Source organism: Fundulus heteroclitus, chromosome 22 (assembly GCF_011125445.2).
Source record: "Fundulus heteroclitus isolate FHET01 chromosome 22, MU-UCD_Fhet_4.1, whole genome shotgun sequence".
NCBI classification, from domain to species: Eukaryota; Metazoa; Chordata; class Actinopteri; order Cyprinodontiformes; family Fundulidae; genus Fundulus; species Fundulus heteroclitus.
Genome location: NC_046382.1, coordinates 25,624,937 through 25,753,751, shown reverse-complemented (window position 1 = coordinate 25,753,751; position 128,815 = coordinate 25,624,937). Strand labels below are relative to the sequence as shown.

The window sequence follows — 128,815 nt, the reverse complement described above, 5'->3', positions numbered from 1 at the left end:
TAGTAATTAGTCTGCCTTTTAAAATTCTTGTAATGTATTCTATTTCTAAGTCTTGTTTAAAACATTTCCACTTTCTACTCAGTGCAGTTTCGAAATGTCAAGGGAACATTGAGCAATTAGAAAAAGAGGAACTTCTATTTTCCAGAAATACACTGTGTCTGACTCAGGAGAGCGGTTAGGATTCACACACCCTTAGCTAAATTTAAACAGTCATACCCTTTAGTTAGAAAATACTAATGTTTATTTGCTATTTCTTAAAATATTTCTTAATTCTTAAAAAGTGACATTTAATAAATGAAAGTAACAAAAAATAAACTTTCAAGATAAATATAGGCTTACATAACATACATTTTAAAAACATTTAAACTTAATGTTGCTAATTAAGTCTTACAAAGTTACTTTAGATGCAAAAGTGGCTACAACAGCATATTATTTACTGGAAGATGAACACATTTGACACTCACTGCCTTTTTTTTTCTAGTCTTACTGTGACCACAGTAAAATATACTGCTGAAACATTAAAACTGTCTAGCCGTATCTTTAAACGTTAGACCAAAAAAGCTCTCAGACACCCAACAAGCTCCAGCTTTAAATAATATATCAGACAACAGGAAGCTGGTTGACCATCATTATCATACCCGACGTTCACATTTCCTGCTTCTGAGTTTTAGCGTTTGTGGGTTTTTAAAGAAACACACACACACACACACACACAGAGTGAGAGAGGGAGCTAGCGAGAGAGCGAGAAAGAGAGAAAGAGAGAGAGAGAGAGGGCGTAGGTTAAATGAATGTGAAATGCTTTTGACAGTCACAAAAAAGTGATACGTTGCAGCAGACAACAGCAGATAGCCCAGTAATGGAGCCACAAGAGATCAGAGAGGGATACCTTGTGAAAAAGGTAAGAATATCTTTATAAAAGTACACTTCACCTCCTACTATGTTGTTCTACTCAGTCTACCAATTACATACATTTTATAAAGAATTTATCTTACCCATATCAGCTCTGCTGATACTGAAGATAGAAACGTTACATTTTGTCCCATGAAAAATGTTCATTTAAATGTGTAGCCTTGAACTAAATATTTCTCTTTATTGTGCCACAGAGGGGAAATCTGTCTCTGTGTTTAACCCATCCTGTTGTGCTAACTGCCACTCAGTGTTAACAGTGTGCTGCTAACACTGAGTGGCGCATGGGGTGCAATTTGTGGTCAAGGGCCTTGCTCAGGGAGCCAGAGTGACAGACTGAGTTGCGAACCAGCGACCTTTGTTGGCTTGGAATGCTGGGCGTTTGCATCTTGTAGCCACTCCAAGACGCAAATGCCCGAGTCGCTAACCTCTCAGCCACCACTACCTCATGAAGTACACACCTCATAAGCATTGTCCTTTTAGACAAAGAAAGGACATGTCATTGGTTTTATAAATGTAACACTACTGTTTGATTTCATATTAAGATATGATCACTGCAATTCTGGAAAAACAAACAACCGATAAACTGAGATGCTTGGTGTGAGAACATATGCAGTACAGTGAACTCAACATACTAAATGTTGCAATTTCACTGGCATAGTTCAGACCAAGATATAAATAGAGGAACAGATGTCACAAAGGTGCAGAAAAACACAAAGAATGCACACTTCTGTTCTGCAGTCGAAACAGAAATCTAAGTTAATACTTAGCATTGAAAGTAACAAATTAAATGCCCTTTCCATGTTTGGAAGTTCTCTCTGGATGACACAATGTAGAATAAACCCACAAACTTCCTACCATTCAATTCAAACATTGCAATAATACATATAGCTTTTTTCCACTGGCACATAAAAAAAGAAAAAACTAACACCACCTACGCACACAACGTTTTTGTCTCCTTTGAGTAATGTGTGATTTTTGCTCTCTACACACCTTAAATGTCGACCAGAGGTGCAGTTGTACTTGTTTGAGCTCAGTTTCCCCTTTTGTTTGCATGATGTCAGACTAGTCTTAGTTCCCTCTTTGTACTATCCATTGTTTCTTTCATTTGTTGCATCTGGTTTTAAAGTCCTTTAAAGCTCGGTCAGTTAAAGTATTTTTTGCTCATTTCTGTCTTAAATGTAATTGCATTGTTTCTGGTTTAAAATAAAAATCATACAGATTAGGAAACCACTCCCTTCGTGACAAAATGTTATGAAACATAGACCTATCATGCAGGCAGATGATAAAAGAATGATCCCTTACCCTGTCATAGAGAATAATGCAGGTTTTAAACACAGCAGCGTATTAGGGTGTTAAAAAGTTTAGGTTGGTCAGTTAAACCAGCATGCATGTCTTTGAAGTGCAGGAGAAAGCCAAAGAACTATAGATGGACTGAATTTATGTAGCACTTTTCTAACCATACTAATCACTCTGAGTGCTTCACACCAAAGCCACACTCACCCAGTCATACTCACTAGCATGCACATTCATATGCAGACATGCAGAGCGGTAGGCAACTTTGGGTTTAGTGCCTGGCCCAGTGGCACATCGACTAGTGACAGGGGGTAGCTTGTATCGAACCGACGACTATGCCCACTCAGTGACAGTTGCGCCACTGTTTCCTGTGGGGAACAGGAAGATCCCACATATACAAATGGAGAACATGTAAATTACATGTAGACATGTTTACCACAGTTAAACATTTTCATTCAAATATATCAATGCTTCCAGACATCATTGTCACAGCAAATGTTTTATTTTTAGGAAGCTAACTTCAACAAATTATTTTTAACTTTATGCTTTCTTAAGAGAAAAAAAGATGACTCACCAGAAAAAAATATCTGTGGTTTAACTCAAGCCCGTGTTTGTTCTGCACCACGAGTACAGGGGAAAAGAATGCTACACACCTCAAATGATAAGTCTGAAATGATTAGACTCCAAAAACATGAAATGAAACAGAACACTACTAATAAAACATGGAGATTGACACATGCACTGTCCAATCTTAAAATATTTCCTTGCCATTCTCTATAAAAAGAGGCTATTTTTGTTTGTTTTATATTGACATAGCCTTAGTGTGTCTCATCTAAGTTTATGCCCTCTAGTGCAAAAGGAAAGAATTCTGGCAAAAGCAAAAAAGTATGATGCATGAACTTTTGTGAGTCGATGAGCAGAAAAGCAAGCAAGAATCCCAACGACAACAAAGTTATGCAAAAATAGGCATTAAAGCGTTCACTTAATATCCAACACACCTCACGAATGCTACATCTTCAGTCAGTGCTTCTGCCCTTTTTCTCAAAACTACTTGCTATATTAACGATCCTCAGGGTACAGTGCTGAACTCCTGGAGTGCAGTGTGGGTGGTGCTGTCAGAAGACGGTTTGGATTACTATAAAAAGAAAACGGATCGCTCACCGAAAGGGATGATCCCACTGAAAGGAGCAACGCTCATCAGCCCCTGTCAGGATTTTAACAAGAGAATGGTAAGAAAATATCAGGTACAACTGTCAGCTATAATTTAAAACAAGCACTGCAGGAAAAGACCTGTGAACATCGAAACTTTAGCTAACTCAACCTGCTTGATTTAGCTGGTATTCAAGATAACTACGGAAAAGAAACAAGATCACTTCTTTCAAGCCTCATATGTGGAGGAGAGAGAACTTTGGGTCAAAGACATCAAGAGAACCCTATCCTGCTTGAAAGATGGGAAAAAGTTTGCCAGGAAGTCCACCAGACGTTCCATTCGCCTTCCAGAAACAGTCAACCTTGCGTAAGTCAAATTAAATCCTGTATTTTTCCAAATAATATGTTAAAATAATACAATAAGTGGAACTAACACTGGAAAAAAAAGACTTGCTAACTTCCCTAGGCAAACTTGAGAACATTACAGACCTGAGTTACTAGCTTGATAAGCTGCCACAACCACTAATTTAATAATATTTCTTGTACTTTAATGTGGTAGAAAGTAGAGTATTAATGTGAAGAGGGAGGAAAGTGGATGCTTTTCGAAGATTTATGCAAATGAAAATCTGACAAATGTTGCGTGCATTATTGAGCTTCTTCCACTCAGAAGGAGCAAAGAGGCCGATTGTAACGTTGAACAAGCTGCATAGATCGATCACTCAGGTTGGAGAATCTGTTGACAGGACAGCTATTAGATGTGCTCTCCACAAATCTAGTTTTTCTGGGAGAGTGGCAAGAGGAAAGCCCCTTTTGACAGAAATTCACAAGTCCTGTTTGCAGTTTGTCACAAGCCATGTAGGATACACAGTAATCATGCAGAAGAAGCTCCTGTCTACTTGAAAAGTATACAGTAAGTTTGACAGCAGACGAATATGCCCTGTCACCCTGAACACGCCATTCTTAAAACAATCCATGTTGGCAGCATGATATTAAGGGGATCAATACAGAGTAACCCTAGAATATGCTTGTGTAGATTCGCCAAATACAATATTAAGTGATTAAATTAAAGGGATATGGCCTCAGGTTTATTTTATTTTTTTTAAGGGCAGCCTTGTCTCATCTGCCCGGGCAATTTTAGAGCCGTTCACTACTTACGGTGTGACTAAATTGATACATTGATATCTTTAGGTGAGATGTTTGAATGGTAAAGTGACGATGACCTCACAAATAAACCAAATTAAGCCCGAGGCTACTAATTCGTGTGAACTAACGGCACAGTAAGTGACCGTAACAGACTTTTTTTTGTATGTGTTCTGACTACAATTTATAGCCTAATACCACAAAACCATGGTCAGAACTGAGGAGACCTTTTGCATGAGAGGTGAAACAAGACAAGTCTACTTTTGTTTCATTTCACTTAGAGTAATGCAGAAGAGAATTTGTCACTGACTGCAAAAAATCTTAAGAGTGGGGAAGAGGGTCGCCCTCTAGCATGAGAATGAACTTTAACTTTAACACACGGTGGTATGGTTTATATCAAAGCATGTGTCACAGGCACATCTAACTGAGCTTTTAACAGTTTTAGATGGGAAAAAAGGGGAAAACTAGATTACAAACCATATAAAAAAATGCACACCACACTTTTTAGACTTTTCTTTGGGATGAGAAAAAAACACTATGCATGCCTTTTCTTTTACCACCCAAGTATGCACTACTTTGGTGTTGGTCTGCTACATAACATCTCAATAAAACACATTAAGGTTGTGGCTGAACATGATAAGAAGAGAGAGAAAAGTTCAACAGGTTTGAATAACTTGTCAAGGCACTGTTAGAACGCCATTTGCTCTCTTTAAATATCACGCACACAATTTTGACTCATCAAAATGTCCGCAGCCTGATTGGCGTAGCAGCACTGTTTAATCATTTGATGCTTAAAACTTTAAGATTATGAGGATAAATGGACATACTAACTGTGGTTACATTGTGTTTTCTCAGTGAGCTGTATGCGCTGATGAAAGACCAGGACGATGGAGTGAAGGAGCTAAAACTTGAACAAGACAATCGAATTTTCAACCACTGCTTCTCTGGTATTGCAGTCTAAGTTTTATGGATGTTACCACAGATGTGGAGGAAGAGTTCTTTCTGTTCTTAACCTTCAAATGTCCTCACCCCTTTTCACTGCTTCTCCATTTTTTGCGCAGGTGTCACAGTGGTAGAGTGGCTGATTTCGAAAGGGAAGGCGAGAAATAGGCCTGAGGCACTCATGTTAGCAGCGGGGCTTCTGAATGAGGGCTTTCTCCAGCCTGCAGACGACCTGTCAAAAGAGGGAGCAGAGGGCGGGGAGCAAACAACCTTCTTAGATCAGACAAAAGCTCTGTACTACTTTGTGAGTTCAGCTCGAGAAAAGTTACTAACAAAAACGTCTCTTTATTTCAGAAAAAAAAGAAAAAACGACAGAAAAACTGTTAATGCATAGACTGCCTCTTGAAAGTATCCACAGACCTTAAAGCTTTACATGTCATGATTTTACAACCATACACCTCAATGATTTAATGACTCAATGATTTTTTTGTGGTTGATGAATACACAAAGTAGCACATTATATTGGAATTGAAAGAAAGGGATACATGGTTTTCAAAATGTGTTACCAAATATTTCAAAAACAGTGGCATGCCTTTGTTTTCATCGCCTTTTCTCTGAAAGCCCTACAGAAAACCAAATAAAAACAACTGCCTTCATGGGTCACCGGCAGTGCCTCGATAAATTATTTACACCTCTTGGCTTTTTACCTATTTTGTTATTATTCCCACCTGTAAATTAAACTCTTTCAAGTTCTTATTGTATGCGATGTTCTGCACAAAATAGTTAAAAAGTTAGTGAAGTGAAATAAAGAAAAAAAATACATTAAAAAGAATAAAAAATTTAAAAACTGAAAATTGGTTTTCTACTTAAGTATCCATCCCCTTTGCTGTGAAGCCCCTAAAAAGTTCTGATGCAAACAATTACTTTTAAATGTCACATAATTAGGGAAACAAAGTCTACCTGTGTGCAATCTAAGTGTTCCATAAGCCGTACACCCCATAGACCTGGGCTTTACTGAATAGTGGCCAGAAAAAAAGCCATTACCTCATAAATTATTATCCTATAAGCTTTTAACATCTCATGGTTTGATGTCCAATCCATCTTCTGTAAATGAAAAGAATATGGCACAACTGCATGTAAGACATGACCGCCCACCTAAAGTAACAGCCTGGCAAAGAGAGCGATAGTCACAAGAAACAAGAGGCCAAAGGACAACTCTAGAAGAGATGCAGGGGGAAATAATCTGTAAACAGGGACAACTCTCTGTCAGGTATTCTGCAAATCTGTTGGGGAAACAGCAAACATGTAAAAGAAGGTGCTCTATTCAGATGAGGCCAGAATTTGACCTTTAGGCCTAGCTGCATACTGCTATGCGTGAAGAAAACCATCACTGCACATCACACCAAAAACAGCAGACGTTTCTTATCCAGGGGAAGAGGAAGTTGGTCAGAGTTGATAGGAGGGTGGATCTCGCTAAATGCAAGGCGATATTGTAAGAAAGAAATGCAGCAGACCTGAGATTAAGGTGGACGTTCACTTTTCAGAAGGATAAGAAGCCTAAAATTACAGTCTGAGGTACTACGGAATAGTTTAGATCACATGGTGCAGACCAAAACCCGAATACACCAAAATCTGTGGTCAGACTAAAAAATCTATGTTCATAGTTGTAATTGTACGGACTGACAGTCTGTCACATTAGATAATGATGATATAGCATTTAAGTATTGGGTTATAACCTGAAAATATGTGAATTAAGTTAAAGGGGTATGAATACTTTTGTCAATTACCGCCCATATTGTGTGTAAAATGTATGTGCATCGTTGTGCTTTCAGGCAGATAGCGGGTTCTTTTGTGAAGGCTACTCCAGTGATGAAGATGTTCTTCTGAAGGATGAATTCAGGGGAAACATAATAAAACAAGGCTGCTTGCTCAAACAGGTGAACTATAGTTGTCAACATTCAAACATCCAAAGCCAGTTACTAGAAGAGGAACTTATCTTGACACTCATATATCTCCGGGTTAGGTTTAGCCTCCTGATGTCGTCATATGTTGTTAACTTTATGGTATCTGATCACATGTTCTTTTATCACAGGGCCATAGAAGAAAAAACTGGAAGGTGCGAAAGTTCATACTTCGGGATGACCCTGCTTATATGCACTATTATGACCCTGCAAAGGTAAATATCCTGACTCAAGCTATGGTGTGCAAATTCAAATTTAAGAGAAAAAATAAACAATTGTTTCTCCTTTCTCACTCTCAGGGCGATGACCCTCTGGGCTCAGTACATCTCCGAGGGGCTGTGGTTACAGCCGTAGAGTATGTGCCTGATGGTGGGTGATGTTGCTTTTGGACAGGATGCAAATATTCCTTCTTCACTGAGACAAGAAAAAACAAACAAACTCAAGTGTACTGTCAGTACAGTTTCTTTTACAGTGAGCCCTTTTAACTCCTCTTCTATCCTTTCCTGGTTTCAGCCAAAAAGTACGACGTTGATGGCAACCTCTTTGAGATCATCACCGCAGATGAGATTCACTATTTCCTGCAAGCTGCAACAGCTGAAGAAAGAAAGGAATGGATCAAAGCAATACAGACGGTGTCAAAGAGCGGAAAATAACATCTGTGAAGCAATAGGGGAATATCTAAAAGCCTAAGCTGTATCAAAACTTCTGTAACATCAAACTTTTCTGCTATGGGTTCTTTCATTGTGGAAATCCTAGTAAATTTCACTTTCATACACACATTATGTTTATGCATTATATGCAAAATGAATTACAATGTATCTAAGAGGGGAAAAAGTGTTAATGCCAGATGAATACATTTGAAAGGCACTGTGTTATTTAGAATTATAAGTTCAATTGATACATGTATTTGTTTTTCATTGTTTGGATTAATAGTTGCTCTTTATCCTTTACGTAAATATACATATTTAAATAAGCTGGGTTGCATAACAGTAAGACATCTCTTTTATTTAAAAGTAGTGTAAAACAAAAACAAAAATGCCTCAAGGCAAAAATCTATATTAATTTACATTAATTTAATTTCCTCCTTGTTTAGTCTTCTTCTATACATTTGAGATAGTTGCTGTCACACAAATGCTCAGTTAGCGGGTGTGAACAAAGCGCGAGTTGCATTCTGTCTTCACCGTTGCACAACCACTTAGTAGCGTACACACCTGCTGTATATGTGTGAGAGTTTTTCAGCTACAAAACTAATTGCATAGAAAAAGCATGACAGAGATGAACACTTGTTACAATGACGATTTAAGGGCAGAGTATTAGTTTCAGGACACTGCTTGTAGTTCAACTAGTTAGAGTCCTCATTTTATGTCAAAGTAGGTAGGATATATAAATATAAAATAAGTCCTACAAAGAAAATGTATTAGACTCTTCGTTTATCATTTGAACAATTGTCAGACATCTGGGATTTACTCTGTTTAAAAACTAATTGTTTGCTTTTTTATACTATTCTGTTGCAAGTGAGAAACTAAATGCTTTTGTGAATACATGAATAAAGGACCAGGGTTTAGTCAAACAAAACCCCATATATGAGTTCAGTTCGCTGGGATCAAATTCTTTTGCTGGTGGTAACTTTAACCACAATAACATCTTTGATAAAGAATCCATTGTAGTTCAGGAAGGCATGTCGAATCACTTGAATAACGTCACTTTGACACCTAACACCCACTTATTTCTCAGAAAGCAGTTTCAGCTTTGTGTCAAAATACTGCAGAGTGTTAAAGCGTGGAGTGCAGGCTCTACAGCACATTGCGGCGATAAAGTGCACACCGACACACATGTTGATCTGTCATATAACTAGAATCCTGGCATTGAAAGGTTTTTAAAGACTTTTGCAATGTTTGGCAGTACAGTAAATATGGATGTGTCTTTGTAAACATCCTGGTGGTTGCAATGATAACCAGTGATGGTACTGATTTTATTGCTCATTAGTATTCATTAGTTCTGCATGCAGATCATTACAGTAGAAACAAAACAAAGCAAATTTTGTGACACGCCAATCTTTTACATGTTATTGATTCTATTTTTAACGGTTTTGTTTATTTATCAGGGACAAATTTAGAGACAACTGTTTGATTTGCAAAATAAGAAGTGGAATTCGTGCATACATGATTCTAGCTATGATTTAAAACTTATGTCTCTGGCAAGGTTTTCACTGATTAAAACACAAACATAACCTTGGATAAGGTGCAGTTTATTCCAAAATGTCACAGTGAACAGAAAATGAAATGACTAAAACAAGAAAGAAAATGAATAACTAAAATGACGATACAACTACATGCTTTCAAAAGTTTTAAATGGCCTTGAAAACCTTGAATTGAGAAACTGTTTTTATTTCTGGCAGTGAAGGCTTCCACAGTTGTTGAGTTCTTACTGAGAACAGATTCTGTGCTTTGGTAACCTGTTTCCTCTTAATGTTGTTTCTGTTTTAAGGTTATAAGATAAGATAAGATAAGATGATCTTTATTGATCTCACATTGGAGAAATTCACTTGTCACATCGGCTCAATAGTCAGTCAATAGTCAGGAGTAGGAAAGGGTGCATCCATTATATACAGTGGATCAAAAAGAAAATGAGAAAAACATAAGAATATAAAAAAAGAATACAAAAGAAGTCGGAGTAGGCAGATGATGTCATGTGTACTTCCCGGTTATACACATTTACTGACATATCGATCGGTCGGTCTGCTAGCTGACAGATTAGTTTAGGTGTGAGATGTGTGAGGTGTGAGATGACTTAAGGTCCTTAAAAGCAAGTTTGATAAACTTCCAAAAACGTTGAAGTTTAGTATTTTAGACTTTTGATACATTCAATTCCAAGGGCAGATTGAAGTTTAAGCAAACTGCTTGGGGCCCCCTGCTGGTTCTGAGGACCCAGGAGAACTGCAATCCAGACAGCTGACAAGTTAACACATGCACCAGTTATTGGAAAGACATGTGTAACTTGAAAGTTAGCTTTACAATATCTTAATTTATGGCTAGTTAAGTAACATCTTTACATATCTAAGCTTTTAAAACATTCATGCTTATCTTATCTTATCTTAATACAAAATCAAAAGATGCAAAAATAAAAAAAACAATCAAGCATGGCCAATACTCCAATGGTGCTGGACTGGCTTTGTCTAAGGACATAAAGACCAGTACCTAGTGTTTGAGCCAGTACCTGTGCTAGTGATAAAATATTCCATGCATAAATTGCTGCATTTTCTTCAGAGGTCAGAATCATAAAAAACTGACAAACAAAAAAAATGTTTATTATACATTTTTATCAAACTATGACAAAGTATGTCAAATAAGCATGTGAATCTAAAATACCACCTAAAGGGAAAACTCTAAACACATGTAGTTATTTTATATAATTGCATAATGTTTTTGATCAAAATTTATCGATTTTTACTTTACTTTTATTTAAATTAAGAACACCGAGTTTATTTTGGTCTTGTTCAGGGTCAGATGTTTATTTTGGGGACAACATTACGTTCACTTTATGATTCAAACACCAGAGGGCGCTGCGTACCTACCCATCACTTTTGCTCCAAGTCTTAACCAAATGCATAATTGCGGTCTTCTCTGTTGTTATTTAGAGCAAGTGACTTATAAAAAGCGAGATAAAAACTTTATTTTCTTAAACATTTGATCAAAAATATGAAACATATTCTATTTTTGTTTTATAATTGGCACGTTGTCATTTGGTTGCACATTTTCTTTAATGAAACACAAGAGGTAGCCTATTCTTTTTTTAAGAATAGTTAAAGGTCAAAAATAAATACACACCAATGCATTGCTGAGTTTTGAGCATATGAGACATTGGACTACAACCTCTATGAAGTCATAAATTACTTTTGAAGACCTGGGGAATTATCACCTTATTATTCAGGAACCTGTAAAAATGTTGACAAAATAAGATAAGATTAGATGAGATAAGATAAGAAATGTGTGGCAAAGACACAGACAGTACAGCAGCATCTCAGAGTAGGTAAAACGTGTGCAAGTGTACCAGCTCTGCAACAGCTCCATGCATAGGGTGAGAGACACTGTCCATCAATTATTTTTGTTTTTCTTACAGTCCTTTTGTCTACCACTACATGCACTTGGTCCATGGGGTATCCCAATACAGAGCTGACCCTCTTAATGAGTTCATCCCCTTGCACTCTAAAATACCTTAGCCTCCCCAGCAGGTAGAGTCTGCTCTGAACGTTCCAGTAAAGAGCATCATTTTTGTGACTTCAGTCCAGTTTATTGTTAAGGTGAACACCCAGGTACTTATGAGACCACATCAGTTCTCTGGATGTTCACCTGTGTCATTGAGGTAAGACTGCGCCTCCGAATAATCACCACCAGCTCCTTTGTTTTCCTGCATTTACCATGAGATGGGTTCTGTTGGTACCAATCTACAAGACCCTCTATCCACCATCTGTATTCTGACTCATGTATGATGAGACCTACAATAGCAGAGTCATCAGAGATCTTCTGAATGTGGCAACCTGGTGAGCTGGCAAACTGGAGACATCTGTGGTGTAGAAGGTGAAAAGAAACGGTGCCAGCACAGTTCTCTATGGTGCTCATGTACTGCAGGTCAGCTTGTCAGAAATACAGCCCCACATCCTGGCATATTGCAGTCAATCAGTGAGGCAATCCACTATCTACCTGGACAGGTGGCGGTTCACTCCTGACTGCTCCAGCTTCACCTTCAGGAGTTGTGGCTGGATGGTGCTGAAAGCACTAAATGAATCAAAGAACATGATCCTCAGGATTCTCCATGTGGGCCAGAACTCTGCAGCAGGTAGATGCATCATCCACCCCGATGCCAGAGTGGTAGGCAAACCTCACCAGGGGGCGATGGTGGTTGAAGATCAGCCTCTCGAAGGTCTTCATTAGGTGTGACATTAGTGCTACTGCCCTGTAGCTGCTGAGGTCTTTGTAGAGTGCGGTCTTAGGCATTGGTATCGCACAGGAGATTTTCCACAGTTGTGATACGCTCCCCCGCTTCAGACTGATGTAGAAGATGTGCCCCATGTTGCCACACAGCTCATCACATTGTCTTCCACCTGAATGCAGCTGGACAGGGAAAGAAAGCTACATGTTTTGCTGATGTGCAGACAATGTTTTCTGACAAATGACTCTGAAACAGAACATTTGCTGTTTTTTGTACAGCAATGATGCTATAAAAAAAGTAAAGAAATATGTTACATAGCACTTGAAACACATGCACAGATAGACACAAATCAATACTGAGATCATTCTACGGTTCCACTTGTCAGTCTCCAATAATAGGGAAGCAGCGGGTGTGTTCGGAAATCAAACCACAGGATGAACACAGAGAAGCATTTTCTACTCACACTACAAAACAGATTTCTAGGGAGAGTGGTAGCCTAGTAGTTAGAACAGCATGTTTGCATTCTGAGAAGGCTGCAAGTACCGAGTTTGAAGACTGCAGTCTCCCACTATAGGTCCCTGAGCAAGACTCTTAGCCCCAAATTATATTAGAATGTACAACTGCAATGACAAAGATTATTTTCCTTCTTAAAACATCAAAATGCTGTTTAACCAGCATGGACTTTTGACCCAGGAACCCATGAACTTATTCACTGAATGGACAAGCAACAATGTCCAAAAAAAAAAAAAAAATAATAATAATAATAATAATAATAATAAACTGGGTAATCAAAGGGATCGTTTGGATTTTAAAGTAAGGCTTTGATAATGATTATCAGTGAAAGCTCCCTTTCATTTTGTGGATCCCAGAGTGTATTTATTTTAGATAAAAATATGTCTAAGCCATGTCTAAATGGTTCAGAGACATCTAGGTTATTTGGTAGAGACACAGTTTAAATGTGTAATTATTTTTTTTCAATTTCTACAACTGATTTTTAGATATTTATTAGAGGTCTAAACATGAACTTGTTTTAGTTGAAATTAACTGGTATAAAAACATCAGTGATAGCAGCAAGTCTTGATCTCGAGTAACTCAACTCAATGTAAACAAATCCCTTGGAAAAAATCCAGGCACTGAATTTGGGATTAGTCATTTATTTATTTTTGCTGTGAAAACATTATTAATAATAAATGTATAGACATACATATTTTATACAAATTAACTATCATTCCGGCTCAAAGATACTCTCTCAGCACTGCGTCATATCTGTGTTAGAGCAACTTAGTCACAAGGGATGCTCCCCCTGTGTGGGATTGAAGCTGGAAATTATAATTCAAACTGAAACAAGTGACAATTTTGATTGAAGGGAAACAAACTTAACTTTGTCTCTGATGAGTCAGAGAACTGCACTGTATACTCTCAGCTAAACAGCTCAGTTTACAATGTAAGGTGTTTCTATACTATCATCTTATTGACTATTATATTCTCTATTCTCTCAATTTTTTGGTTTAAAATTGGCAAACTGTTGTCACAGCTGACAGAACGGCAGACCAGGAGTACCTACTATGAAGAGAAAAAAAGACAGTGAACATAAAGTTTTAACATTGAAATAACAGAAAACAATGCAAATTGGAGAACAGTAGAACTCAACAGAGAGAAATAGATTTTGATTTCCTCCAGCACCCTAAGCCTATAGCAGCATAATTACAGAGATAGGTCAGAATAACCTAAGCCACTCGGACTATAAGCTTTGTCAAAAAGGAAGTTTTAAGCCTATTCTTAAAAGTAGACAGGGTGTCTGCCTCAAAACCAAAACTGAGAGTTGGTTCGAGAGGAGCCTGATTACTAAAATATCTGCCTTCCATTCTACTTTTAGAGACTCTAGGAACCACCAGCAGACCTGCAGTCTGAGAGTGAAGTGCTCTGTTAGGAACATGTGAGGTAATCAGATCTCTGACATATGATAGAGCATGGTTATTAAGGGCTTTAAATGTGAGAAGGAGAATTTTAAATTATATTCTTGACATAACATGAAGCTAAAATTGGAAAAAATATGATCACTTTTTTATTTTCATCAGAACTCTTGCTGCAGAATTTTGGATCAGTTGAAGACTTTAAACTGCATTTTGTGGACTTCCTGATAGTAAATGATTACAATAGTCCAGCCTTGAAGTAACAAATGCATGAACTAGTTTTTCAGCATCACCCCTGGACAAAATATTTCTAATTTTGGTGATATTCCTGAGGTGAAAAAAGGAAACTCTGGAAACCTGTTTAATATTGGATTTAAATTACATGTCTTGGTCAAAGAGAACACCAAGGTTTTTTATTTTATTTATTTATTTTTACTTTATTTCCAGAGGCCAATATAATGGCATCCTTATTAAGTGATTTACTAAGAAGTTATTTTTCTTGAGGATTCTGGTCCAAAGACGACAACTTCTGTCTTATCAGAATTTAAAAGCGGAACATTTAAAGTCATCCAGGTTTTGATGTCGTCAAGACATGCCAGTAGTCAAAGTAATTGATTGGATTCATCAGGATTTGTGAATAAATATAGTTGAGTGTCATCAGCATAACAGGGGAAATTAATCCTGTGTTGTCTGATAATTTCACCAATCAGAAGCATATAGTAAAGGGAATTGGCCCAGGGACTGAACCCAGTGGTACTCCACAACTGACTCTGGTGTTTGAAGAATATTTATTAACATGAACAAACTGGGATATGCCAGACAGATAATATTTAAACCAGCCTGATGCTTTTCCATTAATCCATACAGTAAATTCAAGTCTTTCAAGGGAGAATATTGTGATCAACTGTATCAAATGCAGCGATGAGATCTAACAGGACAAGTATATACACAAGTCCATTATCTGAGGCCATGAGAATATCATTAGTGACCTTCACCAGAGCTGTTTCAGTGCTGTGATGAGCTCTGAAGCCTGACTGAAACTCTTCAAATAGGTCATTACTTTGTAAATATTCACATACTTGATTAGCAACTACTTTCTTGGGTTTTTTAGATAAAAAAGAAGATTAGATATAGGTATGTAATTTATTATGTCATCTTGATCAAGAGAGGGTTTCTTAAGTAAAGGTTTAATAACAGCTACTTTAAAGGCCTTTGGTACATGTCCATTTACTAAGGATAGATTAATCATGTCTAAAATTTGGGCATTCATCAAAGGGAATACTTGCTTAAATAACTTGGCTGGGATTGGGTCTAACATACAAGTTGAAGGTTTAGATGAAGCAAAACTTTTAGATAACTCAGAAAGCTCTACTGTGATTTCATATGTTTAAAAAGTAACAGTGATATCTATAGGATAAAAGGCCACAGCATATTAGTGAATACAACGGTACGGTTAGGTTTGATTGAGCTGTAGTGATCGACCTGATCAGAAAATCAAGGAGAAGTGGGTCTGGCAGAGCTGGCTCTCTCCATTTTGGTGCACTGGGGGAAATTAAGGTTTGATGCATGAACTACAGTTGATATGGAAAAAAAAGAAGAAGAAAAAAAAACATATGTCTGTTTGGGCAAAGAGGATGCAAAGCATTGTTATAATATGGTATAAAAAGTTCTTTATGAGTTTTCTAAATCAAAAAATCTCAGCACTGAGAAAATACACCCAGCAACCATTCAGAAGGTAAGCTCATTTAAGGCTGTTTTAACACCAGTTCAAAACCGTTTCAGGTGGGAAACACAAACAGTGAAACAGCTCAGTCAGAAGGCACAATTCATACGCTACATTTAGCTTGTAACAACAACAACAACAGATTTTGGCTGTTGTGATTATTATGTTATTAAGCTCCACTGTACCTAAAAAAAACATTACAAAAAGGTTTTCAATCATCACAAAAATGTTCCTCTTTGGTGCATTTGATCAACAGCAGTGGAAACTCCATCAGAATGAGGAACAACAGTGGCAGGAGGGGCATTTTTATAAAACAGAGCATGGAAAAAGGGAGCCATTCATGCCTGCATGATCCTACAATCATTAATTCCATTGTTTTTTGTTTGTTTGCTTTTTTCATGTTGTTGCAGCAGTGCCCAGTTCAGTAGCTGGAGTCCCTACAAAACTGCCTATGTGGTCTGTACCATGCCCTGATTTTAATAGTGGAATGAACTTTGTGATTGTGTTGGTGTTCAGTTGCACAACAACACTGATTATGGAATTATTATTATTATTATTATTATTATTATTATTATTATTATTATTATTATTATTATTGTGAAATGACCTCACTTAACATCATTTAAAAAAATTCAAGCTAATTTAGGTAATAATTAGTCCAGCGGTGATTCTCAAATCTTAGTATTTAGTTGATGACTGATGCTATGCAGGAAATAATCACGATTCATTTGAGTAACTTCTCTTGGTAAATAATTTTTCCCTCTTGACATTAAATTAGGAGGTAGAATAATTCTCAAGTGTGTCATTAAAATATTGTTCATCAACTCAATATTCCCTTTTCCCACTTGTCAGTATTATTTCAGCAATGTCAACGAGTCTATTTTGTTAAGGCTGGACTTTTCTTCATATTTGATTCATCAAGTGGGAAATCTTTTCTCACAGTTATTTTTCTTTTATATTCAACAAATTCACCTTCAGTCTGAAAGGCTAAAGTGTGTGTGTACTGCTCAACAAAAATAAAAGGAACACTTAAACAACACAAGGTAACTCCAAATCAATCACACTTCTGTGAAATCAAACTGTCCACTTAGGAAGCAACTCTGATTGACAATCAGTTTCACCTGCTGTTGTGCAAATGGAATAGACAACAGGTGGAAACTAGAGGCAAATAGCAAGACCTCCCAACAAAGGAGTGGTTCTGAAGGTGGTGACCACAGACCACTTCACAGTTTCTATGCTTTCTGGATGATGTTTTGGTCACTTTTGAATGCTGGCGGTACTTTCACTCTAGTGGTAGCATGAAACGAAGCCACACAATTGGCTCAGGTAGTGCAGCTCATCCAGTGTCTATCAGCGTAGTGCCCAGAGCATGAAGGCGCTACCAGGAGACAGGCCAGTACATCAGGAGAGGTGGAGGAGGCCGTAGGAGGGCAACAACCCTGCAGCAGGTCCGCTAACTCTGCCTTGGTGCAAGGAGGAACAGGGGGAGCACTGCCAGAGCCCTGCAGAATGACCTCCAGCAAACCACGAATGTGCATGTGTCTGCTCAAACGATCAGAAACAAACTCCATGAGGTTGGTATGAGGGCCCAATGTCCACAGGTGGAGGTTATGCTTACAGCCCAACACCGTGGGATGTTTGGCATTTGCCAGAGAACACCAAGATTGTCAAATTTGCCACTGGTGCCCTGTGCTCTTCACAGATTAAAGCAGGTTCACACTGAGTACATGTGACAGACATGACATAGTCTGGGGAGGCTGTGGAGAACATTCTGCTGTCTGCAACATCCTCCAGCATGACCGGTTGGCAGTGGGTCAGTAATGGTGTGGGGTGGCATTTCTTTAGGGGCCGCACAGCCCTCCATGTGCTCACCAGAGGTAGTCTGACTGCCATTGGGTACAGAGATGAGATCCTCAGACCATATGCTGGTGCGGTTGGCCCTGGGTTCTTCCTAATGCAAGACAATGCTAGACCTCATGTGGCTGGAGTGTGTCAGCAGTTCCTGCCAGACGAAGGCATTGATGCAATGGACTGGCCCGCCCGTTCCCCAGACCTGAATCCAATTGAGCACATTTGGAAAATAATGTCTTGCTCCATCCACCAACGCACCACAGCCTGCCCAAGAGTTGGTGGATGCACTACTCCAGGTCTGGGAGGAGATCCCTCAAGAGACCATCTGCTACCTCATCAGGAGCATGCCCAGCTGTTGTAAGGAGATCATACAGGCACGTAGAGGCCACACACACTACTGAGCCTCATTCTGATTTGTTTTAAGGACATTACATCAAAGCTGGATCCGCCTGGAGTGTATATTTATTTTTGAGTGTGGCTCCAAATCCGGACCTCTATGGGTTAATACATTTGATTTCCATTGATCTTTTTTGTGTGATTTTGTTGTCAGCACATTCAACTATGTAAAGAACAAAGTATTTATTAATAATATTTCAGTCATCCAGATCTAGAATGTGTTATTTTAGTGTTCCCTTTATTTTATTGAGCAATATATATATATATATATATATATATATATATATATATATATATATATATATATATATATATATATATATATACACACACACACACACAAACATTTTGCGTTTACAAGCTTGTTTTCGAACAGCACCAGAAAGACAGCCACTTCATACACATAATGAGAAAATCCATTTTAGAGGCAAAGGTGACAGATTTGCTGAGACAGAACAGTACCAGTTATGCTTTTCAAACACTTCAAACATTAAGCCTCTTTTGGAACAAGGCAGAGGCATTTCACAGATTTAATGGCCTTACATCCTTAATAAATTGGATGATGTGACTTTTCTATTGTTCAGTATAGAATGGCAAACAGGAACCGGTGATGATTTTCACATTGTGTTTGCGTTTTAATCATCTTTTTTTTGTTTTGTTTTATATTACAGCTGCCCACATTGTGGCCAGGCAAATGTAGTCATATATTTTGTGTACCTTATTGCAGTCATGTAATTCAACAGTCTCCAAAGGCTTTAACAAGGCCTTTGAAACAACAGTTAGTCTGTCTCTTATTTGTGAATTATTGCTAGTTCTAATCTTTAATTTATGTATCATGAACATATATAATAGAATAATCTCTCAGGATGGCATGAACTGCCTTTGACAAATTACATGGATAAATGAACTTCTTTCAAGTCCTAATTCATTAACCTGTGATGTAAGGAACACAACAGTCTTGCATTTTTCTACATTTATTCACCCTTTGTACATTTTTTTCCTGAAAAATCTGGTTTTCATGCGCAAAGCAATTAACTATAAGAATAATACAAATATAAACATATAGTTTATCAAAATACTTTAAAATGATTATTTGATATCAAGTATTCCTAACAAGTTTATATTTGCCTTCTATACTATGAATGTGAATGAGTGGGATGATTTTTAAAAGGTTTACTTTGAGGTGACCCGCGGAACGAACAGTGGGATTTTTAAACACAATCGTTTGAGAATAAGACGCTCTGGAGGTTGCAGGACTTTCTGGTATTAAGTAATTTGGAAGGTCTATAGAGATGGTTGATCTTCATTACAAATTTTAGAATTTTCAGAAAAATCAACAGGTCCAATAAGTTTGACATGCCTAATACTTACTTTATTTATATACTAATCAGATATAACATTAAGCATCCACTGAAGCTTATAATTCAAAGTTGCAAGTTTGACATTGGAACACAAACTGTGTGAAGGTCTCAATTTAAGTATATATTTAACCTTTTCATAGCTAAATTGTTTTGACACGTCCAAAAAAATCTGTAGCAGCCAGGCTTATCTGTTGATTGATTTACTTAACTAACAGTTTCAATTGCATAGTAGGGTAATGCAAGAGCATTATTAACCAATGGCATTTTGCCATACTCTGGTGTTAGAATGAAAAAGAGATAATGCGAGTATTGTCAAAAATGGTTAAAAAAAAACAGGAGAAATTGTAATTTGGTTTTTCACTTCATTCCTTCATAAATTGGTACAGGGTACAGGGAAAAGTTGATTCTCACCAAGTAAAACAATAATCTATATAGTTTACTTAAACATGACAGCCATAATAAAGTAAAGAATCTTGGCTCATTACAATGACTTTTTACACAGTGAGGTATTGCTTTGATCTTTCATTATTTCCGGAAGGTTTCCCTGATGTGAATTAGACAGCTCTCTCTGCATGCCATAAGTAATTCATCCACTATATCACTGCAGTCTCTTCACGTTTGCCAATGAGCTTTCAGGCCGAAGCAGTAATTGAAAGACGTGATTGACAAAGATTCAAATCCCGCTGCTATCTTAGGTGGTGAGATTGTTATTGATGGCCTTGGCAGGGTGTTGCTATGTGATGAGAATGTTTTGTGTTGTTTACTCAACCTCCCACCCTCTGGTGCTCCAGAGTTGCTCAAATCTGAGCACTGACAGGCTGTCATCAGTAGTTTAGGCCACATTTAGGACTAAAGACATAGTTGCATAGACAGTTCCTGTTTGAGTTTGTGCCTTGCAGAGCTAAATACATAAATAGTACATTGATCTGTCTGGTGTGATGGTAAACTTCAACTGACATAAATACGCTGTATTTATACTAATATTTTATTATGCTGATAGGCTGCAGGCTAATTCATTTTTGGACACCAGAACACGTTGAATACTGCCAATAATATTATTAGACAGATGTCAGGGGTAATATTTCTATTTTACAGCAGTGAGTAGTTGCCCAACAAGGCTTTCTGACCCATTCACTTATAATTTCTCTACTTTCTTTGAAACAAATAATGAGAACATAAATTACTTTATTAATTAAAAATCGATAAACACATTCCTTATCAATAAACATACCCTAACCTTTACCACAGCCAAAGCCCAGTTTATAGTAATATATTAGTCTCTTGTCAATGAACACAAATGCCTAAATCTGGAAATACTTTTCTTATTCTGTTAGATGTTGTTAAACTATGTTAGACTGATTAGAAATAATCCCTCGACCACCCTTTTTTAATCTATTATGAACGTATCTCTGGAAGTATGATGTTGCTGTTTCTGAAGAAGTGACTCTGTTGCAGGACTGTTGACAATAGGATATTGTTGTTACAATATTAATTGAGCAACTGTAGACATATTTTGCAACTACTGGGGCTATTTTGTAAATGAGAGTAATCATGCCTTTGCTCTTGGATTAAGCTTTGACTCCTCACAATTTTAATTCTGAAGACCAGACCTAATTTGCTGAAATCAACAGATGCATTTTTTTGACATGTGTATACTTGTATTCAAGTCAGTCCCTTCGATTTAACACAAAGTGCCTTAAAGCAACATCTTTACATGTCTCAACATCCTGACAGTGATGCCACTGTTAATAAATTATGTTACTACTAATACTACTCCACTTAGTGTTATCAATACTGTTATTATTATTGTTATAAGGAGAGCAGCACCTGCCACATTTCCCAATTGCCTAAATAATTGAATTAAATTCAGTTTAAAAATACTTTAATGACAAAGGGAAATTACATGTTGCTGTAACTTTATTTATATTATATATTTATATTATAGAGGTTTCTTCAACAGGTTGTTGTACATGCTGATGGCTGTGGGCAGGAAAATATTCTCCTGTAGCCGTCTGTCCTACAGCAGATCTGGAGAAGCATCTGACTGAAAACACTCTGTTGTTGTACAACAGTCTGACAAAAAGGATGCTCAATGTTGCCCATAATGTTCCTCTTTTTATGAAAAATCCTTATTTCTAAAAACATCTCCAGGGGTTCAAGAGGAGTCCCCAAAACAGAGCAGGTCATCTTAATTAGCTTGTTATGCTTCTTTAAGTTAGCTGTTCTGATGCTGCTACCCCAACAGATGATGGCAGAAGAGATCACACTCTCTAAAGCAGACTTATGGAAGATCTGCAGCATCTTGCTCCAAACTTTGAAGGACCTAAACATTCTCAGGACGTACATTCTGCTATTTCCCTTTTTTTAGACAGCTTCAAAGTCCACACCAGTCTTTAGTTCAGAGAAACAATGAGGTATTTATACTCCTGAAATCTACAATCTTCCTTGTTTTATTCACATTGAAGATGAAATGATAGCTTCCACACAAAGCAGCCCACCAGCTCCCTGGACTCAATTTCTTGTCCATCCATGATACACCTGACTGCAGAATCATCTGAGTATGTGTGCAGATGACAGGACTCTGTCTTATACTGGAAGTCTGAGATGTGAAGAGTGTCAAGGAATGGTGAGAGTACAGCCTCCTGTTGTGCTCCTATTCTGCTGACTATCTGGTTAGACATACAACCCTTCATTCTAAAAAAAAAACGTTCTGTTTTTGGAATGGAGATGAATTTTTTTTAATACTCCAGAAAATGTATCTTCTCTGCTCTAGAGTTCCCTGGCAGAATGCTTTACACCACTGCTTCCGACACTTGGCATTGCACATTGGTGATGTATGGCTTGAGTGCAGTTGCTCTACCATGTAAATCCATTCTCCATTAAGGTCTCTACGGAATGTACTTTAACTATTCTGAAGGCTGAGTGAAGTTTGGAGGTCTGTAGCTATAGACTCGTCAGAAGGTTGGTGACCTCTGTCCGCCATGTGCCTCAGCATCTGCTGCTCCCTTTGTTAGTTTACATGGCCTATGTCGCTGGGTCTCTGTAATTCCTAATCCCTTCAATTTTTTAGAAAACCACTGAAAGTTGACAGTGAAATATTTATGAGCTAGGAAATTTTAAGACTGACATTCTATCACATTACCATGCTGGAATTCACTCCTAAGACCTGACCCATTTGTTTGTAGAAACAGTCTGCATGCCTAGATCCTTGATTTTATACACCAGTGGTCATTGAAGTCATTGCAACAAGTGATTTCCATTATTTGCATGGGTGAGCGAATACTTTGGGCAATGTATTGTGTCTGCCTTTCATTTCAGTCCCCAAGGAAGACAAAAGACCACTGCAAGGAATGCTCTGGAATGTCTTCCTGAGCATTTGACCATCTACAATACTCAGTTTGATACTAAGATAAGACAGGCTGCCATGGATTTTTCTGGCATTTTAAAGATTGTGTGTGGAGACACACACTACTCCAAAAAAAAGCACCAAAAATAACACATACTTTGAAAACATGACAAGACTTACATGTATAAATATGCCAGCATACATGCCAGGATAGGAAACAGTGTAACAGTAGACTGGACTAGTGTAATAAAGGACAACAGACAAATGGGTATGTCTTTATTTAAACTCTTAAATGAACGTTATTGATCAAATAGGAGAGCACAATGTGACCCTACAATCACAACCATCCTTCAAGACCATCCAACGATTTTCTGTCACTGGTTCTTCTTGTTTGCAAATCTGTAGGCGAAGCGAGGGCAGAGAAATACACAGACACGACATTAAATGATCTAAGAAAAGCAGGTTTGTTGTCTAGTTTTCATTTAACTAATGACTTGGCTCCTGGCACGACATGCCCAATTATCTATCAATATAAACAGCATTTCATCACTGTTTTTTACAAGAAAAAGCGGAATAAAGTGATTACTTGTCAGGTGAAGCCTGTTACATAGGATAACAGGGGTGCACAAAAATAGCTTTCGGTCTTAGAATGATAACATGTGCAAAACAGATTAACAATGAAAAGGTTTAAGCTCTTCTAACAAACACAGTATTCTGTAAAGCAGTAAGTGTTCTGGGTGTTCACTTTTAGAATAAAAGAAAAACATATTTGGCAGGGGTTAGGTCTTTAAACAAATGTAATAATTTGTTTGAATATTGTTCAAACTAAAATAATGTTGTCTGTCCATAATAAAAACATACACTCAGATATGTAATGGAAAGCTCTTTTTGCTCTAAACTAGCAGGCAAACTCAGAATAGAGAAAGTTGTTTTTGAAAGAACTAGTTCTTTCAGAAGCGACTCCATGTCTCTGAAAAATACAGCATGTTTTCACTTCCATCTTCAAACTGGTTCACAATTTTGCAGACGAATGAAGGCGTTTGTGGTTTGAGTTGTCAAGTTTCAAAGAATTCCACTGAAGAAACATCAGCTTTTGTAACTTTTAAGTCCTCGTTTTAAAAATATTTCTGTCTATTTTGAAAATGTGGTGTCCTCAGCCCAGACTTTTGATCTGAATACTGAATGTGTTGTAGTGTTGTCGGCTCTCACTCAAAGCATTAACAAAACAGCCTTTTTGCTTTTATTGTTGCATCCAGTCTCACTTTGGATGTCTTTTGTATGGATGGCTGGACAGCTCTGCATGTCAAAATCATTTGGTGCGATCTAATATGCGTTTCAAGTCATTGCTCATGTCATGTGGATCCTATTTAATGCAAAACTTGTTAACTTTTTGTTCCTTTGTGTGCCTGTGTGTGCGTGCGTGTCAAAAATTGTTTTATGTCGTATGTCGTATGTTGTTTTATGTCTATGTATAAATATATGTATATATATATATATATATATATATATATATATATATATATATATATATATACATACTAAGCATTGTGAATAGAGAATAAATCAATTAGATTTGAAAGGGAACTGGAAAGTAGTCCAGTTAAATCCAGAGGCATGATTCATCCAGTCTTCTTCCATCCACTGTTAATCAGATTGGTTGTGAATGAGATTACAGTGGGCACCATGTACCATTCATGGTATATTAAAATATGGCATACTGTAGTTGATAGCTGTATAACAGGAAAAGGCTATTTCTACAAACTAACAGCAGAAAAGGGTTGTTTTCCATATTGTCCTACAGACACTCCAGAGACTGTTATCAAAGTGCTGATCACAGAAAAAAAAAATGTTGTTAGATGATCCTTTGGGATCTGTGACAAATAAAAAAATCAATAGGAGTTAGAGTGACATTGTAGCAGTTGAAGCAGCTGGGTAAAAAAAAAAGAAAAAAAAGTAGTCTGTTATTGATTAGAATGGAAGAAAATGGTGTCTTTGAAGTAGTGATGCAGGAAAGTGGGAGCTTTGGCTCAATTCAAAGCACACCAGTTGCTGAGATAGACAATCTTTTGCCAAACCTAAATGTTTATACTGAAGGCAACTGCACTTTTGGATTTGTTTTTCAAAGATGTTTTTCCTCTCATTCAAGAGCCTTCGTCAGTTCTAAAATGGGTTGAACTTTCCTTTTGCCATATTTATTTTCATGGATTTTGAAGTGGAAACTGGGGATTACTGTGACAAGGATAGACAGTGACAGGCACAGAAGTGAATCGTTCAATAAAAAAGTCAGATTTCCATTTAAGGAAAGGAAGACTCTGCATTTTACTACACAAGATAAACAGTGTGTCCAGTTAAATCTAAGAACATTTAGCAAAGAGGGGAACAAAGAGGAGCAGTAACATCTTGTTAATGTCAAAAGTAGCTTCCTGGACAAGATCATAGTGCTGACCGTGCTTGTGATGGCAATTCAACTTGTCAGCTATGTTGGGAATGCTTCTGTTATGTCAATACATCAGTCTGCTCTTTAAGCAATATAACCAGTCCAGAAGTTATTTTATCTGGTCACTATATTTAAATTATGTGTTAGTTGGGTGTCAATAGAAACTATCAACTCAACAAACTGAAGTTTTATATAAATGTATTTGGAACATCTAGATTTTTCTACAGGTCTTTATTGTTAGAACAATGTTGTGAAATCTGATATCCTAAATATTCTGTTGCATGCCACACGTTTTCATGGTTTTGTTCATTTATTTAAATTTTAACATTATTTTTTTACAAAAAATATTAATAACTTCCAGTATGACACTGGCAACTGTGGCAAAGCAATTTGTTTTGGTATATAGTGAATTTCATTACTGAAGTAAGCAGATATCACATTGGCTGTCTTCTTCTTTCTTCTTTAATGTTTTCATAATCACATATGTATGGGCCTACTTGTTGCACTGTCTTTGGTTACACCTTTAATCAGACTAATCTTAACATGTGCCTTCATCTGCTGTGTGTTAAAGGACAGTGCCTGTATTCACAAAGAATCCTAAGGTTAAAAGTAGCCTTTTGTCACATCATTTTAGGAAAAATCTTAGAATTTCACAAATTCAAAGATATTTGTTAGAAATGTATCTTGTAAGATAAAAGTTATTCACATAGCAGCCTAGGCCTTAAGAGAGCCTCTAAAGGGACAAAATCTTAGGAGCAGTGAGCCTGAAAGAGACTTAAGCAGGGAAGATGGTGGAAACAGAAAGAGATGTTTGGGTGATCCATCACCTAAACACTGGAGGAATTGAGCACATAAACTTTTCCTAACAATCATACAATTAATAATATGTAGATACTTTATCATCCTCATAGAGGGAAATTAATTAGTTTCAGTGGCCAGACTGGTCAAAGGCACAGGTCTAGTAATGCAATGTTATTAAGGATGAATAAATATTAGAAAAAACATAGAACAATCATAAATAAAAAGTGGAGAAATTTTCAAAGAATATATATAAAAGAGGTGAGAAAGTATTTCTGTATTGCATGATAATGTCAGTAGCATAAATGGTCATCTAGAAGTTTGCTTGTGTGACGTCATCTCCTCGCTTTTAAGCGCTTCTCACCAGGCTGGTGCAAAGCAGAGACAAAGATGCTTTCATCTGCAGCAATACACTTCAAGGTCTATGTATTTGTGTTGTCATCCAGGGACCAATCTACCCTTTAAACACTCCTTTATTCTCCTACCAACGCTTTGAGTTGTGCAACGTGCACTGGACAGTTTGGTATTTGGCACCTTTTTTTGTCCATTTGACGTTGGAGGTTTTGCAAAATACAATTGCTTTATGCAAGCAGGAAACCCCAGTAAAATGCTGACAGGTGAGTGTGCATTAATATCAAACAGATAAAGTAGTCAAATGACTGGCAGGTAAAAATAAATAAGCAAATCAAAATAACGATGAGGATGTAAATTAGGCACGTTCAAATATTTTGATCGCGTGTGACAATCAATTAACTTTGTTAAATTTCTTAATCTTGTCTAATTGATTAATTTATCTCCTTTGATTGCCAGGAGCGCATTTGTGTTTGTTTTTTTCTTATACTATCAACCAATTACAGCTCTTAGAAGACAGCGTCACAACTAGCAACGGAGTCAACCAAACCTCCTTACTAAGATAACAATGTATGACATCTTCTTACACAGAGTCGCTCTCAGCAGCGATCTGAATCACTCTTAAGTTCCTAGGTAGGAATTGTTTGGCTAAGATAGGAGCTCTCTGAGAGAACTCAGAGAATCTTTGTGAATACGGGCACTGCTTTATGGTAGTAGAATGTTATTGGAAAGTCAATCAATTTCATTGACCCAAATCATTAAGCAAAACACATTATATAGCGTGATTACACAAAGCCTTTATTACTGTTATTTGTGATGATTTTCCATTTACAACAAAAACACATCATTTAAGTTTAGAACATTACATCAGACTGATAACAATGTTTTTATATGGAATTATGAGGGCAGTAAAAAGTCTGTTTAATGGTTGCTTAAAGGGTGTTACTTTCAAAAGGTATTAATAATCTGACAAACTAGCCTCAGTACAATGCATATTTTAATTTAGAAAATATGACGTGCTGAATGGCATTCTAGGTCTGCAAAAGTAGCATATACTATTTTGTGTTCCATGTGACTTTATGCTACTCTCTAATTGGTTACTCAAAGATTCTCCTTAGGATGCACCACTCTCCGCTCATGGCCAATCTGAACTTTTGGTGTCAGCCTTTATCTATTCAGATTGATTCATGATGCCTGTCCACCAAAGTCACACCTCTGGTAGCAGGTAAGTGTCTATAAATAGATTTGTTTTTAAGTAGACTTTATAGTTATATGGTAGTACCAGACCTCTAGAGCACTGCACTATTTTTTATTACCAGTCAACAGTGCCACATACAATAGCATCACTGGTTCATCAATGTTGAGATTGTTTCTCATGTTTTCACAGGTGGTGGTTAACAAAATTACCAAATTTGACAACAGCTATTTAGTAAATTATTTTATGGAAGAATTACAGTCTCCAGCCTGAGTACTTGATGGACCCAGCTTTCACGATATGTTGTTGTTTTTTATTAGCAGTGGTTAATATTATAAGCGTTTTTTTATTCAGCTTTGCATTATTTCCCCAGGATGCTTACTCTGAAAGCTTACAGGGAGCTTTGTCTCTGTTCTGCTGTAATGACTACAGAGAAAGAAAATCTGCTAAATAAAGCCACTAGTATTATTAGTTTAGCTGTATATGAGGATTCTCATCTTCATGTCTAAAAAAATCTAAGAAGCGTGCAACAAGATAAACAAACTAGACTATTCTGAAAGAGATACTGTAATATTCTGAGTTCTGTTCTGGTTTATGTTAGTTTTAGTTTTCCTTATCTCTCCTGTCTTTTATTATCTGGCTGTTTGAGTTCTGTCTTGTCTGGATTCTTGTTTAGATTTGTGTTTACTGTTTTAGTTTATTCTGTTATGTCTTCAGAAGTTTCTTAGTTTAGGTTTGTTTTTTTCTTTATCTGGTCTTGTTTTGAGCCTCAGCACTGATGTCTGGTCTAATTACTTATTCTGCACACCTGCCTAACGCCACCCCTGCTGCAATAACATCTCACCGGTTTCACCTGCTTCCACCTCCATATAAACTGCTGAGACCAGATATCAGTGCCAGGTCGTCCTGTTGAGTATGGGTGAGTCCCCTCCTGCAAATTCTGAATGTTGGTTTGCTTTTTGGATTTTTGACCCCTGTTTCTCCAGAAACCTGAGCCATTCTGTCCTGTCTGTTCCTGCCTTGTCTGCCCTGCTCATCTGTTTATGTTTTGTGCCATCTTTTTGTTCGACAGCCTGTTTGGATTTTTTCCCCCTGTTTTTTGATTTTGTGATTAAAGAGCTTCTTTTAAAAGAAACCTCTGCTGGTCTGGCTGAATTCTGGGTCCTTTCCCTCTGATCATTACAGATACAGCTGACTAAAAATGTACCCTAGCATTAGCTTCTAGTCAACTAGTGACTACTGGAAGAGACAAAGGACTCTCTCTGCATCGAGTGAGGACAAAAACATCTTCAAAACAGTTTTTCCTATTTTCATTATAAAATCCAAACTGTAGCTTAATTGTAAGAGATGGCAGTCATGGGTAGAATCATCTCTGTCTTTCTGGGACAACCAGAATACATAGAATTTGTCAACAAAAGTGGCACCTAGCAAAACTTTATTGATTATTTCACTTTTGAAAATTGATGATGGTAATCATTAAAACCAGTTACTGTTTCATCGCTACTGGTTAGTCTTCAAAGTCAAGCCTTCTCGTACAGGTGATAAGATTATTTTATATCAGTTATTCCCTCAGTGTACCATTGATACATACCAAACAGGATTTTATCATTCCTCGATGATCCCTACTACTCTTCTGCTGCCAGATACATTTAGTTTGCAGTATATATTAAATCGTGGGACCCTGGGGTGGCATTCCAGAAGTACTCCAACATATAAATTCAAACAAGAACTTTAGTTCTTACGGAGGGTTATCTCTTTACCAGTTTAAATCCATACAAAAATGTTGGTATAATGAAAGAGCATAATTTGCAAGGCCTACTCATGACTTCTGAATGATAGAAAATATGTTATAACTCATCATTAAATGTCATTAGATCCCTTGAATAGTAATGTTACATGCCCAGTGGAGGATGCTTGTGACTAATAAAATATACCCATTGTGTGCTCAGAAGGAAATATAAAGTCACAACGTTGCTGCTTTAATTTAGAAACAGACAGGGGAAAAATGGAAGATTCATGAGCAGACTTTCTAATAAATTTTTAACAATGAGATATAATGGGGCAATGAATGTCACTGCATTATACTGTATATGTCCAGAAGAAAAGACAGACTTTAAATCAGAATTTAAGATTCTTTTCCCTCTCAGTCTGCAGGTGTTCTTGTCCTTTTAAATGCTTCTTGCAGCATCCACCCTTCATTTTAAATGTAGACACAGACAATTAAAAAAAAAGTTTATTTAGAAGAGTGCAAAGAATCAATGTTTTTATATTTGCTTGTTTTTTTTAAGGTTTTTGTGCTTTCACAGTAGTAGGGACAAGACCTAAGCCTTGTTCAGTATTTATTATGGCATTGTTTAAATTAGGACTAGTCTTTCACAATCTTCAGGTGTTTCTTTTTTGATTTTCTTTTGTGTTTGTATTTTGACAATTCCTTTGCTGTTATGTTCCACTGAATAGTCATTTCATCCTGGAGAGACTCATACAGACAAAAGGGGCAATCAGAGAGATTTATTGACATGAATCCAAAAAGTCTTCTCCCAGAATCAGTACCTTTCTTCTTATCTTTCTGCATATGGACACCTCTTTCTCCTCTCCCTTGCTGACCAACAATAGCCCATTTTCCATCGGTACCTTGTCGGTCACCAACACCAATGGAGATCATTGTTAACCCAGCCCCAGATCCGGTATGGAGATCATATTCTTGACTTGCATGCTAAATTTGGCAAAAGGTTTTATGCCAAGGTGTCCTTTCTAACGCAACCTTATGTATTTATTCAGGCCTGGGAGCAGCACAAATAAGAGACAGAATACTATGGCTCCTTTGAAGCTGTATTTTGTGGTGCCTTTGATGCTGCATATCAGGGAAATTACATACAAGCACAAAACAACTCAACTAACTAAAAGAACAATTTGGTTCCAGTGTTTCAATATTTATTACCACAAAATCCACAGAGAAATATTTACAAAGAATACATGTAATACATTAACAACAAAGAATCAGGAAAAAGTATTTAGTTTTCACTATACTGAGAAAATATTAGAAAGTTTAATTTTTGGTTTACCAGTTAGTATCAGCTGGACGATGTTTAAAGGTGCCATGACATCACTGTATAAACCATTTCATGTTTTTGATATCGCTGCATGTATAACTTCTCCAAAGAATTTCATTTAAAAAATAATGTCATGTTGTTTTTTCAGGCTAAGTGTCCCTCCCCAGTAAAAGGGTTGGTTACGGCAATGATTTGCAGAGCTACCAAGTTGACTTCACTCTGATTGGCTACAACCATATCTGGAAAACAGGCCAAGGTACAAAAGTTTTTTTTTTTTTTAATCTTTTTTTTTTTTTTAAAGCACAACTTAAATTCCTCCTCAGGAAACAGTCTTCAGTAAAGTCCCCATAAATGAACTTCGGCCACTCTTCTGTGATTCTCTCATCCTTCAGAAGTAAGTGAACCACTTATTCCTGAAGGATTTTAGACAACCCTCGGACATATCTGCTCCACTTTTTAGTAAGTTAGTTTGAGGTGGAATATTGGGATTTTTGTACAGCTTCTACGGTGACTGCCTCCTGTTACAGCCGATACAGGCAGACTGAACTGGGGCTGCCGTCTGCTTGCTCATCAGCCTTCCTCCTTTCAGGTAGAGCAGTCAGACATGCTAGCGTGACTCACAGCCGGTGCATCAGCTGGGGGGAGGAGGGGATAGGGTTAAACGGAAAGGGAAGGGTGTTTGCTGTGTTCTGATTTGAGAATATTAATTATGTAGAAAGACAACCCATGTAGAAAGATAAGCCATTTTCTGAGCAAAGCAACAAAGCTTACCACCCCTGAACAGATCCTTTGGTCTTCAGTTTTGTTGTCATGGTCCCTTTAAAACAAGCTATACAAAACTATTTTTATGTAAAACCTGATCTAATTATACATCACTATGAACAAAGCAAGTATAAGTAATACAAAGATTAAGAATATGGAACCATCAATACGCAGTCAATAATCAGGTGTGTCATTGAAAATGATTATAAAGATACAGCAATATTTTTCAGTGCTAAATGTCTAGCCACTGCATGAATAAAATAAAAACAATTACATAGACATAAACAGACATTTTCTATGGAACAATATATTGGCAAAAATCATTCCCAAAGATCTGGGCTGCGTCTTGGTATCCTTGTCTTGTAATTACCTGAAGCCTTTTCACACCACAGTCTACATTACAATACTCCACATACTTTGTACACCACATCTTGGTCAGTGTAGTGTCTGCTGCACACACACAGGACTTGTAATAATATGTTTTCCTTTTCTATAGTTATTGTTCCCTATTCAGATACTGGCTGACCACTCAAAGCACTTTGACACAAGATACACACAACATAGATTTTCTTTTCCAGAGACATGTTGTGAGGCAAGAAAATATTAATTGACAGATGGTCATTTTTTAAGTCACAGCTGATATAACTGACTGTTTCAAAGTTTCTTCTTCTCCACAAGAACTTAACTTTTTCTGAAATATGAGGAACAAACTCAGTGTCAAAATAATGACGAAAGGAAACTGGATAAAAGCAGCTGAAATCTCAATGACAGTTTTACCAACATTTATTCTCATCACCTTAGGTGAATGCATTCAATCTCTTCAGTTACTGGCATGGAGGAAGTTCTTATATCCATTTCATCAACACTCTTGTTAGGGACATACGTTGACCTCCAGCGCAACAGGACAATTTTCTTTAGATACTTGACAGTGTTATTCTTGACACTGACAAAACAGAAGGTATTTATCATACTGTTGCTCATGGCAATGCACTCAATAATGTAAAACGCTACCAATGAGTTTTTCTGGCGAGAGATTAGTGTTGGATGAAAGTCTCGTAGAATGGTGTAGCCATAGTATGGGGCCCAGCACAAGATGTACGCAGTCAAAATTCCAATGAGGACCATCACAGTTTTGCGACGGCAACGCAACCTCTTCCGTATCTGCTCGGTCTGAAAGCCTGGGACATTTTTGAACCACAGTTCACGGGAAATGCAGGCATAACACACTGACATGACGATGACAGGGCTTACAAACTCCACAGCAAAAACAAACAGGAAGTAGGATCGATAGTAGGCCTGCTGGTCTACTGGCCATATCTGGGCACAAAAGACTTTGTGAGTGGTTGAGGAGGTGCCACCATGAGGGTACTTGGTTTCAGAAGCAAAATAGGCGGAGGGAATTGATATCAGAATGGGAACTATCCAGACTCCTGTTAATAGGCAGTAGGCTGTCTGATACTTCATACGAGGTCTCAGAGGATGTACTATTGCCATGTACCTATAAGAACAGAGACATAGCATTGTATCATTGACAAGACAGGAAATTAATCTTTGACAATCAACAGGTATTGGAGCCCTAATGTTCGGTTGGCCCCAAAGATATGTAGTGCCATGAAAAATATGTGGCCCTTACAGATTTTGTAGTTTTTTTGTTTTTTGTTTTTTTAAAGAGAAATGTTGAATTTTCTTTCACAAAATCTGGTTATATTTGAAGAAGTAATTTTCCACTTTGTTAAATTATGAATTAACTATGATTTGCATTTTCTTCAGTTCAGTTTAGTTTTACTAGCCACATCCATGCTTCATCTTTACTAAGCAACTTATCTCTCAGATGCAAATAATTTAAAGAACAGAACAGACACAACGTCTAACTCGCCAAGAAAGAGTTACAAAGCCATTTATAGGAGTTCAATAGTCCACAGTATGAGGCATTACACATAAATAGAGAAAACATGGACCAGTGATGAACCTCTCTTGGAGTGGCTGGAACACCAAACGAACTCCATAAGCACATTTAAAAGTCTTCCAGAAGGTTACAAAAGAATCCATGACACAATCTACGGTAATGCACTGAAGGTCTGAGGCACTATTTTGCCTTAGTTGATCTCAGTTTTAACGATTCAACAACAAGAAAGAGACTGGGCAGAATAATATACAAAGGTGAGTTCTAAGGCAAGAATAGCTGCTGGCCAAAAAGACTCACCTCAGGCCCACCTCACTTTTACTCAATGAAACCTAACACTTTTAGGAAAATACTCCATGGTCTAACAATACAAAAGCCAAAGATGGTCATTACATCTAATGTACTAAGAAAACATTTCAGAAAAGAAACGTGTAACTACAGTCAAACACGTGGTAGTGTGTTGATAGTCTGGGGCTGGTTTGCTGCTTCAGGATAGGGATCCTGGAAATTTTATACCCTACCACAATTTTTTATAAAAAAAGAATGCCTGGTCATTGGCAAATCATTTTCTGTACAAGGTGGGTTTTATAGCTTTTTTTCTCAAGATTTTGTAGTTTTTTAATGGCTATCGTTCACACTGAAATTTGTTTTATCAGTCAAAACACTTTAGTGCAACGAAAAAGCCAAAAGAGATTAAATCTGTAAGGGTGTTGATACTTTCCAAGGCACTGTGTGTATTCAATTCTGACTATTTGGGTGTGAACATGAACAGTCAGAATTAAATACAGAAATAATAGTCAGCATTTACAGAAGGGTAACTTTATGGACATTTATTTAGAAAAAATCATCTATCATGATGGATGTGTACACAATAACATTAAATAGTAGTAAAATATTGCATGGAATGATTCTTTCTAGCTCTGTATTGTGTGGTGGGAGTTTCGACGTGGACTTAATGCTCACAGTTGTTATATCTTATCAGCCTGATATCTGTCTAAGAAAACTGACATGACAAGAATGAGCTGAGAAACTGGATAAACATCTTAGTACAATGTGCGGTTTGAATCACTCATCAATGATAGTGTTTTTTTATATGATTGAATACTTTAACTGTTCTCTTTTTTATTAACACTAAACTTTAGAATGCTGTAGAGTTCCTAATAAATTACATATTGATTTATGGATATATGCCACATTCAGATACAGAGTACAGATAATTAAATGAATTCTCATCTGCTTGCATGACAACAAGCATTGGGATTCTCCACATCAAGCTGCACTCAGTGAGCTGTTTCTTGTTCAGTAATTTTAAGTAATGACTTTGACAGGCTTAACGCCAATTATCCGGCTTTGCTGTTACGTTTTAGACACATTAAAAGTTAATCCCCAATATGAACAATCCCCAATCCCTGACAAACTTCTTTTTTTGTGCATGCATTACTTTTGCATTGTCTATTCACTTGTTTTCTCTGGTAAAAGAGGTGAATTTTATCCACTAGTATACATAAACCTTTTATCATAGGGCATGCACCTTTAATTTTACATGTATGTCTAAGTGTAGTTATGATATTCATTGTTACATTGTCTATGATTCATGAATAGATTTTACAAAATGAATGAAAATTCCAGTTATTTTTGTTTTATAAGATATTTGTCTATATACAGTGACTTGCAAATGTATGGATACCCTTTGAAACCTGTCACATTCACGCGTTCAAGCTCAAACTTTACTCTACAGTGTTGGTATTTTATGTAACTGACCAAATCAACGTAATGCAGTTTACTAAGTGGAATTAAGGAACACTTTTTTTTTTAAGGATAAAAAATCTGTGAAGTGTGCTGTGCCTATGTGTTCAGTACTTCACAATTACTACTTTCTGTTGCTCATTCAAATAAACTCCCAACAATGTACATTGAAGATTACATATATATGTCATGATCTGGGGTCTCATTTATGAAACTTTGTGTAGAATCCATGCTAAAAGGGTACGTACACCAAGAAAATGGCATACACTAAAACAAATTCTGATTTATAAAACCATGCGCACACACAATTTTCCTGCATAGACCACAGCTGTACCTGAATAGCCACATTCCCCTATAGGTTATAGCCGAATGCAATGCTCGGAGTCTAAAGCGGCATATTGGCCATTCATCATCGGCCAGGAAATATTTGATCCGCGTTTCCTTGTAATTCTCCTATCTGCAAGGTCTTTCAGCATTACCAATGAATCCACTGTGCAGCCATTATGCACAAGTGTATTTGACTGTTTAAAGCAATTAAAATAATTGCACCACACTGTGTCACTACTATTTGTTAATCTGTGGAACACATCACCCTGGTGATCATAGGGGAGAGGAATGAGATGTTAGAAAACCCAAATGAAATGTGCGGACTTTTATTTAAGTTTTAAGATGGATTATGGGATTTTTTTTTTTATGTTATTGAAAGGTCCTTTTGTATAGTTATCTATCACCAGCGCAAGCAAGTTTAACACATGGGATATTGGTGAGGCCTGGGTCAGAGTTGCCATGAGGACCACACATATTACCATCAAGTATTTTTATTATTTATATTCCGACGTTTGCGGGGAAAGTGACGTATGCATGTTTCAGGATTTTGTGCGTACGCACGCTTTATAAATGAGACCACTGGTCTGTTTGCTATATGCATCCTGCTGCACCTTCCCTGCCCTGTTGAACTGCACCTACGAGCCCGCCTCTCTGCTCCTCTGCAATTAAGCCCATTACTCACATCTGTTTTCTTGTCCTTGACAGCAGGCAGGTGTCTTATTATTTAAAGCTTTTTGTCAGCAGAAGTCCAGTAGAAGCTTTTTTTTTCATGCCTGATTGTGACTGCAAGGAATTCAGACCAAAGCATTGCAGTTCCACTTTATATAGACCACAATTGAAAGATTTCAATGTGAAAGAGGAAGAAATAAAAAGCATGAAATTCCCCTTTAAAACAGATTATTTTTGCAATAGTTAGAAAGAACAATGTGTGTAAAATTACAGAATACTCATTTATTTTGGAATGATTGCATTATACTTAAGCACCCAATAACTTGTATTTAAACATTTAAAACAAGATTCTTCCATCAGTTAAACTATATGATATTGAGGCATCTTGATGAAATGTATTAATGTCTAAAGCTATTGAAAGCATATCTGTCTTTTCCACTGTGAGTTGTTGACATGTTCTCTGATTTAACCTGACCATGTCTTCTGCAGCTGTGGTCTGTCATATCTAAAGGCACTTTGGACTCTCAAATCACAAAATATTTTAGGGAATTGAACGAATTTCCTGTTACTCTCTTTTTGATGACCTTCAGGTCTTGTTTGTATTCTTTTTTGGCTAGATGGCTTTTTGTCTTTATTCAGTATAGTTTTGTTTCTTTTCCATTCCATTCTCTCTTAAAAAAGGGATGTTTTAATCCAAGTCTTGTACATCTTTCTTTTTTTGTATGTTCTTACCACTGACTAAACTAATAAATTGCAAACATTCTTTTTAGCAATTTGGGGCATAGGGTGCCACATTTATAATTAATATACAAATCTCTTTTTTAATTAGTCCTGAAAAGACTTTGCAGATAGATAGATAGATAGATAGATAGATAGATAGATAGATAGATAGATAGATAGATAGATAGATAGATAGATAGATAGATAGATAGATAGATAGAAACAATATTTAATTCGGTCACTGCAAAGGTGTTTACTTTGTTCAAATAGTCATTAGGTATTTATATTTAATCTATTCGAATGAGTACCAGCACCAAATGAAAATACAAATATGCACTCACAGGCAACTTTATTAAGTACACATTGCTAGTCTGACCCTCTTTTGCCTTCAACTTAACTTCAGTTCAAGTTCATTTGTGCCCCAAACATAGGTCATTGTGGGATTTATCCGACCAACTGTCAGAAAGATTTTTAGGCCAATGATATGCAATGATTTGTTGTTAAACAACAGTAGTGGCACAAGGTGTAGCACATGTGCTTTAAGGTTGGATGTGTTGAGCATTGTGGGATAACATTCTGCATATCTTGGTATTATTGACTGGATATTCAAGCACTTTTCTTTAATCTTGAACCAGTCAGCTGATTCTCCTCTGAATTTAACAACACATTTACATTCTTAAATTGGACTTTTTTTTTTCTCTTCAAACCCATGAAAAATGTCTACATCTCATTTCTTCCACATTCTGATTCTTAGCTTGAACTTAAGTATGTTGTCTTTATCGTGTCTAAGTCTCCCAATGTATTGAATCGCTGCAGTGTGATTGGGTGATTTCTGATTTGACATAAATAAGTGATTGAACATGTTTACCTGGCAACTGGTCATGAGTGTGGATACTCGTTTGTGTTTGATTATAATGGGAACAATTTCCTGTTGCTGTTTCAGGGTTATTGAATTATGAAAAAAAAAAACAATGCACATGCTCACACATCTTTTCAAGGATAGGTTTAAGTTTGAATGGAGGTGAATCTTTCACTTTGATATGACATACATCAAGTTAAATCAAACTAGTATAAATATCCCATGCATTATGGTGCCCATTTTTACAGTGTGTTTACTGATAGTCCTGGAGAAAAATAACCTTTCTGAAAAGATTTACATTTTACAGAACCAGATCTCATTCACTTGAATGCATTTACAAATCAGGATAAATATGTACATTACCCAGGAGCATCCGAGTTCAATGACATACCCTATGTGGCATACTGTTAGAAAAGTATACTATTTAAAAATAGGCAAATTCCCACTAGACTTGTTTTGCTGTCAAACTAACTAAAAAGTGTGTAACTGCTGTCAACACATTATTATTTCTGCTGTTGTTTTGTTTTAGAAATAACATGAGCATCCAAGGGAGATTAAACTTTGGTTGTGGCTCTAGTGGCTCACTTTTTCAGAAAGTAGGCTGACAGGAAGGGGGGTGGAAGAGGGGGAGAGACATGCGGCAATGGACCGCGGGTCGGATTTGAACCCGGGTCGACCGTATATGGGTCGCGCTACCTGCTGCGCCACCAGCGCGCCAGATTAGATTAAAATTTTAATGTTTTATTACCCTATTTAATCATTTTGTTCAGCACGGTCATTGCCTGCTGTTTTGAAAGTGCTTTTTAAATAGAGTTGGCTTAGCCTGTCAATTTACCTATTTAATGGCAACAGTATTAAATAAGTACATAAAGCACGTGGCGGTGGCACAGGTGCAGAGAAATGCAATCCATGTAAAGAGGCCTCGCGGTTGTCAAAGGATCGAAACCTGGCCTGGAGACCCTTGCCACATGCCGTTCCTCTTCTCTCTTCACCAATTTCCTGTGTAGCAACTGTCAAATAAAGGCCACTACGGCCACAGAAGAAAATAGGTTCATTAAAGTATAATGCTGTCTTTTTTTAACACTATTGGGTGAAAACTTTTAAATGGCTCTGGAGTGGTTTGAATAGGACTCCACACCTGCCAAGATATCCACTCGTAGCAGGTTTACTTATAAACTAATTTAATTTGTCTGTTAATTTTCTAATCAGATACATGGCTTTGCTAAGAATGCTTAAGCCTTAATGCCTGAAATGAGATTCAAATACTGGAAACGGACCTCCTCAAAGCCAAAATATCTAAGTAAGGAAACATTTTAAAGGCCTTGTTTGGCTGCATCCATCCATTTTCTAACACGTCTGTCCCTTAAGGGGTCGCGAGGGGTTGCTGGTGCCTATCTTCAGCTGTGAAAGGGCGAGAAGCGGGGTACACCCTGGACAGTTCGCCAGTCTATCGCAGGGCAACACAGAGACAGACAGGACAAACAACCATTCTCACACACACTCACATCTAAGGAGAATTCAAAGAGGCCAATTAACTTAACAGTCATGCTTTTATGGAGCCAGAGTACCCTGAGAGAACTCACTCATGGGAGAGCATGCAATCTCCATACAGAAAGACCACAGGAAAGGGTAGGACCTGAACCCAAGACCTTCTTGCTGCATGGCAACAGCGCTACCCACTGTGCTGGCTGCATATAGCTCAAGCAAATGTGACATGAATGCACATCATGTTGTTCAGTTCTCTCTAAAATCAAAAGAAGCACATATTTCACAGTAATAAGAATGACAAGGGCAAAAGGACAAATAAGTAGTCTAAGGAAAGCTGCATTACTAAGGCTTGAAGCTCATTCTAGCTTGTTTGAAGTATATATATGTCATATTCTAGGTTCTTCAAAGTAGCCATCTTTTCCTTTGATTACTGCTTCGCACACTCTTGGCATTCTCTTGATTAGCTTCAAGAGGTAGTCACCTGAAATGGTTTTCCAACAGTCTTTAAGGAGTTCCCACAGTTGCTTAGCACTTGTTGGCCCTTTTGCCTTCACTCTGCGGTCCAGCTCACCCCAAACCATCTCGATTGGGTTCAGGTCCGGTGATTGTGGCCAGGTCATCTGGCACAGCACCCTATCACTCTCCTTCTTGGTCAAATAGCCCTTACACAGCCTGGAGGTGTGTTTGGGGTCATTGTCCTGTTGAAAAATAAATGATGGTCTAACTAAACGCAAACCGGATGGAATAGCATGCTGCTGCAAGATGCTGTGGTAGCCATGCTGGTTCAGTATACCTTTAATTTTGAAGAAATCCCCAACAGTGTCACCAGCAAAGCACCCCTACACCATCACAACTCCTCCTCCATGCTTCACGGTGGGAACCAGGCATGTAGAGTCCATCCGTTCACCTTTCCTGCATCGCACAAAGACACAATATTTGGAACCAAGGATCTCAAATTTGAACTCATCAGACCAAAGCACAGATTTCCACTGGTCTAATGTCCATTCCTTGTGTTCTTTAGCCCAAGCAGGTCTCTTCTGCTTGTTGCCTGTCCTTAGCAGTGGTTTCCTAGCAGTTATTTTAACACGAAGGCCTGATTCACACAGGCTCCTCTTAACAGTTCTTCTAGAGATGTGTCTGCTGCTACAACTCTGTGTGGCATTGACTTGCTCTCTAATCTGAGGTGCTGTTAACCTGCGATTTCTGAGGCTGGTGACTCAGATGAACTTATCCTCCGCAGCAGAGGTGACTCCTGGCCTTCCTTTCCTGGGGCGGTCCTCATGTGAGCCAGTTTCTTTGTAGCGCTTGATGGTTTTTGTGACTGCACTTGGGGACACTTTCAAAGTTTTCGCAATTTTTCGTACTGACTGACCTTCATTTCTTAAAGTAATGATGGTCAGTCGTTTTTCTTTACTTAGCTGCTTTTTTCTTGCCATAATACAAATTCTAACAGTCTATTCAGTTGGACTATCAGCTGTGTGTCCACCTGACGTCTGCACAACACAACTGATGGTCCCTACCCCATTTATAAGGCAAGAAATCCCACTTATTAAACCTGACGGGGGACACCTGTGAAGTGAAAACCATTTCAAGTGACTACCTCTTGAAGCTCATCAAGATAATGCCAAGAGTGTGCGAAGCAGTAATCAAAGCAAAAGGTGGCTACTTAGAACTTAGAATATAAGACATATTTTCAGTTGTTTCACACTTTTTTGTTAAGTATATAATTCCACATGTGTTAATTCATAGTTTTGATGCCTTCAGTGTGAATCTAGAATTTACATAGTCATGAAAATAAAGAAAACTCTTTGAATGAGAAGGTGTGTCCAAACTTTTAGGTCTATACTGTATATACTGGTATATTAAGCCAATCTGACTGAGTTTAAGCTATTGTACAGAAAGGAATGGGCAAAGCAAAATAAAAATAAAAAATCAGTCACTAGATTTGCAAAGCTTCCTGGTGTAATTTCAGAAAAAAAGGTTTGTATACAAAGTTCTGAATAAAGGAGATTGTTGGAAGCAAGATGAGCAATAAGTAGAAATGCAGAGCACACTTTGGATTTCTTGAACTTCTAAAATGTATGTATAATTCTTCTTTTACTTCTGTTGGTCTATCACATAACATCCCAATTAGACAGACAGACAGAGAAAAAGATGGATTCTTAATTTTCTCTCTATAATAACTCCTGGTAAGGTTATTCAAGTTTGAATGGATACATTTTGGATTCTACTTTGCTTGCCTCCCTGGTTGAACCCTTAGGGATACTCATTCAGTGCTTGATTAAAATGTTGGCAGCCCAGTTTCTGACAGAATGGAACTTTTTCTTATTTTTTCACTTATTATTAATTTTTGTGAGAATCTGTTTTTTCTTCTCTATGCTTTAATTTGCTTTTATAAAATCAATAACGTATTAATCAACCTTAATGATTTTTTTTTTAAAACAATGCAGACTGCTGAAAAAGCATGGCATCAAACATACAATCGCTGTTAGCAGATAAATTCATAGTTTGAAAATGTTCTTGAAAATCCAGCAGCCAAACCAGTCATACGCTTTACTGTCATCCAAGAAATATATTGAACAAAACTTTTGTTTCTCTGTTTCCCTTTTCAGTTAAAGCTGCAGGGAATTTGAAAAATGTTTGTGTGTCTTTCATGAATGAGAGCACGATGTTAGAAAAAACACTGTTGGGAAGTGATATCGATCCAGCGCTCAGCAGACAATGCTGGGATTTATTTTTATTTTTTCATTTTTTTATAGAAGCAGTTGTATATTGAACACATGCAGACTGTCAGGGGAAATATTTTCCCATGGGCCCTGTAAACAAGCACATACACTCTGAACATTTAAAACGTCCTCATACCTGTCGACTGCAATGGCCAGCAACGCGTTTGTGGACACATAAAGTGACACAGTACGGAGATAGTTCACAGAGGCGCACAGAACCAGTCCATGATCCCAGGAAAGTTGTTTTACCACGTAGTAGTCCACCAGGAAGGGACAGCAAACCACTGCCACAATAAAGTCTGAGATGGCCAGATTAGCAATGAGCAAATTGGTGAGATTGCGCAGCTTTTTGTAGCGCATCAGGGTTGCAATGAATATAAAGTTCCCGAGCCCACACACAAGCATGATGCACACGAGGACAATCCCAATGACAATGGTGGCAACAAAGAAGGCCTGACCCTGGGTTGTGTTGGGAATCTCATCAGGAGGGACACCATAGTCCAGGTAATAGCTGTCTGTGTACTGATCCAAGTGGCCATCCAGGTGACCGTCATGCATTTCCGCAGAAGCTGCTATCAAGTGGCTGATATTTGAGTCCCCCATCTCTTGCAACACCCTCTTATTTTGTTGAAAATGAAAGCAGATTTAATCCAACAAGTTATGTTGCACTTGGTGGTATATGCTTCCAGTTCCCTTCTTTCAAATAATTTGCACGTGTGAAAAATGAAAATCCTGAAAATCAGAATCTGAATGAAAATCTTGAAAAGCTGAATCTTCCTTAAAAACAGAGACACATCGCCACCTGGAACAGAGAGGCACCATCTTAGTCATACATAATCAGGTATTAGAGCAGAAAAGTCATTATGGTTTTTCCTGATGAAGCATAATTGATGGTGGAGGGGTTAGATATTTCACAGACTGTATTTTTTGCTTAATTCATTGTGTTTTTTACAGCACGCCAGTGGCTCAGATACATAAGACAGTGAAGTCAGTGCATGAGAAGTACCACTTCACCTCATGATGAAAAACCTCTTCAGTTTTTGACATAAAATAGGAAGGAATAAAACGTATTTGCTTCAATACCGCAACAAAATCTGACTGCTGGCTCAGATCCAACCTGAGACACAGAGGGACGCCCAAATAGACCTAATGGCTTGGCTGATAGAATGTAATAAAGTAAGAATAATAACTATAACCATGCCTTACAGCTTAACAAATAAATACCTTGCATGAAAAATGCTTTTTTTTTTTTTTTTTTTTTTTTTTAAGACTCAGTAGACTGTAAACGTAAAGGATATACAGCTCTATCTAACAGTTGTTTTATAAGTGTGCATAAGGAATAATTTGAGTTATTTAATGACCTACCTGCAAACGTTGGAAAGGAGTTTAACGCTTTTCTTTTCGGTCCGGTAAAACAAAGATAGCGTGTCAGTTAAAAAGCCCGAAAATCCTTAGCAAACGAGCAAGTGAACGAGTGGAGACGCGCAGTCCCTCCATCAGCCTGATGCACAAAGCCCGCATCTGCTGTCAGAGCGCTCCACTCCGCGCCTCTGCTACGCTGTTTCTTCTTCTTCTTTTTTTTTTTTTCCAAGGGAAAAGTTGCGTTTGCTTCTTCTCCGCCTAAAGTCATACATAAGATGAAGAGAGCGGCTGCCGACACCGCAAAGCGTCATTTAAGAGATGTCAAGAAGAGCGGTGCACACACGCAAGGCATCGCTGAAAGTTCACTTTGATCCTTACTCGCAGCCCAATGGCAAATTGTTTTTTTATAGAATGATACATTCGCGGAAGACGCAGCGAAATAACTCGTTAATATATGCTGTAACTGTTTTTTTCCTAATACATCAGCTTTATTTACACTGCGATTTATATCCTAGGTATGGAAAAAAAACAGCTTTTGGTTAAATATCAGGATATTTGACGACAGATTTTCCAATCCGAGACAATTATTTAAATTGGCATTTTCACTTAATTATCTGGGACGTCTTAAAATATGTTTTTTCACTCAGCAACCAAGGAAAAGGTGCAGATTTTGTTTTTTATAAGGGGCATTTATAAGTGTTTTATTAAAAATCATCCTTTTACGTCGAAGGTGCTCTGAAGTATTATTATTATTATTTTGTTTATAGTTTCATGCCTACTTTTGATCAGAATGCCTAATTTTAGCGCCTGTATCTTGATCTGGTGGGTTTTAAAGGGGCCTAGTTACATATTTTGACCATAAAAAGAAAACATACAAAAATAAAAAAAAAAACATGTATTCATCTTCAAATAAAAGACTATATGTCAAGTTTTCGTCCTATAATAGTGTTTACTCAGCCCTTTTTGAGCCTGAAAATAACTTGGCCCCGGGCACAATCACAACACATAAATACTGTTGTGCCATCTGCCGGCCAGCACTACCGTAGAAAAATCAGAAGATGACTTGCTCGACTCCATTACAGACAGGGACATATATCTGTAGACACCTCGCTGAGCTTGATTGCATGTCGACGTCCCTACCATACAAGTGGCAGATAGTGGAGTGATTCCCTGATTGGTTCAATTCATGTGCTGCATTGAATTTAACCAACAGCTTCACACCATAAACCAGATTTACTGGCATTGCCATTGATTGATTGTGTTTATTCATTATATTGTCATGTGAATGTCTGTGGGCTCAATTGCCTCTCCTTGTTTACTCATTGCGTGCTTGCACAATATCGTACTTCTGGTTAAGAAGTCTTGTTATGGTAATTATATACAAAAATGCTTTGTGTACTAACAAGAGGAGCAAAAACAAAGTGTAAAACACAGAAATAAAACATAAAAGCCAACAGGATGCAATAATTTAATCGGAAAACCTTTGTATGCAACCATAGTGAGCAGTTGCCGTAGAAATTCATAACGTAATAGTACGTGACTACTCAACTTTACTCAAACAAACTAGTTTGTATCTTTATAATACTTGCATATTAGGTTCTCTTGGTAGTTAATGGTGAATTCTGTGTATACTAGAAAGTTAGAATTTCAATAAAAATCTAATAGAATGTGCCCTCAAGTGGAAAGTGCCAAAAAGAAAGATCCAATGTGGTTGTTGTGCATATAAAACATTGAAAGTTGAAACTGATTCTTTGCACTTCCTTTTTGTAGGCTCACTCTGTTCTCCGTTTCTGAGCATGTTTTGTGCTGTTTATGCACACAGGATATTGATAAATACGTTGTCAGCCTGTATTGCTCGGCAGCCTAATCACTGATCACAACTATTGGCAAATCCCAATGGTTTCCAACTCGAAAATGGAACACAATTAGCAAAGGTGAAAGGCTATTCCAAGATTTGACTTCTGAAGCAACTCAAGCACATTATAACAGTTTAAGAATTATGGAGATAATTAAGGAAATGCTCAGTAATTTTTATTAGAACCATTTTCAACTGACTGTCGCGAGCAGATCTTTACAAAATATGCAAGAATGTGACATTGACATATCTATGAGCCACCTCCTACTGGTGGATATCATTTGTTGTAGTCACAAAGAGAGGAAACACCTAAAGAACAACACCTTTACTACATCAGTGCATCACAGAAATACGGTCAATTTATTTTTAGTTTTGAACTCTGTTAATGGTAGCTATTATGTTATTTATGAAAATTTTGTAATTTATTTACTGTACATGGTTGCTAAGCAAGCATTTCTCACATTGAATCATTAATTAGTTCTACTTTCCAGAGAGCGAGCACCCTGTCCAGTAGCAAGAGCAATAACGATACTGACCCCTTTTGGGTGAATTATATGCTCTAATTGTTAACCTTAGATTGTGCCTTCTTCCATGGCTATTGTTGGTTATGACCCAGTTCTCATAAAAATATTGTAAGACATCATCCTCTAAACCTGTTGACTGTTGCTGTAATAAAGTGACAGCAGTTAGTTCCCATGTCTTAATACAAGGCCCTCTCAGATACTAGCCGAGGCAGACGCAACAAATCCGTGCTACAAACAAAATTTACTTTAATGTTGCACTGCTGTCAGTGACCATGCGGGATGTAAAATTATTGCTGTTATGTAATCTGACAAAGTGTCCCTACCCACAAGCTTTAAGGACAGGATCTACCATGTCATCCCTTGTTATTTCAAACCTAAACTCCCATGAGCTAAATTTATATTTTTTTTCAGGATGTTATTTCTTTCTTTTGACAAAGTTATTAACTTGTTGCCTGAAAAATTATACACGGCGTATACATTTAAGGATTTGTGGTATGTATCATTTAAAACCCTAAAAAAGTACCATATTCACAATATTACAATGTCCTATTGGATATACCTCATGTAAAATTACCCACGTGCATTAGGCATAGTAGTTGGTGTCAAGTGTAGAACAGCTATTATTATTATTATTATTATTATTATTATTATTATTATTAATAATATTTTTATTATTATTTTTTTTACAAACTGAGGGAGTTTTACTCTGCCAACCCTTCTTGTATTGCCTAACTTTGCAAGATTAACGAGATACCTTCTCTTTTTTTTTTTTTACCTTGCCACAGCAGTGAAATACTTTTAGGACCATTTCTCCATGGCCAACTATCCTGACCAGCAGCTAACAACAAACGGACAGCAGCAATGATGACTTTGTAAGATCAATTTCTCATTGTGATGAAGACAGAGCACTGCTGTTTTGTGCGTTACCTCCAACAATCATCTGTCAATAACAGCAGGGTGGCTATTTCTGTCCTCCTACAATGAGTTTGACAGGCACCTCTGATGTAACAAACACAGATGTAAACCAGCAGACAACTTCCTGTATTAACAAATGAGCAATTTTCCTCAGCCAACCCCAGAGCTCAGCGCACATGAAATCAAAGTACTGTCCTTAGCTTGTTCCTGTCAGCTTTCATCTCCTTTTTAAATATTTGCTACTTGCTCAGCCTTGTTAATATCTGCCATTGCAGCCCTGGAGGCTTGACTAGAAGGATAAACACAAGACTTTCATTTCCAGCTATGGACAGGTCTCTGATCTCACCCAGCCCAGAGATTTATTGCCACTCGTAACCGCAACTAGAGATGAGAAAGAGAGCGATGCTCAGCCGTTCCTCATCGGGTTGTTCCCCTCCATGGAGGGTATGCACAAGACCTTTAATCTACTGCGGCTGTATGAAGGCAGACAGATTGGGAGGTGTTTTATAGGTAACAGAGTTAAAATGGAATAATACAGGGCAGAAAAGAATCCAAACCAAGTGCACATGTGGAGATTTAAATCCAAGGAGAACCGTACAGTTTTGTTTCTTCCTTTTAAGTCACAAAGGAGAAATTGTTATTCCTTATCTACAAGTTTATGTGAGTAGGCTTATTTAGCATCAAGCACCAGTGGCTTGTCAACAGGGGGTGCTTGGACGTCCTCCATATCTAAATTGCAGGAAATAAGTGTAGATACAGGAGACATAAACCACAAAATAAAAAGTAATTATCACAACTGTTCTCTTATAAAATGTGCCCGGCTTTTTTTTTTTTACATTTTACCAATTCCAGTTCCATTTTGGGTTATTGTTTTGTGTAGGCCTCCTAATTTTAATGTTTCATCGTTGCTGGTTGCCGGACAGATTAATATGCATGTGTCTGTGTTACCTTTTTGTCTCCATGAGATTCCATGCTGGTCTCTAATTGAGCACTTAGAGGTTCCCCTCAGTGAGCAGAACCCTGCACCTAGGGCCAATATGTGCCTTTTATGCCACTCTCTTCAGCCAATCAGAATAATTCATCATACCTGTCAATCAAAGTCTTACTCCTGGCAACTTCGATCTGCAAGCAAAAATGTCACTCAAACATATGGATGCAAATGGAAGGCTCAGACAACAATGATAAGACAGGAGAGAATGGTGCAGTGAAATAAAATTTGACCAATTATTTAGAAATTTCCAGCAGCCGCTGACACCGAGGTGTAGTTATAAGGGGTGTGATGGGTACGCAAACATTCTGGTTCGATACGATTTTGGTTTGCTTAAATCAATTAATATGACTATGCAGATATTTGAGAATAAAGTGTTTTAAAATAATTTTGGAGTTGTTTTGATATTTATATGTATGAGATGTACTTTACGGCACCATAAAAGCGCAGCTGCTGAAAAAGTACCTCTGGTCAGAGGGACTCCCCAGGACTGGACAATACCGTTGTGATGTCCCAGTGCAGTGTTTTGGACACATTGAATGCTGTAGACAGCTGAATTTGGACTTTAGCTGATTTTTTTCCAGTATCAGCTGATGTTTACATTCAGATGTTTACATTACTTTCAAGAAAAGTAAATCAATAAATGCTATAATAAGCTGCTGATTAATGACTGTGTTTGGTAAAGTTTTGATAAATGTGTGCTTGTAATGTACTTGCATCCAACTGCATTTTATATCATTGGGTAATCAAACTGATTGTGATGTTCCTATACTGTGCTAATATTCTTCAGTATTTTGTCCCAAAAAATAATCGTCTTATCCTCTTATGGACTTTGCAAGTAAGCATTTAAATCAAGATGTTTTTTGCATAATACTTGTCAGACAGTTTACACTGTCCAAAGGGCTTTAACCATACCCAAAATATTTGAGAAGGCAGCAACAAAACAGATTTAAACAACAAAATGAAACAAGAAAAAACATTTAACACAGACAATTAGGAAAATAAGAAGGAGCAGACAACAGGGGTGATGACCTAAGTGCCAATGCTTTGTGGTGCAGTTTCAATAAGTAATAGCAAAAATTTAAATCTTGATAAAACAGTAAATTAACTTTGCATGAACAATGGTGCATATACTTCCACACAAGATAACTGTGTTTCATCTATCAACTGATTTTAATTGGGAATAAAATAGAAAAGTACAATGAATTAAATGTAACAATGGGGAGTATAATACACTACAAGGACTCGTCAGATAAAATGTTGTTAGAATAAGAGATTTTGTGCTGTTTTCACATGTATTGGTTTGATGCAACCCCCTAAAAACATCAAAAAGATCTGACTTTGCGGACGAAACTGACCCATATGATCATGACAAGTTTTGTTTTCCTGAGGAATATTCATTAGGAGGAGCTTATAAAAACCAAAACACCTCAAAGTCTGCGGAACTTCTACACATTTCACATAAATAGACTTTAACACTGCTCTTCACAGTAAATCCTTTTTGAATTAGGACAGATGTAGCAGGCTTAACATGGGAACATTTCTCATGTCTTTGTTGCTCTCTTTAAATCTTTATAATTTATTGGGTTTTTCCTTTGTTTAAAAACGTTTAGTGTTGCTTCAGTATGTATGCGAAATTCAGTTTGCATGTGAAATGATGCTTTGCTATGTTTCTTGTCTACAAGAGTAAAATACTCTTTGGATTCTTTCTGTTTCTCGCCCTCTTAGCCTCTACTGAGAGGAGCCCACAGCTGCTCTGAGCAATGTCGAGTAGGAGAGGTGGACAGGAGGCGGGAAAGAGTGGAACTGTCTCCCTGACTGAAACAAGAGAAACAGCTGAAACAGAAAAGGAAATAACGTTACATCTACAGCGCAGACAAAATCCAGAACGTATGGAGGCACGTGCGTTAACTCTGTTAAAAGGAAATTGTCTCAACATGCATTTACGCGTTAACTTTGGCAGCCCAGAGTACAAGGTTTTTTCAATGTTCACCTTATACCAAGCCGTTTTTCATTCATCATTAAAGTGACACCTCTAGTGTACCTTTTTCACTACACAATTACATACTGGGCTCGGAGAAACATGATGATCTTCCAAAAGACTGAATTTTTTGGTGCAAAACACTTGCACCAAAGGTTTGTCTTCTGCTTATTTTCGTTATGTACTTAAACAGCTTTTGCAGAACTTCTGCTGAACGATCAGCAATATGAGTTGTATAAGTCACAATAGCAGAAGTTCTCCATTCATTAAAAATGGTTTCATATATCCTGGGTGTCTGAAGAGATTATGATTGCCTTCTGCATTCAGAAATTGAAATATCGCCTAGAACTTCATCTTTTTTTATGGATACTAACAAACTTGCCAGTAGTACACGCAATTTGCATATATATATATATATATATATATATATATATATATATTATATACTATTATAGTATATATATTATATTATATATTATATATATTATATCTTATATATATATCTAATACTTATATTACTTATTTAATATATATATATATATATACTATATATTATATAGATATTATAGTATCTACTGACAAAAGGTTTCAGCACCATGTTGGATATAAAAAATGGAACGATTAGTGTTAAAAACTTTTTTTATTACTTTGGACAAAAAAGGCAATTTCGAGACAGTTTTTTCTCTTTATTACTCCACTGTCTGGACATTTTAGGAGGGGCTGACCGAATACATGCATCAGATATGAAGGAGACAGAAGGAGCAATGAGACAGTAGTTTAGAAACGTTTAGTAGTTTAGAAACGTAACTTGTTGATGGTAAGAGCAGGGGCAACAGTTAGAGGAGAGAATGCAGGTTTCAATACGTAAACATGTCCCAGAGCTCAGAAAAGGAAATTGGGTGAAATATGTTTTAAGTGTACAGCCTATGCCATTTTCCATGATAAAGGTGAATGCCATTTTGCTTGAAGAGGGTCTCATATCCTTCACAGATTCTTTTGACTTTAAGTAAAATAAAAGTGAACAAGCTTAGTAATGGAAATGGAATTGCATCTTCAGACTCGAGGTTAGATGTGAAAGTGGCTGCTGATTTTTTCCCCTCCCATTTTGCAGGTATCTACAAGAAAGTGAAGCATGATATTATATCCTGCACATGAAAGTCTCCCATTGGTAGGAGAATAGTACATAAATATTGGCATTATTTTATTTTTTTCAAACTTGGGGACATATTCATACCACTTATTACCAGTTTAATATTAAGATTACACATTAACTTTTTTGCTAATCCCAGAGGCCATCATGTAGCTTTAAAAAAACAAAACATCAATATGTCAGTTCCACTAGGACTGAAACAAACAACATGTGTTTTTTGTTCATTGATTAGAGATAAAAAATAAATAAAAGGAACACTGGTTTCTGCCAAGCATTTGGATATGTGTAGCACACCAGCAGGCAGACAAACACAAGGGACAGTTTCAACCTTAAAAAAATAATAAAAACAAAGCAAATTAGAGCAGATGAATTTAGGGTCTTGGCAGAAGAAACTATCAGGACTATGTGTGAGAATACATTCAGTACATCTCCAAAGAACAACTTGGGGGATAAACCCACTTCACTTCAGGTCAGCGGCATAACAGCTAACGTGGAACCCATGCAGAGGTGAAAGGAGCAGAATGGCAGAGATTGCCTCTGACCCAGGCACAGGAGGCAATTTGCCTGTGTTTGTGAGCAATAGATGGTCTAACCTTGCATATCTCGCTGTGAAGCAGTGTATCTAAACCCCGGAGATTGCACTTTTAGCTCCTGTCAGCTGTTCCTAAAGAGAACAAATAAAATTCCCCTGAATACACCAACAAGACATTTTCTGTTTGGATATAATTTTAGCTAATTACATAAGTGACACTTACTTGGGTGGAAAGATTAAATATATATCTTCCTAGAGGACTTAGTGTTTGACAATTTTCCATGAGATAAATGTTGAACCAAGTATGAAAAGTAGATTAAAAAAAAATACCTGGCCTTAAACCTTCCTACCTTTTTATTACAAATATGGCAGCTTTCCTCAATGAGCTACATATTCACACACTTTATTGTGTGCACTGTGACTCATACACACAGACTATGCATGTGTACCAGCCATTGTTCTATTATTGTTGCTGGAAAAGTAATGACTTCAAAAACAATTTGTCATTTAGAACTGGGCATTTGCCGATGCCAAGTTCCAGTCAGAAGCCATTCAAAAATGAATAAAATCAGTGCCATGTACATATGTAATAGATTTGGAATTGGACCCAATGCAGACAGGCAGGCAGAAGAGGCTTGGTGAGTTAGAGTTTTTAATAAATAAAAAATGAAAACAGACAGCTTGGCAACGAATAGCGGCAGGCATGGGTGTGTACGGGCATGGCATGGTGAACGGTATTCGCCGGTGTGGAATGAATTAAATTGACCAGTGTATGTATTGCATGCTGCAGAGGAAAATTGATTAACATGAGCAAGTGGAATGAATGGGGCAGATTGGAGAAGCACTGGCTCAGAGTAGAGCAAAACCATAACTGGGACTAAATAGAGCTACAAGGACATAACCTAACTGAAAATAAAAACAAGAGAAGTGAAAATGAACACAAGGAAAAAAAAACTAGAACTCTAACAGTAAAGAAATTAATTAACATGGAAAAACAGCTATTTTAAACATTTAGTGCTCTTTGGTGGTTTCAATATCCCTGCCTTATTTCCACTGCCTCTTGCTCACATAGTACAAAGTACAGTCTCTGAATAAAGTTTTCATAATGTTTTTCAAAAGTTATATTTTTCAAAGTTAAGACCTAATTAAAATAGTCATTGGGAAAAAAATCACTTTTAATTGGTTTTGCGTGGACCATGTGAAATTGTAGTTTTGGTCCCTCATTTCATCCACTAACTGAAGGCAGCTGATTGTAATTAGTCAACTGGGTGTTACTGTGGCCATGTCTTGATAAATGCTGAGGCAGCTGGAGAAAAGTGTCCAAACACAAGAAACTGTACATGACAGAGCAAGTTTCCTCAATTTGTGTGGTTTGGTGCTCTAAATCCAGCAGTAAGGCGTCTTGTTATATGGCAGCAAAATCCTCATTTAGATATATATATATATATATATATATGTACAGAGCTTGACCTAAAGAACCTTCACTAAGCCTAGAATGGTTTCACCTGGTGAAACGTTTGCGTTATTACATGCAACTAAGAAATTGAGACCTCAGAATTGGAACAAGTATACAATCACCAAATAGGGAATCCAGAAAAGCTATAATCTTGTCATTTTCATTATTCTCAAAAACACTGACCAACCTTTAAGCTTCCTCAACACAATATCAACCTTTTTGGGTTCAACCAATCTCCCAAACGAACCAAATACTTGTTCTTTCCATCAAGCACATTTTAAATATCCTCCTCGGCTTTTAAATTTAGGCAAACCAGGGGCAATAGGACACACAGGGATCATCATAATATCAGTCATTTTCCTTTGCTATTTCTATCCTGTTCAGCCCTCTGAAATAAATGAGCAAGAGATGCACTGCCATTATGACACAAAGAATGTGCTATTTAAACAATCTCATGATCCTCCTGCTTTGACAGCTTGTTTGATAATTTTAATGCTTCATGATCTAAGATTGTATTGCCCACCACTAGACTACAGCAAACCCACACCTTTCTGCTGTTGCCTATGTTAATGTTGGCATATTTTTTCTCCGATTTAAGTGACTTGCTGCTAATAGTGTTCATAAAATACACCAAGTGAGGTTCCAGTTAATCATGTGCAGACAAACTTACAAATTACTTCTGCAGTAGCAGCAGCCAATATGGTCTCTGTTCAGTTGTAGACATTATTGTATAGGGTAAAAAAAAAAGCTGGATATTTAGGAAAAACCCAGATTAAATCCAACAAAAAAGTGATGAACATGTCCTATAACACATCTTAAAAAGTTGACTGCTCAAAATGCTGCTTTATTTGTTTACTGTGGGTGCAGCTCACATTAAAACCACAGACGGTACACCAACAGATACTGTGAGTTAAATTTTATCAGGGATTTTGATACCAATCATTTAAAAATACCTTGTTTGATCTGATGCTTAGTAAAGGACACCCACATTGTTGACTTCTTCCATCAGTGTTGTGTGTAACTCTGTGTTTGGCATTGAGTCAATGATGATCAGACTACAATCAATAATGTTGCTGAACAATCCCCTCTGCTCTCACCACCTGAATGTATGAAAGCCTGGTGTTAAAGGCCAAGCGGAAGTCCACGATAGCGCCCACTGAAAGTCTCATTTTGACAGCACCCTTTCCTTTCAGTCTCACATTAATATTATTTGCTCTGCTTATTCCCACCTTCGCTCCATAAACTTCAATTCAATTCAGTTTTATTTATATAGCGCCAATTCATGAAACATGTCATCTTAAGGCACTTTACAAAGTCAAATTCAAACATATTATACAGATTGGTCAAAACATTCCTATATAAGGCAACCCAGTTGATTGCATCAAAGTCCTGACAAGCAGCGTTCACTCCTGGAGAAGCGTAGAGCCACAGGGAGAATTGTCTGCATTGTCCATGGCTTTGCAGCAATCCCTCCTACTGGGCAAGCATGAAGTGACAGTGGGAAGAAAAACTCCCCATTAACGGGAAGGAAAACCTCCAGCAGAACCGGGCTCAGTGTGAACGGTCATCTGCCTCAACCGACTGGGGATTACAGAAGACAGAGCAGAGACACAACAAGGCAGACAAAAAACCACAGAAGCACACATTGATCCAGTAATCTGTTCAACATTAGATGGTAATAGCGGGTGATCTGTCTTCTCTGGATTATGTCAGATTTAACAGAACGCCAGACCAGGAGTTCCTACTATGAAGATAAAAGAGAGAGAGAACAAAAGGTTAAAAGCTGAAATGACGACAAGCCATGCAAAACTGGAGAACAGTAGAACTCAGTAGAGTGAGAAAAATAGACCCTGATGTCCTCCAGTAGCCTAAGCCTATAGCAGCATAACTATAGATGTAGCTCAGAGTAACATGAGTCACTCTAGTTATAAGCTTTGTCAAAAAGGAAAGTTTTAAGATTAGTCTTAAAAGTAGACAGGGTGTCTGCCTCACGGACCAAAACTGGGAGTTGGTTCCACAGGAGAGGAGCCTGATAGCTAAAGGATCTGCCTCCCATTCTACTTTTAGAGACTCTAGGAACCACCAGCAGACCTGCAGCCTGAGAGCGAAGTGCTCTGTTAGGAACATACGGGGTAATCAGAGCTCTGATATATATGATGGAGCTTGATTATATAAGGGCTTTATATGTTAGAAGAAGAATTTTAAATTCTATTCTTGATTTAACAGGAAGCCAATGAAGGGAAGCTAAAATTGGAGAAATATGATCCCTCTTGTTGATTTTCATCAGAACTCTTGCTGCAGCATTTTGGATCAGCTGAAGACTTCGAACTGCATTTTGTGGACATCCTGATAGTAAAGAATTACAATAGTACAGCCTTGAAGTAAAAAATGCATGGACTAGTTTTTCAGCATCACCCCTGGACAGAATGTTTCTAATTTTGGTGATATTCCTGAGGTGAAAAAAGGAAACTCTGGAAACCTGTTTAATATGGGATTTAAATGACATGTCTTGGTCAAAAATAACACCAAGATTTTTTACTTTATTACCAGAGGCCAAGTTAATGCCATCCAGATTAAGTTATTGATTAAGAAGTTTATTTTTTGAGGACTCTGGTCCAAAGATTACAATTTCTGCCTTGTCAGAATTTAAAAGCAGGAAATTTAAAGTCATTCAGCTTTTCATGTCATCCAGCCATGACTGCAGTCGAAGTAACTGATTGGATTCATCAGGATTTATAGATAAATATAGCTGAGTGTCATCAATATAGCTGAGTGTCATCAATAAACCTCATTCCCCGCATCACCTCTGTCCTTATTCATTGCCTAGTCACCTCCCGTCCTGACTATTCTAACTCTCTCCTCTACGGTCTCCCCAATACACTTCAGTTGGTCCAGAATTTTGCTGCTCATATTATCATCCTAACCTTGTCTTCCCAATACATTACCCCTATTGTACAACAGTCTTCCCACCCACTTCAGGATTCAATTTACTCCTCCTTACTTTCAGGGCCATCCATAACTTTGCCCCTCCTTATTTTAAAAGTCGCTTCAAAACTTACATTTTTAAAGCTGCCTACTCTCTATAAATGTTTTATTTTGTATTTGTTTTAGGTTATTGGTGCTTTGTTGTTATATTGCCATTTGTTTGGTTATAATTTTGTACAGTGTCCTTGAGTGTTATGACAGGCGCTTTTCAAATAAAATGCATTATCATCTTAAAATAGGTTTTGGGATGCTGCAGATGGGTCAGGGCCATTTTCTGACTGAAGTGCCAACAAGACAGCATCCTCTGGTCAGGCTAGCACGGATGGCATCTTTGATGTATTTCAGGAGGCTGCTCTTGAAGTACTTCATGATGACTGGGGTCAAAACAATAGGACAATGATCATTGAGGCAGCATTTGGATGTTTTGTTGGGCACAGGCATAATGATACAAGATTTCAGGCAGGCAGGGACCATGGGGAGCTGAAGGGAGAATTCAAAGATGCCCAGAAAACCCCTGCAAGTTGGTCAGCAAATGATTTTAGCATCCAACCTAACACCACGTGTGGACCTGTTGCCTTGTTCATTTTGATCTCCCTTTAAATGGAAGTCACTTGGAGCAGCCGCAGAACAAGAGCCCGATGCTGCAACTCTGGTTGAGGAAGATGTTCAGAGCTTCTGCTGCTTGGAGAGTCAGAGCATGCAAAGAAGCTTTTTATGGTGTCGGAGAGAGCAGGATCATTGCTGAGCTTCCAGTCTTTGTGCTTTTAATCTGATATCTCTGATGCCTCGCTAAATGTCACGTGGGATGTTGCTTTTGTAGTGGTCCTCAATGTGCTGCTTGTACCTGTGCTTTGCCTTCTGGTAGCCCTTTTTCAGCTCACTCCTACTCCTGATATAGGCCAGTCTGTCTCCAGATCTGTATGCTGCGTCTTGGGCCTTAAGCAGCAACCAGACTATGTCGTCTATCCATGGTTTCTGGTTAGGATACATTCTGATTGTCTTTGTGGGTATGACAGCATCAGCATCATGAATATAGGACAGCACAGATGATGTGTATTCCACCAGATAAGCATTCTCTTTAAACACTCCCCAGTCTTTGTTTAGAACTATCATTCAAGGCTAAGCAGGTCTCTTTAGTCCAAACATGAAATGTTCAGCATTGTCGGCCATTTAACATGAAATGTGTATGCATATATATATATATATATATATATATATATATATATAGTAGATAGATGAGAGATGTAGATAATATAGGATAGATTCTAGATATCTGAGATAGATCGAGATATAGAGATATATATATAGATATAGAGATGCTATTATATATAATAGATATATACATATATCATATATATACAGCTACTATATATACATATGATATATATATATATGATATATAGATATATATATATATATATATATATATATATATATATATATATATATATATAAATACTACTCTAGCATTGTACGATGTTGCTATTCCTAGTCAAGTATGTGGAACCACTGATGTAAAGCCACATGATGTGATTTTTATTCGGTTGTTTTCCAGACAGCTGGAGCGATTTGTTAAGAGAGAGAGAGAGGGACGCTTTGCTGACCTTGTTTCATAGCCTGGAGACCAAGCTGCAAAATGAGCTGTTTTGTCTCTTGTTCTTCCATCACCCTGTCTCTCATCTCTGGTAAAGGTCGCAGTAAAAGGCATCATGGAAATAAAAGGAGACAGAGGAGAAGGAGATTTGGAGCTGAAGATCGAGCCTCGTTAAAAACAATTCTAGGGTTTCATTTAATCTAGCAAAACTTTACTGAAAGGCTTTAAAGTCATATTACAAAGGAAAACACTTGATCATGAGGATTTATCTTTAAATATAAGTTCTGCTTTTCATTAGCACAAAAAGATACACAAAGTGTATTAAGTGAAGACTTTCCTTGTGATCTGTTAACTTCAGATATTATACTTTTGCATAGTAAAGTACAGTTTGCTGTGCATTTTTTATTAGAATTAACAGATGATGTAAAATATTGCGAGACTTTATAGAGAATATAAAAAACGTATTTTCTCATGTTGCGATATGAAATCACCCTGAACCTTTCAAGTTTTAGGCCAGTTAGGAGTACCAAAATAACATCTATTTCATAAATTAAAATTTCTTTGGTACTTTTTTTCCAAATTCAGCAGCATACGGACACAAAGATTTATCCCTTTAAACAATTTGGTAAAGTCCAGTTAAAGTTTCATGACTCTGTATGCTTCGGACATGTTAATTTACAACATTTGTGCTGTTTGACGACGGACGTTTTCCTTTTTTACAAAATGGCTCCTTTTACTCCCTTTTCAACCTAATTTTCCTCTTCACGACAGGATGAGAATGTCTTCATCACTGAATGAGTGAATGCTGGCCCACAGATGAGTGTAAACACTTGAATATTGGCTCAATGACATTGCTCCTCTGTGCTCTGCCATCTTTTGGGACATCTGTTGCTTTGTTTCCCCAATGTATAACTGGTTACAGTCCTCTTGGCACTACACAACATTGCTGTGTTTTTGTTGGGGGACCAGATCTTTGAGGTGAACCAGTCTTTGCCCTAATGTGTTTTACGGTTTGAAAGCCACTGGGACATCATGTTTAGAAAATAAACGTTTCAGTTTCTATGACCCTCCCACAGCATAGGGGATGACTACTGATCTAGGTTTGGGGTACTCCTTTTCACCCGATGGCTGGCTGGAATCCTGTTTGGTTATCTTGTCTGCTTTGAGTAAAGCCCAGCCACAACTGAACTGACCACTCTGTCCACTCTACTCATCCTGCTCTGTGCGGTCATTATCCCAGCAGCCCACAGTATAGAACACCGCAGAGGCTACCACAATATTGAAGAACATCCTAAGCAGAGCCCGGATTTAAGTCTCTTCAAAAGGTTGTGACTACTCTGGCCCTTCTGATACAGGGCGTTATTCTGTGTGGACAAGTCCAGCTCATTGTTTAGATGAACACCCAGTTACTTATATGGCGCCTCAGTCTCCCTGACATCTCTGGATGTCTACTCTGAGGCAGAAGTACCCTTCCTGCGGATGTCAGTCACCATCTCCTTAATCTTGTTGATGTGCAAATGGTAACATGCACACTAACTGGCAAAGTTAGTGATGACCTCTCTATACGCACAGTCATCGCTCACGCTCACGTCACCCCTCGATTCCACTTAACGTGGAAGCACCATGGAGTGGCTGTGCTGCACCTTCGCAGCTGATCACAGCAACTCTTGTCAGTCAGAACAGTTCCACCCGGTGCACCGTGGTGCATTTATGAAAGCCCCAGATGCCATCGCACTCACCGCTTCTCTAAAATACCTGGATGTTCTATTTTTTGCTGCTTGTTGCACCAACTCCAAGTCAATTTGGAGCAGAGCAGAGCAGATCATTCAAGCAGGAAGTCAGTTGATGAAAAGCATCCGTACATGTAGGCTTTTACTTGTAAAAAAACTGCACAGTGACATGGAGTTGATCAGTCTGTGGCACTGCTCAGGTGCCATGAAAGCCCAGGTTGCTCTGATAGTGGTCTTCAGCTCTTCTGCACTGTTAGGTCTGGCATATTGCATCTTCCTCTTCACAATACCCCATAGATTTTCTATGGGGTTAAAGTCAGGCACGTTTGCTGGGCATGGTCCTTAAACCAGGTACTGGTAGCTTTGCAGCTGTGTGCACATGCCAAGTCCTGTTGGAAAATAAAATCTGCATCTCCATAATGTCAGGACTCAGCAGGCAGAGCCGTGCAGTTTCTGCGCTTCCCAGCGCTGCTCGCCCACCAGTCTCTCAGACACCCACCTCCATATCCATCAGGCAACGCTGAGTCCGCTCCGCTTCCCCCCGGGAAGTTTTTAAATGGAATAAAACTTTTTTTAAATGACCTTACCACCAGTTGGGTGTTTAAAATAATTAACATTTTCAGTGTATTGACAATTTTTGCGAGCTCCAAATTTACCCTGTAGGTTGTGGTTTATCAAGGTTTCTCGGGTGTTATAGAAAGCTTTGACAACCCAGTCCCTGTTATTTCTATCTCTCTTATAGGTTAATTGCGAGTTTATTGGAATACTTTTTAAATTTGGATCACTCTGAAGAATGTTCCAATGTTTTGACATTATTTCTTTAATGTACACTTTTTTCTACCACTTCTTTTCCTTCCCTTCGCCTCGCCATTGATGTGCTTGGAAACAGCCAGCCTCTATTGCAATGACCTTATTTTGTCTTGCCTTCCTTGTGCAAGGTGTCAGTGGTCAGCTTTTGGACAACTGTCAAGTCAGCAGTCTTCCCCATCACTGTGCAGCCCACAGAACTAGACTGAGAGACCATTTAAAGGCTTTTGCAGTTGTTTTGAGTTAATCAGCTGATTGGAGTGTGGCACCAGGTGTCTTCAATATTGGACCGTTTCACAATATTTAAATTTTCTGAGATACTGAATTTGGGGTTTTAATAAGTTGTCAGTTATAATTATCAAAATTAAAAGAAATAAACACTTGAAATAAATCAGTCTGTGTTTAATTAATGGATATAATATACATGTTTCACTTGTTGAATGGAATTATATAATATAGATAGATAGATAGATAGATAGATAGATAGATAGATAGATAGATAGATAGATAGATAGATAGATAGATAGATAGATAGATAGATAGATAGATAGATAGATAGATAGATAGATAGATAGATAGATAGATAGATAGATAGATAGATAGTGTGTGTTTTATTTATTTGTGTGTTTCTTAGCTCAGTTTATTTGGTAAAGGAATTAGTCAATTTATAAAAAATGTATTTCATCATTTCATTGTTTATTTGTGTTTGTAATTTTTATATATATATTTCTTTAATTGTGAATTTGTTTATGGTAAATTTTAACAGTGCAAACAGACATAGATTGGATTGTTTCTTCTTTGGGTAAAAGATTGGTCATTGTTAGGGTAAGGAATTCATCCTGCAGATTAATCATAGATGGTTTAAAAGATTGATGTAGAAATTTTGTGAAATGTAACAAAGGGGAAATAAATCTATTTAATATAAGCACAGTCCAACTAAACCTCAACATACTAGACCTTTTTGCCATGAACTGCTTTAGACAGTTTGACACATTGTCCTGCACAAAATTGCCCCTCTGGGCAGCAGTGGGACAACATCCAGAGTTCCAACAGAGATACAGAAAGCAGCTGACTAAGAACCAAAATAATGGTGAACGGTCGACCTAGTTCTTTCCCTGGAAAGCCAGTTATTTGTTTTCATGTTTCTGCTTTGTCATCAACAGCAATGCCTTTCAGATCAGAGCCAGACAGGCAAACAAAAAATCTGGAAGGCCCCAGGCCGATATGAATGACAGAGAGACCCTGGATGTTGGCCTGGGGTGGGGGGGTTATTTCGACTCTAGCATTTGCTTCACACAGTTCAGTCTAACATGAGACTGCAAAGGGTGAGGATCCAAGTTTTCTCACATTAAAGGTGCTAAAGGGGAATCAAGCAATCTGGGATACCATCAGACCAGTGGACCGAGGCCAATATGTTCAAGACCAGGTACCTGCACGAGGTCCGGAAGGAGAAATATGAGCGCTCAGATGTCTTTGATGAGGAAACTGAGGACGATGAAACCTCTGCAGGCATCTCAGCCATCCAGGGCTGGGAGAGCCTTCAGGAGCTCAACAGCCGCTTCGCCCGGTACATCAACAGGGCTCGGGTGCTGGAGCAGCGGAACGCCGTGTTCCGCAAGCAGCTGGAGACCCTGCAGCGGATGGAGGAGGCCAGTGGCTTGGAGGAGGCCTTCACAGAGCAGATTGAAATCAACAGACAGCGAATCAGAGAGCTGAGCTCCGACCACGGCAAGCTGGAGCGGGAGTTGAGGGAGGCTTGCCGCATGCTGGATGACTTTACCAACAAGTAAGAACGAGGACAAACAGTGGTTTATATTTGGTTCAAACATCAAAGATGGATGAAAGTTTTGCATTAGTCCACCAAAAGTTCAAAGTAAATCGTATAAAGAATCTGTAGGGGGATCTAAAGATTATTGTGGCAAGGAGACCTCCCAAACTCGAAAACTTTTCACCCAAGATAAATTGTCAAAATACCAGAAGAATGCCTATAAAGATGTTTCTGTTGATTACTGAGAAGGGTATTTATAACGTCTCAACATGCAATTTTTAGTAAGAATGAAAATAAAAACTTTGATGATAAATTTGATACTTTGATGCCTCAAGAATGAAATTGTGGTCAGTGAATGAACACTTTCCATTACCTTCTAAACCAACAAACCAAAAAGGAAATAAATAAAACCCAAAATCTCCACCAAAACACATTTAACAGCAGACAATGTAAAGACAGAAAAAAAACAACAGCTGGATCCTCTGTAACTCATGGCTTCAGTGCAAATGTTTTTTTTTTCCAGATACAAAAATGAATGTGAATACCAAGAGCGTCTCCGGGGCACTCTCGAACATTTAAACAAGGTACTGCCTGAAAAAAACTGTGCTTGTTTGTACGTAGACGATATACGAAAATAGGATTTTTTGAAACCAGAACATGAACAATAACGAAGATTGTTAATGGAACAGTTTTGTTTTGTGACACTATGTGAGTAAATTATAGATCAGTGTTCTCTTACTTAACATTTCCTTGACATAACCTTTCTTCTCTCTTTCCTTCCGTTCGCTCCTTGCCCTGCAGGAGGCCGACAGCGCTCTGTTAAAGAATCTGGAGTACCAGATCCAGTCTCAGTTCCTACAGGATGACATCAACTCCACCAGAGACAGACATAAGAAGGTCAGTCTAGCTAACTAACTGCTGACCACTGCTATGGAATTTAGGGAAATGCTATTCAAACGTAACATCGTGACCTAAAAGTAGCACAATTTTATCTCACGCTGTGCTAGCCACATTTAACACAGATAACATTCACTAATTCTTGACATGCCTCCATAGGAGTGCAGTCTGTCCTATTTTCCTATTAATTTAGCTAGTGATTTTTAACACTTGGGAGCAGACCTACACTGTATACACTCTGTGTATAGGACAATTACCTTTCATCACACCAAGGTTAGACGATCATAAGGTATGTGAAAGAAAACACATCCAAGACATCAAAAGTAACGTAATCTGCCTTGATACATTTGAATGCTATCAACTTACAGTACATTAAGAGACATGCATACTTCATATGGTAAGCATTGCTTGACGTCCAGAAACCGCCCTCATCTTTTAATATTTAAACCCACATAAGAATAACAGACTTTTTAAGCGATGCCAGCATACGTTACAAGATTTGAAAAACTATGACACAGACTCCCCATGCATCCATAGAAATATACTTTAGTCCCACAGTGGGGAAATTCCAGTGTACCAGTAGCAAAGTGAAAGGCAAATGGAAGCATGCAGCCACACAAAAGGTAAAAAAATAATAATAAAATAAAGTGCACAATAAATACACATTTACAATATAAGAAAAACACTACTACAACCTGTGCAGGGTGACTTAAAACTGTAAAAAAAAAACACCTTCATGTATATTTATTTATTAAAAAAAACAACAGCTTATCCAACAACAAATGAAAAAAACTGCAAAAACAGCAGGGATGTGAACACTAAGTGCGATTGTTATGAAGTCTAAAAGCTGCTGTGAGGAAGGATCTGCGATAGCGCACCTTTGGGGAAGCTGACGATGGCAGATTCATCTGAGAATGTCTGGCACCCTGGGTAGTTGATTGAGAAGTCTGGAGTACAGAGGATGAGCACAAACAGAGTCAGCAAAGTTCCCATCAGGAATTCCAGACGGCAGACCGGTCTGCCAGAGAAACAGCCTTGTGTCCTCATCTACTGCGGGCAGCCATTGATGTAGTCCAGTATCCACTGGAACAGGTGGTGGCCCACTCCTGACAGCTCCATCTTGTCCCTCGGAAGTCCTGGCAGGATGGTACTAAAAGCACTGGATAAGTCTAAGAAGATGATCCTAACAGTGCTTCCAGGTTACTTCAGGTGGGTCAGAGCTTGGTGCAGAAGGTAGATGATGGCAAAATCTATCCCGATTCCTGGCTGATAGGCGAACTGCAGTGGATCCAACAAAGACTTCCCCGAGGGGCAAAGTTGGTTCAGGACCAACCTCTCAAGGGTCTTCGTCCGATGGGAGGTCAGTGCTACTGGCTTGTAGTCAATGAGGTCCTTCAGATGTGGAATGTCCTGCACTGTCCCAGTTTCAGGCTCATGTTGAACATGCATCACATGACGCCACATAGTTGATTACCTCAGGAACCTGAGGCTGATGCTATTAGGACCGGCAGCCTTTCGCAACCCGATTTTTGAAAGCTTTTTCCCCAACTGAAGTGTCAAGGAACAGGATTGTGGCAGGGAAGGGGGCTGTGGGATAGAATCTTATGAAGCAGAGGGAGTGGGTGATGTCTGAAAGCTGAGCAGTCTGAAGTTTGGGAAAGGAAGCAGGCACTTGTTGAAGAGAAGAAGGGTTGCAGCCAGTGTCCGAAATTAACTTTGTTATTCACCGGCCAAGTTGGCCGGTAGATGGCCACCGGCCAGGCATATTTTTTACCGGCCAAAATATTAATCCTGACCAGACCTCAATTTTTATAAAAATTAAGAGTGAGATTATGTTAATTATGGGGGGTGTGGTTGGGGGCGTAGCTGACTGGACCCTGGAAGAGAAACCTTTGTTTCCTGACTTAAAAAAAAGAAAATATTGTAGTTGATTATAAAAGACACAATATGAATTATCAGATTCACATCCAGGCGATTAAAAAACACTACAGATTATCATTATTCTATCCATGTTGGTCTTATTTGTGAATGAGGCAGAGTTTCATCAAGCCAGTACGGTCAGTGGGGGTTCTAGGCCAAATTTAGCAGGGGGGGTCAGGGTGGGGCCAGTATTTTTCACAGGGGCACAGAACAAAAGATTGGGGGGGGGGGGGGGGGGACTTAACAGGTCAACATTTCATCGTTTAAAATATTAAGTAAGCCAAAGAGCCAATTGTGGCTCTGGAACTGCAGGTTGCAGACCCCTGATCTTTTCTCAATACAGCGGGAGCTTAACGTGAAACAGCTTAATTTTAATTGTTATTTTTTTATATTTTTTTTATTATTTTGTTATTTTATTATTGGGTAAAAACATAAACAAAAAAAAATACAACTGATCCAAATGACCAGTCAGTCACGTTATCTTTGTCAGCATTTTATCATCCTAAGAAATTTAACATCATGTTTTTAGTACAGGGGCCATAACAGATCCGCCCCTGTGTATGGTTCAAAATTTTCCCCTCAGCTGCAACACTTAAAGCACTCAGGGTTCACGCTGCGTCTTTACGCTGATCCAGCAGCTGGATTTTACCCTCGTGCGCTGCGCCCCCGATGTTACAGGTTACATGTAACGTAATTTTGCGCACCTGAATTCAAGCGCAACGCACCACGCCCACCGAAGCAGCGCTGGTTCTGTGTCGTTAAAAACAAAAGAGCATGAAAAAACAGTTACTGACTCTGACTTTAATTGGGACATTTTGGTACGAGTGGAAGGACATTAAACATAGCGATTCACGTTTTGAAGGCTGGCCGCTGATAAAAGCACCTTGCTCCGAGAGGGGGCGGGGGAGGCGCAGTAAGAGCAGTGAAGCACAGAGCCGCAGCGCAGGTAGTTAAAAAAAATCAGAATAAATAAGAACGAAACTTATAAACAGACTAATTGGCGTTTTAGACTGTATCTGGTTAGCAGATCTGTTTTCTGATCCAGCGTGCAGCCATGACTGGTTCTGAATGTGAAAGAAGCTGAACCAGCACCGCAGAAGGCGGGTCTAGACTGAGCTCTGGATGGACAGAGCTGTGAACGGATCATATGGGTTTCGTTATTTTTATGTTATTTTTATTTTATTTGGTACAAACATTTACTCGCCATGTGGCAGCTAGCCCTCTGAAATTCACTCGCCAAACGGGAAATTTACTCGCATTTGGCGACTGGCGAGTGTTAATTTCGGACCCTGGTTGCAGCTGTGGATCTTCCTTTACAGTTCCTTCTACACAGCTCTCAGCTCCTCCTTGTTACCTGATTTAAATCCATCCATTGATCCATTGATCCATCCATCCATCCATCCATCCACCCCTCATTTAATCCAAATATTTTAGCTTTGTCTTCACCTAACATACACTTATAGTTCATCTCTATAATGTGTGATATCAGACATTTTCTGATGTGTAATGTTCATACATAAAGCGATGTAAAATTTAAGCAAAACATGAGACTAGGGGGAGAAGAAGATGTGTACATTAAATTAATGTTAAATAATCTCTGTATGAAAACCTGCATTACCTCCGAAGAGTTTGTCACATTTACTCCTCATCATGCTGTAGCAAAATGTGTTGTACATGGAGTAGGTTCAGCTGTTAACAATGCCCCAAAAGCCTCATTGCCTATTCCCACATAATCTGGATATGAGTCAAAAAGACTGAAAATATTTGTGAAGTGATTTAGTGTGTTGGGCTTTGGATAAAGTTATGGCTGCCAAGACATAAACAGCTGGGAAGTCAGTCAATAAACTGACTGTTCTGGCTTGGTACCCAACTTATTCCTGTAACTCGTGAGGCTTTGAGTGATCTCCAGACTAGCATTCTTACAAGTAAAAAAGTGTTCTCTCACACAACAAAATACAGATAACAAAATGCATAAACATCCAATTTTACACCTTAAATTAGATGAAAAAACTCACTGCTGCTCATTTTCAGAATGACCTAAAAATGGCCTCACATTAAGTCAACATCCATCCATCCTATACCTGCTTTTCCATGCAGGGCCTTGGGAGAGCTCGTGCTTATCTCCAGCAATCAATGGGCAAGAGTCAGGGTACATCCTGGACATGTCGCAAGTTCCTCACAGGAAAACAGAGACATGCAGGATAAGCAACAATGAAAACATAAACTCAGACTTAAGGACAATTTAGAGAATCTAGTCAACCTAACAGTGATGTTTTTGGACTGAGGGAGGGAAAAGAAGTATGTGAAGAGGACTGACGCACGCTCTAGAAGAAAATGCAGCATGCAGAAAGACACCAGTGTGTCTGCACCATATATTGTTAAAGTACCGTCAGTGGATGCAATGTTCATACCACAAAGGACTGTTTGGAGTTTAATCATTGTGTTATGAACTTGCATAACTTTTTTCATGTTATGTAATATTTAGCCAGTTGGACAGAGTCTCACGCCAGACATAAATGACCTTGCCCCAAACACTAAAGGTCACATAGTGTAGGAAGAATAGATGGGAAGGAGAGGAAGGAAGAAAAAATTAGTATATTATAGGGAATATTGTCAGTGCATTGTTTCCCAATAATGTCACCATTGCAATATTTCATATGATGCCACTGACTGTCAACTCTATTGCAATGAATGGAGACACTATGAAACTATTTTGTGGCCTAAAAGCCAAAATAGCATGGGTTTTAGGGTCATTGAAAAATACAAATAGCAGGCCGTTGCTGTTTTGCAGGACCAAGAAGAAGTTGAAGTCGCAGGTGTAAAATTACTGAAACTAAAACATTAATTAATCTGATAATAACCTGCCAATGTGTTTGCTTCTACCGAGAGCACATTATTTGTGTTTAAATATTTTTAAGGAGTGATTTTTCTTTGGGGGTTAGGGATGGAAACAACAAGATGTCATAGACTAAAAGGTTAATAATACCTATTATAAAACTCATTGTTTTTTAACCTAAAACCCTATTGTTGCGTTAATCATTTTCAGAAGCCAGCTTTTCGTTGTTGGTGGTTGTTTGTAGCCAAACAACAATGTAAGTTTGAATATTCTACCCATGGGTTTTCTACTCCAGATGTAGAGGTACAAACATACAGGGTTTTTGTGGTCAGTTCAAATTTAGATTCTTCTGTCACATTTCTCTTGGTTCTACCAGGTACAGAAGATTTAGCTATATTGCAAACCAGGTACTTAAAAAAAAAAACAGCTCACTACATTCAATTAGCTACCAAAACAGCTTAATTGTAACTTCCTTTATTTTAAAAGAAGTATCACCCAGAATCAATCCGAAATCAACACCGTCAAGAATAATGCGGTTGTGGTTATTCCACTTGTACAGATGATATGAACTGAGTGCTTACGAACACACATGGAGATGCAAATAAGTAGAATGCAATCACTATTTTACAGGTTTGTGTAAGGATAGGTTTCTTCATAATTAGAATTTACTCCTGTAAAATGGTGTTTTAGGTAACATAATCTGAATGGTGCACACATTTTCCCTGTAAACAACAAACTAACAACAACACTTTAACCTCTTAATCGTCATTATTTTAATTTTTGTAACTTCTGTTACTAGTTAACTCCTGTTCCGTCCAAAAACTTAAATTTCATCAAACAGTAATATTTCAAAGAATTGTAGATAAGACTCTGTGTGTTTATATGCTGCATTCGACGCACATTTGACTTCATACTAACTACTGTATATAAGTCTTGTATTTTGACACCTAAACAGGTGACACTAGATGGGCTGCAATTTTCCTGGGGCTTTAGCAACCATTTGCTTTTTGTGATGTAGGTGGTGAAAACATTGTAGAGTTGAAAAAAAAAGAAGAAGAAAAGCAGTGGCCATCACAGGCACTCACAGAGGGACATGCACAGAGGGAGGAAAAAAAGGAAAAGAAAATAACCCTTTGTGTTGCAGTAAAAGCTGGAAGCTCGAAAACAAAGGCAACAAAAATGCTGAGGCATAAAATGACTAGAATGTCACATGCTTCACAGATGAATACAAAAGACTTCCCTACCTTCAGAATTTCTGTCTTTTTCTGTTTGTTTCAATTGTGACTGCTATTGATGAATTAATCCATGACTCTACAGCGTTCACGCAGCATATCAAAGGGCATTGCTGTTTCTGCGAAATGTGGAAGAGAATAGGGGGAATCATTTCACGTGAATGCAGGGTCTTGGCTGCTGAGCTTCAAATTATTACTCCAGAGGAAATATAAGCCACGCTTTATCATGCTCCTAGATCACAATAATATGAATGGTTATAGACAGAAAATCCTCTTTGTCCGCAAAAATATTGGGTCATATAGCTGAGCTTAGTAAAAGCCTTTAACTGCATTAATTTTAACTCCTCAAATCCACAGTAAGGTTGAAGCAGATTTGCAGCCAACTTTTAGTTGATGATCTGATGATTTTACTCTTTCACATTGAGCCGTGCACCTAATTTTTTTTCTTTTTTGTCTTATCTTCCTTTTCACAGAACCTAGCAGAGATCCAAACCTATGTAAACATTTTGCAGCAAATCAACCAGACACTTCCCCTTGTTCCTAATGTGTCAGCAGGCATCTCTGAGGTAAGGTCACTAAGTTGTCATCGTCTCTGTTTGTGTGTTCGGGTGCGTTCAACTCTCCCCGGGGGAAGAGGACGGTGTTTGCATGTGTGTCAGCCCTGCAACGTGTGAGCAGCTGATGAGGTTACTGGCTCCTCTGTTCAATTGGTTTCCTGTCCATCCATTTGTCTGATTGTGTGTGTGTGTGTGTGTGTGTGTGTGTGTGTGTGTGTGTGTGTGTGTGTGTGTGTGTGTGTGTGTGTGTGTGTGTGTGTGTGCGCGCGCGCTTGTGCATGCTCTGTTGGGACAAACATGCACCAAACCTTTCATCGAAACTCCTGTAAAGACTAGCCAATTTTTAAAGTGTCCGGACACGTAATTAGGTAAATACTGAGGGGAATGACAGTGCATTCTAATTTCTGAGTAACTGTGCCATAATGGCTTCTGTTTGAATGCAACAGATTGGAGATTTACTTGTTTAAATGCGTCTCAGAGGCAGCGCTGCTTCCTAATGCAGACGTGCTTTAATTGGTTAAGTCTTCATGGGCGATGGGGTGAGAGCCACAGTTTTTATTAATGCAGTGATGAGTTAAAGATTTATTTAGCCACCTTGAAAACACCAGCATGTTTATGCCTGTTACTTGAGTGCTTTGCTCCAGATGAGGACCTAATAAAAAAAAGAAAGATCATCATTATATAGCAATATAAAAGTTATATTTCTTAGCAAGACCACACGGAAAATGTTTTTTTTTTATAAGCAGGATAACTTTCTGTACACTTCTACACGAATTAATTCCTTTGTTTTACATAACAAAGAAAAAAAAGTCTTACTCTTATTGGAGAAGGAGATTTAACTGAAACCAGTATTTAAACTGGTTTCGGTTAAATCTCTGTGGCTGCACTCAGTCTATCCAAATCAACTCCATTCAGTCCGTGCCATTTCAAGTTACATGTGGTGTACCTCAGAGCTCTGTGCATGGACATATGTTATTTATAACCAACACCCTGCCCCTTAGTGCATATTAATTTCTTGAGTGACTTGCAAAGAGGTGGGTGTTCGAAAATAAGAGATTTATTAGTTTAAAGGTTTCTCATAGGCTGCACTGCTTTTAATGCAGACATTGTTTAATTGGTTAAGTCTTCATACTAAATGAAATGAAGGCAAAATTATTTGTAGTTTGTTTTTATTTGCTGCAATGAGTTAAAAGATTACTTTGAAATCACTAATTTGTTTTAAGACTGTTGTACACATACGTTGCTCCTGATGGGACCCTAATTTAAGTAATGATCATCATTTAATTTATAAAAGTAAAGCTATATATTGAGACCACTTAAAAAAAAGCATATCCGTGGGCAACACAACAGTTTAAAAGTAGGATAATTTCCATCTTGTATTTTTCATTTTATTAGAAATGTTTAAGAGCATACATTGTATATCATTTGAGAAAAAAAATCAGAAACTGCCCATTGATCCTGTCCTTGCATTTAAGTTTTGTTCCAAAAACACACAAACCTAAAATGTAAATTATTAAGCATTTCAACACTGTAATTAGTTAAAAAGGTTAAAAAGTTATCATACCATCATAGCAATTTCCTCTTTTGTGTCCATGCACTCCCCTTGAAGTTATTAAATAAGTATGAAATGTTATATCCAAGCATATTAGCTTTTTTACTATTAAAGTCAAATATTCCAATGTCATCCAGCTTATGCTTCATTTTTCAAATGTATCAGTTTTAGTGTTTTCAGAAGAAGGCAAGATAAGAATGTATCACATATCTGATTTAGTATTTCAGACCTTTAATTCTTATTTCTTTTTTTTTTTTCAAATTTCACTACAAATAAATAATCACTTTGTGTCAGGGAGGTGTTCAATATCATGCTGCAACAATATGCAAACCTCACTGTTGAGTTGGTACTGATTTGTTCTAACTGTGTGAAGGAGCAGGAGAAGCTGCTGGCCCAAAGGAAGGTACCAGGACTGCAGACTCAGCTGGAGGAGTACAAGAGCGCCCTCTGTCAGCTGAAGGTTCAGAAGCAACGTCTACAGAGTGAGGTAAGTCACCATGGCAACATGACATTTCACTCCAATCAGATGTGCCCAAAGACTGATATAAGCGGATTCCCAAACAAAATAAAAATGCTGTCCATTAGCAGAAAAAACACAGCATCCTTTTGTATAGCTAGGCACTATTTTGTATTGTTTTTTTCTTAATTTCCTAAATTCTTTAACAAACAAGTAAAACATACAGGAATGCTATTTCATATGCAAAAGGATGAATCAAGTTTAATTTACCTGTATAATAGGATAATCCAGTCAGCTATTTGGTTGCTAACCAGACATTTTCAGAAAAGAAAAAAATCTCTATTCTTGTGTTTTTTAGACAGGCACCGGCCCAGGATGCACACAGATAATGTGACACGCAGAGACAACATACATAATATTGCCACACTTCCAAGGATCACTACATTTTACATAAACATGTGTTTTGTAAACTGTCCCATATTGCATTTATTTATTTTTTGTTAGATTCATTCGATATTTGTAAAAAAAAAAAAAAAAAAAAAAAAAAAAAAAAAAAAAAAAAAAAAAAGGTCCATATGAAACCACTGTTATACCCTTTCAGGGAATTAATATCTAATTTAACTATCTGACTTATCATTTTATTATCAATCTTACTAGTTACATTCATAAAATAATGATTATGATGACTAGAGCAAGAAGTTGCCAATTATTAATCAAAATGATCAATACTGCATATAATTCCATTCCATTCCATTTTCCGAACCGCTTTATCCCTCATGGGGTCGCAGGGGTTGCTGGTGCCTATCTCCAGCGTTCACTGGGCGAGAGGCGGGGTACACCCTGGACAGGTCGCCAGTCTGTCGCAGGGCACTGCATATAATACTTTCTTAAATCCTATTGTATTCTCTCAGACTGCAATGCTGGAGCAAGCCATAAAAAGCACACAAGAGAGTTATGACGATGAGATCCAGGCATACAATGAGAAGATTGACTCCAAACGGAAGGAGATTGAAGAAGCTGAGAAGTCATTGGAGAAGTACACCAGTGAATGTCGCCACCTGGCTATGTATCAGACATCTCTTGAGAATGAGCTGGAGCGGTACAAGAGGATCATCGAGAATGAAGATAACAGGTAGACTGCTTTTCACAAATACAGTTTAGCAAACACAAGTTCTAACATCCTCCAACACCCAAGGAAATTGCACATGCAGTGCTGAATAGGATTTATTTAATTATTTATTTGTACAGAGATTTAATCCACTTACTCTAGCAGGGAATTTAAACTGGATGACATTGTTTCCACCAGCAGATGGCCCTGTGACATAACAGATATTTGTCTGTTCCACGTTGCAATAGTTCAATTTCTAAATTTTTATTTAGACTTCTTTGTTCTTTTTTAATATTCTGATATGTCAGGTATAGGTTTTTAAGATTGGCAAAGCGTTTAAACTATATTGCTGTTGCCTGGGCAACACTTTTCTCTCCCTCTCTCTGTTTTTTCAACCTGCAGGTTGAATTCTGCCATAATTGGCACTCCCATTACCCTGCTTACCACTAATTACCGCTATACTCACACACCCAGTGCATCAAGCAGGGGTAAAGGTAAGGACATGATGAACAAATGACATCTGCTCTGTTTTTAAAGTCACCCTAAAGTGTATAGTCAGCTGCCGTCATAATAGAGGCTAGAAAATACTCTCCATATTTACAAAGCTAACACTTGACTTGTCTTCATTTGTGCCCAGATATCACCCAGGCTATCCAGGATATCACAAGCATAAAGCCCAGACAGAAGATACTGGCCAAAAAGGTCTTGAAGAAGAAAGAGCTGACCACAAAAGATGTTATAGACAATGGTCAGGAGGAGAGACATGTTGCAGAGGGTGAAGATAAGGAACCAAAGGGTGTCTCATCTGGGGAAGTGCAGGGGGACAAGGTGAAAACAGAAGAGCAGAGGCCTGTTCTCAGTGGAGTGTCTCCACAGGATGTCCCAGATGGAGCTCAGATAAGCAAAGCCTTTGACACTCTTTGCAGCATTGTCAGAGACAGAATGAGAAAGTACAAGAGGCCTGAGCCAATCGCTGACTTCTACACCAAAGGTCGCTACGTCCTTGTCACTGGCGATGGAAGCTACTTGGATCCCTGCTTCTACACATCCACGCCGTCAGCTGGCCGGATCTTTGTCACTATCAGGGATGGAATGATGTATCCTTATGAGCCTCATGGACGTGGCACACCCCCTCCTCCTCCTCCACCCCCGCAGCCCATGGTAGACCCCAGGCCTCTCAGTCCCACCTTGCCTCCTAATGGGGAAGATGACATCGGTGAAAGATCTAAAGATGGAGGAGGAAAAGGCAAATATAATAATGGAGAGCCTTCTTCAAAAGATCCAAACCCTGTTTCACCACCATCTGACAAAAGCTCCCAAGATCCTATCCCTGGGAACAACAGGTCAAAGAAAAACATTAACGACAATGGCCCAACTCCAAAGCCAGCACCTCGTGGTGGCAGCAGTTCTAGTTCAGGTTCCAGTACCAGCACCACCAGCACCAGTAGCTTCACCCCAGACACCATGAGCTATGAAAAGGTGGAGGTGGTGGAGTCTTTGGAAAAGTTCTCTAATGATCGCAAAGTCAAAGGTTATAAGGAAACTTCCATGGTGATGGAGACTATGATTGAAAAGTCGAGCAAAAAGAAACACTGAAACCACTCATGAACTCCCGCCGGATCCAACTTGGTTCTGGTCCTTAAATTAGAAGGCAGTGTTGATAATGGTATCAGATTAACTAAATGCAATATGACTAACACCAGTGTTTCAGGGAGATCCTGCAAGACCAACTAAGCTCTGATATTTCTTTTGCCTGCATCCATTTGCTTGAAGTCTCTGCTCCGGAGTCCTGAATGGATTTCACTTGTGTTTGACTGGCATCCTTCACCAAGCCCTTTACTGTCTGAAAACTTGGGACAAGATTAAAAGCCTTATGCCACCTGAAAAAAATAGTGAAAAATTATGCCAAAAAGATTAAGAAATTGTGCCACCCTTTTGATTTTCTCTCCTAGAACTCCAGGTTTCCCCCCTTTTTAGCTCAATTCTTGAATTGGATTCCACTTTCTGCCCTCAGCACAATTTTGCTGTGTATTAATTTGCTTTGATATATATTGAATAATAAAAGATTAAATCTCAGCTGAAGTTTTGCTCTGCTCATTTTGAGATAACGAACTCCATGCATTTGTTTGAAACCACTTTAGCAAATAATTGTATGCAAAGTATTAGGACCACAGGTGACCAGATAAAGAGTTATCACACAATGGGGAATGTCATTTTACTTATTTTTCTTTACTTATTATTTACTTTCTTTTGCACATGCCTTGTCAGATTTGTTTTTAGTAAGTCCTTCCAAAATGCCCCGCCTGCTCTTACTAGTCAAACACAGTGAGCTGTACGAACTCCCTTTTTGTTTGGCATGTGTGAAATCAGCATTGATGGTGTTAGGAAGTATAGAGTTAAAAGATTTACCAGCCACTTGTTGTTTGTTGTTGTTTAATTTCACTAGCTAACACAGACTTGATTACTATCTGTCCAGAAGAATCAAAAAATCATCAAAATCATCGGTGTCTAAACATTTTGCCATGGGCGTCAAAAATGTCAAGTTCAAAGTACTTGATGAGCCACAAAATTTACATTTTTTAAAAATATTTACATTGATAAAACTATTTTTTTGTCTTTCATTTTCCCTACTCAAAAATCAAAACATATGTTAATGAAACAAGCAAAGCAGTCGGATTTCTGTAGAAAAGGGATTTGTAAGTCATCGTAGACCCCCCTCCCCCAAAAAAAATAATTAAAATTAAATAAGACAAAAAGGTTCTCATGGGTTTGCCCAATTATAAAAATAAATAAAGCAGCATACAATGTCCTATGTTTTTCGCGTTAGTTACACAAGAAATACAGGTAGGTGACAGTGAATTTTGTGGACTTGTTTCGGCGGATCTACCTCCAGTCAAATGCCAGGAGGACTAGGGAATTGATAGTGAAACTTCAGCAGACGGAAACAGGGCCCATGCTGTCCTCTGTGATGGGGAATACCTCCCACCAGCTCTACAGAACTCTTTCGGCTCTACGGAGTTACTTCAGCAAGTTGAGGCACCCTAGGTGCACAAAGGTATGTTATCATTGCCACTTTCTTCCCACATCTGTAAGACTACATAATAGGGTGATATAGTAATAACTGAACTTCGGTGAGCTTGCACAAGTGGTGCAAGCTCACAAGTGGTGTGTGTTTATATATATATATATATATATATATATATATATAATGTATATTTATATATATATATGTATATGTATATATAAATGTATAAATGTATATATATGTATGTATATGTATATATATATATATATATATATATATATATATATATGTGTGTGTGTGTGTGTGTGTATATATATATATATATATATATATATATATATATATATATATATATATATATATATATATATATATATAGCTAATCATGTGGTTTTATAATAGTTTGTATCTTATTTATTTTTTATTTGCTGCTATAACCCTGAAATGTCTCCTTGCAAGACAATAAAGGAATTCTGATGATTTTGTGTTTATAGGTGTTAGTGTTCTCAACAAGAAAGGGGCAGGGCTCACTCTTGCTTTATTTAGCTAAGTCTAAGAAATGGTTGCACCTGAGTTAAACTCACTGTATGTTTGGTGTCCTATTTACTATCAAATTAAATTAAAAGCAACAATGATTGATAAAAGACGATAACTGTGTTTCACTTTACATTTTTCATTTAAGAATAATTGAATTTGTCTTTTTTGAAAGGCCTCACAGCACTGTAACTTCAACTCTAAAATGTTTTTAAATGTATGTCTGAATCAACTGCTTGTGTTGGCAAACCAATGTCATTATTGTTGAATCATGGTCAAGGGCCACTCAAAATCATTCCAAGCACCGCATACGGCCTCCAGGCCGCGCTTTGGACTCTGCAGGCCCTGTCTTCTCTCTCTCATGAACTTTAGTGCTTTATGTAAACTTGCAGAGTTTTTACTTACATGAGATGGAAATCACATACTGAAGAGGACAGCTCAAAATGTATACTGGGCTCATTTGGCATACACAGAAAACACATTCTGTTTCAATATCATTGAATATTTCACAATCTTATGGGCAATTTTTATAAAAGAAATCTGAAGGATGTCATTTTTAAAAAGGACAGAAAAGTACCACTTCCCACGAGTACTTTTCTGTCCACTAGAATAGTACTCATGGAAAGTGGAAGGGATGCGGAAAAAAGGCAAAGATTATCCTCGAAAGATCAAAACATATCATGTGCTGTTCTACTTTCTGTCACACCATTTATTCCACATGTAGTTATGTGGTTATTTATTAGAATTTTCTGAAGTGCAGCTTCTTAGTCATGACAAAAACTACCTACACTGAGGCAATAAAAACCAATGTGTGATAAACTGTCCATTTAAGTTCAACCTCTTATTAAACAGTCATGCTTCTTTTATGTTCTTCTTTCTACTGTTAATATTGGTTTATTGTTTGGTGCTGTAAGTGATGTGACCTTTGAAAGTGCAATCATTTCTAAAAGAGTAAGAAGATCTCCGTTTACTTCAAAAGCATTGATTTTTCTTACACAAAGGATTTCTGTTTCGCACATTGTTGGCTCCTCACATTGCTGCACTAAACTGACCTTAAAGTAACCCAGTTTGTTTCCGGCAGAGTATGTCTAGCTTATTTTTTAAACGGGGATAAGCACTTTCCTGGCAGTGCTTTATCGATTCTACATTTACTATCCTTAAATAGCATGTCTTTGAAGGGAGAAGTAGTATAGTGCATGTAGTTGTTGAGAAGTTGAAGGAAACTGATGCCGGATTTTAAAAATCTTTCTGAAGAGTTGAAAAGTGTATTCAGCCCATCTTACTCAATAATTTGTAGAAATGCCTTTCTCTGCAATTACAGCCACAGGCCTTTTGAAGTATAGCTCTTCCCTGGCACATCTAGAGAAAGCTTTTTCTATTGCTCATTGTTGAATGGTAAATGGAATGGACTCATGCAGCACTTTGCTAGTTATCCTGCCCACATTAGAGCCAGTTGCAAGACTACTCTCCTCAATAAGCCACAGTCATCCCTTCTTCTTCACAAAGCAGCTTGAGCTCAGGCAGATAGTATTCAGACCGTCTGTGAGCAGTACAATTCTAGTTTTAACAATAGATTCACAAAGGGATGTAGATCTGGACTTTAACTGGGCTGAAACATGAATGATTTGATCTCAATTATTCTATTGTAGCTATGGCTGTACGTTCAGAGTCCTGCTGCCCCAGTGTCAAGTTTTTTTGCAGCCTCTTTATCCAGGATTATGTATTTAACTACACCTTTACATTAGCTCTGACTAGTTGTCTGTCTTGTGTCAATAAAAGCATCCTTAGCATGTACCCAGTGATGTGTAGGATTAGTTTTTGCCACACAATGTTTTTTTGTTTTGTGTGTGCTGGTGAAAAAGCTCAGTTTTAGTCTTATCTGACCAGAGAAAGTTCAATGTTTTCTGTGTCCTATACTTGGCAACAATAGTCATCTAGAGGACAACAAAAGCCTTCTTCTTGCGACTCTTCCATAGAGGCTAAAGTTGTGTTGTGCAAAATTAATAGCTGTCCTCTATAGGTTCTCCAAAGTTACCATGAGCCTCATTGTCCCTGTGAGATTTTCAAATTCTTGGATATTGTTTTTGTAACCTAACCTTGTTTTAAGCTTCTCCAGAACTTTATCCCTGATCTTTATGGTGTTTTCCTTTGTCTCAATAACTATATACAATAAGATTAAAGCACACATGGCAGAACTGTTTACCGATTAGGTAATTTCCGAAGAGCAATGGTACCATTGGTGTTTATTTAGGGGTGTCGGAATAGATGGGGTGAATGCGTACGAGAACAACACTTTCCACAATTTTAAATTGTGGAACATTTTGAAAACAAATGTATAATTTCCCTTTCCCTTAAAGTTAATGTGCTACTATGTCTTGCTTATCAGATAGAATCCAAAACATCTGTATAGTTGTTTATAGGTTCAACATGTCAAATGTGAAAAGGAGGTTTTCCAAAGGATTTATATTCTTTAGACTGAAAATGTGCTTTCTAAATCTTTCCATATGTTTTCTTTTACTCACCTTTTGTCATCAATTTTATTTATTTTACTCCTTTATTTAGTTTGGGGCACTGGACAGATAGAATGGAAGGCTTTGTTTTCCACAAATGTTGGGTGACGTGCTCCAAATCACTCAAATACTTTAATAAATAGCTGAATAGGTTTATTATAGTATATGTCAAAGGATATGAAATATGAACTCATGACCACACTCTGCAAAATAAATTACACATTCCTTTCCTTGTTTACAAAAGGTTCACAAAAATACAGACGGGAAAGAAGTATCACTGCTCTGTTTGCAATTAAATTAAACTTTAAGTAGAATGAGACAGAAAATCATTTACAGTCACAGAAAAAAAAACTGTACAACATTTGGCAGAAGAAGGGTGCAGGGCATCAAAGCAAGAAATGAAAGTCTGGGGTCTATTTGATATATATATATACAACTCATTACATGTACGTAAAAACTCTGGTGATAGTTTTGCTTTCTCTACAAGGAGCAGATTATTTTGGGGTATACTTTTGTCATGGTTGTTAGGAGAAACATTCATCAAAGGTGGCTAAGTGAAACTCTTGATTACAAAAAAGCAGAAAGAAGAGAGGCAGAGCAGGAGACAAAAGGGAGAAAACACTGAGAGAAACCAAAGTGGTGTAGTGAGACTGAGGACAGAGAGAGACTGAAAATACAGGAAATAGTGAAGGAGTTGGCAACATGCACATGAAACTTTGACTTCAGTTGTTTTTACTCATCAAGCTCTTCAGGCTTCTCTCTACAGCCTCATCCAGCTCTTCCTCCAGCTCCTCCTTTTTGGACATAGCAAGTTTGGACTGATAATCACGCACAATCTGGTCTATGTAAGGGGCACTTTGTGTTCCGTGCAGCATGAGAGTCCACTCCTTCAGGACCCCCCGCTGGGGCTGGTCACCCCGAAAGCCCACCTCTAGGACCCAGGTTCCACGGGGGTCCTCCCCCCAGGTGTGGGTAGTCATGAAGGGCCACTTGTCAAAGCCGACCTTGGAGTCATCGTCGCGGGGCCTTCGACTCAACAGTATGGACTTTGTGCCCATTGGTGAGGTCATGTTGATGTTGATGTCTCCACGGCGGGTGGCGTTGACAGTGACTACGGCCTGGACATGCTCCAGGTAGCGGACGAAGTTGTCCTTCCCCTGGCAGGCCTCTGTGTTAATGGCCAGCACCAGCTTATTGCCAGACTGGAATTTACTTAGAAAGAAGAAACAGAACCAAATGGTTAAAATGTTTGATAAATTTAAAAAGTAAATTTAGCCAAATCAAACAAGACAGGACATGGGCTAAATCCCTGTAGTTCTAACTATATATAAAATAACTAGTGTCCTCTTTAAGCACACTTTCAAATTCTTGAGTTTTCATATTTGTCCTTAGTATGAGATAGAAAGCGTGTAATTAAGTCACATTTCTAGGCTGCCTTGCTCACAAATACCTTTTCAGCGCTATCCACAAATTTTCTGTGAGGCTGAGGTCTGGACTTTGTAATGGCCTCTCCAAAACATTGACTTTGATGACCGCTTTAAACCGCTTTGTAACTACTTTGGAAGACTGTTTAGTTTCCAAGCTGTAAGTAGCTGGCTGATGTTGTTTTAATATTTCCACACTACGTTCTTTTCTCCTAATAGCATCTATTTTGTCCGTACTACTACAAAAAAAAAAAAAAAAACAATGCTTCCACCACCTCTGTACATAATACTTTATTTGGGAGGACGTTTTCATGGTTACAAGATTCCTTGATTTTGCTTCAAATGTGATGTAATGGTCATTATGACCAATCACTTCAAGATAAGTTTTTATCAGATGAGACAAAACATGGCTCCCAATATTAAGATATATGGTCTGGGAACATTCTAAAAAATGTAATGTCTTTTTATCCTGCTTCTGGAGTAATCGCTAACATCAAAATAATAAAATATTCCTGATTTGCTTGTAATTATTCAATGCTTTTCAAAGTGTAAAGGTTTGTGTTATTTCACTGTTTTACATATGATTTATTTTGAAGCACACTGGATTTACTGTTGTATGAACAGTGTTATATAAAGTACTAAATAACATCGCTTTCTGCTACATTGTAGGAGATATCTGCAATTGATTCAAGCTGCAACAGATTGTTAGCTTTCAACTTATATCTGTGATGGAAGATATAGGAAATATTGAGAGCCCTTATGAAATTGAATAGTCAAGGCAAGAATCTATAATCTCAAGAATAAATACTAAGAGACTGCCGTTTTAGTAACAATAGCCATGCAAACCATGCCAATCGCAAATATTAGGTGCCAAAGCCTGCTTAAAATATAGACTTAGTTATCATTAAACATATTTTTAAAATTGTATTTTGGAGCAACCACTGTTTTACAAAGCAGCATGACATTGTCCCTGTTCCTAATATAATTACTATTGACCACTAACAGTACAAAGACTAGAACAAAGACATATTTGTTGCTGTTCTAAAGTTTTCTAATCTAAGGGTTCGTAAAGCAACATCTGATGGGCTAAAATTTATGTCAGCAGTTCAAAACTGTACAAAAACTGTATATCAGCAATAGCAACAGACTGCCAATCAATGCATCTCTTCTCAAAGCAGAATATAAAAACACCAAAAAGTCTTTTGAAGATGAGGAGTTGAAAGTTTACAGAATGATTGAGTTGATCAAGTCATTTTAAACCAACAATGTTCCAGTGAAGTTACTGAGGACAAAAGGTAAAACAAAATGCAAGAAAATTACAGAGTAAATCACAATTGGAGATAGATAAAAGGGACAAACTTCAGTCACTTCGATTAATGCATACACTGTCTTAGTGAAGCTTCAAAACCCCTCTTTGTTATTATGTCATTGAACTTGAAACATCAGACAATTGTTGATTTATTAGATAATCCCTGCCTAAGCAATAGAAACTTAAATTATGTTAATTCAACTATGTTTATAGTTATGTTTTCACATACCTTCTTATTTCAAAAACATTTGTGTTGCAGTCATTTGAATAAAGAAGTACCATCAAACCAATTCTGGTTGTATACAGAGTGAAAATTAGGATAATGAGGACAGTGTTTGAAGAAATAATGGTATTTGAGTTGCTAAGTGAATAAACAGAGTGGCAATTTGTTTTACAAACTTGGCATGTACTTCAATAAATTTTTCATTAAAATTGTTGTCAAATTTATGCTGTCCCATTAAAGGTATAAAGTATATACAACTATGATTTTATACAAGCAATTCAACCTTTATTATTAGATTATTTGAAAAAGTAATTTTAAAGCCAAAAAGTATAGACAGAGCTGCCTCTGAAGGGCTGAACCTGTGCAGATTACAAACAACCATAGGACTCTGTGGGGCTTTGTGTGCCAGCTCAGCTGATAAAGGGAAGATTTCCTCCAACTAAGTAAGCCGTAAACAGCCAGAGAAGCTATCAGATCACTGCTGAGCAGTGTTTGTGAGCATGGCTACGTTAGTGTTTATTGCTCTTCTCTGATAATACGCTATCATCAGAGGTGGGATTGTTGTAATTATAGCTCCACGACAATACAGGCAGCAGAAGCCCTGCAGTGCTGCTGTGGAAACAGGGAACTGATAAAAAAAATGACACTGCAAGTGATTCAGCTTTTAAGACAAAGCTCAAAGGCTTAAAAGGAGAGATGTTATTCCTGCTATTCCTTTCCAATAAACTCTACTATATGACATATTTTTAAAGATACTCAGGTCTCACAAACTAGGCCTTAAATAATGTTTGACTTCACAAATTTAATGAGTAAGAGGGCAAGTCTTCTCTACCATTGTCATGAGATGCTGCAAGAAAACTATAAATCTAATTTGTTATCTAAAGGAAGAACAGGAAGAACACGCATATACAGAGCATACTCTTACATTATTATTCTTTGTACTTTACTGTGTGCATTACACTAAGCAGACAGAAAAAGCTAAGATAACTGGTAATGTTGATTGAGGTAAATATCCAAATAGGTTGCACATTCATTTGTTATTCGCGTTCCACACTGACATATTTCACTTTATGCATCATATTACATGTCAAATGTCAGACATATTTACACTAACGTGAACAACTTTGCTGTAAGACAACATGTGATTGTGTTTCTATGGTGTTGTAAAAATATATATTGGTATATAGGTGTGGAGTTTGGTGATGCAAATGTAATGCAAAAGAAGACACTGAACTGACACGGAGGGGTTAAAACAAAAGATGCATCAGCTACAACTGTGGTTGCAAAAGAGAATAGCTTAAGCATACAATCTTAGGCAAAGGGGCCTGTTTTGGTGATCAAATGTTCAGTCCAACATTGTACAGTGCTACGTGAAATGTACTACAATGTAAATCCATCCTTCCACTATCTATACACGCCAGTTACCCTTGTAAGGTCGGAGGGGGGCTGGTGCCTATCTCCAGCAGTCATTGGGCGAGAGGCAGGGTTACACACTGGACAGGTCCGTCACAGTATTGGAAATTATACTATTATTTAGTAAGATGTATTGTTGCCTAGTGGAGCTTATTACACAGAAATTAACAGAATGTTGTTTGACATTGTATAACCTGAGCTACAAAAAAAAAAACCTCTACTGATCTACGCTGCCAATAAAATGTTTGTCTTAATTACTTTCTTGTGTTTCTTACAATTTTAGAACATCATAAAACTCTTATATACAAGGCTTTTTGTGTGCTTTTTGAACTGATTGACTGTTTCCCTCCATCCTCTGCTCAACTTTCCTCAGCCACCTCTCACTTCACACTCAGATTGAACTCAGCTCAGCTGTTTCTCAGCCTGCTTCTCAGCCTGCTTATACCTGCCTTCCACAGTCACTCGCGTCTGCTCTGCCTGTATGCTGCTCCCAGGTCTTGTTGGCTCAGCCTGCCAGACTCTGTTCCTGCATGTGACCTGCCCTCACTCAGGAAGTATTCCAGTTACTTTGTGCTCTGTGATCCTGTGTGTTTCTGCTGTCAGCTCTGCCCCCTCTGGTGGGACACTAACCTGCTATTCTTGTAAAATCTTGGACTGTTTTCTGGATTTTGGATTTTGTCAAGCTCCTCTGGACTGTTTTCTCATGCACTCATCACCTGGTCAGTCAGTTTCAGCCATTACCACCTGTCAGTCTAAATCATCATCACCTGTCTAGCCAGCCATGAATCAATACCAGTCTACTTAATCATCTTTTGTCTCGATGCCTTCTGCTGCCTGTCATCTACTCCAACCTTTACAATAAACTTTTAAAATGTACTCCGTGTTTGGCTGGAATATTGTGTCCCCAGGTCCAGTCACGACAAAAGCCCAGATTTCACCACTGCTTTAAAAAATGCACTATTAAAAGAAGCTACAATTAAAAATGGCTTGCTTCTGCAGTTACATTCCAACAAATAAAATTGGTTGATGCCTAATGTGATTATTATGCCACACCTCAAAAGGACTCTTTATCCAGCTTCTACTTTGGCTAAATCATGAGTAAACTGTCATATTTTTCTGCAATTCATGATACAGTGAATGATCTGTACTGGATTTTTCTAAATTAAACAATCTTTTAAATTAGGGCCATGCCAGTAAATAAGGCAGAGATCAGAATCACACAATGTTCTTTACATTGGTTATCAGTAAATCCAATACAAAACAAAAACTGTTTTCTTATTCAAGCATTCGTGTACCCCCTTATGTCATATCTGTAAATATGTCAACAAATCAATTGGTTTGATGCACCTTTTAAAAAATTAATAGAATGCAGAATTTATATATGATATTGAAACTGGTTAAACTTAGAATCTGTTAATTTCTTGTTTCATTTATTTTTTGGTTTCAAACAACTACTTTTGATATTTTCTCCTAACCTGCTGCACAAGAAAAACAGAATCTGCATGTTGGACATGAAAACCAAAAAAAAAAAAAAAAAAAGAGGGCTTCTCTTCATATCACAGTTTCTGATTAGCAGACCCTTTTCAACAGAAAATGTTTAAATTGGTTCTGCCGACACAAAGATTCAGATAATCCTCAAATTTATTCTAAACTGTGAAACCCATGACCCTTCATCTAATAAAAGGAAAGGTCTCAGGACCTTTTAAATACTACTGTCCCTCGGGTCAGAACAGAAAAGTAATTTTTTTAGGGTTTTTTTTAGGTTTTCTGCTCCAGCTTCATGGAACAGTTTTCTTCTCAGCCATGACATTAGGTTTGGACATCCAATTGTTGGCTCCTTACCACCGACAAAATGTAGAGACCACACATACTGTAGCTCCCGATTACAAACTCGTATCCAACATTGACATTTCTTAGCATTCCTTCAGAGTTTAGGAAGACAAATAAAAAAACAACAACTCCATATGGTCACAATCATCATATCAAGTGTCAATCCGGCAGATACCAAAGCATCAGAGTTTTTTGTAACCATAATATGTCTGTGGGGGCAATGTTCAGGACAGATCTGTCGCCTCTTTGACTCATAGAAGTAAACTATACAAGCTTTACCACTCAACATTTGTTTAAATCTAATATGGCCGCAGGGCATCCACGCTGTGCTGTTTTAAATTTAGCAAAATGACGTCATTAGCAAAAAGCCCTGTTGGCAGTTTTCCTGTAAAGCACATTGTTTCTTCACCATACAGCAAACTTGAGCTTGAAGAACTGTGCAGGGGAGGGGGTGTGGGCAGCATTTACGTAAGATTGATTGACATTGTTAACCAATCAAAACCATGTTTCTGTTTGTATATAGTATATATACATATATATATATATACTATATATAATTGTAGCCTCCAACATATGCTTAAAAATAATGCTAAAAGAGAATGTCCCTGAATAATGCAGCACCACTAATGTTTGATTGATATGCCTTCTTGTTGATATCTGACAACCCTGACCTCAAACCTAGCTGATGGATTGTTGCCATTAATTTCTTTCTTTAGCTTTTTTCTTCCTGTTTTTTTCAGTAACATATGTGATTTTAAATCCAACCGAGTAAAATACCTAAATCAAATCATACTCAAGAACAAGTAAAAGTTTGGCTTTTGTAAGCTACTTAAAAAAGTATAAAGTATACACAAATTATACTTAATTACAGTAACGTTAGTAAGTTACTTTCCTCCCCTGGTAAAAACTGCAAGCCCACAGTCTATTGACAATTGGAGCGAAGTCGTGCCAAAAACCTTTTTGAGAACATTTAAATAAATGGGAGCCATTTCATCAAGCTCCTTGTTTTGCTAACATCAGTGACTTGAATTTCATGCAGGGAAGCCAGTGAAGCTCAGTGGAAAAAAGGAGTGACATGCGCTCTTTTTAGGCTGATTGAAAACCAGATGCATGGCCACAATCCAGACCGTCTGCAGAGGTTTCAGAGCACAGGCTGCAAGACAAGTTTGAAAAGAGTTGCAGTAGTCAAGGTGCGAGATGACAACAGACTGCACCAGGAGCTGGGTGTCATGTTCTATTAGGTATTGCCTAATTTTTCTTATGTTTAAAAATGGGGAGCACCTCGATCATGAAACAATCTTTAAAGGTCAGCTGATAATCGATCATGACATCAAAGGCTCTAGTTACCTTTGATGGAGCAAGAGATAGGGATTTCATTTTGATGAAGATATTGTGGTGTAGGATCGGTTTGGCTAGGAAGACGAGCAGTTTTCTTTTAGACAGGTTTAGTTGGAGATGACAATATTTGTAAAACACCATCTGAGTTTTGTAGTGAAATTATGTGGTCATCAGGTGGGAATGGCAGATAGAGCTAGGTATCGTAATTATAGTAATGATATGAGAAGCTGTGTAATTGGATGAAGTTGCCCAGTGAGGTGGAATATATGGTGTATAAATAGGCAAGAGGTCCCAGTACTGAACCTTGGAGGACCCCTGTGTTGAGGTGGGGTGCTGCTGAATTGTGACCATTCCAGGATACATTGAATGACCAACATGCAAAGTACGATTCAAATTAGGAATGTGCTCTCCCCATAGTGCCCCTTTTAGAAAGTATGGAAGCATACCATGGTGAGAAATGTGGTTAAGTCGAGAAAATTAACAACAGACAAGATGGCTGTCACCGTGGCTTCTTTTAAGGCTTCTGTCACAACATACAGCCATTTTGGTGAAACGGCCCCTTTTGAACCTCTCCAAGGAGGTTGTTTTGTGAAAGGTACTCTGTGGCCTGCTTGAAGAAAGCCTTTGCTATGGTTCTAGATAGAAAGGGAAGGAGAGAGACCAGTCAATGTTTTTCTACGTGAGTTGGACGGTGGTTTCTGTGGCAGTGGCGAGCATGTTTCAGTCTGGTAGGAAATATTCGTGTCAGTGGAGATGCTAAAAGACTGTCTTGACAAATAAATGTAGAATTTCTAAATTGTCCTGTGTACAAGACCACAGGACAGCCTGAACTGCAAATCTAAAACTTACAGGGTTATTAAGTGGATACTCTGATTACAGATTTTTTATTGAATTAGGTTGTCCTGGGATTACCCAGTAATTAGATGAGAGTTTCTCCTCCAGTCTGCAGGGTTTTCCTTTCTAAAATCTTGGAAGACTACTTGCAGAGTGAAAAGGCATTTTTCAGTGTTTTTTTGCTATTAACATTTATCTGCACATATATTTTTTAAGTAACTCACTGGGGTTCCTGGATGGATCCAGCTACACAGTGGAAACGCTCTGGCACAGTTTTCCACTCTTTGGCCATTTTCACCATGCCCCCGGCATCCAGCACTCCGTATCCAAACAGATGGTTGAACTCCAAGCCTACGCCATTCCTTCTCCACTGGTGGACTTCATCATGGAGCTGGTTTCGCTTTGAGGTTAGGACTGACAGGTGCTGCATGTCTCTCCATGTCAGGTTGGGGCTAACATGAACACAAAAGAAAGAATATTTAGGACAGAGTGTGCTGGGAGGGAGATTTCCCCAGAAAAAAAAACATTTAAAGGAAAAAAAATAGAATAGCTAAAAGCTTTCTATATCAGTGTTTGTGTTTTGGGTGCATACGGTTTCCTTTCTCTGTTTCTATATTATTGTCTGTTTTTAGTGACAGCTTTACTCTAACAGATTTATGTTGTTCCACGGTTCAAGTGTGTTTGGGCAGTAAAAAGGCTTGTGGGCTATTTGCAGCCGGACAGGGTGGGTATCCGGTCTTCAAACAGCAACATCATTATAGTGTGTGCTGAGCAAACAGTGTGCCTTTACTCAGCTCCATCAGCTGGTGTTACTTAATGGCCAGAGAATTTTGTCAGCCTTTAATGTGAGAAGCAAAGCCCCGAGAGAGAAGAAAAACAATGACTGGGTCTCCCTTAGGATTCAAGAAGCTGCGATAGTTCAGATTATGGATTTGTCATCCAACAACAATCTCTTGTCCTTGCTTCTGGTATCACTGTTAGCTTTTAGATAACAGCATTTAACCATATGTGGATTGTGAGTAATCTTTTTTTGTTTATTAGATAATGTTACATGCTGCCTTTTCTTCAACCACAGTGATGTGATAAATAGGATCCAAGTAACACTATGTTTATGTGTTTTTGCTCCTTTTTTCAACCTTCTACTGCGATCTGTTAACTGACCCAAGGAGGATTATCATCCTTTGAGTCTCTACTCTGTCACATATGGTTTACTTTGGCTCTCTGTTGTGATAAATCAGCAATTCTGTAGGAAGTGATTTACATCTCTGTGAAAAATGGAGAAAAGACTTGCACTATTAAAGTGTTTGGTCTCCAAGAAATTTACAATATGAGAATGAAGAAGAATGGAGACAGTAAATACATTGCTATATGTGGATAAAAGCAAAAGGTTATTTCGAAGAAAAAAAGGCTACACATACACTGGTGACTTCTCGCTGCCACCTTCTCCAGCTAAGCATCATTCAATGAGGCAACTGAATGGTCTTTGATGCAGACAGTCCATCTAAATCAATATTCACAACTATGACAGGCATGTCACAAGGGGCTGTGGAGTACATACTTAGCTTCAAGAGCCAGAGCAAAGACGCCTGCTGCCTCTGGTGCTGCTGCCGATGTTCCAGAATGACGTAGCGTGCAGTTTCCATACAAATCTGTAGTAGCCTGAAATAATTAAATCACAGTAAAAACAAAGAAGGACCATTTTAATAATGTCATGCCTACAGTCACTTGCAACACATTCTACTGTTAGCTGTGTACGGCACAAATTTCTACTTTATAGGAGAGCAGCAAAGATAAAGTTAGTAAAAAAAGTCAAAAGCCCCCGTGGAGCACACCACAAACAGGTGTTCTGCTCAGAGAAGAAAGAAATATAATATGTTGACTGACATGCGAAATTATATTTGTGACAGAAAACTGACAATGAATATCAACCAAACCATTTTCCCAAGGTGCAACATGGCAGTGGCAGCATCATGCTGTTTGGATGATTTTGATCAGCATGAACTGGGAAACTGGTCAGAGTTGAATGGGCGATACTGTACATGGACCTATGTGGCAAAGCCCATGCCTATATCTTCAACTATCTAGAGCCTTATGCCTGTTCTCGCAGTCTGAGATCTTTCATTTAAAGGCCGTTATTGGTTCCAAGCACACATGTTAAGACCAAAGGAAAATAAATCAGATTGTGGAGTGTGCTGCCTTAATCTTTGAGATGTCTTGATTTTGATTATTTTAAGACAAGGCACGTTTTTGTATAGAGCATTTCAGCGACAAGACAATTCAAAGTGCTTTACACAATGAAAACATAAGAAAAGAAAATGCATAAAGTACACCTTAGTGGGACAATAAAGTCAAAATACAGAAAGGTTGAACTACATACTGCAATTAATTATGCTTCAGGTTATGGTTTGAATACAACAGCACAAGGCAACTTTAAACAAGTGGGGTTTTAGCCCCTGATTAACACAGAAGAAGAAGAACTCAGAGTTTCAGCATTTGCAGTTTTCTATGGGTTTGTTCCAGATTAGTTGAAACATAAAAACTGAATGCTGCTTCTCCATGTTTGTTATTGATTCTGGGGATGCAGAGTAGACTTGAACAAGAATACCAGAGTGACCTTTTGTGGCTAAGCCATTCAGTGATTTATAAACTTACTCGCTTCTTGTAACTCTGAGATACAGGGAGCCAATGTAAGGACTTTAGAAATGGGGTGATGTGCTCTACTTTCTTGGTTTTAGTCAGGATGCAGGCAGCAGCATTCTGTCTAAGTTGACTTTTTGGGTAGATCTGTAGAAACAGTGTTGCAGTAATTAATTTGAATAAAGATAAAAATAGATCCTGTTGGGACATTAGTCTTTTAATCCTGGAAATTTCATAGATAGCTGACCATGTAACTGTCTATGTGTCTTTGAAGGTTGAGGCCTGAGTCCATCACTAAACCCGAATTTTGGGCCTGACCAGTGGTTTCTCGCTGTAGTAAGTGAAGCTGTGTGCTAACTCTTGATCGCTACTGTTTTTTAAGGCCTGGGGAAACTCCTGCAAAAAGGGAGGAGTTTATCATTTGAATCAAATCAGATGCTATGGAAGGCAAAACCTTTGTAAAGAAAGCTAGAGGTAAATATTGAGACAACAGAAGGAGGAGCTCAATTGGTGCAGTTTCCTCTGAACTTCTGTAGTTGATTTAGTAGAATTCTTTTTCAAAATTTCTTTTGACTAGATACATTTGAACTTCAAGTTGATATAAAGACTACCCTTTTGATTTTCTGAATTCCTCTGTAAAGAAGTTAGCAAATTCATTGCAGGTTCTTGTTGTCATTATCTCGGCACTAGTGCTGGTCTGATTATCATCTGACACACTTGTTCAGCTCTGCCCCGTTTCTCATCAACCCTCATCAGATCCACCTGCACCTCTTACTATATAACCAACCCTCAGACCAGTCACTAGTGCCAGAATATGATGAGCCACCGGTGAGTCTAATCCATCTTCCTGTATCCTGTCTACCTGCCTGTTTCCTGTTCCGTTCTGCCTCCTGATTTTCTGAGCCTGCCTAACCCTTGTCGGACCTGATTGCCTGCCTGTTACCTGACCTGTTTCTGTGCCCTGACTCTGCCCCAGACTCCGCCCTGGACCTTCTCATGGATTTTGAATTCTGGCTATTCCCTCTGATCATCCTGCCTGATGTTGCCATCACAGTTCTGACCCTTTGCCTGCCTTTTGACTACCGAGCCCCTGCCAGTCCTGTGGGAGACAACCCGAGAGCTTCTCTGACCAGATTCTGGATCGCACTAAGAATCGTGAGCATCCTTTCCCACCTACTGGAGCCTGCACTCACCTTCCCCGCCTGTTCCCGTATTGTAAGAAGGTTAGTGACCATAAGATCAGTGACTGATTCATTCCGCTAAATCTATCTGGTCCCTAACCTGTTGTCTCGGCTTCCAGTGGTTCCTGTCCCTGACGATTCACCCCCGACCTGCAGTTTAACTTTCAATAAACTGTCTTTAAATGTAACCTGTTTGTTCTGGTTGAATTCTGGATCCTCTGGTTCTGGTCATTAAACTTGTAGAGTGAAGCTCTGATGTGGCAAACAAGGCTGAAGTATTTTTAATATTTTTTGTTGATGATTTCAGGAAAGAAGCGGTCCTTTGCATTCTTCAGTTGTGTGTTTTATTAGTGGAGTTTATCTTTTTAGATGTCACAGTGAACCTGGAATCCAGTCTTTTGCCACCTCTATTCAGGTTTTTGACACCCTCCTTTTTTCATTTCACTTTCACTTGAAGCACTTCTTCAGAGTTTTCTTCTTACCAGAGACAACCTTTGGCTTTGAAGAAGCAGTTAAAGACTCACTTATTTAGAGTGGCTTTTAACATGTTTTATACTGTAAGATGTTACACGTGTACTCTGTTGTTTTTTTGTTGTTTTTTTCCCTTTAGAAAAAGTAATAATACTACACTTGCCGTATGAAGATGAAGCAGGACAAAATGTAAAACAAAACTTCAAGAGGTTTCTATACTTTAACCAGACATTTTATAGTGTTTTTTAATCCTTCTTTTTTATCTTGACCAGAAGAAAAGTGTAATCCTTATCTGTTGATTGCTGATCAGTCAAAGAGAGCTTAGTGCAATTTGACTAAATTACACAATCAGAATGAATAATTATTTATTTACAAAAAACGGTACTTAATAAGAAATGACAACAGATTTACCACAATTACAAGAAAAAAGACCCTTGAGAAGATCATGCTTTGTCAACAGCCTAGGGTGATTTGCATGAACATCCAAAAGCTGCATACTCTATAAACAGGTACTTTAGAGAATCTTGGTATATAGTGTTCATATGTAGACATAAATGTAACATTATTACAATTTAGTATTTGAATAGAAAGGATCAAGGTCAGACCAAATGACCATTTTTCAAACTACACTATTTCCCTCTGAGACTGAACATACTCTTGTGTGTATGCTTTGAGAACGGACCTCACTCCCTGAAAAAGCTGTAAAAGATGATAGGGAGGCATTTTGAAATACCTAAATTAAATCACAATTTTTCCCGAGCCTTTCTAAGATTTTTTTTCGTCTCTAAGCACAATTGTAAAAGGAGGTTCAAATGTGCAACCTGAAAAGAAGGGCCAATTATTAATTGTGCAATGTTTAACAATTTCACAAACTATTATATCAGTCTGTAGTAGAAACACAAAAAGATAGTTTGATTAAAAAAAGGTGTCCCACAAAGGGAAATAACCGAGAAGAGAGGAAGGAATGATAGGATGAATAGCAAAGCATTGAAAACAGAAAGATTTATCATGCCAGCATCATTCTGAGCATCAAAAATAGAAATCTGAATGTCAGCCTGATTTCTTGGGCAGAGCTATTCCTCCATCTAAGCCTCCATTATTTTTCTCGGCCATTTAGCAATTTCCTGGACTCATTCAATCTCCTGAAGGGTCTAGGATGGACATATGCTGTGCGAAAAGAAAACGAGGAAATAACAGCTCAGTCTATGAATGAAAGAATATCTTTAAGAGAATAAGATAGGCTCTTTAAAGACAGATATGAGAAAAATTGCAGAGAAATAAAGCTGAATCATCATCAAATGTCAGAAGTATCAGGGTAATTCCCATTTAATAATGTGAACTTTCCATCGTCACTTACTGTGAAATGTATATAATTAAATATGAGCACACTCACAACGCCAGCTTCAGGGTTCCGTTTTCGCCCATTGCTGAATGTGGATGCCAGAGTGGAGGAGCAGCTTTCATCGTACAGAGCAGTGCGGCCATCGTTGATCGCAGAGTTGATCGAAATGGTCCACATGCTGGAGGCATAACCGTCACAGTTGCAGTCGTCATAGCTGCCACCATCTCCTGATGCCCACACATAGATGCTGCCTTTTCCCCCTCTCCCCTAAAACAACATCGCACATTGAAGCAAAAAACATAAGATCCCGTGCTTGTTTCTTATGGGGTTCTGAAAGTTAAAGTGATGATTAGGAATAAGTGAATTTAATATTAGTGCAATTATGCAACCAGTATCAACATTTTCTGCTGTTTATTTAAGTGACTGAAATTAATCTTCTTGGTGCATCTTTGGAATTGCTCGTGCACTAAAATCTCTTGATACCAGGTGTTGGTTTGCTAATTGTTGCTGAACAAAACTATGCATGTAGCATCTTGGGTCCAACACTGTGGGACAAAGTGTCTAATAACAAAGCTACCTAATGAGATCCGTCACAAATGCAGTCACTTCCCAAAATGCAGCACTAACGCAAAAGACAACATTGTTATGTGTAATACGTTTTTTGCATTCCAACCTTAAATAGAAAATAACAATAATTATCGCGTGGACAATTCTAATGGTTGTATTTAGCTAGCTTTGGTGTTAGCCATTCATTGTAGCTCCACTGCTCTCACCGTAAACTTTGAAAATGGCTGAGAGTCTCAACAAGCAAAATGTCTTAAGTTTATGAGATGAAGAGGAAGGCCTCAGAAGAAAGAAATAAGACCAGAGTGTTTTTGGGAGATTCTTTCACGCAATCCCACTGAGGAGTGGAAGAGCAAATAAGACGGTCAGCATGCGTGCCGTTATTCAAAAAGGGACTTGGGAGTTTCTTAATTAAAATTCTGGAAAAATCGCCACTCTACCTTTAAGCTAAGGGTAATGCTGTATGCTTGTAATAATAACCTGTATTTTATAACAAACCTGCTAGACAAAGACATTATTTCCATAGAGTTTAAAGCAAACATTTTTTTGCATTGCAGTAAAAATAGTTTGTCTCCATTGTGATATTTCTTGTTTTTGCTTTAAGTCACAAATGTGTCAGATGATCATAGTAATTTTAACATCAGACCAAGAAATCCAGAGTAAAGATAAAATGCGGTTTTCAAATCATGATTTCAGTCACTAAGGGGACAAAGAACACATCAAAATCAGCACCCGCCCCGTATTTAAAAGCCATTGCTTTCTAAACCTAATAAGTTGTTGCATCACCCTTGCCACCATTAGCTGCAATCAAGTGTTTGTGATAAATGTCAATAAGTCTTTCACATCCCCCTCTGCCACTAGTCTAAGTGTTGGTTATTTATTTTAAACAATTTTTTTTTTATACACCAGTAACAGTGAAACAAAAGATGGTATGTAGTGAGGTTGTCCAAATAAAAGATGCCCCGACATTTGAGAGCAACATAAAAAATTTAAGTAAACCTCTTGTATCTGCAATAGTTTAGTTGTAACCCTGTCCAGGCAACCTAAGCTAACCCTAGCTGTTATTAGCTGGACAGACACAGTCCGCCCGATGACCGATTACTGTTGGTTGGAGCTCCCCCTTCTGCTGTGCAGTGCTCGACCACACAACACTGTCCACTAAAATTACTACAACTACTGCCAGGACTAGCCAGCTTTCTGAGGGAAACCCTGCTCTCCTTGAGGAAATTATTAGCTTCATCTATTACAGCAAGTGGTCCGGGTGCTAACGCAGCAGAACAGCCAGAGGTTATCACACAGCATGATTATATGGTTGTTGGCACGGTGTTCTTCTTCTGAAAGTCTATTTTTTCTTGACAGATGTAATTGCACACACACCTTCCACAAGCTCCACTTTTGTCTCAACACTCCAAAGAATATTTTTGCCCATGGTTGGGAATGATCAAGATGCTTTTGGGAAAAGTGTGATGGCCTTTGTGTTCTTTTTGGTAAGCAGTGGTTTGGGTCTTAGATGCCACTTTAGTGTCTTTCTTCTTACTGAAGCATGAACCCTGAGCCAAACATGGCCAAAGGAGACCTGCAATGCTTTAGATGTTCTGGGTTCTTATGTACTATCTGGGCTGATAGTTTGACCAGCTTGCACTGTCTGTAATGCAGCAGCAGGGCAAGCACGTCTCTTAATAACTCTTGTTGTGCAACACAATAACCAAGAAAAAGGCTGCAGTTGGAAAATAAATAAGCTCAAATAAGTGACTTCACATTCAATGAGAAGCCCAGAAAACTACAACCAGCGACTGAAAAAAATAAGTCTGTCAGTGACAGTTCTACATCAAATTACTCCCAGAGTAAAATTGTTAATGTAGAAACAACAGGAAAACAGGACATAGCCTATAGTTATTAAAATATTATCCTTTGAACCCAGAGATTCTAATTTTTTTGATTATGCAGGGGATTATTTATACACAAATAGTGTAACCTTTAATGTTCTGTGTCACCAAACAGATTCAAAACACAAACATAATAACTGCCAAGTCTGGGATGATACCATGTTGGGAGTGTTTGCTAACCTGTAGTCATGCTGCTGGGTCCATTACTGGGCTGGCTGACTTTAATCATGCAAAAAAACTGTGGTAAAATCTTAACTGGTAAATTTTGTGCATGCGCTGAAACCTGCAGACATTCTCTCTACTCCACTCCTTTCTATCCAGCAGAAAAGTATGCTACTTTAAGTCGCTCCAGTTTCTTTCATGCTTCTTTAATAATGAGGGTCCAGTTATATCTTGCATAATATCAGATTGACTCAGTCTGATGTATCTTACTAGGCCACATGCGGCCGCGAGGGGGGCTTCGCGCCCACACATCATAGTGGCTGCGTTTTATTATTGGGTAGGAAGAAGAAGAAAAAAAAGACCAACGACCGGTTCGGCCTGAAACAGACCGGCCGGGAGGGAATCCTCCAGAACCTCCCTGGCATCCCGCACCTTGGTGTGACTGACTTTAGCCACCGCTCAAAGTTGATACTACTGGAAAAGCGGCATTAATTCTATCTAATTCTAAACACTAATTTGCACTGTAGAGTGCATTTTGCGAGATTCAGGGGTGAACTGCTCCTCCTCTCATTTAGCCTCCAGCCTGTCAGAAGTATGCAGGACTGCAGCTTCTTCTCACAGCAAGCAGGGCACCTGCAGCTGGAAGGGGCGCCGATTCCTCACACAATGATATGATAGATAAGCTGCTTTTGGGACCCTGATTATTTTTAATTATTTTTTTTTTTTTTTTTATGCTCGTGCCGACCCATATGTGTCATTGAAAAAAGTGCCGCCCAGGGCGGCTGCCCGGTTTACCTGTGCCAAGAACCACTAATGCTTATGATGATTGCATTTGGCAACACTGCTTTTAACCTTAACATATACATTTTTCCTCAAAGTATTTGTTTTGTATGTGCTCAGGTTTTCTATGTTACATTACAATTAGTTTGATTATCTGAAACATATGTGTGATAAAAACGCAAAAATCTGTAAGGTGCAAACACTTTTTCACAGCACTGTAGACAGACAAAAAGATTGACAAATTGGTATAATTTTGCTTTGTAGGTTAGTAAACTGACTTCATATAAATGTACATCTTGCTTGGGTGAAAAAGGCATATAATTTATTGGGGGGGGGGGGGGGGGAACTGTAAAATGTCTTTTTTGTTGTTGTTTCCTGTCTTAAAAGAGGAAACAACAAACTAGCTCCAGGCAGAGAACATCCTTTATGTCCTCTGTGCTGCACCTGTGAATACAAAAGGCTGACGGTTTCCCAACAAGGCTGACGATTAAGCGGAGTACGGGTGGCGCTTTCTTTTTTTCCTTGCTCAAATCATCCTCCTGAGTATAAAAAAGGGAGGTTTGTGCATCACTTAGCTCACTTCTGTGCTGTAGGCCTTCGCCGTTCTGTTTTCTGCTCCAATTCTGATAAAGTGCTTTAATTTTTGCTCAGGATAGTGTTATCCATTTTCATTACAGCCACATAGTCTCCTTCGGGGGCTTATAGAACATAATGTACTTCCTAATTTGACACCTCCTAGTCTGCACAGGGCATATCACATACAGCCGACACAGAAGCTTATGCAAGTGATTCATTAGAATCTTCTGTGAGCAGCAGATTGCAGAGTGCCTTCATGATAAGTGATGTTTGTTTCACCGAGAATTACACTGAGGTTTGCTTCTGTTCAGCTACTCTGCCTGAGATGGACTTGTTTCAGACCAGCTCGCACCTGCTCGCAGATGGCGTAAGACGATTAATCGAGCAAGTAATTGGCAGTATAGCTTTTAGCATTACAGCTGTGTGTGCGCGTGCATGCATGTGTACACAATAGCTATAGCTAGAGTTATGAGTAAAAGGTAACATGAAGTGCTGCCACTTTAACTAATGCTGTTGCAGTTACTGTTCATCTGAAATGGGTGCTCTTTATTATCAGTATCATGAATATTCAGAGAAACTTTCTTCCGTGTGGATATTTCCATTTGTGTCATAAGATCGATACATTTGTGAATTTGATATAACATTTGCAGCCATTTAATAATTGCTATTATTAAAAGCAGCCATTTTAATAATAGCACAGTTCAGTGGAAAACTGCTGCAATTACAATCCAGTGTTAACAATGCACAGAGCTCAGGGAAGATGAGTTTCCATACTAACATGCTTATGGCTAAAAGACAAAAGTAATTTCCCTCTGGGATTATTAAAGTATGTCTGATTCTGATTCTGATTCTGAAGACTTCAAGAAAGCTTTAAATCTTGAATAGAAAAGAGGATCTGAATCATTAGCATTTTCTTCAACACATAGCAGATGTCAACTAAACATATATGCTAAATGCTCTTTAGTGCAATAATATAATTTATTCATATATTAAAATTTCATCTGTAAGAATCATTATCCTCTTATTTGATCAGTTTCTGAAAAGGTATATGCCTGTCCTATATCTGCCTTGGTGTAAGGAATTTCAGTGGCATAGGAAGATACACTGAGTATGACCTTTTTTTTCATTGCATACTGCAGCAAACAATATTTGATGGTCAGCAAAGAAAGGTAGCTACAGTTGTTTGGACAAAATTTAGTGAAATGAGAGTTGCTAAGAAGAATTCTTTATGATGTATTTCACTACAATAATTTTACATCTTTCTAATGTTGTTTTTACTCTTTTGGATGAAAAAATAACGTACATCAATTTATTGAAAGTAATCATATAATTATTATTTATAAGATCATCAGACATGGGTCCCAAGTGCATTATAAAAGAGTCATGGATCAAGATATTTTCAATTTAGAATAAAAATGAAGTAATATCCCTTATACTGATTGTCTTGCCTTAACTTGTGCAGATCTCAGTCAATGAGGCAGACTGTAAGGTAACTTCATAGTATTTTATGCTGCTGAAAGAAGTTGCCATTCAGCATAAAAAGCTGTTTTCCAAGTATATAATTGTATCAAAAAAAGTTTATTATTAACTTCACTTGTCATGTTTTAGTGTTTAGGCTGAATGGTGTATTTCTACAATAAGTCAAGCTGATCTAATAAAGACCAAACACAATACACCTGTTTGTGCCTTTTCCGGGCGTAAAACTCTTCACTCAGATCAACAGTAACAAATCAACAAGTGCAATGTCAAAGTGCACTTCTATATTTTTGGATAAACTGCAGCAATATTCTAAAAACTATAAAGCAAACCACATCTGACTGATTCCTATTTACCTTATTGACACCATCAGCCATAGCCTGCAGCGTAAGTTCTCTCGGTCCATCCACAGTCTTGCCATCGTCAGTAGGTCCCCAGCTAGCACTGTATATGTCAATAACCTGAGGCATGTGGCTGATGGATGACGCCTCAATGATGTCAGTCATAAACGGCTGGTCCAGCATCCTGATACCTAAAACGAGAGGAGTCATGTTTTTACTAGTTTATCATTTTTGCTGGTGCAAGAAGGCAAGATTTAGAAAAAAGACTGATCCTATTTCGACTGATTGAATCCTACAAAAAAAAACAAAAAACATGTGTGCATACTTTAATAAATGAAGGGGAAAAAAGTATTCACCATTTTAGCACCACGCAAATCAAATTTCTAACTGCTTATTTCATTTCTCAATTTTGGGGCTCAATCTTGTTGGCAATCTGAATAATTTCCACCTCTGCGCACAGAGGTGTACGATGTAAACACCCTTCAGCGCCATTTTTCCACAACAACCTACATTTTCCGCTGTCTCGCTGCAGATCAACCGCACCAGACGTGCGAGGCTGTCATCATACTGTTATCAGAGCTATTATTTAATGCTCTTGTATTCTCATGGTCACCCTCCTTTCTGTGCAAACGGCAGGTTTTTTACATGTCACACACCTGCCACCTTAGAGTTGTAGGCGACTCCCACGCCACAGATGTTATTGTTGGCTGCCGCAGAAACCTCCCCAGCACATCGTGTACCATGACTGGTGACAGAAAAGAAAAAAAAAAAAAGCAAAGAAATGACTGTGGTGAGGATTTGCATGAATTTACATAAATTTGCAAATGATATCTTCTTGGAAAAGTCTGAGCCGAGATTTCACAGATCAGCTGTAACCTTGGTTGCTGTAGACTCTTATGTCAGACTTGAATAAGGTTGTTTACAGCGAAATGATCCGGCTTAGCACTTTTGTCACCATAAGCAGTCAGATTTAAAACACATTTGCTCTGCCACAAACAACATTACCATGTCTAACTGAATGGCCTACACACATCCGACTTTCGTGTTCGCTGGGAAATGTGCGGCTGTGTTGTCATCTCTTTGCACCCCCCATAGGGACACTGCAGAGTCAACCCCTCTTTCCCAGCATGCTTTGCACCAGACAGGCAGCTATTTATAACAACCAGCTGACTAGCCTGCAAGAATTGCCCGACAGTCAGCAACTGCTACTAAACTAAAGCACTGCCTCCTAAATTTGACACAGAGAAGCAGACACACGTACATCAGGGCAGACTGAAGCAGATGTGTAACTAGAACAAATTAGTATTTTTTATAGGTTGTCTACATGTTTTGTATCAAATTGAAATTGATGCTTGGAGATAGGAGGTGGATGAGGCTTTATTAAACATGTCACTACAGTACAAACTTTCTTTTGAGGGGAAGCTAGACTCAGGGTGTTCCTTTTTTTATATACTCTATGTGGACCATTTGTGTAGCTAAAAATAGGCATTGTGGTTTTCTTTGTCTTGCTGCTGGACAACACCTCTGTTTATTTTGCAGCATTAAGTTTCAATGGAACAATGTGGAGAGAAAAGCAAAAACGTGAGAGCAGTCAGACTCCAGATATAGCGCACATGTGTGCACATAAAACACACACTCAATATTTGTTCATATAAACAAAGGGTTGTTACCTGTTGAACCAGTCATCTGTGTATCGTGGAAATGGGAACGGGTCATTGCTGCTAAAATCATAGCTGGCGTCGGCATTCTGAAAGGACCAAATTGATGCATTTATGAAATTAGAAATAGTGAGACAAAAACAAACATACAATGAAAAAGAAAACAGCAGATGGGTATTCGGGAGCATTTGTGTTGTGAATTCCTGATCTTTCATACTGCATGGATATGACAAAACCAAGACTCAACTAATTTAATGACAATTAAGTTGTTAATTCAAGGGCTATTTAAGTACTGTAGATAGTAATACTGTTCAACATTACTCTCTACTGACAGTCACTTTCAAGATTTAGCCCTTCATAAACAATGGCAAACTGTGGAAAAGCAATGGGTTTTTTTTCCAGTTTACTTCAAACATAAACTTGAAGGTGGTTTTAATCACTTTTTTTTCTGAGGCAGCAATTCTCAAAGTACGAACTCTAATCCAGATCCAGAGTGAACCGCAAGTTAACACAGACTAATGCCACATCTGAATTTGATACCATGTCCAGCAGAGCACAAGCTGCTATATATCACTAATACAGCAGCCATATATCACTAAGACTTATGGCCGCAAAGAAAAGCACTTAGTTTATGATATTGGAGAAAACCTCCCTCTAAGTTTTTTTTTTTCTGCACAAAAATACTTGTAACCATAAAAAGAGACATGAGTGGTGTTGTAGTTATGCTTAACTAACCGAAGACCAGACAATACCAGCAGAAAATGAACTAATCAGAAGGCACAAGAAGGAAGGAACCGAACCTACAGATAATGAATAATACTAAAGAGATTAAACAACTGAACAAACTGCCTGATTCCCAGGACACTAAAAACAGATAATCACCTGGGGATAGTGACACCCTGAGCATTTTTCATGTTTACTAATTTCATGGCTGATTGTTTATATCTTTCTATTTTTGTTTCCTAATTTAATATAGATTACGTAATAATCTGTTGATGAACTGCCCCCCCCCCCCCCATAAAAAAATAAATAAGTAAGTTTTTGAAAGTAACAAAGTAGTATTTTTTGTGGATAAATACATTATCATCTGTGATAAAACCTTCTTTTATTGTATCAATAATATATTTGTTCCATTCTATAAATGATAAAAGTAAGGCACCCTGACTAAGGAATTAGTTTGCTTTATAGTATTATAAATATAGTACTAGAACCATAACATGAATTAACTATTAATAGGACTCAGTTGATCGCCCACTATTTGTGAGCCTCTATAATTTTCCACACATTTCACCAGGGTTGTTCATATTTTATTTACAGCTGCTTGGCATCTTTTTGTAGCTGGTCGTCTCTTTGAGGTCATTTTGTAGTTTCTGCAGGCATTTTATGGCCAATTCTGATTATTTCGTGTCATGTTTTGATCATGCGTTAAAAATCCAAAAAAAAAAACAACGCTTCAGGTCTATTTCTTTCTCAATCCTGGTGATTTTCATTTCTATAAAGCCATGTACTACACAGCGTAATGTATCTAGCATAACAGGTGACGTCAAACTGTAAAACCATTATTTCTTATAATGTATTGAAATTACTACCATTGATCATCTCTTTTTTTCTCATCTCCTCATTCAATAGCCTTTGATGTCACCTTTAGTTATTTCTTTACACCCTGGAAACCTTAGCTGCTGAGTTACATATTCACACCAAAGCACAAACAAAGCCTTGCAAATGATTCATTTTGCTCCCAGTATTTAACTTTGATGAGGCATGAGTTATTAGAGGTGTTGTTTTTTTTTTATTAGACAACAATTATTTCAACATTCTGTTTCAAATGAACAAACGCATTCGAACAAACGCATCCTCCTTTGTCTACCTTGATTCAACATGTTATTACAAATCTTCATTTGGCCACATTAATGTGTGGTCAAAGCACTGATCTCAAGCTGAGATAATGACTTAGATTTAATTCCCCATGGCTGATAGGCAAAGGATCAGAAGAAGGACGCAGAGGGAGACAGGACAAATTTGCATGTGTCAAACACTCATTTATCCAGTTATTATAATTACTAGAATAATTATATCATAGATACAAATATACACACGGTAAAGAAGTCTTATTGCTCTGGAAGTGCATTTTGAAAGCACATTCAAACTGTTCCTCACGTACTGGTGTTTGGTCTTTTGTTCTGTACTATTACTACCTGTGAAATGCGCTCTTTGTGTCCATGAGAACAGAGAAGCTGCGCCCATGTCCATCAGCAACAAACTCAAACATATCAGATCAGCGTTGGGAGACTGGTTTGTCACCGCTGCTGTTCCTGCTGCCAGACAACTGGCTGGCAATTAAAGGAGACAACTCAGTCAGCAACAAAACAGAAAGGCAACCAGAACCTTCTGGTTTGAATCAATGGGAATCACACTCTGGATGTGAAAATGTGGGGAGGTTAACAACTGAAAATTGACAATCCTCTCTGTTTCAAAGAGTAAATAGGAAAATGTCTATTAACACGCTTTTGTTGTTATTGTTAGATAAGTGTCAAGTAAGCTGTTTTTTTCTTATTATTTGTTGAACATTCTTTCTTTGAGGTTTTTCTTCCCTAAATAAAGACAAGAGAAATGTAAAAACAGTAAACAGTGTAAAATCACTAAAATGTTGAAAAAGCTTGACTTCAAAACCTGTAGGACTCAGAGAAATGCTTAAAAATTTAAGACCATTGTTTGGTGCACAACATCTCTGAAGAAAGAAAAACTGTTGTTGAGCTCTTGTCAAATGCTGGAGCACTTTTTTCTGTTTCATTAAACTGAGTGAAAAGCCTCGGGACCTGGTAATAAATAACAAGGGAGTATAGCGATGGATCACTTACTGGGCCTCTCAAACTCATATATTTTGCTATCAATCAGAATCTCTTTCCTTCCTGTCATGAGTGCAGCCAGGTACAGAATTACTGAAGCCTTAGTCACCTCATCTTTTCCTGGCAATCCCTGGTTGTTAAAAGAAAAAAAAACACACAGACTAGCCATGTTAAGGCTGCTGGTTTCTTCTTTTATGCCCAGATACAGTTACAAGTTCACCAAGTGTGAGTGCCACTAGGATTTAACTGCAAAGAGTAAGGTATAGTTATCTAAGATGAATACATCAAAAGTACTCTTTTGCCTCAGAGGGCATAACAACGTGGATGGATATAAATTATAGATATTATTGGAAGGGAAGAAAAGCAATAAGCTTTTCCTCCAGCTGTCTTGGTTGTCTTGATTCTGTTATCATGCTCCTGTTTCAGCTGTTTCTGAATGCTTGAAAATGGAAGCAGACTAATATGTTTCCATTTTTAGGGGCTGCCTTAGCTGAATGATGTAAAAACTCTGGCCCCAACCAAATGCAGCTCAAAAGTGACAGAAATGCCCAAATAAATAGTCTAACAAAAACAAGAACTAATGAGCAATACCATTAAGAAACCCGTCATTAGCTTTAGTTTGATACTAATCCTAAACCTATTGGTAAACAATACCTTAAATAGAGAATATTCCTAATACTAATCACTTACTAAAATGTATGGTCTTTGAGTTTTAAACTGCACAATGCTCTTTATGCAACTGTGCCTTAATAAAAATGAATCACTTGACTCATATATAATCTATTAGTTATATATCACATAAACATCTCTTCAGGGTCATTAGGGTACATCACTCTGTTTTATAAAGGAAATATCTAAAAAAAAATAAAAAACTCTTCCACAATTTTATGTTACTTTCAAAAGCCAAAATATTAAAATGGTACAGATTATGTCAAAACGTAAGGTTTAGAGAAAAGTATAGTACAAACATAAACCTGTACATTACCAAAGACAAAACAACTACAAGCATCTAATCTAGCTTTCTATGGTTTTCATTTAGACGTGGCCATGAACACTTCTAAGTAAAATCTCCTCTAATTTATAAAAGCTGTTGTTAGAACTTATACAATAATTTGTTTATATATTTAAAAATTCCAACAAAGAAAATGTATTGAACATATAACATTTTCTTCGCTTCTCTTCCCTTCCTGAATCCAGTAAACTGATAATGACTGGTTTATTAATTTACTATACATAACAAATATAAGTATATCTCTAATCACAAGCCACAGATCCCAAGAAGTGTTTCTTAGGTCTTTAGAACAATGGCATATTTTATTTGTGTCTTTTTTACTTGTTAATTCATTACTCATTGGCTGAATACTTTTTTAGGTTTATCGTGGCAATTAAAAACTCCATTTGATTGATTGATTTATTTTTACCTTGGAAGGCTAAGGAGTTACATAAATGATCCTTTCCTATTAACATTCAGTTATCTTCATTGTTCAGTGTGTTAAGATGGTAACTTCCCATTTGCTTTGTGATAGTTCTTCTGAGGTGACACAAAACTGAACACCTCACCCTTTCTCCACTTACACATGTTTTATTTAGCAGGCAAAAGGAGAAAAAGGTCAATCCTAATGGTCCTGAGAACCCAACCCCCAATACCCACCCACCCAACTCCTCCCCTTCCCCCTATGTAAGCAGCAGCAGTATCGATCTGGTGTGGGAAGCAGGAAAATGAAAAAAATTAACTGAACCTCTTAACAGAAAACAGGCCAAACTCTACAACCACTACAATAATCAGATCCATTTTTAAGTAGTCATATTACGATTTGCATCAATGTGTTATTAATTTCCGTTGATCTCATTTTAAAAAAAAATTGTCAGAGTAGTTTGGCAGTTGTTTTTTTGCAGGTAAATGTGCCATGAAATTAAAACCACCATCTTAGAAATTTCTCATTGCAGTGCATACAGTTTCACTCTTAATTCACCATACCAAAATATAGCTTATGAACATTTGCTGCATGATTGTTACACCAAAGCACCAAAGGAGACATAGAACTAGCCAAAGCATATCCGATTTAAACTGAACTAAAAGACGTGATGAGCTCAAATGATATTTTGTGACAGTTCTCATTCAGCTGACAGTAGGAGGTTTGAAAAACACCATGACAACGTTAACAAAACCGTATCAGTCACGCTGTGTCATTCTTTTCTGGACGCTATCTAACTCAAACAAACACGCACACACACAAGAGATCTACAGCACAGCGTGATGCATCAATCTAGTGAGGCATGCTGCTGCATCTCCACAGCGGAGTCTGCGTGTTATTTTTGGGCCACAGCTCATGTTTGTTCACAGGCGGGTGCATGCAAAGCCAGGCAAACATGGTGACAAGTGTACGGATAAATGCACCCAGAAAAAAATTCAAAAATAAAAAATGTACACAAGAATGTTTTTGGGGATATCTTTCTAAAAGCTGAAAGGTGAACCTTTGTCCCTGTCTATAGTCTTCTGCCGTTTTTGAAAGGTTTTCCTTAGGTACTGCCCTGCATTTCGCTCCCCCCGTTTTCCCATCATCTCTGACCAGCTTCCGTATCCCCGCTAAAGTTGTGCATCCTTTTGATGGAATGATGCTGCCATTACCATCTATCACACTGTGGATTTTCTGTTCAGGCTTATGTAAAATGTTAGATATATATCAACATTATTTTTTATGCCACACATACCATTTTCCACAAAACCCAAAAATGTAATTTTCATCTAATCTGATCAGAGTACCTTAACTTGGCAAACCAGATTGAAAATGTGTAGCACTCTCCATTCTGCTAATCAAGTTACGCTGGTCAAGGCATGCTTATTTGAATAGTGACACTTATGACGATCGTAGATTCTGACTAAACAGATGAGATAGCAACAGCTGCCGTTATTGTTTTGGTTCAGCTGTGGGCTCTGCACCGCTTGCTTTCGTCACAGCTGTATGTCCCGCCTTAAACCATAATACTGCAAAGTGATTGGCCAACCCGTTTTGGGTTGGGCTCGAATGGTTCGGGCTGGGCGGGCCAAGATGGATTCTCGTGTGTTTGTGAACGCACACATACCATGAGAATTCAGCTTGCAGGCAAGCTTAAGAGTACCTTCTTCCAAGCATGTCTTGTGGCAAAGCGAACACGGTACTTCTTATAGCTTTCTGTCAACAATGCTTCCTTCATGAAACTCTTCCACCAAGACCAGATTTGTGCATGGAATGACAAATCATTGCCCTGCCAACAGTATCTCCCACCTGAGCTATTGATATGTACAGCTCCCCCAGAGTCACCATCTCTTTGTTGCTGCTTGAGTAATGCTCTTCTGATCAAACTTGTCAATTTTGATAGATGGCCCTGTCTTGGCAGGTTTGCAAGAGACTTTCAGTTGATGGACAACATCTTTGAACAGTTCATGGAGCATTGCTAAAGTTGGGATATTGTTTTAGAACGCCACCTTGCTCCATAACTAGAGACGCACCGATCCCATTACCCGGATCAGATCGGCTCCAATATTGACTAATTAGCTGGATTGGATACCGGATGATTGATGCCGAGCCAGCATTCCTATCCAGTCATTTCTTTTGTTATTAACACAGCAATACAGTTACGGTGATCTAGTCACTTCTATTTCATGTTTGCAACAGTGGTTACACAGAGCATGGATAGCAGCTAGCGATGAGCAAACACAGAGCAACATGGAGTAAGTGCCGGACCGAGCCAAGTCTGCTATTTGGAAACGTTTTAGACGTGATACATCAGTACGAATGCAACATATAGTATCTGCAATGCGTAAGTATATTTAAGGGGGTGATACGTTTGGTAAAGTCAACACCACAAACTTAAATAAGCGCCTCCAAAAGCACCATGCAAAAAGAACATGAAGAACTTTTTCAAAAATGTTTATTTAATGCCTGATAACTTCACTCACATGGCAAGGTACAGGGTTTATTCATTCAATAGTAGTATCAGGTATGAGCCGATACCCTTAGCACAGGTATCGGTATCGAATTGGATCAGAAAAAACTTTATTATGGATAAACTGCATCTTTATCCATAACTTCCTCCCTCAATTGTCTGGTGTTTTTTTTTTTTTTTTTGTATTTACAATATTATTATTCACCAGTTTTCTTTGACAAACCTTTAAGCTGTATTTATTTATATTAGTCAGGGCCGGGCGATATAGACCTCTATGTTAGGCTGAATCCCGATATATGATATTTATCTTCCTATGTTTTACTTTTCATAAAAAGTCATTATAAAAAGGCATCTCTAAATCAAATCTTTATCCTAAATCTCTTACAGGCACATTTTAACAAGCAACTGTAGAAAAATATGAGAAACATCGGAGAAATAGCCTACTTGAATATCTAATTGTGTAATTATAACGTAACATAAACCACCTTGATATAAACGATATGGTTTCTTCATCTTATATTTATTTTTAAAAAATCTTGATATTTTTTAAATCTCGATATATTGCCCTGCCCTAAGGTTGCACACAGTTTGCAACAACTGGTTGCACTGGATTTTGTTTATTACTATATATACTAAAAGGGCATATATAAATATACACTCAAGATGTCTGTTTTCTACTGTAAAAAAGATTGAAAATCATGTTTCATATTACCTCCCCTCCAAAGTTTTGCAATATCTTGTGCTGGTCTTTCACAAATACAAAGAATACACATAAAAATGTTGTGGTTGTAATGTGATCTTAAAGATGAATAAGTGTTATGAATGCTTTTGCAAGGCACCACAAATATATAACACGTAGTGTAGTTCAGCAAAAGAAGATGGATGTTACACTAGAAAATCTATAGCTGTCAATACAACATAGATCAAAAAACAAAACGATGAGTCAAGATAAACCAAGCTCGAGAAAAATCCCACCAGCCATCCTCACAGAACTGCGATCACTGTAGAAGTCAAATTAAACCTTCGTCACTCTGTTCTATTTAACAATCCTTCTTGTCCTTTAAAGTTTTATCAGTATTCGAGAGATAAAACATCACATTATGCAGCACCAACCACCCTGGCATTATCTCCGCTTGTGACAGATCGGCCTGCCACTGCGACTGCCACGGCGCGCTGTGCATTAACATCAAACAGCTTGGCTGGCCGGCTGCCTTTCTCTGTGTCCTCAAAGGATACAAGGAGACTCGGCAGCCATGAAGGCAACTCGGAGAGCACCTGTCAGTGCCAATGAGGAGTCACACGAGGCCTGTAAAATCCTGAACACTTGCTTCATTTATTAACATCCCTTCAAAGGAATGAAAGAAAATTAAAACATTCAACGACATGTAGGTACTCACATAATTTGATGCCAGGTCTGGATGTAAGTAGTCGATACCTGGAATAAGAGATTAATCAATGATCCAATTTAGCCTTAGTAAATTAAAAAAACATGAAAAAATGTGTACTTTTCCTCTTATACTTGTTCTAAATGTCCAAAAACAAGCAAAACTCATTTGAATCAACTAGTCTGCTAGAAAAGGTTTTTAATTTTATTAGTATAAAAACTAAAATGGACTTTTTAAATGTTAAACGACACATAGAACCTCTGGGATATTTGATAATAGAGAGCGACATAAGGCTTGTACAGATGATGACAAAACACACTGATCATTACTATACAAAATAAAGTATTAACATTTAAGGCAAATAATTATTTGGAAAACAATTCTATTACTCAATAAAATATACATGCTGACCGACAGACACGGATATTTAACTGAAGGACCAAACTACTATGTTTCCGCCAATCCCGTCATAAACATATTTATCATATCCAGACAAAAAATGATACTTAAAATGTATGTTTTACTTTACTAATGACTTGATTTTATTGTTGTATGTTGTAGTTGTTTTGCTTTCTGATGCAAGTGGTTAAAACCCAGCTACTCAAGGTTGAAATAAATGCAAATAAATATGCTGATGAAACATGTGGCATAAAAATCTTCATAATGTCCATGTGCATAATTGACATCAGTGATTAGGGTCTACCTTGGAATAATCATATTTAAACTTTAAAGAGCATTAAGGGCAAGACATTTAACACTGATAGAATAGACGTTTATGACAATTTATCTAATGAAAGATTATTTGATCAGTTCTAATTGCTTTACAGCTCAGTAACATACACCAACCTAAACTAACTAAGTTATTATTATTGTCATTATTATAGCAAGTTATTTGTCCCCCCTCCCTCCATCCTCCATTTGAAATGCTTCAATGTTTGAGAGCAACATAACACTATCAGTAAAGTTCCCGTCTGGGAGAAAGCCTCCCGGTTTAAATAAGCTGTTAGCTGTTGTTAGCTCAACGTACAGTGCATGCGCTTCCAAGTTCCCCACCCCCACCTCCAAACATACACCTCCCGCTATTACACCTACCACCAGGATTATCCCATTTTCAGGGGGAAACCCTGCAGTCATAAAAGTAATTTATCAGACCAATGGAGGGATGTATGCAATTTTAACAATTGCCACATACAGTTGATATTAGATGGAATAAATGCTCACCATCATCCATGATTCCGATGGTAACTCCTTTGCCTGTGTATCCCAGCTCCCAAGCTTCAGCCACATTTAGATCCAGTCCAGGGGTCCCATCTGCCTGTCCTGTGTTTATCTAATCAAAAGGACAATATGGAAAACATTCATGACTCATGGCACCCAGGTGAGCCACCGTTAGTCATGGTAGAGGATGCTTGCATGGAGGGATATTAACATTGGATAAGGACGGTTCAGTGCTGAGAGTATGAAGGTTAAGGGAAGGAAGGGAATATAAATGTCAGTGATACAGCATGTTCCTCTTGTGCCTCAAATCAATGAAGGCAGGTTTACAGCTGCTTAAAAATCACACTTGCCATTTGGGATATGTGCAACAGGAGGCAACTATAGGTTGCTCAAATGCAAATATTACACATCTCAGTATTGGTCAAGATAAGAATGAGTAACAATATTGATTAAGAAACGTAGAGTGTAAAATTCCCCGGATTGGAAGTAATTAACATGGAAGAATGTGGGCTGGTGCAAAAGGTCAGGCAGCATGGCGACAGCTAGTTGGCTGATTACTCACCAGATACCACTGCTTGGTGAACAGGGGGTCACTCATGTTGACTTCTATATCATTAATATTTCTGTAGCCTCGTTTCTGACGACTGAAACCTCCCTGTTCAAAGACGTTCTTCACCTGGGGAAAAAGAAGCAGAGCTATGAGACATTCAAAGAAAGCAGTGCGATCAAAAAAATAAACTAAACTAAGCAAACAAAAATAACAGTAGCAGAATTAAATAAATGTGCCGGGAAATCTGAGCAGAAACAAAAAGAGAATTTCCTGTAACTCTGAATATGCTGCATTGTCTGTTGATCTGCAGACAGGAAATCAAAGAAAAAAGAAAAAACACAATTGTGCTTTTTTCACCATGAAGACAGGGCTTCTTGTCAATCAAAGCAACTGTTTTTTTTCCCCTTTTATCTAAGAAAAGCATTTGCAGGTGGAGCCCAGGCTTCCAGACTGCCACGAAATCACAGTCTCCAGACGACTTAGAAGCCACAGCAATTACATTCACAACACACCAGTGTTCCCCAGAGGTATCAAAGAATCACAGGTGGATGAACAGATGTGCACTGCATTAGGATTTTTATTTCATTACTATTGGGAACGTTACTGCAATACCATTTTAAAACATTTAAATATAACACATGAGGAGTGGATAAAGATTATGTTGCAGAACATATATGGTAGCAACACTGACATAATATATTTTAAATTCAGATTTAAAAATGAGGTTACAGAGAAAAAAAGGAATTAGTAGTGATATACAAATTTGGCCAACACAATGTAGGATTGTAGCTGCTGTTTTCAATTTCAATGTTTGCATATTTGGAAGAAGAACAGGTTACCTGTGGAGTTTGGATCTGAGATGACAATCTGAAACTCAATCTGAAGTTTGTTCTTTTCCATGAGGTCTAACAAGCAATTTGCGAGGTTCTCATGCTTTTAAAAGCTAGTACCTTCTTATTAAATACTATTGCTTCTGGCATATTGTTCCCAACTTGTTGTTTATGTTGTGTAGTTTATTGTTTATGTGGTGTAGTGTGTTATGTCGATCTAAAAAATAGGAAATTAAGTGGATTTTTAGTAACATCATGTCCTGTCTTTTAAGTTTGTGTGTCATTTCTGATGCAGACTGGGTTAGAGTAATGTGCATCAATTTGGATTTAGAGTGTGGTATTCACAGTGTTTAACTGCCATGTGCAATGGCGGGGTATGTTACTGTAACCAAGACGCACCCTGTTGTTAACTTTTTTTACATGTTTAAGGTTTATCTAACTATCCAGTAATACAATTTTAATATTGAAATACCATCAAGTGCTCAGCTCATTGTTAGCCAAATTATTTAAGACGTTGTCTGAGCTGCCAATTGCAATTTCAGTTTCAAGCATTTGAGGTGACAAATAAAACTTGACAGATAATTTGCATAGTGATTCATGAGAATCCTGCCTTTATTGGGTCATTGCTGCCATTTTTAGAGTAGCCGCCTTGAGTAAATGCTGTAGCAGGGGCTCAAGTGTGAGATACACTTGACGTGTAAGAGCGAGACAGCTAATGCTGCAAAAAGTTTGTCCTAAAAAATATATATATATATCTGTGTCAAATTGATTTATCAGATGAAGAAAATATAGATTATACATTGTTGAAAGGCAATACTGGAGCATTATTTACCTAAGGCAGCATTTCTTTTAACATCACTGAAACACAAGACACAAACACAATGGTACCATCATGCTATCTGATGTTTTGAATAAAAATACAACATGATGACATGTTATTTCATAGAGTAGAAAAAGCACTCCAATCCCTTGTCCCTGTTCTTTTAGTTGAATGAGGCGATTTGTTTCGCGTTCCAGTTTTACTCTGAAGTCACAATGTGCCGTTTCTGAGATAGGGTAAAAACAGCTGGAAGTACAAGTACAAAAGTCTGAAGTTGCTTACCAACCCTGACCTTTAAAACCTTATATGGCTGTAAAAATGTTTAAAACTTGGTGATAAAACCTTTTCTTGCAATTGTGGTTTGTACCTCATTCTGTCACAGGTTTCCCACACAGGAGTCTATGACTTATGTTTATAAGCATGTCTATTTAATGTACAAAATAAAGATGAATACATTGGTTTCAGCTGATGTTGTTAATAACTTCAATCAATTGAAATATTATTGGACAGTTTATTTCAGTAACTCAACACACAAAGTAAAAACATTATATTAGACACAATTAAACACAGGCGGATGTGTTCAAGTCTTTATTTCTGCTAAGTATAATTTTCTGCTTACAGCTAATGAATATCATTAAAAAAAAAATTAGAACGTCAAACCAGACCAATAAAAAAATGTATTTGTAATACAGGAATATGGGCTTAAAAAGGTATGTTCAACAGTGCAGAAATGTTGTTATTGCTTTCTTATAATTGGTTAGCATTGTGTTTAACCTAAAGAAGTGATACCAATTTTTCTTCTGAGTAAAATTTAATGCAACTCAAGTAATTCAGCACTCGCTATCTCAAGAGGGCACCCGGCATTTTGAGGAACTTTACACACCCGGGACGTGGGGTGTGAGCTGCTTCCCTTGGGTCGCAGATACACCCACACACTAATAGACTCAGGGACAGTTTACAGTAGTGCTATAACTCTAATCAATGCCTTGCTTGTTGAAAAGGGCCATATGTAATATACGAGCACAATATTTATTTTTCTTCTTCTTTTTTCTTCTTTTTTTTAATATCAAGTTCGTACTTGTAATGTTTACAGTTTTTTTTATTATAGTTTCACTGAATAACAAGATCATTTAGATTTTTATTTAATCAACATCATAAAGAACAACTGTGCCTGTCATGTTGGCTCAGAAAACTAGCCAAGTGCAGATGCACTGGTAATGGTTCTTTAATTAATACATAAAATAGAAAAAAAGGTAGTGTCAACAGGACTTGCTGCACTGGCCAAAAACAGAACTGAAGGACTTCGGAATGGCGTATAGGGGGGTTAATCCCAGCAAATAATAATGAGTGGTGACTGCTTTTACTCTGAAGTCACGATACTGAAGTGAAGAAAGGAAATACTGTGTGTTTGCCGCAACACCAACATTAAACTCAGAACCTGCCTGATAGCATTAATTTTTCCTCCGCTACACGGCCAAGTCTTTAACAATGGTCACAAATGTAACGTCAGTGTCGCATCATTTGTTGTAGACTGTGATGTGCTGCACTACAAAACAGCGTTTTTATAAATCTCCAATTTGGCCAGAGTCTTTAAAATTATTTGTTTTTGCGTATGTAAAACAGAGTTTCCGTGTGGATGGAATTAAGAATGCATTAGTTTTCCCAGGAATCCGGCTACATGTGGACTAGGCCTGTGTAATGGGGACTGATTAACATGTAAGGGGCTGACACAAAGAAACTGTCTAACCAAGGGGGAAATCTAACAGAAAATAATAGCATATGTGCAAAGAACAAAACGAATAAACATTAAAATGAAACTAATAAACCAAACACAAAGGAATGAATCAATAAGACAACACCTTAAAGAATGCAAACACCAGGAAAGTGATGAAAACACGAACACAATGGAAACCCATAACCAAACAACCATGGATCAGGAGAGTGGCATAAATGCTAGGTCAAAAGAATCAATTTCATTGTGTATAGATTTATGAATTTCAGGAGCTCTAAGCACCTCTTTCACAGCTTAAAAACCACGCTTAGAAAATGGGTCACTGGTAAGTGTACCTTTTCTGATTACACTCGCAAATTCACTGTAGTGTGACTCAGAAAACAGGCATTTTCAAGAGTATCTACAGGGCTGAGAACACAAGATGTCTTTCTGAAATGCCCAAAGCGTGTTCATCTGTGCCTTTCATTTATGTCACACTCTACTCAATCAAGAGGCGCAAACATTTGTGCAGTAAATCAGCCCATCAGCAAATCCTTCAAATGACAGGTTAACCCTCCGCTCTTTTTGTTTTGCCCACTGTTGAATAATTAAAATATAACCCTCTTTTCCCTCATTTTTCCTGTTCTAACATTTCTGCCCATCCATCATCAATTTATTGTACTGCTTGGTGGAAGAGTGGGTATTTCCCTTGAAATGGCATGTCATACTTCCCACTCACTACATCAAACAGAGCCCATGCACCACTGTCACTGTCCGCCTTTGCCAGCTGCCAGCTCACAGCAACACTTCATTTCATTTTAAAATAAAGGGCAGTGAAACCTCTCCTTCACTGCTCTTGTTTTCCCATGTCCTTTTTTTATTATGCTTGTTTCTTTTGGGATCACAATCATTTTTTTTATTAGAAATTTACCAACTCATCAGCTTTTGTAGTGTTGTCCCATTTATTGGTATACCTAGAGTAGATTTTACAAATATAAAAAAATAAAAACGGTGCAACAACAAATTCAATAAAAAAGGGCTGTATAAATGCAAGGACAAGACACAACAAGAAAAGATACAAAGGAGAGAAAGGAAAGTCCCTGTGAGGAAAGAAGTGGGTGGACATGTTCTAATGCATGAAAGAACAGTGTCCCTGGGGTACAAAAGACCCCTTTTTGTAATACTACCATAATTTTAAAGGTACCTCTATATTTATGATTTAATTCATTTTAAATTAGTCCATTTGAGAAACTGAAACAGGAGAATTTTTTTTATTATTTTTTTTTGGAAGTACAATTACAGATGAGCAATATACGCACTTTTCTACTTTGTTCTCGTGCCAGACTTGCTTTGCCATCTTCTTTGTGTTCTTAATTTGGTGTTGAACCCTTCATAACTTAGAAGCCTCTTTTCAAAACAGTTAATCACAGACCATCGTCTAACGGTGAAGACGATCCCTTCCTTTAAACTATTTCTGGATAATCATAAATCACAACTTAAGATGGCCATGCTCGACACAAATGTAAGCTATAATTCATGAAGCTGCTATCATTGCAGAATCAGTACAGGCGTAAAGTGTATCTCAGCTGGAGCAATATAAAGTGTTATGCATAAAATATGCGTCAAACATCTTCCATTTTAAAGGGCCTAATGGGATCAGCAGCATGAATATGATTAAATTGTTTCTATTAAGAAAAACAAAGCATATGTGTTTGTTCCCTGACCCTTCATGACCACCTATTTCTCTGTTTTCAACTATTTTAAAGCACCGCCACTAATATAGAAACTACCATTGGCAAATGTCCAGCGATCTGCTATGTCTTAAGTGCAACCTGTCCATTTCATTAACGAGAATTGATGTACATTCACTTTACCACCATGTTCCAGTTATTTTAACCTTAAGTCACCAGGCTGTCTAGTTGAATAGAATGTCTGTATTTAGTGTATCACACTCTGGAGCTGTATAGCCAGATAACCCTTACATAAGTTGTGCATTATGACACTGACACTAACTAACTTGATGGCTCAGGGATGCATCACAGATCGGGATATACTCCATCTCTGGATATATTGGATATCATCCAACCCCCATGACACCTTTCAGAAGTCACACAGACAGCAAAAGGTATCTATCAGGATTGAAATAGTTACTGAAAGAAACATGAGGGTTTTTTTTTTCTTTCTGCCATCAGTCATATTCATTCGCTTCCATTCATTGTCACTTTTTGAATAAGTAATTCCAATTTTGGACCGTCACGCTTGGTATTTTACATCTCCCCTGAAAACCATTACAGTATTTAAACATTATTCCCCCTACTTCAGATAAATGTTTAAACATTCTGTAAGAACTATTTGAGATATGTAAAAAGAAGCTACAGATATCTTACAAAGAATTGATGATACTGATGATAGAGGCGGTTATAATTCACTTACAAGTATCTGAAACTGGAACCAGGACAAAATACCACAGCACCATGTGGGAATACTTAGCCGCTTACACATGAACAACAGAGGCATAGACTACTTTATCAACCTGTCCCTGGGAGCAGGCTCACTATTCTTCCGCACTCCTGTGAAAAATTGTCACTTGAAGTGTAAATTCTCTATAATACATGAAATAACTCAAAATCTTTCTAATCAAACCCAAAAATAAGCAATAGATCAAAATATTACCATTTTCAAGGCAGCTTTGACAGAAAATTTAAACTACATCACCAATGCTGTGAATAATAAAAGATCACAGGACCCGTTAATGATAGGCTGCCCTCAAATGGGCAAGAGACGCACCGAAATCCACAACTGCAGTGTATGTAAGCTCATCAAGCATCTGAGTAAACCTCAGCATCTGGAATGTAGACCTGTCCATGTCCGTGTTGTCTCACTTCCATTAGCTGCATTAGCTCGGCGAACCAGCTCACATTTATTTTCATTAGCACCTCTCACAACCATAATTAGAGAGGTCAGTTGATTGTCTGCAGCAGGACCTCCACTCTTACCGCCTCCGACAATAGACCGAGCTAAACATGCGGAGTTACACAAGACAAATGGGACTGGAACAAACAGATCCATTCACCGTTCAAACAGGTCATTGCTTTAGTACAACTGTGCCTTCAACAGACTCAAAGTGGCCATTGATATGAGATAAGCAGTCTTAGCAAATTTAAAATCAGGTGAACAATTGTTGCTCAGCATATATTAAGACTGGGTTTCCCATAAACTGTGTGCAAAATCCAAATGTGCTAATAGTTTTGTCTAACCTGCTCAAACCGCACTAACCTTTTCCGGTTTACTGTATTTAATTGTCACCTAAAGCCTGCTGTTGACAAAGGTGAGTTTGCCCTGTTTAGACTGGAAGTCAAGCTTGTCTTATAGCAAACGCTGCAACAATATTGAAAACAAGGAGGTTATTTTGCCCCCTGTATATATAGAAATCAACTGTTGCTCAACTCCTGCTTTTTTCTTTGTATTGTTCTCCCATTTAATCTAAATCTGGCTTATCAGTTTTTATGAGGAAGTTACAGCATTTATGCTCAAGCAAATTCAATTACTACCTGCGAGTTCCCTAACGCAGGTAATTAGATAAATTAGTCTCCTGCGATAGTGACTTTTGCGTGCCTCTGATACATGGATTTACCAGTTTTACAAACATATCCAAAACAATATGTTCCATATTCATATAATTTACTGTTTTCCAAAGACAAGTGTTAATATTGTGTGTTCCTTTTGTTTTGGTTTTGGTTTGTTTTTTTGCCATTATTGTGAGAATTTTGGCTTATCATCAGGATAACTTATATCAACTAAAGCCTTGTACACACGTAGGCGGGTATTTATAAAAATGAAGCAGAGTACAACAAAGCTAAAATCAGTCCTTAAAAATAAAAGCAATGTTGAACATCATTGCACATGTGTAAAACATCTGACCTCCATGTGTTTTTTTTTTCTCCTTTGTGCCTCAAGGTATCTGAGCAGATGGGGTTGTAAAAAGGAAAAATCAACAAAAAGCATCTTAACCAGCTGTAATGTTTATAATGTTCCATGTATGCTTTTACTTTGAAGTCTCGATACTGAGGTGAAATGAGGAAATGCTGTGCAACAGGGATAATGTCAGTTGGAAGTAATCGACCAGAGATGCCGTAGCCATTGGTTGGTGAATTTGTCCAATTTCATATTGATTAGACACATGTTGTAAACAGTCTATCACAGCAACAACATAGAAATCAGAACCATTGACAGCATTAGTTTTTTTACTTCGCTATATGGCCAGGTCTATAACAATGACCTCACATGTGACATCAGCAACATGATGCGCCGGACCCTAAAACTGTCTTTTGGCAAGAAGCCAAAAACCTACTGCTTCCCTGTGGAATGAGATAAAGACTTTTTATTTTTCCCGATGTCATACTCAAACTGTGTTTTGCCTCATCTTTCAGTCTGCCATTGCTATTCTGAACATGGGAAATGTGGAGCGGCATTTTTGGACTGCTCATAAAAACTATGACAGCGACTTTTGTTTTCCGAAAAGCAAGCTGATAAATGGAAATTTTAAAGAACTGAAAGCCCAGTTCTCTGGACATAATTTTTCTCACAGGTGACCACAAAGGCAGGAATACAAAACATCGCAAAATCTTAAATATTATTTCAGCACAACCAGAAATGGTGCGTCTGCGATGGTTGGCCACTCAAATGGGTTTATTGCCAAGCACAGGGAGGCAGATACTTAGTCAATTACCACGGCAAAATACATCAACAAGTATTGTGTTCTAAAATGCTTAACATGAAAGAAATAATGAATTGTGACAATGCAGCTCACCTGTTCAGTTCACACCAGACCTCTTCCAAGATTACTAAAGTTCTCGCTCCACACCGACATAACAAAGCTTAGTCCAGAAACATTCCTGCAAAGGTTTTGAGAGCTCTGTGCGTAGATTGATGAGTTTTTTTTCTTCTTTAAAACCCCTTAATCTCAGTTAAATGTCAACCAGTGGCTGCTAGACTTGGCATTTTTAACTGATCTGAACAACATGCTGAATGACATTAGGGTAGAGCTCCAAGGAAATAACAAAACCATGATCAATATGATTAGCTCACTTAATGCTTTCAAACGGAAAATGCTACATCTGTCCTCAAAGCTGCAACGCCATGATTTAGCCGACTTCAACAACATTTTGTCAGCGTTAGAGATGCAAGGGAAGGTGTGTGCACGATGTGTGCTACACAGAACAAATTGAGAACTGTCTGTCAAACACTTTCAAGACTGCATTACTTAAGCCATGAGCAACATTCATACGTTACCCTTTTCAGGAGGATACTGAGATTGATTCTCTCTCATCAAAAATTAGACTGCTGAACACATCTGGAGTCGAGGATGAGATTTTGATACTACAAGCTGACATTCAGCTGAAGTCCAGGGCTCACGAACAGTTCTGGAACCTATTTGCAGAGGGAGAGTACCCCATCATGAGGAATAATATCTTAAAAAGCAGTCTTTTTTGGTTCTACTTATTTATGCAAGTCAGCTTTTTCCCACACGAAGGAGATAAAGTTCAAAAACCGTTCCATCATGACTGATGATCATCTGGAGGTGTGCTTGATGCTCGCCATTAGGATCTACTCTCCGGACTAAGCATCCCTGGCTGATTCCATTCATGCAAGACGTCAAAGTGAGTTAAGGACAATAAATTAACAAATTTGCATTGTGTTATATAGATTCATGCAATCATGCAAGTGCAGCCAACCTCCTGTTTTTAAAACGTTATTTACCATGGCATGTGAAAAGATGTAAAGTCAGATTCCTGTTTTGTTTTATTATTAGACACAAATAGCTCAGGTGCAGTTATATTTTATTTGTCTGATCTTATCAACATTTTTCAGCAGCCAGAAAATACAAAGACCTGCCTCTACATCCGTTACAAAAAATTATCAACTAACAACATGTATTTTGGTGATAGTTCAGAGTTAATAAAAAAAAAAAAATATATATATATATATATATATATATATATATATATATATATATATAAGATATAAGATACATTTTTGGCATATATGCTTGGATCCATAAATGGGGGATAACTTTGTAAAACGCTTCACTTTATGTTGAATTTAAAAGTAGACCTCTATTGAATAACCTACTGTGTTTTTTCCCCTCTTTTTAATGTTTTATAGTCCACAGAAAAGAAAAACAGACAAAATAGCTACCACAATCTCTCATTATAATTACACATCCATAGTTTTAGTGTACCGTAATTTAATAAATTGTTTTACCAGATTAAATGTCAGTTTTTATTCTTGGATTGTGTGAAATAAATGTCTAAATAAATGCATGTAGTCTTATAGTGCGGTGCGACTTATATATGTTTCTTTCCTCTTTACGATGCATTGTTATGAATACTACGATTTATAATCCAGAACGATTTATAGTCCAAAAAATACAGTAATTACAATACCATTAGCTAATAAAACGCTTGACATTAAGTTTAAAATATAAGTTGTTGATAATACAACAACAGTTTCAAGTTTCACAGTGAAAAAGCTGTATGCAGTGGAAACAAGAGCACACCTAATGGCCTCAGAAACCCAGGTTCCTAGAAAAGGTTCCTGTGATGAAATCCCATCTAAAATGTACAGTTTTATTTCCTGGAGAGGTTTGATCATTCAGAGACTGAAGAATAAATCTAAATCCAAGAATACGCCTTCAGAATACAGTTTAGTAAACATGGTAGCTTTCTATATTGAATTGGCCACATTCTTCAAAGTTTTGCACTCATTTTCTTTTCTTCTGAAACCAGCAGAAAGGATGACAGAGAAAAACAAGCATATTACAGCTGAACTGAGATTATCACAGTATTACTGTGAAGCTGCACTATAGTAATTCTTATCATCGTCATCACAGGGTGACAGCTTCAGCTATAACTGCTGTAATTATACACACAATACATCACAACTAGATGGTGAGACAGATGATTATGCCATTTTAAGTAGCTCCGATAATTGAAAGGTAGTTTGATTCAACGACTGAGAATGTAATAAGTTGTCTTGTCTTCTGGAAAGGAAAGGCTTTCCTGCTTCTCTTTAACATTCATTTCAGTTGTATCTGCTTTGTGCATGACCACATCAAGAGTTGCAAATAAAATGCTTGGTTTGTTTCACAACCTCAGTAAAGAGTTCTATCTCAAACATAAAAAAAAATAAAAAATAAAAACACTGCATAGCAACATCAATGAAAAGTCACACTGTTTCATACACGGATAGATATAATTCACACTCACCCTTTTGTCTTTTTGAAGACGCTGTCTGATGCGAGCGCTGCGTTTGCTTCGCCTCTTTGAAGTCTCCTGAGGATAGAAGTGAAACAGGCCATCTCCAAAGGGAAGCTGCATTTAAAATAAAGAACACACACACACATAGAAAGAGAGAAGTATATTATGAACAGACACAGATATGAAACAATCAAGAAACAACAAGTAAAAAAATAAACCCAACATTAAAAAAATGCAGGAGAAGGACAGCGGGGTCACATCCATCCAGGAACAAGGACAACAGTTCCCTGAGTTTGACAATGGATCTATTTTAAGGCACTGAAGAAGAGGAATAAACCATGATAAACCACACAAGCAGGGAAATGAGATTCATCATCCAGAGTTTCCCCTCCAGCACTGTACGCAGATTAAAGACCTCCCTATGCTTTGGTAACAGCCAGGGGAGCAGGTCAATCCTCAAAATAAATGCTTTCAGATGCGCCTGTCAGATACAATGTAATGACGATGCAAGCATGAATATTATTCTTATCGTCCACTGCTCATTTGTTGGGAGCTGCTTAAAAAAAAAAAAAAAACACGTAATAACAAAAACAAACCTCAAAGCAAAACGCTGCACTTTTGTAATTAGGTGTTTTAATGATCTCACTGTGTCAAGCATTGCCAGTTTGGTGGCCCAATCTAGTTAATTAGGCAATAAAAGAGGATAAGTCAAACAACACAAACATTGTTTAATGGCGTGTCTCCCATTAGGACCAATATAGCTACAGATTACGTAACCTGAGAGAGGCAGTGCTTGTCAGGAGATGAACAAGTGCCTGCAACATCTCAGAGGTGGTAATGCTGCACAGTTACTACACAGATAACATATTAGAATGAGCAAAATGAAGGAAAACAACGGAAGAAAGTCAGACGATCTTTATTCAGAACAAGGCAGACACTGATTTGTTCAACGCTACGCCTCACTGACTGAGGCTCCAGCCAATTTCATCCAAACCGTTTATTTTGACATGTGACAACAGAGCACATACTCTCAGGGAATTATTTCCACTGGTCTGCAGGAAAGGGCTTGTCATGGCCTTTTGATGTGTTGCACCTGATCTCTTGCGGTTTTCAGAATCTTCACAAAGAGGTACAGTTTCTAGTGAGATTATTTGAAGGAGATATACCCCCATTTTTGAGCTAGTTTACAAAACGATATAAGACAACAGAGCCTATTAATGATATCAAAGTTAAATGAATTGAAGATTTAAAAAAAAATAATCAAGTTTGATTTGTATCAGCCCACCTCCTTATTTGTGGTCACAGAATGCCTTATCTGTTGTGTTATGTATATAGATGCCTCCAGGAGCCTCATCCTTTGAAGGGCATTAATGATAAATAGAATTGGCCCATAGGCCAACGGGCAAACCAGAAACCACGGTCTGCGTTTCAGTGGAAATGACGTCATCAAATTTACAAAGTGCAGCCAAGTAAAGCCAATGGAAAGAATAAGCACGCCATCGGATAAGTATTGGGAGCACAGGAAGGGATCTGAATGTTCCAAACATGTGCATGTTTTCTCCGAGCTCTTGGATAATAATCACAATGAAGCAAAGACAAATGCATGCGTGACACTTTTTAGTCCGAGCATCCCTCATACCTTCCGTGCACTCTGGAACCCATGTTGTGTTGCAACTTGGTGCGCCTCGTCCTGCGCGTCCTCGTGCAACTGAACCAAAAGGTGGTCGGTCAGGACTCCTTCTGTAGCCTGCGTCGCAAATATCAGCAAGGCGTTCAGCAGTACCATAAATCCCACGGCTGTCCCATAGCGGGGATATCCACGCATCGTGTCTGGCTTGTTATCAGTTCTCTTGGAATTGCTCGTCCGTCGGAGTAAAAAATATATATATATATATTTAAATATCAGTGCGCGGGATGCTCCTCGTTAGAGATGGGAGGAGAAAGAGGTGGAGGAGGACGAGAACGTGGAGCGGGGGGGTTGCTGGATTAACGCATCTCTTCTTCGTCGTGAAGCTGTTGATGAGACCTCTGAAGTTGTGTTGCACTGAGATGGACGAGCCGCTCTTGCGTTGTGGGTGCTGTGCATCCAGCCAGGGCTGCATCCTCAGCTTTCCGTCTCTCCTCCTCCTCCTTATCTCATCTGTAATTCATTTACCTTCTTCGCTCGGGCAGTCTCGTGCTGTGACGTTGTACCAATGGGCTCAGACGGGTGTGCGCCATTGTTTCCTTTACTTTTCAGCACCTTGCAGAATTCCTCGGCAATGATGGGAATTGCATTGATTTATAGGCCACTGAGTTGGGAAGCATGTCCGGATTATAGCAGGTTGAGAAATGATGTGCGATAATCGATCATCTTTTTGTCATATCGTCAAATATGGGTAACGTGCATCTTTTGTGAACAGCTTGCCTCTCAAATATTGTACTGTCAGCAGCAACAGGGAAACTGCTGTTCTAAAGGGCTCTTATTAAAATTGCACCAACTGCACACGTTTGCCTTGAATTTCAATGCATTTAAACGATATTTGAGAATTTAATTCATTTAAAACTTTATTTCAAATAGAACAATAGACAGATACATAACAGAGTGATTTTACATAAAACTGGTGCTCAATACAGAAATGTTATGATTTGCCTGTATGTCACGGGTGAAAGAGTGCTGACGATACAGTTTGTCCAGTTTTACAAGGAGGGTATTACCCAAAACTTGGCTATTCTCAGAGTGCTTGTAAATAAGCATGTCAAATAAAATTTAGTGGAAGGAAAAAGAGTGGTAGAAAAATGTCTCAACATATTACAGATGGTTGTAGCATCAAGAAGACTAAAATAAAGCCTGCTCAAAAGTTTTTTTGAAGCTTCACAAGGCGGCATCTGCATCTGTAACTGGTGTGCTGCATATACTGGCTCCCTGTATCTCAGAGAATAGACTTTAAAATACTTCTGTTAGTCTATAAATCCCTGAATGGCTTAGCACCTAAATACATCACAGACTTGTTATCAGCGTATCAACCATCCAGACCACTCAGGCCTTCTGGCTCCAGCCTTCTCTGCATACCTAGAAGACGAACTAAACATGGAGAAGCAGCATTTAGTTCCTATGCTCCGTTTATCTGGAACAAACTTCCAGAAAACTGTAAAAGTGCTGAAAGCCTGAGTTCCTTTAAATCGAGATTAAAAACACATTTGTTTAAAATTGCCTTTGAATGTTCAAGTTAAAATGTTTTACTGTTTTCAAATGTTCTTTTTTTGTTTCTACACTATTCTGTTCCATTTTCCTATATTTTAATCATGTAAAGCACTTTATATATATTTATATAGTACTGAATTGTGCTATATAAATAAATTTGCCTTTGCCTTTGCCTATACAGGGCAGTGTCCACAACTGTCACATTACTTGTGTTAAGTCCCTCTTAAAAGAAAGAACAGAAGCATCTAAGGCCAAGGAGAAAAATGTCCAGTTCCTCCAGACTGCACGGTTAGGGAGGAGGTTCAGAATCCAACTTGGCAGCGCTTCATTGTGAACTTTCCAAAGTCAGTTAAGATTGGGGGAGCTATGTCATCTTCTATGGCTGTCCTCAGTGTCTTATCAAGTCAAAAGTTTTCACAGCCATCTAGGTCAGTATAACTATCAGTACTCTCAATTTGAGAGCAATTAATGCTTCACTTTCCTGAGAGGCTTTTATTTAGATGCTTATTCAATTCTTCAGCAGGAAAAATTGGCATGTAAAACGTTTTCCCTGACAACCGTGCAATGTTGCAAGTTTAACCTTCGCCATTAGCTAAACAAGTCAAAGATGTATATAGACTTAAATCATCTCTCAGGCACATAAACTTTGTTCATCTACCAGTCTTATGACAGTTTCTAACTTATTGACTTACTGAGATGATATATTCATTGTACTACCCATATAGAAAAAAAACACTTTACCGATCACTACAGGAAACCTAAGAACAGTTGACTAAAATAGCACCTTCAGTTTTACTCACATCTAAATGTTTACAAGCATGAATAGAAATAAAAATAATATTAAATATGAAGAAATGTTAACTGATGTATAGAAAAACGCTTGAATAAAGATGCGTACCAAGTCCCATTTAAAGCTCTAATTAACAATTCCTTGGTTTTCTCTTCAATTTCTTTTTAAATTAAAAGCAAAACCAAGGAAAACCAAATTGCATCGCTCATTCTACTTATCCACATTTCAGTTATTTAGTAGTGCAAACATCAGATGAAATATCGAAGAAACCAAATAATGAAATCACACTTGCAAGGAGAAAAATCTAAAACGCTAAAGTAATATAAAACATGCCTATATTTCATTTTTTATTGTTATTATAAAGCTTTCATTACTCTAATGCCTGTCTGCTCAGGCATAAATGATACTAATCTATTATTATTGTGTTTTGTCATATGTGATGTTCACTAACATTATGTCAAATGTTTGCTAACAAGAGAGCACAACAGTGTGTGGATTAGTGCTCAGATGTCTTTGGAAAAATAATGAAGGAGCATTTTCTATAAGCGGATACTAATCACAGTTTCCACAGTCCTTCCAGAGCTCCTCCCACGCTCCTGCCTCTCTGCAGCCCCGAGATTAGTTTTCCCTTTTTTTTTATTCAGGGCAGAGAAATGTTCTTTTCTTCTTCAACAGTACGCTACTCTTTACAGCAATGTATTAGTGGTCGATCAACACTGATCAGTGTGTTATTATCACCTTTATCACACGAATAAGTATGAATGAAAAGTAAGCAAAGAATATCCACAGCCTTTTTTTCACACTGAGTTGGTGTTACTGTATTATTTTTTTACATAAATCATTAGCTGTTTAGCAGTGAGGGAAGCTGACAAAAAATACAAGCTCTCCTGCCGTTTAAACAAATGCTGAAGGATAAGACACATCTTTCTCCTGTCTTCACAGAGGGACACTGTCTCTGATTTGACACAATGGATCATCACTTGATTTGTAAAGGATCTACATATGCAGTATGCAGCTAACATATTGTTTAGAAGTGAAAATGCAATATAATGAGAGCCATGACACAGCTAGAAAAATCTGATATACTTAATAGCAACCAGGTTGGAATGCAGGGTGAATGCTTCTAAGATTTATCTCCATTTATTGTTTTTAATTAAAAGTGCAATTAATTTTTTTAAATCATTAATAAAATGTCATGAGATCCCAGAGACTGACTGCATAAATGAATTAACTGTTATTGTGTAAGGTCCTAGAGGTGTTAGCTTAGTGTGCACCGTACAGTGACTTCAATTCTTTTTTACCCACTAACTTAGACCACATAGATAGATAGATAGATAGATAGATAGATAGATAGATAGATAGATAGATAGATAGATAGATAGATAGATAGATAGATAGATAGATAGATAGATAGATAGATAGATAGATAGATAGATAGATAGATAGATAGATAGATAGATAGATAGATAGATCTGAAGCTGCTCAGAAGGAAATGGTAAAAAAAAATAGAATTTGCTGATATTGTTATTAAACAAAAGGTTTTGCATGCATTTGTTCATCCATCTATAGTAAAAATCTGTCCATCTCAATGGTATCCAATTATGTGCTCTTCTTTAGAAATTGTAACATGAGTACATTTCTTGTCATACCAAATTGATCAATAATGTTCTTTCACATATATGAAAAGGAAGCTAAACCATTTAGTGAACTAAATTAATTATAGCTGCAGTATAGTACCCATATGCAAGCAAGATTCTAAAGGCCAGAACTAAAGAAGGATGCTTGTATTTTAAGACCAACCAAATGTACCTTCAAGGCAAAGTAAAAAAAAAAAAAAAAAAAATGCACACTGACATTCTGAGAGGGATAAGGATAAAAAACAAATCTTGACATGAGGGACAAAGATCTGACAATAAACAACTAAATGTATAGGACTACACCCACTGAAGTCTTTCAACCTCTTACACATTACAGGTGAATTACCTAATTAAATAAACTGATTTAGCAGATACAGACCAAGTAAAACATAATATCTTCGACAAACAGAAAAGACCATGATTGTTGAAGCCCCAGTTATTTATTTACTTTTCTCAGAGCTGCAGTTAGTTGGTGTTGCATAATGATATTGACACGGTTATTTTTAGACCTTAATATAATATGCCACTGGTTTTACAATATTTTTGACTTCAGCAGACTTTCATCTGCAGTAGTTGGATCTTGTCTAAAACTACAAGCAAAGTGAACTAGTAATATCTTAGAGTTTGTTGTGTAAGACATAATTAGGTTTTAGTGTGATGACAGAACATCCTCAAGTCCTAAAGCTAATATTTGTTGTCATGCGAAAGAGAAACAAAGCCTGTGGAGCATTTCAAGAGTCAACTCGGTTCAGTTCCGATGTTGTTAAATAATCCCCAATGGGATCTCTCATGCAAAAACATAATAGGATGTTAATATTCAAAGGGTCCAGCTGATTCATGTTTATTCATTTCACTGTAGCAAGTAAATCCCTACTAAAGATCCCACTTTCATTTAAACAACTCGTTTTAATGTTTTGCCAATGTTGTTTATTAATTCTAAAAGTCAACGGTCTGCTGTTAGATTCCCTTAATCTGCATAAATTAGGTAATTGTTTATTTCTAATCAGGCCCTCACAGTTATGGCCTCAAAGTGCCGAGGTTCAGAGGATTTGCTCAGCTAGGTGGACATGGATCCGCAGTAGGAAAGAGGGAGGAGAAGAGACGGATCTTTAATTTTTTGTTTAGTTGCCTGAGGCGGGTGTGGATGCAGGATTCTCGTCAGTGTTTCAGTCAGAGCACGAGATTAGAGCTACAGCTACAAACTGATAGTCAAGCGATAATACAAATTGGACAGACAAACACACACGCACACACACAATAACAAAACCATAACAAAGCCTTTTGAGCGTTTGCTACCAACCTTTCAACCAGACAAGAGAGAAAATCATATCGATCTTCCATCCAGCTCTCTGTAGTGGGTTTTTATTGTGAGAATTAAAGAACGTTAAACAACCACAAGGACTGTTATGAGCATTACATTTTCATGAATAGCTTATAATTGCAGATGAATGTACCTACTCTGTCAGAGTTTAAGACAAATGTCTTTGAAAACATTAACTTCAACATGTGCACTTAGAAGGCACGGGGAAAAAAATGGAAATCTGCGAAACAAACGATCAGACTCTAACCCATTGTATTTGTGTCACGAACAGATGAAGACAAAAAAAATAGTATTTTCCCATCTTTCCCTGTTATGAAGGCACATTTCAGAGGCAGTTCTACACTCTACTGCTCCAGTGCTGTGTGACGACATGTCTTTGAGTGCAAGGATTGTGCTTAGAGCATTATCGACTGCTTTGTATTTGCTAGCTTCTCATCTGATGGTTTCATTCACTCCTTTTTTAGTGTCTCATCCTTTGTTCCACTGTGTTGTACGCTGCCTGTATCTGAGAAAGCCACCGCCTGCATCTGGCTCTGAGAGATAAGATGCCGACCTTCACAGGTAGACTGATATCAAAACCCAGTGATAACACCAGTGATCATTACAGCAATGGGCTGACATGAGATGACATATCATTACCACAGTGTCCCTTGCTTTACATTATCCCTGTGGTCATCTAGACACAAGAACAGACTGTTAGGATCTCGAGGTTCTGTGTTATATGCCAACTATATAAAGAAAATGTGACATCATAAATTAAGACCTTTGCATTTAGGTCACCAATCCAAAATGTCAGTTCAGACATAGATACATATAAAACTAAAGTAATAAATACCCCTGTCTTAAAGTAATGTTTTTATTTCACCGACATGTTTCTTACGACTGAAAGGAAAATTAACATTTTGGAGTGTCCCAGTTAGAGTCCTACCTTGAACCTGATAGGAACCAGGGGAGGGAAATTAGCATCAGGGTGATGACAATAATAAGGTTAAAAATTTCAAAAAACATTTCCACAATTTTTATGAAGGGTTTGAATGCTTTAATGCCAATGAAGATTTCAATAAATAATTTTTAAATAGAGTTGTTTGATAACGTAGATGACAACAATCTTATTTTACATACTGAGATTTCTTTTTTGTTGTTTTTAGCTGTAGAGATTGGGAGAAGGCCTTATTAAGATAAATTAACAATGTTAGATGCCAGACAAGAAAATGTTTGTTGTGAGAATATAAATCCTGATGCTTCTAAATACTCTAGATTGAAAAAAAAAATGTTCTTTGTTGAAACGTCTTCAGTCTGTAGAGCTGTAGGTAAATTCAGCCTTATAAGCACTGCCTTTGCTTAGTGGATCCAAAAGGTTACGTTTCACAATCAAAACTTGTTAACATGCAAAATAAGACACCACGCTTAGCAGCAGAACCACTCTTTCTACAGAGTAACTGTGTCAACTGCTGAAACTATGCCTGCAGTCAACCTACTTAAAAATGGAAGACAATATTATAAGCAGAAACAGGGGTGTGCTATGGGACCTCCAGTTTCTCCTATTGTTGCAAACCTGTACATGGAGGAGGCAGAAAAGAGAGTCTTAGATTCCTAGTCCGGGATACCACCAAGCCATTAGTTCAGGTATGTTGATGACACTTGGGTTAAAATTAAATCTCAGGATGTCCAAC

The 128,815-nt window shown here is 37.8% G+C and overlaps 4 protein-coding genes across 5 annotated transcripts; 2 read left to right on the top strand and 2 right to left on the bottom strand.

Annotated features, from left to right (window-relative positions):
• Nucleotides 1-790: 790 nt before the first annotated feature.
• plek (pleckstrin) lies at nt 791-8,981 on the top strand. Its single transcript, XM_012854307.3, has 9 exons — nt 791-898; nt 3,276-3,431; nt 3,537-3,718; nt 5,347-5,438; nt 5,553-5,737; nt 7,266-7,370; nt 7,526-7,609; nt 7,694-7,763; nt 7,908-8,981. Exons 1-9 carry the CDS (start codon nt 857-859, stop codon nt 8,045-8,047), a joined length of 1,056 nt encoding a protein of 351 aa, XP_012709761.2. The 5' UTR covers nt 791-856; the 3' UTR covers nt 8,048-8,981.
• A 22,046-nt stretch (nt 8,982-31,027) lies between these two features.
• prokr1b (prokineticin receptor 1b) lies at nt 31,028-43,664 on the bottom strand. Its single transcript, XM_012854301.3, has 3 exons — nt 43,310-43,664; nt 42,081-42,746; nt 31,028-33,004 (listed from the first exon to the last, which is right to left on the bottom strand). Exons 2-3 carry the CDS (start codon nt 42,545-42,547, stop codon nt 32,299-32,301), a joined length of 1,173 nt encoding a protein of 390 aa, XP_012709755.2. The 5' UTR covers nt 42,548-42,746; nt 43,310-43,664; the 3' UTR covers nt 31,028-32,298.
• Nucleotides 43,665-61,061: 17,397 nt separating this feature from the next.
• On the top strand, nt 61,062-74,226 carry LOC105919076 (filensin). 2 transcript variants are annotated; one of them, XM_012854306.3, is made up of 8 exons: nt 61,062-61,609; nt 62,115-62,175; nt 62,393-62,488; nt 68,950-69,042; nt 70,965-71,072; nt 71,954-72,174; nt 72,553-72,644; nt 72,788-74,226. In XM_012854306.3, exons 1-8 carry the CDS (start codon nt 61,236-61,238, stop codon nt 73,744-73,746), a joined length of 2,004 nt encoding a protein of 667 aa, XP_012709760.2. In that variant the 5' UTR covers nt 61,062-61,235; the 3' UTR covers nt 73,747-74,226. The 2 variants fall into 2 exon arrangements, with proteins under 2 accessions (XP_012709760.2, XP_012709759.2); XM_012854305.3 differs by having other exon boundaries at nt 70,959-71,072.
• Nucleotides 74,227-78,350: 4,124 nt separating this feature from the next.
• On the bottom strand, nt 78,351-122,365 carry pcsk2 (proprotein convertase subtilisin/kexin type 2). Its single transcript, XM_036126408.1, has 12 exons — nt 121,850-122,365; nt 120,220-120,324; nt 109,603-109,716; nt 109,044-109,152; nt 107,835-107,872; nt 99,677-99,753; nt 98,663-98,751; nt 98,022-98,197; nt 92,273-92,488; nt 88,149-88,249; nt 86,815-87,042; nt 78,351-79,431 (listed from the first exon to the last, which is right to left on the bottom strand). Exons 1-12 carry the CDS (start codon nt 122,033-122,035, stop codon nt 78,942-78,944), a joined length of 1,929 nt encoding a protein of 642 aa, XP_035982301.1. The 5' UTR covers nt 122,036-122,365; the 3' UTR covers nt 78,351-78,941.
• Nucleotides 122,366-128,815: the final 6,450 nt, after the last annotated feature.

Bases quoted from the DNA above. Each gene is read 5' to 3' on its own strand.
- plek (XM_012854307.3), top strand. From the start codon at position 857: ATGGAGCCACAAGAGATCAGAGAGGGATACCTTGTGAAAAAG. The intron at 3,432-3,536 runs GTAAGAAAATAT...TGCTTGATTTAG, and splicing joins AGGATTTTAACAAGAGAATG to CTGGTATTCAAGATAACTAC. The intron at 3,719-5,346 runs GTAAGTCAAATT...GTGTTTTCTCAG, and splicing joins CCAGAAACAGTCAACCTTGC to TGAGCTGTATGCGCTGATGA.
- prokr1b (XM_012854301.3), bottom strand. From the start codon at position 42,547: ATGGGGGACTCAAATATCAGCCACTTGATAGCAGCTTCTGCGGAAATG. The intron at 33,005-42,080 runs GTATGAGGACGT...CTGTTCTTATAG, and splicing joins CTGGCCATTGCAGTCGACAG to GTACATGGCAATAGTACATC.
- LOC105919076 (XM_012854305.3), top strand. From the start codon at position 61,236: ATGTTCAAGACCAGGTACCTGCACGAGGTCCGGAAGGAGAAATATGAG. The intron at 62,176-62,392 runs GTACTGCCTGAA...CTTGCCCTGCAG, and splicing joins CTCTCGAACATTTAAACAAG to GAGGCCGACAGCGCTCTGTT. The intron at 62,489-68,949 runs GTCAGTCTAGCT...TCCTTTTCACAG, and splicing joins CCAGAGACAGACATAAGAAG to AACCTAGCAGAGATCCAAAC.
- pcsk2 (XM_036126408.1), bottom strand. From the start codon at position 122,035: ATGCGTGGATATCCCCGCTATGGGACAGCCGTGGGATTTATGGTACTG. The intron at 92,489-98,021 runs GTAAATAGGAAT...ATGTTGTTTTAG, and splicing joins TGGCTGATGGTGTCAATAAG to GGGAGAGGGGGAAAAGGCAG. The intron at 87,043-88,148 runs GTATGTACTCCA...TGTTCATGTTAG, and splicing joins GCTCTGGCTCTTGAAGCTAA to CCCCAACCTGACATGGAGAG.